This window comes from Nansenia antarctica (genome assembly GCF_963989245.1).
Source record: "Nansenia antarctica genome assembly, chromosome: 5".
NCBI classification, from domain to species: domain Eukaryota; kingdom Metazoa; phylum Chordata; class Actinopteri; order Argentiniformes; family Microstomatidae; genus Nansenia; species Nansenia antarctica.
This window is the reverse complement of record NC_137690.1, coordinates 26,775,841-26,920,019: the sequence shown is the minus strand read 5'-3', so window position 1 is coordinate 26,920,019 and position 144,179 is coordinate 26,775,841. Positions and strand designations below refer to the sequence as shown.

Sequence of the window (144,179 nt, the reverse complement as noted above, 5' to 3'; positions counted from 1 at the left end):
TTCCCATAGTGAGATACGAAACGAATACTATGAAATAGAACTTTAGGTTATTTACATAACCCCGGTTCTCTGAGTAGTATTCGTGAGTATCTCACCGGACCACCCTCCTTGCTTTGGAAGCGAGAAAGAGGTTGCTTGTTTTGAATGACGACAGACGCTGTGTGTACGCTTTATATAGGCGGAGGGTCCCGTCCCTCGTGACACAAGCGTCGCCTGGGCCAGCCAATGGGCTGGCGCAGTGTAATTCAGTTTCTGATGAGGTCACGCAGGGGGCGTTCCCATAGTGAGATACTCACGAATACTACTGAGAACCGGGGTTATGTAAATAACCTAAAGTTCATGATGACTCTATCACAACCACAGCCCGAGCTACGCGCGACTCAGGCGAAGGGGAGCAAAATATGGCAGGGCACTCAGGGCACTTTCTTTTTTTTGTGGACCTGAATGCAGGACACTGAGGCCACTGAAAACATATTGTTTTCTGAATTGTTATGTTTAAATATACAAATTATACATTATCTATTTAAAATAGGCGTTTTTCCAGAATAGAAATCTAATCAGTAAAAACTAATCTAAGCAAGCCTTTAGAATATGGATAATAACACATACAATACATACAAATCTTGCTATACTCCTCTTACTGTAGGCTATTGTCTTTATATAATGTGTGCATATAATGCACTTTGAATCGCCCTTGTCGTATGACATGTGTTATACAAATAAACTTGCCTTGCCTAAACCCTTTTGGAAGGTTTTGTTTATTTCACACATCTCTGTAGTTACATGTTCAGTGAGTGAGTCTAGTTGCTGGTGACCGCTAGGACCATAGGCAGATGCCTTGTTGGTAAGTAATTTGTTCAAAGCAAAAAAACTAATAAAGTGTGTGTTTACCCCCTCAAATAAATTAACTTAGCCCCAGTCAGATCCATATTTAGAGGTAAGTTACCTCAGGTAACTTTAGCTAGCAAGCTAGTTTAGAGTTAGTGGTAATGTATATCTAGCTAGTTAGATAACTAAGCGACCGTGGGTTCCCTGAAAGGTGCTATATAAATTCAAGTTATTATTATTATTATTATTATTATTATTATTATTATAATAACTAGCTAGCTAGTTTTTTCCACCATAAACCATCTCCTGAAGCCACAACCATCTCCCACTACTGAAGCTACAGAGCAGCAATGCAGATCCAAGGTCAACAACATTCGATCTCTGATGCCCAGCTCCTCCTCTGTCTCCCTCTGCTACCAACCCCTCGCCTGGGAGTTTGCCATCCCTCCCATGCTTCACAGAGGTTCAGCAGAGCCACATTATTGAAATCCTTAGAGGTATGAAATCATGCACTTGCGCCCTGGACCCCATTCCCACTGCTCTGCTCGAGTCATACATCCCCATTCTCAGCCCATTCATTACTCAAGCTGTTAACCTCTCCCTTCGAACTGGTCATGTCTCACCTGCTCTCAAAGTCTCTGTCATCCGCCCCCTTTTCAAGAAGCCCACCCTGGACCCGGAGGTTCTAGCCAACAATAGGCCTGTCTCCAACCTTGCCTTCCTGTCCAAGGTGCTAGAGAAGGAAGTTGCTTTCCCTAGGTTTGACCCTCACCTGACCTTCAGTGACCATATAAAACACCTGTGCAAAACCTCCTATCATCTCAGAAATATTTCCAAACTCCGTCCCACTCTAACCCTCAGATGCAGAGAAACTTGTCCATGCCTTTATCTCCCCAAGACTGGACTACTGCAATGCGCTCTTCATCGGGATTCCTGGCAAAAGCATACAGAAGCTGCAATGCATCCAGAACAGCGCTGCCAGGATCCTGATGAGAGTCCGCAAATACGAGCACATAACCCCCACATAGCCCCCATTCTACTACATTGGCTCCCTTATTCAAAAAGGCCTTTGACTGTTGAACTGTGTTCATTCTTGTGTTTTTTGTTTTGTTTTGTTAAAGTTAAATGTTTTTAACTTATCATGTTTTAGGCTTTGTTTTTACTCTGTAGCACTCTGTAGCCTGCTGTGTACCCAGGCTTGAGACAGGGTTTTATATTGTAGTAATATTAATGTAACTTAATTTACGTTAAATTTACAGAAGATTCCTTGTTTGTAGCGCCTCTAAGTTGTAATGAGTTCTGCCCCAATTACTGCACCCTGACAATATTTTAGTTTAGAATAAGGTTGGTAATTTAATGTCAAATTTAATGTATTCCTCTATTTCAGAGACTCGCACTAGTTAAGGCACTATGTGGGCCAAATGCTACACCTGTTTAGTCTTCTACAAATAATTTACAATTCAAACAGTGCAGTTTTACATTTGTTAACTTAATGTTTTCCTTTTGAACCATTTATCTAGGAATCAAGGTAAGGCAAATACATTACAAAAAAGAAACAATACAAGAAAAAAGAAACAATATTACAGGGGGGTAGGTGCGGAAACGTGACCATAGCTCAGCCTAAGAAAGTCTGATCGACTAGGGGTCGATATCTACTGTTCAGGAGACTCAGGTGCGTAAAAAACCCTCTGGTCTCATGTCTCTATCACAACCACAGCCCGACCTACAAGCGAATCATACGAAGGGGAGCAAGATATGGCAGGGGACTTTTTCTGGCAAAATTCTTTTTTGAAGAAAAGCAGTCCATACCTTTAATAGGTGATAACCACTAATAAGCTGCCAAACCAAAAGGTATATCATATCAAAACATAATCTAGGGATGTAAAGGAATAATAAAAAAAAAACGCATCTAGAATTTGCCCACCCAGATGGTAATGAAAAATGGTTTGGCCCAAGGACGATCTCGACTTTGTCGCTTTTATCACGTCACGAGCGGTATCAACCAATGAAAATGCGTGGGGCATCAACCAATGAAAATGCGAGACACGCCCCCATATTTGCATACAGATCTGATAATCGGGGAAAGAATGAAAGAATGAATGTGGAAAACAAAGAATGAATGTGGAAAACAATGTGGAAAACAAAGAATGAATGTGGAAAACAAAGAATGAATGCGTAAAAGAATAAATAAATATAGAAATGTATTTCGTTATTACTGTGTGTATTCATTCATTTATTTAGTCATACACTCATTTATTTATCTATATATTTATTGTTCATTTTGACAGACTTGGTCCTCCATACCAGTCCAGTAGATGGCGCAAAGCACCAATGACGCAGATGGCTTGCACGGCAGAAGAAGAACATTTCAGAGTACCTGCTCTTAGCAGAGACGTTTAAAAACAATATTAGCTTTTTGGTACAGTCTCGGCTTTCGAATTGAGCTAGTACACAGAGAAACATGTTTTTGCAGAATGTCAGAGCGTGGCTCCCTCTACTTCGGTGCAGAGGTCTAACTTTAGCTAACACAAGACTGTACAATGGCGACAGAGTGGCGACACTGGGCTCACAGCCTGACATACACTCGTCGGACTATCAGGTTAGTAGGTGATTGAAGGAAAGTTAGATAAGTAGCCGTGAAGCTCTTATGTTGTTCTAGTAGTGGGGACTTTCTGATCATTAAGCAATGTATGAAAGTTTGATGAACCTGCCGCGATGTTACAGCCTTCAGTCCCACTGCTGCCATGAATGTGGTGTCAGACTGAAGTTGAGGAGCTAGCTGGCTAAAGTCATGATACAGCGTCAGAGGTCAGGTTGGAATTGTGTTCTGATTAGATTAGATTCAATTTGATTGTCATTGCAGAGTACCAGACAACGAAATGCAGTTTAGCATCTAACCAGAAGTGCAAATAGTGATATAAAACATGATAGTGATGGTGATAGACAGTAAGGCAGTAGTTAGAGTATGTTATGAGCTATGTAGAGTAGTTGTACAGTAGTATGTACAGATATACAGATAGAGGCTATATCAAAAAGAGGTATGTGCAATGTGCAAAACATATGGTATGTGCAAAGGTAGTATTTGTAAACAGCAGTAGTGCAAAGGGTAGCTTAATTGAGTGTTCGCATTGACCAGGGGTGTGTGCAATTGGATTGGCTGGGGGGACCTATATTTAATTTTCAGAAATTAAATATAGGTCTTGATGTTGACTACTCCTAAATACCTGAGCGTAAACAACCTGATGCAGGCCACCATCATAACCAAATCAATCATAACTGTATAGTTGTTATGTGGGCCTACTGTAAACAAATGATAGAAGAAATCATGTTTTGAAAATGCTGCTCTTATGGAATTTCTTGAGGACAGCAGATAGAAATCTAGTGTTATTTTTATGTTGAAATGCCATTCCCCCCCGTTTACCTTTTGTTGCATAAATCACTGCCCCACAAATGTTTGCACACTGCATCACTGACAACAATGGAGCAAATACACTTAGGCCTACCTTTTTAGCCAGGCTTTTATCTAGTGTTTATCTCAACTCATGCTTTTACTCCTATTTCTTATCTCCTATTTCTTGTTTTATTCTATTGTTTTTATATTCAGCACAAGTTGCATTCAATGCATGACTTTCTAGAATGCATTTCTAGAACTTTGAGTGGGGTATTGGGGTTATGCAAGGTCTGTAAAGACTCTATATTCAACTGCTAATATGCATTATTTATAAAATATTGGTAAGTCATTTGATCTATGCATTTGTTTCAGTGCAATTTTGTTTGTAGGCAAAGACAATGTCACTATTTAGCTTTACATTCTTTAACCGACCCATTGATGAAAAGGCTAGCCTTTAGACAACTACTGTACGTATTTAGAGGTCAAGTGATGTTTCAGAAATAAAATGTCTGTTTTAGAATTAGGCCTAGTCCTGACTAAATGAAACTTTGTCCAGAAAACTGCCCCAAAGAGTGTGCTAGTTGAGCAAAAAAATACAGCAAAGATACCGTTGTGTTATGCTGTCTCTTTTTTTCCTCAGGAAAACTATGAACGAATGCAATGTCTTGTAGAAGAGCTGAAGGATAAAGCGGAGAAGATTAAATTGGGTAAGTGCTGAGTATGTACTTGAAAAAGGGGTGCTGGTCAAGGTGACTAGCAAGATTCAAGTACTATACACAATTACATTTGTCCACTTCTTGTCTTGGTAAAAGCAGAAAAGTTTGTTAGTCCTGGAAGCTGGGTACAAATTGGGTACAGCTATTCATGTCAGTCACAATTATTTTAGATTTCACAGGCTTCATTTGTTTTATAACATACTGTTTCATAATGTGTTGACACAGGGGGAGGAGAAAAGGCCAGAAAACTGCACACATCCAGGGGGAAGCTCTTGCCACGAGAACGCATTGACAGACTTCTGGATCCAGGGTAAACATTCATTCCTCTCTGCTGCCAGGCCCAGCTCCTCGTGGCAGCCTGTTTGATCAACAGTGTGTCATTGATTCTTGTTCAACTGAGGGACCAAGACAGGAGTGTTAATTCTGAAATCAAGTGAATTTACTGAACGAATACTGCACTCAGACTCAATTCAACTTAAGCCAGGCAGACACTTTAAAAATGCAGACGATTCCAACCGATGAGAGACTCTCATACTGCAATAATTGCAGAATCACTACTGCAATAATTGGTGACAAGCAGATAAAAACCCTGAACAGATCAAACATTTCAATTTAACAACTCCTTAATTTCAACAGACGTTCAACAGAAATCCAGTGTCTTTTTGAGTTTTGTAATGTTGTTGGCTGTAGATGACATCATAATGCAATTCTTTATTACATTACATTATAATTATAATGCACCCGTAATATTAATTTGGCATATTGTATTTTCTTTATTCCAAGTTCACTTTATGGAATAGCCAATTGTAATAATGGTCAGACTTGTTATGCTGGGGTGAATCCACATTACATGTTTGCCTGGTTAAATAAAGGTTAAATAAAAAAAATATATAATATAACGCAATAAATTACACACCATATAACTGAGAAGATAAATACTTGGACACATGCTAACACGCACACGCACACACGCACGCACACACACACACACACACACACACACACACACACACACACACACACACACACACACACACACTCAACCTTCAAGTCAACAATTGTTCAGTCATTGTGTGGACAATGAAAGAGACTTTCATCTCAATTTCCTTTGAATCTCTGGCGTCTTCGGGGAGGTTGGAGCTCCTTGGGGATAGTGTCGTCCTCTGAGTTGTCGGTGTGTCTCAGTGTTTCCTCACTCTTCCTCTTTCTGGAGGCTGGAGGCCTCTGCACACGTAAGAGGACAGAGCTTTGTGGGTCAGAGGCCATCATGTATAGGATGGGGCACAGAGAGGTGTCGATCATCTCCACATCGTTGGGGAATAGGCTTGAGGAGCATGGAGGGTAGCTGCAGGCACTCTGACCGTTTGCTGCATGATGGATAAGAGCAGTTACACGTCACCTCCCTGTCATCAGAACGATCACGCTACTTTAATCCGATAAAATAAGAAAACCGTATTGCTTTTTAGATATTAGGATCTCAAGTTTACGCCAATTGCTTTTCCACAGTCACTCCCGGGCTTCAACAGGGCGTACTCCAGGCCTATTTGTTGCTTAAAACTTACGCCTCCTCTACCCCCCTGGTCCTTATGAGGCCAAACGGGGCTGCTGTAGATGCACATTTTAGAGCGACTGCAGGACATTCTCATTAACCCAGTATATTAGTTGCCTAGCCAACTTGGTTGGTTGCAAGCAAAATCCAAGTTAGCTCGCTCTAACTACACAATGGAATGGATGTGAACAAACCCAGTTGTCAAAGTGCTTAAGTTACCAGAACCTGTTGGGAAACCAGAGAATTGTATGTGTTCCTAGTGTCTCCATAGTTCTTCACCTTACGAACTGCAGAATGTAAACAAACTGAAGATCATACAGGGCAGACCTAGAGACCTCAACTGTGGACATTCAAACAGGCTTGTTCACTAGGCTCCAACAGTAGCTGGCTAGTAAACCTTGGCACACACTGGCACCGTGGTTGAAAAGCACCCAATGACTTTTTTATTTTATTCTTTTTTATAGATCCCCATTCTTGGAATTCTCCCAGTTTGCTGCATATCAGTTGTATGGGAAGGAGGAAGTTCCAGCAGGAGGCATCATCACTGGAATTGGGCGGGTTTCAGGGTGAGTGCAATGGCCACTGCTGAAAACTTCAGCTCCGGCATATAGGGAGGTGGTTGGATAAATGTTACCAGTCTTCAAACGCTGGCTGCAAGGACTAACAGTCTGTCAACATGAGAGCTTTAACCATACAGTATTTTGAAGCTATACAGAACCATATAACTTATAAATGCCCCATGAGCTTAGTTCAATTGTCTTAGACCATCAGAACCCAAAATATAAGCTTGTTTTACTCCATTGATTGTAAACAATGAAATTGTAAGCAAACACTGTGAAGAAACATGGTTAAAACATTCATTTTCTGATCCTGTGGAAGGTCAGTCATTGCATCCATAGTTCATACTCTTGAACTATGAATGTGAGAGTGGTTACATTTCTCCAGCTCCATCTCTCAGCTATTTAACAGAAAAAGTGACGGGGAGAAGTCTTTGTTGTTGTTTGAATCCCAGATTTCATGTTAGGAATCTGAACAAAACAGCTTTCAACCACCTGAGGAACATTGCCAGGGTGCAGACATTTCTTGTGGATTCATGACCTCATGCATGTTTGATCTTAATAAACTTTTGTCATTCCTTGTAGTGTGGAGTGTGTCATTGTTGCAAATGATGCCACAGTCAAAGGGGGCACTTACTACCCAGTTAGTGTGAAGAAGCACCTCCGTGCACAAGAAATAGCCCATCAAAATAACCTGCCATGTATCTACCTCGGTGAGTGACCACAGTTTGTTTTGAAAACCAGACCAATACGCAATGAATGTCTGCACGTCCAAAACCTTTTGTAAACACAACTAAATGCTTTACTTTTTGTAAAGCATAATGTAAACATAACTTAACCCTTTTTTGGAGACAAACGTCGCCGTTCTGATTGCTGGCAAAAGATAATCTAACGAAGGGTGATTATGTTCTGATTTGGCCGAAGTTACTCAGTTTGCAGGTAATGATTTGCTGTTGATTAGCTACCATGCTGACTTTGTTTTGCTAGCAATCATAACGCTGGCGCCTGGCTCCAAAAATAACGAGTGTCTTCGTTTTTGTAAACATTCAGCAATTTGTGACGGATGAACTTTCATATTGTATTATATAAGTAAACTGTTGTAAGCCAATTGAAATCTATTAAAGTGAGGGCCAATTGAGTTAGCAATAAGTAGTAAGTCACTATCTTCAATAGGATCCTGTATAATGTCTTGCAGCTTGTGTTGTCTGCTAAGAAAGTCAAAGAAAAGGATGAGAATCTTGCTGAGTGAAAATTCCAGAACGTGTTCCAGTGTTCTGTATTGAATGTGTCCTGGTCTTGACTCTATAGTGGACTCTGGAGGGGCCAACCTTCCCAGACAGGCGGATGTATTCCCTGACAGGGAACACTTTGGACGCATTTTCTTTAACCAGGCACGCATGTCTTCCGATGGAATATCACAGGTAAAACATTTGTATTAATACTGAAATTGTATGTATACCATAGACCTCATACAGGTCTTTTGATGTTGTTGGGTTTGTATTTTTTTATTTTTTATGACATTTACATTTCTAACTGAAAAGAAATATTAAATAAAACAAGTCTCTGACTCCAATCTGACTCAAATTCATTTAATTAACGCTATGTGCAAATAATTGTTGAGTTTGGGTTTACTAGAGCAAGAATGGTCAAGTGAGAATAAATCAAATGAAGCTTTAATAACATTGTAAGGGAATGCAAATTATCAGGCAAATACATCATGAAGAAATGTTACATGCTACTATCTCGTAAATGAGCAAAAGAGCAGAGAGGGCGAGAAATCAGACCACTTGGCTAGCATACTCTCAGAACACATCTGGACCCACAACATGAAGAAAACATCTGCTCCTCGACATCAGTTTTATTCATCTTATTAATAACCGTCAAATCACACAGCATTCAAACATTCCCAAAGAGTCACTCAGCTGCAAAGTGAGAATTCACAGTGGCCATGTGGTCCACAAGGGAGAATGGATAGAAAGAAGCGGACCATCTTGCCTCTAGACTGAAATGTTTTTTTTGTATTTGTTCCCCAGATTGCTGTTGTCATGGGCTCCTGTACAGCGGGAGGAGCCTATGTACCTGCCATGGCAGATGAGAGCATCATTGTGCGGAAGCAAGCAACCATTTTCCTTGGTGGACCCCCTCTGGTGAGAGGCTTTGACATGCTTATTATTACATTCTCAACTTATTAAACTATTACGCTTTTTGTAACTCCAAAACCTCTTTTGGGGTTAACATGTGAAATGCTGTTTTAGGCCAACCTATCTGGGAGCCACCATTGTTACTGCAACTTATTTTTTTATGGGGTCTCTATGTTGCATATGAATCAGTTATACACTGTAGGGGTTAGGCTGTCATTACTAAGTATTTTGATCGTGATAAACTCCTCCGTCCCTGCTGGTGACAACAAGCATACTCAGAACACTCAAACATGATGTAGCTGCCACTACGCTTCACACCAGGCACGGTGCGGAAACTAGATTGCACATCCAGTTGGTTATTTAAACCAAAGTCACTTGGATGATGTTGTTCCATCAACTGTGCTTTTTCCTCTCCAGCCATTGTAAGTCTCCCCACGCCTCAGGGTAGCATTCCTGAGCAGATTTGTTTCACTGCATTTGCTCAGTTTAATGACAACCTGATCCACACAGTGGGAAATTGCATTCCTATGCAAATCAAACTCAAACTCTATAAAAATATTAATTCAGGAATGATATAGTTCCTTGCACTCCGATGGACTCAATTCAATTTACTGATTGACTTTTTCAAGACATTGTAGCATTTGAGCTAATATTAGTGTCATGGCAAAGGCGGTGAATACTTATTGACTCAAGTCATTTCAGGTTTTCATTTTTAATTAGTTAGTAAGAATTTCTATAAAATAATGTTAACTTTACATTTTTAGGTATTTTGTGTAGATCAGTGACACCATTGGAAAAGGTGCAGGGGGTGAATACTTATACTAACTAACGTTATTCCATCTATATACAGTATCTAACCTTCTCTCGTCTATCTACCTTTCACTTTTGTATCTAAGCTTATCTGTCTGTCTATCTACACTATGTATATTGACCATCTAACATTCTCTCATCTATCTATCATCTGTCAATTCATCCATCCATCCAACCAACCAACCAACCATCTTTAACTTCATTCGCTACCATAATCGGCAAAAAGACCATTTCACTTTTTTTCAACGACCCAGCAAGTCTATCTGTCGTGAAAACCATCTTTACACTTTTTCTACTACAAAAATAAGACTTTGCGAGCCCACAAAGTTTCTTCTGGAACTTATTTTCTAATTATCATTATTCTGCATGTTATTCCTCTGACAACCTTTAAGCGATTCACACCAATCCAACTTTATTATACACACCAATCCAACATGATTATACTATTCAAACTTGAAAGTGCACATTTTAACATGGACTATGGCATGGACTAGGGTCTATGTCAACCAAAAGATGACATGTTTGAAGATGTCCACTGCTCTTACACCTTTTAGGCTATTCACACCACTAATCCAACTGTAAAAAGTGCAGAATTATCAACCCTGATAAAAGCTCTCTGATACACTTTTTAAACTATTAAATATTTTGTAACTCCCAAAACTCGAACCTAACTTTCTCTCATCTCTCTGGCTATCCTACCGTCTGACCATCCTACTCTCACTTTCTTTCAACTCCTCAGCCATCATCCTTTATTCTATCTATCTTCCAACCTTCTCTCTTCTATCTGCCTATATGCTCCCCTCTGACCGTCTTTTATCCTTTGGTCCATCCTATCTCACTTTCTTTCAACGACCCAACTTATCTATCCATATATTGGCCATGGTTAACCATCTTTAAACTTTTCCCACTACTAAAATAAGACTAGTAAAATATAGTTAGTATATTGTATGTGTCTGCATGCAGAGAAGTGGCGGTAAAAATGTTATGTACAATTCTAAAGCCACAACCTGGACCTTTTAAATCTATGTTTTTTACTTTATTTATAAGTGTAAACAATAAGGGGAATGAATATGGTATCTGTATCTGAAATTACATTCCATAAAGCAACATTACATTATCAAAACATGATTTCAAGCTATACATAATTTGTTTACAAAATCTCATTTTCAACAAAAACACATACCATCTAGTTATAGTCATTTCTACTTTTGTTAAAATGAGTTACTTCACTTGTTGTACTCTCATAAAGGTATTAGTAATACAAGTTATATGAATAATAATAATAACAACAATAATAATTATAATAACAAAGGAGTATATTTCTTGTGATGTTTTTTTTGTTTTGATTACTATTGGACTCAATTAAACCTGTTATGTAACCTTTTGACCTTGTGTATTTCCATTTCAGACTCTGAGGCAACAACATATGATAGTTGTATAGAGGTGGTGAATACTTCTGCAAGGCACTGTATATGTTTGTGTTTCATAGGTAAAAGCAGCAACTGGTGAGGAGGTGTCTGCTGAGGAGCTCGGAGGTGCCGATCTTCACTGCAGGTATGACATGGCAGGACCTGACGTGATATCACTGCTGGGTTCTTCTGTACAATATAGTTAACATGGGATTGCGTTTGAGCAATTCTTGAATTGTTTGTACTATTGGTCTTAATCCTAATTACATACTGTATGTAAATGCTTTGTTATTACAGTGGACAGGGCTTTACAATGGGAGTGTTTTGCTATTGAGAAATGTGTGTAACTGTAACCTGTCCACAGGAAGTCTGGTGTAACAGACCACATGGCCCTTGATGATAACCATGCACTCCATCTGGCACGAAAGGCAATTCGCAACCTGAACTACACCAAGAAAATTGAGGTAAAACAAATGAAAAACATTAATTACACCGTTCTTAAAATATTTATTAGAAGATCAGGGCTCAACATTAAGGCTTGTCTGCAATGTTCAGACAAGTGGACTTCCTCTTGCAGTTGTCCGACGGACAAGTCAAAACAAAACAAAACAAAATCTATTAATATCTGTAAAAAATTAATTCCTGAATCTGAATACGGTAGTAAAAAATGTACTAGGAAGCTATGCCGCACCCCATTGTCGCTACCTATGAGGCTATTTAAGTGCTCTCGTAGTTCATTATCGTCAATTTACATTATTGGTCGTTCCTCTAGTGCCATTTGCGTGAACGCGTATTCACTTCTTAATGCCGCTTATTTTCATTTAGTTCGATGTGATCGTATATTTTAGGTTTGAAGTTTTAAGACGAACACATCGCAATGCGAACTTCAGAATGGCACTAGTGATAGGCAACCAACAATGTACACTATAACATCCATGATAATGAACTAAGAGAGCACTTAAATACGTAATAGTTTACAAGTAATACGAAGGGGGAGTCAAAAAACAGCACAACACCGGCAAAGGCCTTATTTGAAGCTAAGACGGTGAGAACGTTTCTATTGAGTTGGATAATTTGAGGCAGATTTTGAGGTCAGTAATACCTTTTACAAATCAGTATTGAAGTATTTTGCAGTACCTTTTGTAAAGTGCGTACTATCTATGCTTTGTTCATGTTTACAAATGTTTTTAAAGGTTTGCAAATGATCTGTTCTGCAGTAGTGGTGTGACACTTCACTATTCATAAGCTCAATAATAACATTACCAATAACACTACCCTCATGACACTGGAAACTGTCTAAAAGGTTCCCTCTATTTGAAGATGTACCTTATTTGTGACTGACCTAAAGTGTTCATCCAGACAGTTTTGTAATCCATTGGGTGGTAGTTAAGCCAAGTACTCGTGGTAGGAGGCAAAAATGGTGACTGGTTACCATTTCTCTTTTGACCTGGGAGGTATTCCATCAATGTCGCTAAATAACAATCCAGGCTTATTTTGATAAATCCTGCAGGATTTATAATTTATTTTTATAAAAATAGATTTTTCTTTAGCGACATTGATGGAATACCCCCCTGGGATTAATGAAACTGTGTTTTGTGTTTTTGATTTTTTTGGACAGGTCACCACAGAACCACCAGAGGCCCCCCTCTACCCAGCAGATGAACTATATGGCATTGTTGGAGCGAACTTGAAACGTAATTTTGATGTCAGAGAGGTATTTCACCCATTACTGATGCCCTCTTTGACCACACTTGTCCATGACTTAACAAAAGCCTGGATTTTATTTCAGTACATTTATTGTTATCAACAGGGTTTCTGATTGTCTGCTTTTGGCAAGTAAATAAATCTGAGCCGACCACTACAATTGTTACAAACAACAAGAAAGATGTCATTACGATCAGGGGAACAGCACAGGGATGCTGTCTGATAATGTGAATGGCTTGGTCCTGTACAGCTGGCTGTCAGGGGTGTAGTGATGTTTTTTTAGTGTTTAGTGTTTTTTTGTGTGTTTATTCCAACAAATAAATGTTGTTATCGTTACTTCAGACCTTCCAGAAGTATTGGAAAGAGGAAGTATTTTGTCTTCTTTTAGCTCTTTAATCCAACAGTTTGGATTTGAATTTAAGCAATTATTATGGAGTCAAAGTAAAGCTCTCAACTTTTATTTGATGTTTTCTTTTTGCAGATTGGTTTCACCATTTAGAAATGGCAACCCTTTTTATACATAGTTCCCCTTTTTCAGGGAAACAGTAGTATTGGAAAATTGGCTTGACAGGTGTTTCAGATTAGTCAGGTGTGTTCCGTCACATCATTTGTGCATAAGAGAGCTGTCCATGTCTAGTACTGATTCTAGCCTTTACCCAGTATAAGAGGATGCCCCCTAAACTCAGTGGTGACTTTCAGCTGGCAGAATTATTGGCGATAAAATTCATAATCATAATTTGGACAGAGGGTCTGGGGGTTTTCTCCCAGGAAAAGGTGGTCTTCTATAAGCACATTTAATGCAATTCTCAATGTTTACGTCTTGCTTGCTTGCTACCGAACTATAACACTGGGAAAACCCCTGCTATCTTGTGTCAATGTAGTAGGCTATATATAAATATTTCCCTTTGAGAGCAGAGTCAGTGTCACACACACACAGCAAGTGATAAATTGTTTCAATGTGGCTCATTGAGCAAGCGTACAGGCACCTTGGATGCAGTTCATCAAGGGACTCGGCTCACATGGAATGTGTTTCCCACCAGTGTCAATCTTCAGTCCCTGAACACATTTATTGCAGGAGAGCACGGATGGTTGCAGCAACTGATCCCGTTTTCCCATATCGAGGGTAGGGAGAGACGCTGTCAGGCTGGATATGGCTAGATATGTCTGAGATGATGGAGATGCATCAGTCATTGTATTTGGACAGTACATTATGGTCTGTCATTTAAAAACTACTCATGGGAGTTGTGCACAGATATGAGCTCCGTCCATCATCCATAAAATAAGTGGGCCACCCCGGCCTCATTACGCCCTGCTTTCTGTAGTCGCTATCATCGGCTACACACTTCTCATCATCATAAAACAACATCAATCTTCCGGTCGTACATTAATAGCAACTCTTTTGCAAATCAGCAAACACTCATCTCAACAAAATGAGAAATGTTGTACACACTCCTTGCTAGGGAGGCGTATGCAAACAGAATGGGGAAGTTGGCTAGGATTAAATAAATTGTTTAGAAAAAAACTGCAAATGTAAACCGGAGAAAGGAACACACAACCCTCTCCTGTGCCCAATACAAAAAAAAAACACGATGGAAAGGAAAGGAATATTCACATAAATAAAATGTAACGGTCCTAGGTGAATAGACCAACATTTAATCTATTTGCTGTTATACTGACATTAAAGTCATAGGCTTCTGCAAATGTTCTGTTCCACTCAACAGCAGCTGAGCTCAAAATAGCGGTATCTGGAATAGGCGTGAGAAGTGCTATACAAATGCACTCTGTAGTTTTCAGAATATACAGTGAGGAATTGAGACAGTCAGGATATTAGGTTATAGTGGAATTGGCACTGGATAGGAAATAGCCTACTATCCAGGATACGGGAAGATATCATTTTCCCTCTTGTGCCATCCACTCTGACTTCATGGCTATGGTGTGACAGAGACAGTTTTATCCCAACAATATTATTGAGGAGAACTGTCATTTTTAGAACATTAATCATTTGTGTGTGCGTGTGTGCGTGTGTGCGTGTGTGCGCGCGTGTGTGTGTGTGTGTGTGTGCGTGCGTGCGTGTGTTAGACTGTTTGTTTACCTATTATCTGCACATGCTTGATTGCAGGTAATTGCCAGGATTGTTGATGGAAGTAGATTTGACGAGTTCAAGGCATTCTACGGAGACACTCTTGTCACAGGTGAGTGTTACCAATACAGTAGAGGTTTGCATCCCCAAATTTCTTCCAATATTTCAGTTTCAAACAAGGTGTTGTTGTTTTTTTCTGCAGGATTCTCAAGAATATTTGGGTACCCTGTTGGAATCATTGGCAACAATGGAGTCCTGTTTTCAGAATCTGCAAAAAAAGTAACTATTACATTTCTTATTTGTTGCTTGTATTGTAATTTTCCATGGTTCGAGAGTCATGAAATGTCCTCAGAACAATCGAATTAATTAATTACGCCTGGTGATCAAAACTATTTTAATTAAGTCCAAACGTCAACCTTGTCTCTACATGGCTCTGTCATAGCCTGTTGATACATTGAAAATAGACTGAGGCTGAGAAATTATTGGTAGTATAGTTGATCCTAAGTTGATTAATTTAGCACAGAAAATGTGCTAAGCAGCTAAGTTCCCGATTTGTATTGACATAAATGTTTCTGTTTTTTTATTACAGGCCACTCATTTTATTGAATTATGCTGTCAAAGAAACATTCCACTTATCTTTCTCCAAAACATAACCGGTAAGTACAAAAGCAATGCTCCAAAGCACCAACATCATATCCCTCGCTACAAACTCATGTATAACATCAATAGTGTTAAATGTTAATACACTTCATGGCCTTGCAAGTTACCTCATTATGCACATGAACATTAAAATCTTGTTCCAGCTATAAGATGTTGTCCATCTTCCTAAGTGTAGTTTTTTTATACTCTGCCTTGCCCCATGTTTCCAAAGGCTTCATGGTGGGTAAGGAATATGAAGCAGGTGGAATTGCCAAGGATGGAGCCAAAATGGTGACAGCTGTCGCCTGTGCCAATGTGCCCAAGATCACTGTACTCATTGGAGGCTCGTATGGAGCAGGGAACTATGGCATGTGTGGTAGAGCTTACAGGTAACAGCTAGAGAGAAATAAATAGTAATGACTATCTACTTCTTATCTTCTTGTCTATTATCCATGGTGTATGTATTTGTATGCTCTGTCTGCTATACATCATTTCTATACTATGACAACAAAACAATTGTTTTGGAAGTAAGACCAATTTACTCTCAGGTATTCAGAAATCAGTGTCTAGCTGGGGGCCGTTCCACTAACGTTGATTAGTATATCGGCGATTAAAATAAATCCTGCGATCAGGCAACTCGGGATTGGAATTCAAGCCTCAGGTGATTCCTCGAACGAGGATCAGGCTTGTGTCATGAGTGTTCACAGAACACCGGCTTAGAAATCCTCGATATGGGCGCGTGCACGCAGACATAAAGAGCCCCGAAGAGTCAAACTGTCTAAACGACATATCGTCACGATGGCCTAGTGGTATTGACCGCTGCCGTGGTATTTATTCGTCTTTTTAAGACGGTGGTTCAAATCCCTCTTCAGACACACTTTTTATTGCATTTCGTTGTCTGAATCTAATCTAAAATCTCATCTAAAATATAGTAATAGTAAGTACCGGTATATAGGCTATAAAATGATGGTGCAGGCTAATTTACAAGAACTGACACGATTACAATGGTGTTTGAAGCCTTTCTGAGTAAATTATGTTCTTCAACTGGACCCTGGATTTGACAGATTATTTTTTCTTATGATTACTGATGGATAGATGACTCACTTAGACATGTATATATATATATATACATATATATATATAATAATATAATATATATATATATATTGTAAATCGATTTGCATGAAGGCTTCGGTTAAATGTAAAAAAAAAAAAAAAGTTACGTTAAATCAAGTCTCGAACCCGCAGCCTTCGGAACTCTAGCTGGTTGCCTTAACCCCTACGCCAACCACACCGCTGTAATGTCAGCAATGCAAGTTGATTCACGTACCTATTTTATTTTATTTTTTACACTTTTTAATTTATTTATCTATCGATCTATCTATCACACTTTCAAACTATCTATCGATCGATCACACTTTCAAAATATCAAATTATCTATCTATCACACAGTCAAACTATCTATCTATCTCGTAAAAAGTGGGAACTAATATTTCCTAAAAGACACTTGACGGAACTGTCGTTCGGGATATACTTTCCGCCTGTGAGACAATTTTGACGCACGTATTACCTAAACCAGGGGTCGGCAATAGGCGGCCCGTGGGCCATTGCTGGCCCGTCACCAATAATATTTGGCCCAGCAGATTATTTTGAGAATCCCCTTTTTTTTTTTTTTTTTTTTTTTTTTTTTTTACAATATCGGACCGACAGTCCCACACCACGCCTATAATGTCCGAATAGAGAATCTACCTCCACCTGAATAATGCGTATTGTACTTTTATTCATGTTGAGAGTGAATGACACAGGGACAGACAATCAGGCAGCGAAGCGCACTGACGCTGAACCAAATGAACATGAGTGAATCATAAGTAGGTGGACAAGGCGTGGTGCTGAAATAGCGTGTGTGGTTTGAAAAAAATAACATCAGCTCATTAAATCATTCAAACGTAATGTTTACGTATGTGACTGCAACACACATATGAACAGTAACAAAGCAAATTCTGTTTAATTTTCTGAAAAACATTGACAACAAAATCGGCGCAAAAGTGGTGGTAGGCCTATGCTCCTGAAACGACAGAGCAAACGCGCTATTAGGGATAATAAGTACAATGAGCCATAAGCCATTCATTCAAAATATACAAAATACAATTAGGTTATTAAATACAATAACGACAGGCTTGGTACTCACGTAATGTGAAAAGTGGCCTCCCATCGGTCAGTATTTGCTTGATATCTGGTGATATTGACGTCACTTTAATCCGCGGTTGTTTTGAAAACTAATAATATTCTTGATTTGATTATTGATAATAGTGATAACTTGAGTGTTTTCAAAGGGACATTTAGGCAGGTTTGTAATAACGGACACTGTATTTCAAATTAATTAGAGAGAGTCTCAACTATCGCAACTCTATAGTTTATGCACCGCCGCAACCTTCTTTCTACGATGCAACGATCTCCTGGGTTCAGAGCTGTCTGGAGTTCCTCCTGGATTGACACAAAACTTTACTGAGGAGATTTCTGGACTAATTTGACAGTCCCACTATGCTTTCATACTCAGTGATTAATTAATAAGACCATTATGATAACGACATGGATCCATGTTGAGATGTCCGCGAGACATGCAGAGATTGTTTGTTATTTGAAGGGTATACCGCCATCCGCAGGCATTTTTTATTTTTTTTTGTATGCATCAATCGATTCCTCTCGTGCGTCTTTATCACATGCATTGACGAAAAGGACGACTCGCATGTATAGAAAGGGAACATTCATTGTGAGCACGGAAGATGTGAGTCTCTCACAACGGCTTTGCATTGATGAAACCAGGTAGGATGAACGTATAGTTCACTGTCCATTCCTGTTTGCCCTGTTTTCACCGTGAACTTTCCTCTTTACACCTTTGGAGAGTGACATTATGTTTCTCTTGCTAGCTAGCAGCTTAAATGTTTAGCTAACTTCACCCGACACGCAAACAACCAATCCAATAATAATGTGACCTTGTCTGGGAGGAGGGGGGAATAATTATCTGAATACAACTATGTTAAATAATTATTAGAATAAGTTAGGCTGCGATACATCGTCAGTCCACACATTTATTATTCAAAACTATGGAAAAGGGTGAAACTACGTTTCAACGTTGTTGAGAATCACAACACAAACTCGCTAGTCAAGCCAAAATACTGCAACGTAATGGATTGGACTGCTACCTAGTTAACTATAATAACACTACTTTACATTGTTAGCAGGCTCACAAAACAAGCTGTGTTAGTTGACTAGCGATGTGTACATTTTTCGAAAGAAAAGTCAAAGTATTAGAACGTGTCACATTTTTTTAACAATCAATTACTTAAATTAGCCTTTGATTATGTTCTGGCCCGCCATCTAGTGGCTCAAAAAAATGTTGGCCCGAGGCCAAACCTAATTGCCGACCCCTGACCTAAACCAACCTCTTAGCCTGCTCGCGACCAGAATAACTCGGGAGGATAGGTTGCATAGCAACCAAACAGCGAATTATTTGAGCCACATTGATGGAACCGAACGCAAGATTAAATTATCGCCGATTAGAACATTATCGCCGATTAGAAGATAATCTCGCTTAGTGGAACAGGGCCCTGGTGTCGTTGTTATGGCAAGTTAAACAGAAGTCACTAGTTGAAATGTGGCATGTCTGTGTAACCTGAAGAAAAATTACGCAATAGTCTTCTTACTCTGTCTGTGTGGGATGGTTTGTGGGTGATTCTATCCATTCTTCTTTTGACATCGGGGAGGGAGCTGGTACTGTACTGTTGGTTGTGCTGGCATAGTTAACAATATGCCTTTCTTTTCCCTGTCACAGTCCCAGATTCCTGTACATGTGGCCAAACTCCCGCATCTCCGTCATGGGTGGCGAGCAGGCAGCCACTGTCCTAGCCACCGTCACAAAAGATAAGATGGCACGAGAGGGAAAGGAGGTAAGAATGTATTTCCGTCTCAATTTCAAGTTCAAAAGCTTTATTGTCCATTTTACAGGTGGTTAAAAACATGTACATTATTATTTCAGCTTCCAACACAGCACAACAACACACATCTCATACAAACTACAATAAAACAATACAACATTTACAAGTGAAGAGTTAAAAATAGCTATTGTGCTATGGATGAAAGATGTTTTGTAGTAGCATTTCCTTGCCAACAGGACCTTTTAATCTTGACCTGGCTTGATTGAGGATCCTTGCCAGTTTCGTTTTGTTTTTGACTGTCAGATAGTTAAACCAGGAAAGCAGCTTGAATGTTAAAATACTCTAAATGAGTGATTTGTAAACAATTGAGAGTATTTTGCTTCTCACATTGAAGCTCATAAGTTTCCTTAACAGAAAAAGGCATTGTGTAAGCCTTCTAAAACATGCGTGTGTCCAGAGAATGAGAAGTGTTGATCAATCTCAGTGCCCAGACACTTAGAACCTGAGGCATTTGTTGACATTTGCCCTGTGGAAACTAGCATTGATCCAGGAGGCTTGACATAGCTGACATACCTTTTTAGAGAAGGCAAGCTACTAAAGGCCAAGTCTTCTGCATATTTGACCAGGAAAATCTGTTCATTTGGTGTTGACCTAAATATATTGTGGTCGATCACTTAAAAACTCCTTTATCCAGACAGCTAGGACGTCTTCCCTTGATACTGATATGGGGGTTTCCTCTGGGGTCAGGGATATCAGATATCCTGCAGCTCCGTGGGGCCGTCATGCTGATCATGGTATTGATTGGTCGTTCTGTGGTTTGTCCATCATGACCCTATCCAGAAGTAAACTGCTCCTCAACCTTGTTTTTGTAACTCAGTTTAGCGTTCCACGTTAGCATGTAGGACCTTATAGGTTGGCAGTTACAATATGAAGGGTTGCCAAGGAAACCATTCATATTCAAATCAAGAGCTGGTTTGTAAGGAAGAACCAATTAAATCAGACATCATCTAATCACTACCAGTATCAGTACTCATGACACTTCAGTATTTACACATTCCACGGGTCTCTAAACTTCACAGTGAGAGATCACAGTGTATTTTTACTTTGGCCCATCGGGGAAGGTTATCTCTAGAAGGGGGTGCAGAATAGATGTTTCCCCCTTCAAGGAGTGTTGACGTCCTTGGTGATTCATGCTTTGTTGTTATCATATAGTTTTACAGTTTTTGAGGGAATGACAGGCGGTACAGAATAGCGCATAGCAGGTGATAGAATCAGTAAGCAAGTCCATGTCCGGGAGAAGGTCCCACTACATTAAGGTAAGAGCGCCTGAGTGGTGGGAGGCACATTGAGATAAACATGTCAGGCAAAATCTCACAACACCAATGTCCAATGTTCTATTCTGCCTGGCGGGACAGGAAACGTACTGCTCTAAATGGCAGCAGGCTTGTAACATTGCATTAATGTCATTAAGTAGGAACATCGGTCGGCCGCCCTGTTTAATATTTCATTTTTTTCTGATGCACTATTAAAATCCGGTACATAGAGTAGGATGACTAAAACGATACTGACATGATTTCATAGTGCTTAGTACTCAGTCTTACGGATAGTAAAGTTGATCTCCAGTCTATCATTGACTGCAATACAAAGTCCTCCTATTTTTTTTTTCTGGGTTAATTGGGGATGCCTATCAGCGTATGGTTGTATATCCCTCCAGATGAATTAATTAAGATCAGAAGGTGTGAAGAAGCTGTCAACCTCTTTGAAACAAACCAGACTGGTGTGTCTATACAGTGCTGAAAGTTCATTTAGAGGTCATTGTTGTCTAGGGGTCTCTTGGCTACATAATGTATCATAACTGTACAATCACACACAGACCTTTTTTAAATTGTGTTTATTTTTTTAAAGCAAAGTTACCTAGGAAACCAGTCCATGGTGAACTAGATCGTATTGATGAACTGTATGATATCACAAGGTCTGATATGATCCATAGTTTCATACCTGATAACTCATCAGGTCTAAGTACATACAGTATACCACAACTTTACATTGTTTGTTTACAAATACATTGATTACAAACAATGGAGTAGAACAACCTTATATTTTAGCTTATGACAATGTAAGACAGTTGTACTAAGTATTTATGGCATTCATTAGTATGTATAGTATTAGTATATTCTTCTAGAATCAGTGGGATTTTTATGAATTGAAATGACTATCAAACAAATTGAATTCCAACTCATTGTTTCATTTTCAGTTTACGGCTGAGCAAGAGGCAGCCATGAAGGAGCCCATTGTGAGACGGTTTGAAGAGGAGGGTAGCCCATATTACTCCAGTGCCAGGTAAATGATTAGTGTAATGCTTTGAGAAGGAGGGTTGTTTTGACACGGAATACATCACAGGCTATTCCAGGAAGCAAATCTGAGCTTAGATATCTAGGAGGCTGTTGCGCAAAGTAATTATGTTTAGAGACCATGTAAATGATGGGCTGCTAGCTCATTTGCATTCATTCAGAGCTAGCTAGCATCCACGGTACATTGTTGACATTAGGGGAAGTTCCACTTAATCTTTTCTCTCCTTCTCGTCCTCCGTGTCGATCAAAGATTTCTCCAATGGCTTTGGGAAAATTTAAGGTGAAGAATAATCTGGGCTTGGATTGTCCATGTAAATGTGTACGCACTACGGCCCCTTGTGATTTTCACTTTGCCTGCAAGTTAACGAGCATCGCCTTGCGAATAGCCTGCTGGATGAGGAAACCGCTGAGTGTGAGGCCTCACAGCAATTCTACACTCTGAACACCCCGGTCTACAGAAGCGGAGGCCCTTTCTCACTATGAGAGTGATGAGAGCACCCTGTTGTGTTGTGCCTCCAATATTGACCAGCATATGCTCTCGTTATAGTGGTGTCTCTGAGTCCCGCTTGCCCTTACGCTTACATCCGAGAGGGCAGCTTATCCTTCAGTTGGTGAGCTTGCTCCCAATTGTTAGGTCAGGAGATGTGACGAGAGCCAGCTTTGTGGAGTGTTTTTGAGCTGCTGGATAACCTGTGACATCACAGGTGTTTCCCCTCACTCACAGCAGATAAGATGGTGGAATGGAAGCCTCTCCAAACCTGTGTAGGTGAGTGATATATATATTATTTTTTAATATAAAAAAGACTGGAAGGTCTCACCACTGCAGGTGAGCCCCCATCCACACAGGCACGACTGATGTGGAGTCAATGGGCTGTAACTCCCTCTCGATACCATAGCTGAGTACCTCAGCTCCACAGCCCTCCTCTACTTAGCGGCGTAGACTAAGGAGCTGTGTGAGAATGAGAAATTGATGGAGTTCTGCCTCCTTGCTGACCACTCTTCCTGACCAGTGCTGAGGCTACTGGCAGAGTGTTGGGGAAGCGGCGGTTGGCCAGAGAGCTCTCTGGCGTGACGAAACTAAATCGTCGGAGAAGGACAGGAAAAGTGTCCTTGACGATCCGTGCTGGGACCTCCCCCGTCCTATCTTGGGGGCCTCAGAGGAAGGGGCCACACGCCTGGTGCCAGGGGATGTTGAGGCCCAGGGAGCGGGTCGGCTCCCCCGACCTAGACACTGTCCCCCAGCCAGGGGACATCCTGTCACACAGGCACACTGCTTGTTCCAGGTGTGATTCACAAGCCCTTTTAGCACCTGAGTGGACGGGCGCACACCAAAGGCGCACAGGCCATTGGTGAGAGGACCTTCTGCAAACGAGTGTCTGCAAAATAATCATTTGTTGCCCAACTCTGTGGGGCAGGGTGCCTGTTCACGAAACCTCGCCAACAGGGGCTGTCACTGCAAGTACCCCTTGTTCCCCCTGGGGGACCTTGATGCTCTATATGGAGTCCTCCTCATCTCCTTGATGCTCTATATGGAGTCTCTCCCTCATCTCCATGATGCTCTATATGGAGACTCCCTCATCTCCTTGATGCTCTGTATGGAGTCTCCCTCATTTCCATGATGCTCTAGTCTCCCTCATCTCCTTGATGCTCTATATGGAGTCTGCCTCATCTCCTTGATGCTCTATATGGAGTCTGCCTCATCTCCTTGATGCTCTATATGGAGTCCTCCTCATCTCCTTGATGCACTACTCTCCCTCATCTCCATGATGCTCTATATGGAGTCCTCCTCATCTCCATGATGCTCTATATGGAATGGAATGGAATGGAATGGACTTTATTTGTCATTGCTACAGTACAGGTACCAAACAACGAAATTTAGGAGGGATGGAGACCTCCTCATCTCCTTCCGAGAACCAGGGTTACATACCGTAACCCGTTTTGGTTAACTATAACAATAAATACATCTTTAATTAAGAAAGACATGTTTGTTCCCTGACACTGCAGGCTATGGGATGACGGGATTATTGACCCTGCTGATACACGTTTGGTTTTGGGACTGAGCCTCAGTGCCACGCTCAACGCCCCGAAGCAGAAGACGCGCTTTGGTGTCTTCCGGATGTGATGGTCCAATCCCAGAGACAAATTAACCAAGAAGTGTATTGTATTAGGATTGACAATAATGTCTTTCAACCTGTTTACCCAAGTGGCCTTCTTGAGCTTGGTGGCTGTTAATGATAATTTCACACAAAACTCTAAAAGTTAATTTCTATTGGTATAGTGATGTTCTGTTGTAGATTACCTTTATCATGTACTGCTTTATCCCTGTTTTGTACTAACTTTCTGGTACATACATACTGAATTTACTCAACTATGCACTCTTTGAATTTAATAATTTCCAAAACCTAGTAGGTCTGTATTTGTAGTGTCCTGCAATGAGAATTGTTTATTAAAAATGGTCATGGTGTGAAAACATTTAATGTTTGTCATCATTAGGAAAGTAGTTAATTAGTTATAATACTGTCATGAGCTGTCATGTTTATTTTGGTGATATTTTAGGCTAATGTTTCAGCACTATCAAAATGATTATGTACTAATAATGTATTTCATTCCACATGAAGTAAATGTATCGGTTAAGGACTGTGTTATTTATTGGAAATAACTTATCTTGTGCCTGCCGGGTGTTGCTTTACTGCTACAGTATTTTCTTTCAATTATTATTAAACCTTTATTTTAACAGGGTTAGGGTTAGACCAATATCTCTCTTTCAGAGGAGCCCTGATTACATTAAAACACATTACATTGAAGGTCCAGTATGTAACATTCAAGATGTCTTAAAGTTGTCTAAAATTATTGTTGTGACTATGTTTGATTATAGAGATCAGGGAATGCTATCCTTTGAAATAAGTATTTCATTTACAAACACTGTTTTAGTTCAGGAAACAAGCTTTCTACAATGGAGTGTCCTACCTGACCAGCAGTTTGCATACAAACATGTTACTGCCAGGGGTGTTCTATGGTAGTGGACTCACGCCTTTCTTTGCCTCTTTGAATCGTGCTCGCATGCAGAAACACAGCTAATGTAGCTAGCTACACTGTGCAAGTCCATTTCAAGAGTTATAGTATTATTTCTGAGGATGTTTTTGTTTAGAACTTCAAACTGAATTTCTAGCACTGGCCAGAGGTGACATAACATGTATGCCCTGCTCCTGTAAAATGACACTGCATTATATGAGCCAACTACAAATAAGTGGAGGAAATAAGTATTGAAAAAAAAAAACATTCCATTGCAGCTATTCACATTAAATTTACACCAGACATTGGTATTAACTCAATAAAACGACACAACTAAAGACATTGTAACAAAACAATATATTTAAAATGCTATGTGCAATAAGGGGGATTGACACAGGAAGGAAGCATTGAAAACAGTAAGAAAAAGCACTAAACCAGCTAAATGCCACTAATGAGTTCTCCTACCTGTGCTAATTACAATCAGCGGGGTTAGTGCATGTTGGTGGGTAAGTATTTCCACTCTTTGAAAAAGGGTTTCCCACCTCGGAATGCAAGTAAAGAAAGAAGTCACCAAACTTTCCTCCCAAGACCTTCGCACAAGATTGTTGAGCAGCATAGTAATAGCACTGGTTACTGACCGATTTCTCAATTCCTAAATGTTCCTATAATCTATAAGCACCATTGGGCCTTTATCCGCAAGTGGAAGGAACATGACTCGATCATCAACCGGCTACGCACTGGAGCTCCTCGCAAGATTTGTGAACGGACATTCAGAAAGTTAGTATATCTATAGGGGACTCATGCTTACGGCCTATGTGAAGGAGTTTTTTTATGCAGAGTGGAATTTCACTAGACCCGTTCTGATTTCTGACATGTAGCATATTGAGAATGTAGGAAACAGCAGCAGCATCACTAAACGAGAAACTATTGATAACTACTTGGTACTTAATCGCACATAGTGGTGCTTGAGTCGGTAGCCTATATCTAAAACAAACATTGAATGTGATTAATATGCAAGTACCAGGTAGTTACACTTTTACCCAGCACTTTGAACTTAATACTGGGCGCTGGGTGGTAAAATCAGTGATTACTGAAATTAATTCACATGGGGGCGCCATTTACTTATATTTTCTGAGAAAATGGGTTAGAATAGGTAAAGGCCAGTGCTCAACCTCAACACTGTATTTTAGAAAGGGTTTTGTATGGACCAAAACAGCATTATGAACAATGAATGAACGTTGAACGTGTTATCTAGGCTAATTCATTGAACACTATTCATTTTTTTATTTATCATGGCCATTTAGCGATATTTTAACGATTAAATGTACATACTGTCCCCTTTGCGAATTGTAATTCTTCCAATTCCAGCTTGAGTGTATGCTTGATGATATCAATTCATTTCATGCCTCATTAAACTTACAAACTTTGGCAAAATAAGGTTGTGTTCTTGGGCATTGGAGGGTGTGCCCCTTTATGACTAATGCGATAACTTCTCTGCATTAATTCTGACTATGGGGGATCGATTTTGGCTCAAGAGCTCCCCCAGAGGCAATAATGTAACTTCAAGTGAGAATTTCGAAGCCAGCAATCTAAAAATTAAGCGTCTTGTCTTGAGGATCTTAGGTGAAACCATGGAACCTCCACATGACGTTTAACTTTCCTTATGATATTCAACTTCAAAGCTGTTAATTAGGTCCCAGTCCCACCTTAATTGGATAACCCCTAAAAAGACTAAGTTTTAATTGTGACCTTTGCGAATATTACAACACACATCCGCTTAGACCTGCACAAATGTCAATATACTGTACCACACACATTCGTTCACCATAGTGAAACTACGACTTAGGAATATAACAGCATTCACAAGGTTTGTATTTCTAACTTTGTACACCATCAGTACAGCGAGCGTGTTTCTTACGACAAACCTTAAACCCTTCAAAGGAAGACCGACGGTTTACCCTGCATGTCCTGCTGATTGACTGCTTTGGCTTCCAATGAGTCGAGTCGGTATGTTACAACGGTCAAATCACAGCAAAGAAAGGAGGAGCTCTGCTAGTATTACAGTCCAAATTACGTCATGCGCGAAACAGCTGGTCCATTGCAATATCTGAAAATGTAGACAAGCATAGCGATATAAAATTGCATTCCTACTGTCGGGAGGTAAACACTCAGTTTATCACGATGTGGCGACTGGAAGGTCTGTTGGGTTTTGGCCGTCTGCAGCTCCTGTTGCTTGTTTACACCTATCTCTGCTCTCTTGGAGGTGAGTCATTTAATGGTGTTTCAATGAGATTCCTATCTTGATGCAGAGGAGCTGTCCTTTGTCGTGGTGCTGAAAAACTCCGATCTAGGCAATTCTGCACTGCCTTTTGATGATAACGCGCTACACAACCTATTGATAACAAAGCGTATATTATTTTGTTTGTCCCCACGATAATCTAATGTTGTGGAAACTAATTTCACTATGCTACCCAGAATGATTTAAGTATGCTTCCTAATCAGTACCTTTACTGTTGTGCGTGCTTTTGGCGAAATATCATAATTAAAATGAAATTAAAAACCTATACATTTCTTCGTAAATTCATTCCATGCATTTATTATTGACATACATTTTTGCAAAGTAGGCTATATATTTATCCAAGCATGTATTTTACAACTGGTATACTGTAGCCAAGGTGTCCGTGTTAATTATAGTGGTAGACATAGCCTACTGTAGTTTAGCATTATGGATGCTGCATTATTTGACGAGTGAAAGTAAGCATTGTGAAATAAACCAATACCACGTCAAATTAACTGGCACCAAATGCAGAGAAATGTTGAAATGACAAATGGTAAGGTATCGCATCATCTCAGGGATGCCTCGGCTTGTTACAGGCTACGCGCAAGTTAGTACCCCCTCCCCCCTCTTTGGTTGACACTCAACCATCCTCCGATACACACTGTAGGCTATGTGGCTTTACCATCTAATCTCAAAATGACACTAATAGCAGCAGTCTGACTACTATTCCGAGTAACTACTATACCGTTTCCGAGGTAACGTGAAAGCGTCGTTGATATGCGAATGTCTTTCACTGAGAGCTTACATATCTTCACGTGCAGCAGTGATATCTTGGCAGTGTACCGCACGAGGGTGATTGCGCTTATATGGAAGTTTAACTTCCAAAATGACAAATAAAGTACTAGGTCTACCACAATGTCTGAGAACAGGTCTGCCACCTGTGCCACCAATGCGTCAGATAACGGACTGTTTGCTTATTAGTCCCTTACGGGACTGGACGCGAGATAATCATCTGATCACCGTTTTCAAGGATTTGATGACATGGTTTTCCTCTGAATATTTTCCATGCGAGTATTTAGCATGTGTACAGTCCGTGCATAGAAAGCATGTCACTGGTCTAGCATCTGAATATGCTCTTTTTTATGAACCCACCAGTTATCACTCCCACAGCTCCTAAGCAGCAGGTGGAGCACCTTTCATTGATTACAATGCATTTGATCCCAATTTCGGACGCAACGCACATTAGACGCAACGCTCGATGGCCATGGTGGAGCTTGGCCGTTAGTCAACATTTTTAAAATGTTCAGTAAAGCAGCACTCAAACTTTCTACAGTCAGTGAGCCATAAACATTTATGTTTGTAAACTGAAGGCTGAGTTTTGACAAATGTAATTCCAACAATGCCAACTCAGGCACCCCCTCTGAATAAATGATTGGTCGTTGCAGGGCTCTGTTTTGGGCTATGAACAGACCAGTTACTGAGACTCAACACATACCCATGTCACTGTTGGTCCTTATTGATTGTGAGAAGTTCTGAGACATTTCTGAGGTCCCTCTGGAAAGTGAAGTCACAAAGCAAGGCAAGTTACCTGAGGCAACTCTGTGCAATGATGTCAACTAAACGCAATGCCAAGGCAGGGCAAAAGGATGGGGATGCTCCATGAAGGGAATTACATTTTTTGTGAATTTATAATAACTTGAGTCTGTGCTTTATCGGCAAAATGTAACAGTGTAGCATGAGATACTTTGCTATGATGTGAAGGTTAAAGGCTGCTTCATATGGCCAGAGGTCAAAGTTCAAATGGTCAGTGTTACAAAATGTGATGGAATAAGTATCAACCCTCCACACATTGTTTTATTTGTCTCCAGTGTGACAATAGCGAATTACATTTCATTGACCATTGTATGAGGTGAAATACACTCACCAAACACTTTATTAGGAACACCTGTACATCTCATTCATTCAGGTGGTGTAATGGTGTGGGGAATGCCTCTTGGCACACTTTGGCCCTCTAATACCAATCAATCATCGCTTGAATGCCACAGCCTATTTCAGTATTGTTGCTGACCATGTGCATCCCTTCATGGTCACAATGTACCCAGTACCCTGTACTCATGGCCACAATGTACCCATCTTCTAACCGCTACTTCCAGCATGATAATGCACCATGTCACAAAGCAAAAGTAATCTAGTCTCAAAATGAGTTCAGTGATCTTCTGTGGCCTTCCCAGTCACTGGATCTGAATCCAATAGAACACCTTTGGGATGTGGTGGAACGGGAGATTCACAGCTTGAATGTGCACCTGAATAATCTGCAGGAATTGTGTGATGCAATCATGTCATCATGGACCAGAATGTTTCCAACATCTTGTGGAATCAATGCCATGAAGAATTGAGACTAGGCAAGAGGCAGCCATGAAGGAGCCCATTGTGAGACGGTTTGAAGAGGAGGGTAGCCCATATTACTCCAGTGCCAGGTAAATGATTAGTGTAATGCTTTGAGAAGGAGGGTTGTTTTGACACGGAATACATCACAGGCTATTCCAGGAAGCAAATCTGAGCTTAGATATCTAGGAGGCTGTTGCGCAAAGTAATTATGTTTAGAGACCATGTAAATGATGGGCTGCTAGCTCATTTGCATTCATTCAGAGCTAGCTAGCATCCACGGTACATTGTTGACATTAGGGGAAGTTCCACTTAATCTTTTCTCTCCTTCTCGTCCTCCGTGTCGATCAAAGATTTCTCCAATGGCTTTGGGAAAATTTAAGGTGAAGAATAATCTGGGCTTGGATTGTCCATGTAAATGTGTACGCACTACGGCCCCTTGTGATTTTCACTTTGCCTGCAAGTTAACGAGCATCGCCTTGCGAATAGCCTGCTGGATGAGGAAACCGCTGAGTGTGAGGCCTCACAGCAATTCTACACTCTGAACACCCCGGTCTACAGAAGCGGAGGCCCTTTCTCACTATGAGAGTGATGAGAGCACCCTGTTGTGTTGTGCCTCCAATATTGACCAGCATATGCTCTCGTTATAGTGGTGTCTCTGAGTCCCGCTTGCCCTTACGCTTACATCCGAGAGGGCAGCTTATCCTTCAGTTGGTGAGCTTGCTCCCAATTGTTAGGTCAGGAGATGTGACGAGAGCCAGCTTTGTGGAGTGTTTTTGAGCTGCTGGATAACCTGTGACATCACAGGTGTTTCCCCTCACTCACAGCAGATAAGATGGTGGAATGGAAGCCTCTCCAAACCTGTGTAGGTGAGTGATATATATATTATTTTTTAATATAAAAAAGACTGGAAGGTCTCACCACTGCAGGTGAGCCCCCATCCACACAGGCACGACTGATGTGGAGTCAATGGGCTGTAACTCCCTCTCGATACCATAGCTGAGTACCTCAGCTCCACAGCCCTCCTCTACTTAGCGGCGTAGACTAAGGAGCTGTGTGAGAATGAGAAATTGATGGAGTTCTGCCTCCTTGCTGACCACTCTTCCTGACCAGTGCTGAGGCTACTGGCAGAGTGTTGGGGAAGCGGCGGTTGGCCAGAGAGCTCTCTGGCGTGACGAAACTAAATCGTCGGAGAAGGACAGGAAAAGTGTCCTTGACGATCCGTGCTGGGACCTCCCCCGTCCTATCTTGGGGGCCTCAGAGGAAGGGGCCACACGCCTGGTGCCAGGGGATGTTGAGGCCCAGGGAGCGGGTCGGCTCCCCCGACCTAGACACTGTCCCCCAGCCAGGGGACATCCTGTCACACAGGCACACTGCTTGTTCCAGGTGTGATTCACAAGCCCTTTTAGCACCTGAGTGGACGGGCGCACACCAAAGGCGCACAGGCCATTGGTGAGAGGACCTTCTGCAAACGAGTGTCTGCAAAATAATCATTTGTTGCCCAACTCTGTGGGGCAGGGTGCCTGTTCACGAAACCTCGCCAACAGGGGCTGTCACTGCAAGTACCCCTTGTTCCCCCTGGGGGACCTTGATGCTCTATATGGAGTCCTCCTCATCTCCTTGATGCTCTATATGGAGTCTCTCCCTCATCTCCATGATGCTCTATATGGAGACTCCCTCATCTCCTTGATGCTCTGTATGGAGTCTCCCTCATTTCCATGATGCTCTAGTCTCCCTCATCTCCTTGATGCTCTATATGGAGTCTGCCTCATCTCCTTGATGCTCTATATGGAGTCTGCCTCATCTCCTTGATGCTCTATATGGAGTCCTCCTCATCTCCTTGATGCACTACTCTCCCTCATCTCCTTGATGCTCTATATGGAGTCCTCCTCATCTCCTTGATGCACTACTCTCCCTCATCTCCATGATGCTCTATATGGAGTCCTCCTCATCTCCTTGATGCTCTATATGGAGTCCTCCTCATCTCCTTGATGCACTACTCTCCCTCATCTCCATGATGCTCTATATGGAGTCCTCCTCATCTCCATGATGCTCTATATGGAATGGAATGGAATGGAATGGACTTTATTTGTCATTGCTACAGTACAGGTACCAAACAACGAAATTTAGGAGGGATGGAGACCTCCTCATCTCCTTCCGAGAACCAGGGTTACATACCGTAACCCGTTTTGGTTAACTATAACAATAAATACATCTTTAATTAAGAAAGACATGTTTGTTCCCTGACACTGCAGGCTATGGGATGACGGGATTATTGACCCTGCTGATACACGTTTGGTTTTGGGACTGAGCCTCAGTGCCACGCTCAACGCCCCGAAGCAGAAGACGCGCTTTGGTGTCTTCCGGATGTGATGGTCCAATCCCAGAGACAAATTAACCAAGAAGTGTATTGTATTAGGATTGACAATAATGTCTTTCAACCTGTTTACCCAAGTGGCCTTCTTGAGCTTGGTGGCTGTTAATGATAATTTCACACAAAACTCTAAAAGTTAATTTCTATTGGTATAGTGATGTTCTGTTGTAGATTACCTTTATCATGTACTGCTTTATCCCTGTTTTGTACTAACTTTCTGGTACATACATACTGAATTTACTCAACTATGCACTCTTTGAATTTAATAATTTCCAAAACCTAGTAGGTCTGTATTTGTAGTGTCCTGCAATGAGAATTGTTTATTAAAAATGGTCATGGTGTGAAAACATTTAATGTTTGTCATCATTAGGAAAGTAGTTAATTAGTTATAATACTGTCATGAGCTGTCATGTTTATTTTGGTGATATTTTAGGCTAATGTTTCAGCACTATCAAAATGATTATGTACTAATAATGTATTTCATTCCACATGAAGTAAATGTATCGGTTAAGGACTGTGTTATTTATTGGAAATAACTTATCTTGTGCCTGCCGGGTGTTGCTTTACTGCTACAGTATTTTCTTTCAATTATTATTAAACCTTTATTTTAACAGGGTTAGGGTTAGACCAATATCTCTCTTTCAGAGGAGCCCTGATTACATTAAAACACATTACATTGAAGGTCCAGTATGTAACATTCAAGATGTCTTAAAGTTGTCTAAAATTATTGTTGTGACTATGTTTGATTATAGAGATCAGGGAATGCTATCCTTTGAAATAAGTATTTCATTTACAAACACTGTTTTAGTTCAGGAAACAAGCTTTCTACAATGGAGTGTCCTACCTGACCAGCAGTTTGCATACAAACATGTTACTGCCAGGGGTGTTCTATGGTAGTGGACTCACGCCTTTCTTTGCCTCTTTGAATCGTGCTCGCATGCAGAAACACAGCTAATGTAGCTAGCTACACTGTGCAAGTCCATTTCAAGAGTTATAGTATTATTTCTGAGGATGTTTTTGTTTAGAACTTCAAACTGAATTTCTAGCACTGGCCAGAGGTGACATAACATGTATGCCCTGCTCCTGTAAAATGACACTGCATTATATGAGCCAACTACAAATAAGTGGAGGAAATAAGTATTGAAAAAAAAAAACATTCCATTGCAGCTATTCACATTAAATTTACACCAGACATTGGTATTAACTCAATAAAACGACACAACTAAAGACATTGTAACAAAACAATATATTTAAAATGCTATGTGCAATAAGGGGGATTGACACAGGAAGGAAGCATTGAAAACAGTAAGAAAAAGCACTAAACCAGCTAAATGCCACTAATGAGTTCTCCTACCTGTGCTAATTACAATCAGCGGGGTTAGTGCATGTTGGTGGGTAAGTATTTCCACTCTTTGAAAAAGGGTTTCCCACCTCGGAATGCAAGTAAAGAAAGAAGTCACCAAACTTTCCTCCCAAGACCTTCGCACAAGATTGTTGAGCAGCATAGTAATAGCACTGGTTACTGACCGATTTCTCAATTCCTAAATGTTCCTATAATCTATAAGCACCATTGGGCCTTTATCCGCAAGTGGAAGGAACATGACTCGATCATCAACCGGCTACGCACTGGAGCTCCTCGCAAGATTTGTGAACGGACATTCAGAAAGTTAGTATATCTATAGGGGACTCATGCTTACGGCCTATGTGACGGAGTTTTTTTATGCAGAGTGGAATTTCACTAGACCCGTTCTGATTTCTGACATGTAGCATATTGAGAATGTAGGAAACAGCAGCAGCATCACTAAACGAGAAACTATTGATAACTACTTGGTACTTAATCGCACATAGTGGTGCTTGAGTCGGTAGCCTATATCTAAAACAAACATTGAATGTGATTAATATGCAAGTACCAGGTAGTTACACTTTTACCCAGCACTTTGAACTTAATACTGGGCGCTGGGTGGTAAAATCAGTGATTACTGAAATTAATTCACATGGGGGCGCCATTTACTTATATTTTCTGAGAAAATGGGTTAGAATAGGTAAAGGCCAGTGCTCAACCTCAACACTGTATTTTAGAAAGGGTTTTGTATGGACCAAAACAGCATTATGAACAATGAATGAACGTTGAACGTGTTATCTAGGCTAATTCATTGAACACTATTCATTTTTTTATTTATCATGGCCATTTAGCGATATTTTAACGATTAAATGTACATACTGTCCCCTTTGCGAATTGTAATTCTTCCAATTCCAGCTTGAGTGTATGCTTGATGATATCAATTCATTTCATGCCTCATTAAACTTACAAACTTTGGCAAAATAAGGTTGTGTTCTTGGGCATTGGAGGGTGTGCCCCTTTATGACTAATGCGATAACTTCTCTGCATTAATTCTGACTATGGGGGATCGATTTTGGCTCAAGAGCTCCCCCAGAGGCAATAATGTAACTTCAAGTGAGAATTTCGAAGCCAGCAATCTAAAAATTAAGCGTCTTGTCTTGAGGATCTTAGGTGAAACCATGGAACCTCCACATGACGTTTAACTTTCCTTATGATATTCAACTTCAAAGCTGTTAATTAGGTCCCAGTCCCACCTTAATTGGATAACCCCTAAAAAGACTAAGTTTTAATTGTGACCTTTGCGAATATTACAACACACATCCGCTTAGACCTGCACAAATGTCAATATACTGTACCACACACATTCGTTCACCATAGTGAAACTACGACTTAGGAATATAACAGCATTCACAAGGTTTGTATTTCTAACTTTGTACACCATCAGTACAGCGAGCGTGTTTCTTACGACAAACCTTAAACCCTTCAAAGGAAGACCGACGGTTTACCCTGCATGTCCTGCTGATTGACTGCTTTGGCTTCCAATGAGTCGAGTCGGTATGTTACAACGGTCAAATCACAGCAAAGAAAGGAGGAGCTCTGCTAGTATTACAGTCCAAATTACGTCATGCGCGAAACAGCTGGTCCATTGCAATATCTGAAAATGTAGACAAGCATAGCGATATAAAATTGCATTCCTACTGTCGGGAGGTAAACACTCAGTTTATCACGATGTGGCGACTGGAAGGTCTGTTGGGTTTTGGCCGTCTGCAGCTCCTGTTGCTTGTTTACACCTATCTCTGCTCTCTTGGAGGTGAGTCATTTAATGGTGTTTCAATGAGATTCCTATCTTGATGCAGAGGAGCTGTCCTTTGTCGTGGTGCTGAAAAACTCCGATCTAGGCAATTCTGCACTGCCTTTTGATGATAACGCGCTACACAACCTATTGATAACAAAGCGTATATTATTTTGTTTGTCCCCACGATAATCTAATGTTGTGGAAACTAATTTCACTATGCTACCCAGAATGATTTAAGTATGCTTCCTAATCAGTACCTTTACTGTTGTGCGTGCTTTTGGCGAAATATCATAATTAAAATGAAATTAAAAACCTATACATTTCTTCGTAAATTCATTCCATGCATTTATTATTGACATACATTTTTGCAAAGTAGGCTATATATTTATCCAAGCATGTATTTTACAACTGGTATACTGTAGCCAAGGTGTCCGTGTTAATTATAGTGGTAGACATAGCCTACTGTAGTTTAGCATTATGGATGCTGCATTATTTGACGAGTGAAAGTAAGCATTGTGAAATAAACCAATACCACGTCAAATTAACTGGCACCAAATGCAGAGAAATGTTGAAATGACAAATGGTAAGGTATCGCATCATCTCAGGGATGCCTCGGCTTGTTACAGGCTACGCGCAAGTTAGTACCCCCTCCCCCCTCTTTGGTTGACACTCAACCATCCTCCGATACACACTGTAGGCTATGTGGCTTTACCATCTAATCTCAAAATGACACTAATAGCAGCAGTCTGACTACTATTCCGAGTAACTACTATACCGTTTCCGAGGTAACGTGAAAGCGTCGTTGATATGCGAATGTCTTTCACTGAGAGCTTACATATCTTCACGTGCAGCAGTGATATCTTGGCAGTGTACCGCACGAGGGTGATTGCGCTTATATGGAAGTTTAACTTCCAAAATGACAAATAAAGTACTAGGTCTACCACAATGTCTGAGAACAGGTCTGCCACCTGTGCCACCAATGCGTCAGATAACGGACTGTTTGCTTATTAGTCCCTTACGGGACTGGACGCGAGATAATCATCTGATCACCGTTTTCAAGGATTTGATGACATGGTTTTCCTCTGAATATTTTCCATGCGAGTATTTAGCATGTGTACAGTCCGTGCATAGAAAGCATGTCACTGGTCTAGCATCTGAATATGCTCTTTTTTATGAACCCACCAGTTATCACTCCCACAGCTCCTAAGCAGCAGGTGGAGCACCTTTCATTGATTACAATGCATTTGATCCCAATTTCGGACGCAACGCACATTAGACGCAACGCTCGATGGCCATGGTGGAGCTTGGCCGTTAGTCAACATTTTTAAAATGTTCAGTAAAGCAGCACTCAAACTTTCTACAGTCAGTGAGCCATAAACATTTATGTTTGTAAACTGAAGGCTGAGTTTTGACAAATGTAATTCCAACAATGCCAACTCAGGCACCCCCTCTGAATAAATGATTGGTCGTTGCAGGGCTCTGTTTTGGGCTATGAACAGACCAGTTACTGAGACTCAACACATACCCATGTCACTGTTGGTCCTTATTGATTGTGAGAAGTTCTGAGACATTTCTGAGGTCCCTCTGGAAAGTGAAGTCACAAAGCAAGGCAAGTTACCTGAGGCAACTCTGTGCAATGATGTCAACTAAACGCAATGCCAAGGCAGGGCAAAAGGATGGGGATGCTCCATGAAGGGAATTACATTTTTTGTGAATTTATAATAACTTGAGTCTGTGCTTTATCGGCAAAATGTAACAGTGTAGCATGAGATACTTTGCTATGATGTGAAGGTTAAAGGCTGCTTCATATGGCCAGAGGTCAAAGTTCAAATGGTCAGTGTTACAAAATGTGATGGAATAAGTATCAACCCTCCACACATTGTTTTATTTGTCTCCAGTGTGACAATAGCGAATTACATTTCATTGACCATTGTATGAGGTGAAATACACTCACCAAACACTTTATTAGGAACACCTGTACATCTCATTCATTCAGGTGGTGTAATGGTGTGGGGAATGCCTCTTGGCACACTTTGGCCCTCTAATACCAATCAATCATCGCTTGAATGCCACAGCCTATTTCAGTATTGTTGCTGACCATGTGCATCCCTTCATGGTCACAATGTACCCAGTACCCTGTACTCATGGCCACAATGTACCCATCTTCTAACCGCTACTTCCAGCATGATAATGCACCATGTCACAAAGCAAAAGTAATCTAGTCTCAAAATGAGTTCAGTGATCTTCTGTGGCCTTCCCAGTCACTGGATCTGAATCCAATAGAACACCTTTGGGATGTGGTGGAACGGGAGATTCACAGCTTGAATGTGCACCTGAATAATCTGCAGGAATTGTGTGATGCAATCATGTCATCATGGACCAGAATGTTTCCAACATCTTGTGGAATCAATGCCATGAAGAATTGAGACTGTTTTGAGAGCAAAGGGAGGCCCTACCCAGTATTAGTATAGTGCTCCTAATAAAATGTTCTATGAGTGTACATGGACCTTATAAACTTTAATGTAAGGCCATATGAGCGTGCAGCATGTGAACAGACTATAGCATTCAAACATATAAAAGTTAAGACTTTCTCACATCAGTTCCTGCCAAAATGAACTAATGTATAGTATGTGTCTGTTGGTGTAATGTATCTGACAGATCCCTGCACTAATGACTGAGGCCCCAATTCAGCCACTTAGATAGTACTTAGATAGTCACGCTGCAGCTTGCGTCCTCTGTATTGTCAACATGCACGACTGCCGTCTGAAATACCTGATGTTGTCTAGCTACACTACCGAAAACCTAACAATTCAATAGCGCGGGTGGGGGCATTTCAACTTGAGAAGTGAGCTTACCACTTCAACTCAGTTACATTCACCATTCAGAACTCTATCCACAGTGGCCATTGAGCTAAGTGCAACTGCAGATCTCAGTCTACTGAAACCATTGTAACAGGCATCATACCATACCATACTATACCGAGGCATCATACATCATACCATGCCGTGAAACAGTAGTGCTTCCTTGCTCATAAGCTCACATGAGTCTCAATCTTGTGTCTTCTGCATTTCCAAAACAAGTGATCACTCTCCGAAATAACACATGTTAACAAGCTACGTTGATGAAAAGCTAGCAATTCAATTGCGCTGGTGGAGGTATTTCAACTTGAGAAGGGAGTTTACCACTTTAACTTGGTTACATAGGTAAAACAAGATTATTCTTGTTTTACAGCAAACACATTGTGTTTGTGTGTTTGGGCATTGATGTTTCTTCATGTACAGTTTCAAGGCAAGCATCAGGCTAATGATATCTCAGCAGAGACAAGTCTTAAAACACAGATCAATTAAGCATGAAACAGAAATCCTGTTAACAATTACAATCTTCCTGCTGCAAAGTCCCCTGCAGGGTCAAGCCCTCACCCACATAATCTAGAGATGACGTACTGTTCATCAATTGCCATCATTTGCCATCATTAAAGGACAATTTGTGCCTTATTTATTTTAAAAGATGACAGGTTAAACCAAGGAGAGATATTCAACCTTTTTAACATTATGATATTTGATTTGTTCAACTATATACTGTACATATTGCATGTGCAGTATTACTTTACTGAATCTCTTAAGAACAATTGTAATAAATGAAGCAGTTGTGTACCAGCTAGGCAGTGTTAACTATCAAGTGGTGATATCACCTTATGGCAACTTGAAGTAGTGTTACCATTGACCAACGCAGATCAGGATGTTGGTAGGCTAATGGTAAAACACTAGCTTTGGGAACACAAGGTTTCAAGTTTCCGTCCTGTGTCGGGCAGACTGGGGCATCCCTATTCAGTCAAAGCATGCACGAGGCCACAGACACTGAGCTGTCTGCAGAGCAATAAAGCTCCTACAGCATATGAGCACAAACGGTCTCTGGGGGTTATTTAGAATAGACTCTTTTCTGTTGCTGTGATGGTCATAATAAGAGCAATGATGGACTGTGTTAGTACTGTGAAGAAGTTCCCTTTAGCCTTATGCTTTGTTTCTGTTCGCTCCCTTCCTCTTGCTCCCACCCCTTTCCCTGTAACTTTGCCTTTGATTGTCAGGCTTGAATAATTCCTCCTTAACGGACCTGTTCTACATGGCTGCAGGAAAAGCAGCTGTCAACCTCTCAAAGTGCCCAACTCTCTCCCTCTGATACACTTTCTCCTTATAGAGAAAATATTGTACACAGAGGTTTTATAATAGGAGACCTGTAGCTGTAAATGGCTCTTACATCCCATTTATTGGGATGCACACATAATCTGTGTGCTGGCTTCTCCAACCCAGAGAACTTTCAGGCCCAGGAGTTGGGATTTCACCCAGTCACACCTCACTGCATGGCACTGTCCATCCATCCCCAGTCTTACTTTAGAAAGCCTTTTCTTCTTAGATCTGAGGGAGTATCGCCTTTTCGTATAACGCCTCAGCGATATAGCCTTTTCATATAACATCTGAGGATATAGCCTTTTCATAACGTATGAGGGATATAGCCTTTTCATAACGTATGAGGGATATCGCCTTTTCATATAACATCTGAGGATATAGCCTTTTCATATAACATCTGAGGAAATAACCTTTTCATATAACGTATGAGGGATATAGCCTTTTCATAACGTATGAGGGTTATAGCCTTTTCATAACGTATGAGGGATATAGCCTTTTCATCTAACGGAGTAGGGCAGTTTGGTCTCACATCTGATGGAGTCCATCCGTTTGATCTGAGAACTCGATCCTTTTGATCTGACAACTGACTCGGCTAAGAACTGAGTTGTGGACATCGTACTGAATGAGTTGCTCATTGCTGTTTTTCAAATACTTGCTTTACATGTCATAGCCCAGTCTTCCAAGGAAAGATAGATCTAATGTAAACAGATGAGTGACATGTGAAACAGTATTCATTGCTGTATTGCTGTCCTTAAAAGTTACCATCTAAACTTTACATAAAGCTGAGAAATGTGAGTGAACCAACTGTTATCTGTGATAAAGCAAAAGTAATTACAGAAGCCACTGTCCTTTACCTTCAATTGTTACAAACAGATAAATATGACTTTCTTGTCTTATCACAGGGAAGTGGAAATTCATCTTTTTGCATGAATCAGCAGGACCCCTATTTAGATAAGTAGTTCTAAGTAGTTCTCTGAACATCATTCAAAAGTTAATTCCTTTGAATGAGCTTTCTACAGTAGTTCAGAAGTAACCTTGATGGGTCCAGGGAACCACTCCAAGTTGTTAATGTACATTTTACATTATCCCTATGAAATAGATTAGCCATATGAGAACATTTTGAGATATTTCACTTTAATTATTTTCCCCTGCATGCAATGATGAACTGGATGAAAACCAGAGAGCTACATGTATGGAGAACCATTAGAACTATTAGCTCCCAGCAAATTCAAGATTAGCAACATGGTGCTGTGCCTATTAAATTATGTGATGGTGTCACATCCATCAGTGCACATCAGAGACATGCTTTAATCGAATGGCATGCAGCTCAAGGTTGAAAAGAATAATGAAGCTATAATCTCACAATTGTGAAATTGTTTATCTTTCAATATTCAAACAGATTATTGATTCACATCCAGAATACATTTTTTATGAAGCGACAAGGACTATGTGCCTGCCATATCCCTTCTTATGTGATAGAAAGGAGGTTTTCACTATCTTGCAAAGAACTTTCTTCTTCTAGGGAACAGCATGTCTAATAATAACTTTAATAACTCTAATAATACAAACTGAAGGTGTAAATAATGATAGCAGCTACTTTCTTATGTACACATTGTGTGTGTCAAAGCGCATAGCTACCCAGCTATCATCGGCATACCGACCGTCGGCCCTCTATCGGTATAGGTCTACTAGTGGCATACAATCATTACTGGTACACTGTACATTGTTGGGCTACGCCATGACGTATACTATAATTTAACCATTAGGGGTCCCATATAGGCGTCCCCCCAACAAACTCTTATGATCAGTTACTTCTAAGGTAAATCAGCAGACGTCATAATTCACCATGCCCAGCTGACAGGGGTAGTAAAACAGGATGAGGATACAGTAATAAAACCTTGACAGGCCTCCGTTGTGGTGATTGATGGTTTCCGAAGCACGAAGATTGAAAGGTATCGAGGGGCTAAATAAAAGCAGCATCCCTCTCGCTCCTCTAATTGTATTTCGGAAACGTCATTAATGCTTAATGACCTGCTCCACAGCCTAATAAAACCCCCAGCCATCACCCCCAGGGGAGGCTTTTAATTGGATTACTTTTTTTTATTATAAGAAAAAAAGAGTCTCCGTCCTGTATTTGGATTATCTCTCGTTGAATCTGACACCCCTCAAAATTGTGCCTAAAACCTTGTTTAGCCTGTACAGCGCTGGCTTTCGGGGGAATCACATTTGCAACTGTAACATTTTTCCTACAGTCCCTTGATGTCTTATGGTAGATTTCCTTAATACTTTCATGTTACATGCATGCGCAACCAGATAGGGGAGAGAGGACAAATAACAAAGGGCAAACAATACGTTTGCTAAATATTATTTTTAGATTTTAGATTCCTAGTTCCTATATGCATATTGTATGATGAGTTTATTGCAAAATATTGTACAGTTCATGGTAATGAATGGTCAATTACAAATACATGTCTGATGATGGCAAAATCCAATTTCACTGAAAACAAAGGGAATTGTACAATAGGGTGGCTTTTTAGAGAATTAGTGTGTTTTACATGTTTGCAAAAAGCAGTGAAAGCATGTGTGTACACTCAATGAGCCATTGCTTGAGGTCATATCTTTCGAAGATTCAAACTGCTTTTAGACTGTATAATGATAATGAAAGATCCTGGGAACAGAACACTCTGACTATCCGTGTTATTGAAAACAGCAGCCCTGCATCATTAGATCAACATGGTGTCTGTCACATGCAGAGTGCAACCCAGTGTCTGCTGTCTGCCTGGCCAAGTGTGTATGAGCAGAGCTCTGTAACTAAATGTAGCAACATGGAGGGCAAATGACAGAAACACTCTGCATGCTGCACTGGAAGTGGCAGACGCAAAGCAATGCTTTTAGCGGTAGAGATCCAGAATTGTACATTTGAGGAAGGAGGGTAGACCTTGGCTTGGGAAGTCATTAATTATACACACAACAGTGGTGAGAGCACATGCAGTGTCTGTTTTATTCAAGGAGATGTGTCTTCAGTCTTCTGACTCTACTTTACTGAATCCAGGGCACTGCTGGTAAGCATGAGTGTCAAACTAAAAAGAGGTCCTCCCTCATAACAAGAGTGGAGGCTTGCCAAGCGATTAGGAAGCTCAACTGTGGGTTGGGCTCATGTAAAGGGATTCCTCTTGTCTTTGAAAAAAATATGTATTACATGAGGACATTCTCACACATTCTCAAACACGTATTTTCTCACAGATTTTTCTTTCTGTGAATAGGCTCAATCTGCACAGAGCCAGCTAATGGCGATGTTCCAGAAGATTACACCTGGCCCTTGTTCTGCTGTCTCTGTGCACGGCACTTTGAGGGATGTAATCCCAGGGATTTGGGTAGGATGGGGATGAGCATGCACACAAGTCTGCTGCTCAACCCTGTTTTTGGATGACCTGCCTCTGTGTTGTAACTCAGTATCATAAACCCAGACATTGATGCTCGTTCCAACTTTTGTTCTCCTGGTTACCACCATGACATTTTTCCCACCTACAGAGGCAGGCATAACGTTTCAGCCACATTCTCACCTACAGAGGCAGGCATAACGTTTCAGCCACATTCTCACACAAGCTTAAATCGGTGTCATTGTACTGCCCATATGGTACAGTCTAGTCCTGTTTTATATGTCCACTGCAGTATTCTATTAAACAAATGTCATATACAAATCTGAACTATACTAGATGTGTGCAGTGTTGAATCTAGTCCTTGTGCAAGGGAGAACATCAGTGTGTAGCCTAGTCCTGTCTCTTCTGTCTCTGTTTGCCAAGAGCGGATGGAGAGTCTGCACTGCACATTGTCATGCCTCACAAGGCTTAATAAAGATGTCAAGGTGCTGATTTGTTATGTGTGTAAATAAACCAGGCAAGGCAAGAGATGTGAGTCACAGCCACGTGCGGACGGCAATGAACTGCAGATTCTAGGAAAAGATCCATCTGGGTCACACATTATGCTACTACATCATAGTGTAACATTGAAGCACCATAGCTATCTATGTAGATATACATACAGTATATGAAGGATATTATGCTTTTAATCTTTACTATTTGCATTCACTATTGAAAACTGATTTAGTGTCATGATGTGATGTGAGTACCTGCACATTTTTAAATGTGAAGTAAATGTTCAGATGACCCCCAACCAAATTAGATTTGTGAGATGGACTATGAAAGGGATTGTTCACTATTTTGACACTTACAATAATTTTTAGATATACAATATCTCCCATGTTGTCAATCGATTCAGATTGTTTTTAGGTGTGTTTTTTATTTCGCTACAGCCTGCTATCTCAACTGGCTGCCTCCCTCGAGCTCAACTGACTAGGGCTACAAATCTAAAGGGAATGTATTAATGTGATGTCTTGACTTTGAGGAGCTAAATCCAGTTTAGTATCACTGTTGGAATGCATGGCAGTTAAAATGTGAACTGTGTAAATTCATCCTGCTTCCGCAGTAGACGTCTGCCGTGGTGGTATTTAGTGTCGCTGACACTAGGGGGGGGGCAGAGACCGCCTCAGGGACTTATTGCACACAGGTGCATCCAATTGTTTATTAAGGACCTTTCTATTTAAGTGGTGTGTTTTCTGTATCCCAGTGTCATAGCTTGAAGTTTAGTTCTCTAGTGGTCCTCCAAATCTCGTCTTAGTAGGTTCTCTAGTGTCCTGGTTTCTTCGGCTGCAACCTCGTCTTTATTATTTTTCTGTGGCATTTTTTTTCCTCATCTGGTCTCCTCTCTGCTCCTGGGTCCTACATCACACATCCTCACAGTCGCTGTGTCAACAGAATTACATCCCGTTTTGCTCTGTTGTTGCTCTGTGTTTTATTTTTGGTGCCAGAAGTGCCAAAGCAGGTGTGAAGCAGCAGCCACTGAGCTGAAATGTGAAAACTTTTAACTTAAATTAAGAATATAACTCAACACTTGCTGGGTTAGATCACAATTCTATTGTAGTATTTGTAATGACCCCATTGTATTTTTATTTAATTCATAACCTAATAGCATATTATTTCTCGGTAAAGTATCACATCAGCTTCAGTGATGATGACACCTGTGCACCACTGTTTGGTGTATGTAGTTTGCATTGTACTATTTTTGTATACAGTCTTGTACCCTTAACATTTTAACGAAAAAATGATATCCTTGTATGCTGTCCTATACAGTTAATATGTAATTAATAACACCAGGGAACAGGTTGTTTCGAATAGTCCAATATGTTTATTTAAATGAAGTCATTGATGATATAAAATCTCTATGGAGCATCGCCTGAATAAATTCTTACTTTTGGTACCTGGAGGGCAAATGACCATACTTTTCACTTACAGTATGAATTGAACAGGGACGAAACTCATGAATATAATAAAAGAAGCTGGGTGCAAGGGCATGAATGTTTCCCTCCACAAATCATGTAGAGATTGTCAGCCATTAGGCATGCTGATGATTGGCCCATAGGATGCTATGGCTCATTAAGGCAGATTGCAAATGTCATTTCTGTGCCTCCTCCCTTGCCTGCAATGAGGAATGGTTGAGAATTAATTTGTGATAGAGCATGGATTTGAATAGAATCCAAGGAGGCCTGACCCATATCAACTGTGATTAAATCATTGGTTGCTAGGATCCGGAGAGAAGGTCACCCAAACTGCATTAGGACTGATTCCTCTAGCCCTCACCGAAGGAATAAAAGTCATCTTTCATTCAACTAATTTTCTCCTCTTTCCATTTCCCTAGATTGCCTTTTCGTGACTGATTATTTCACCCGAACGCCTCGTAAGCTGAACGCTTTCCGTTCCTTCGCGAGCGTGGAGCTGTTCCACTTCAACGTGCCTGATGACACCATGGTGGCCGTCTGGAACCTCATCACGTTCAAGGAGCAAGGGGGCACGTTCGGAGACAGCTGTCCTGACCGCAATGTGACAGTGTGAGTATGCAACCTTTTCAAACAGAACAATGAAGAAAGGGTAAGGGGATGTTATTGTGGCCAAACTCTTGAAGATACATTGAATAAGAACAGAGATCTTGCACAATTACAGAGAAACACAGATACTGTGATTGCACAGCAATCCCATTGCTGCCTTGGGGTGATACTAATTTTGACATTTTTGGGAAGGATATTTTTCCTGGTTGTAATCATTGCTATCTACCCTGTGAAAAGCCATTACGGCTGGTGTGTCTCAGAGCAGTAATGATTGGTTTACAGACTGCCATGCTCTTGTGGGGATATGTTGAGACCGCTATCTTAATGAGGCCCTTGGTATTACAGTATTCTAAACCATGAAATACAACACCAGTACACTGGACTGTTTAGATTCTGAAGGCTATCACACACTATGTGTTGTGTGTATTTCAGTTAGGGGTTGTTAGGTGCATATTGAGCCTGAACTTTTTTTTCAAAGCTATGAAAGGAGAGAGCAGCAGTTGGGAGGAAGTGGGGTGACTGTTACTACGGATATCTGCCACACACTGCTGCTCCTCCTGGATCAATAACTCACCGCTGGACACGAATGAGCACTTTCATTAGACCTATTGCCTACCCAGTTACCACCATGCTGTTTGAGTCAACAAGACATGCCAAATTATACTGATGCTGGGATTTGCAATAATAATCCTGAAGGAGATAGGCTTCTGCTGGAACACAGCTGCCAGGGGAGACCCATCATATAATCCAGTGCTTCAAAACAAATACATGATGATCTATTGATAAACTATTTTACATGGAAATATGTAGCTATAATATCCTTGAATTATATCAGATTTAAACATCAACAATTCAAAAATTCATCTCTTTAGCTGCCTTAAGACTATTTGGATATTTGTACAGTAGCAATTAGCCCATGAATCTTACAATGCCTTCGCAGATAATTTCATAAACACTTACTATGTGTTGAAATGCAGATCAATCTCCATTCTCTGTGTCACCCTTCACAAAGTAAGATCAGTTTGGAATAGTAAGGAGCAGATCCATAGCAATCTACTTGAAGCTGTATCGGTCCTGCTGTAACAAGCTCACTGGGGGATTGATTCTATGTAGACTGAATGACAATGCAGAAGAACACAGATGGAAGATCTGAGAATCAATTGAAGCCTCCATCTGAGACGTAACAAGCCAGCATCAACGCCCGTCTGCTCCAAACCAAGAAAAACAGCTTGTCTCGGTCCAATCAACATACAGATTGGCATGATTTGAATTTCAGAGTCATCAACACTAGAGATGGCAACTCTTTTTATGGCTCTTTCGAACTAGTTCTGTTGTACGAATCAAATCTTTTGATCAATTTTGTTCTTTTGATTTAGTTCACTTCTTGGCTTCTTCCAATGAACGAAAAGCTGTAATCATGAAATCTGTTCCACATTTGCTGTGTTGGACAGTATACCTCCTCTGAATTGGACTGAAAGGGCTTTCCCCAGTATCATCCCTCCAATATGGAGACCTTACTCTGACCTACAGCGAGAGGGAGTGGAGTAACCTTCCCAATAACACTGTTTTGGCAGCAGGCTGGAGTTTGAGTTATTACCTGTCAGGAAACCATGGCTCGGGGTGAGTTTGGCCCTCCCATAGGATTTCATGTCTGTCGAAGAGGAAGAATAAAACACACCTTTACAGCGCTCCTCTTTGATGTTGTGTTCTCAGATACTGTAGGTATTGAACCATTAGGCATTGAAAATCTCACTTACCTTGTTACCGCACCGGTAATTCAGTATGTGCAGGAATGACATTTGATGTTTAAAAAACGCAGAGCTGAATCAAGTCAGGACAAATAATGAAATAGCAAAATGTTATTGTAACATCATATTGTGATCTCTTTCCTAATGAGATTCTTATGGAAATGAAGAAAAACTGTCTTAGTCACAAGAGAGAATATGGAAGAAAAATTATTTCTCCCCTTTTTGAAAGGGCTTAATTTGTAGCAGACTCCCAGACTGCCTGTCTGCCTGTCACAGGCAAGCAGAGGGCAGTGGAAAGATGGAGAGAGTTTGTAGTGTAACTAATATGCCTTTCCATATGCAGCTTGGCTATCTTTGGTACTCTTAATGAGACGAATTGTGCCTCTTTGATTTCTGTGTCCTCATATTTACCTGGTGATTACGGTACACTAAAGATACAACATTGCTCCAAGTGAGCAATTTCTAAATTGCAGGCATGGAGGCATCAAGACTATGAACAGCGAGGAAAATGTTGGAATATTTGTTTATGAATCTGTTCATGCATAATTAAATCATATTCACAATGCACCATTTCCCCTCTGTACATATTGGAAAATGGGCAGATCTTCAAAATTGTAATTGATTTGAGTGCGACTTCAATAATACTCCCATTCCACATCAATTATTATTATTTTTTGTGTTTGTTGCTTGTTGCTTGTTGGACTTATTGCCACTGTAATCAGAAATGCTAAGGGACTTATGATGGGGGGTTACATGAAGGGAATCAGACCTCTAAAACATTAAAATTCCTCTTCCCTAAGCAACATATTTTTTCCATAGCCCCCCCCTCGAATGCTTGAAAGAAATCCAGTGAACCTCTCCCTGCAAAAAATAATGATTAAACATGTGATACAAGTAGATCAAAGGGCACCCATGTTCTCACTCCTAGGACAATATAACCTATTAAAGTCCATCAACAATACAGACATATCAATGCTGACCGACTACCAGTGGCTTTAAACAGGCTAAATTGTAAAAATAAATAAATAAAGAATACACAGGCAATTTTGTACACAGGCTCCCAGTCGGGCGTAGTTTATTAATTTTGGGTCAGTGTGTAAATTAGGAGGTGGCAGAACACAAAGTGAGAGAGAGAGAGAGGGGTTGACCAGAGTGACTCAAAGGTCCCAGAACGTGTGAGAAAAGTGTCGCTTTGAACACAACTTTTGATCATTTGACTTCGGCTACATACCGTATGGTCTGAACCTACCCATGAATTGCTTCTGAAGGCTGCGTGGGCTATTGCAAGGAATTAGGCTAATGCAAGGAATTATAATAAAATAAGTAGAGTAGGCCTAATGGGCTGCAGAACCGATAGGGATTTCTGAAAACTACATTTGTATGCCTATAATCTCCAAACTTTACGCAGCTGCCATACCCTGCCTTACCCAATGATTCCCGGTCATGAAAGGGACACATCTGTCAGATGTTAAGATGCAGACAAATTCAAAGGGTTTCCAGACATCACTGCACAATATGCAAATGACCAAATACTTAGGTTGGGGCAGCTTACAGGCCAGAATTTCAACTAATTGTTAAGACAATGCAAATGTGAAAATCGATTCCATGTGAACATTTAACAGGGAATCAGTGTGCAGAAGCATTTTAGGGGGAAAGGAAACAAAAGATCAGTCACTGGTCAGTTGACCATCTTTATTAGGATTATTACATTGCAAACATTTAAAATAACGTTTCATAATGTTCATGCCACAAGAGCTCCCAGATCCATGCAAAACAGGTCCACCTTTGATATGCCTGAGTACGTCAGATGGGACTGAGAAGCACACCAATGGTGATCTAGGAAAGTGCCCATCTCATTGCACTGGATTTTTGGGAATACAGAGAGAGCAAAAGGAGCGTAATGGGAGCTTACAGGAGTGAATTATGAAGCATTGAAACATCGACACATTTTATAAATTGCAAATTACATGACCTTCCCCTCGACTGGAAATACAAAACATTCAACCCTCCCCCCAACTGAGATTGACAACATACGACACTCCCCGAAATCCCTCCAAGTCCCCCCCCGCCCACCATAAATAAGGACCATCCCTAAACCCATCATTTCACTGCATTAAGGCAGAAAGGATGATAGATGATAATAAATGATGGTCAGTGTGTGGCGGGAGTGTGTGTAAAGAGTGTTGGTCTGTGTGATTCACAGGTACTTCAGGTCTGGGGCGCCTCCTGTGATCAACCCTCTCCACACTGGCTTCCCTCGGGACACCATTGTCCCTGGGTCTTTTGCTGTCACTCTGACATGGACTCTTCCAAACCGGACTACAGGGGTGTTTAATGTGACCAGCCCTCTCCCTGGGGACTGGTTCCTGGCAGCACATTTGCCCAAGGACGAGGGGAAGATCTCAGTCAAGGTGAGTCTGAACAGGCTGTTAATCCTTTACCACAGAGTTGTCTAGTTTTTCAAGACATGCACTTGAAATGTCAAGTTTATGTTAGGAACATAAGCCATGCTTCGCAACACTTGCATTTATAAAAGCAGGGGAGGGGGGGGGGGTCATGTTTGGCCGACGATATTCTTTATATTGTGAGATTTCATTAGGGTTTATCGACAATGTAGACATTTTGATATTGTCCAAGCCTATTGTCTTGTACAGTGTATTAGGCAAACTATGCAAGCCTTAGTTATGAGTTCATACAAGCTTCCACTGAAAATGCAAAATCACGTGGCATATTTTGAACAACATACTGTTTTTTAACACATTTTGATGCCAATTTGTACGTCTGCTCAAAGTGTCTATATATTCCCTGGATCTTGTTCAACCCTTTCCATTTACCAGGTACCCTTAAAACAATCATGTTGTGGTGAAGCATGTCGTTTTGTGCTTTGCTCATTTGCAAATGTACACATTTTCTAATAACGGCAATTGTTACACGTAAAGGCCTATGCTCAACCTGGACACCAGGTTTTGGTAGTAAACTGGAGAGAGTGAGTTGCCGTATCGGGGTTCCTCTGCAGTAGCGGCGTCTCTCTTACCTTCATGCCCAGTGCAGTAGCCGGGACAGTGACCTTTTCTGCTCCGTCAGTAGCAAACAAAGATTGTGCACCATGCGTCTACTCTATTTGGCTGTTTTGACTCTTTGGCCAATTAGAGCCTAATTTCTATGGGATCATCAGGAGCAGCATTGTCAGGGGACGTTTGGATATTTGATTTGATTCATTAGGACCCCCATTAGCTGATGGAAAGCATCAGCTACTCTTCCTGGGGTGCACACAAAATATATCCAAGAAATCATCAGTTCACAGCCCCAGTTTTTAGTGAGCATCACAAAACACATAACAAAGAAGAACCATCCACACACAACAATAAATAACAGAAATAGAATTAAAATACTCAGTAGGGACGAAATGTATATTATATGTTGCTTCACTTGTTTTTTGAAAGTGATTTTATTCTGGGTTTTTGAGAGGGCATTCCATTCAACCATAGCTCTATACAGCACTGCATGTTGCGTCGAATTTGTTTTAAGTTTTGAATTATGTAGTTACCACTGGTGGCATGTCTGGTGGGGTGTGTGTGTGTGCATCAGAGATGAGTGTAAGCTGCCTGTACAAACAGACTGGGGATTTCAGAACATTAATATTTTCTACAAATGTGATAATTTTAACCTCTCATCTCATTTAGCCATGTCGTTATATTTGGTCTCATTTTGCACTGCAGGGCAAGTCGAGCTGCTCTGTTCTGGACCTGCTTCCCTAGATTTGTTTTAGTAGCCTGACCAGACCACCACCATTAGTCATCTAATTGTGATAACACTAGGGTCTGCAGGACATGTTTGGTCAGATGTGGAGTTAAAAAAGAAGAACATCTCTTGACTATAGATATGTTTCTCCCCATCTTTTGCATACGTGAGTCTATATATCTTGGCCATGTTAGTTGATACTGTTGATACTGGTACTTGAGTTTCCTTAATAGCAAGTTATGATCAATGACATCAAAGGCAGCACTGAAGTCTAGTAGAACTGCTCCTACAATATTCTGTGATCAGTATCTTTTAGTCAATCATCTCTCATTGAGTGAGCGCTGTGCAGGTTGAGTGCCTTTCCTATACGCGTGCTGGTAGTTGATTGTTAAGTTGTTAATAGAGAAATAGTATTGTCAGTATCTGGCCAAATATCTATTTTCCAACAGTTTGCTAATAACAGGTAACAAGCTGATTGCTTTGTTGTTAGAGACAGAAAAGGCAGCACACACATTTTTAGGTAGAGGGATTACCTTAGCCTCTTTCCAGGTTTGTGGCCACATAATGTGAGTCAACACTAAGATTGAAGATGTGGCATATGGGAGTGGCAATAATGGTCCGCTACTATCCTGATAGTTGGATAGTAGCGAACTTTTTCTGAAATCACGTTACAGAATTCAAAAGAGCAGTTCTTTTCTTTCATTATTGTGTCTAGTATACGTACCTGTACAATGGCTAACAGGGTGGTGTTGGCATTTCCTGCCTGAGTTTATATATTTTGTCAAGAAAGTGATCATTTAAATAATTGGCAATATCTATTGGTTTAGTTATTTTAAAAAAAACTTCAGCTTCTTTTCGTCATGTTTTATATCATTAATCCTGGATTCATAATGCAATTTCTTCTTCTTTTTGTTCAATTTAGTGCATGGTTCCTCAGTTTACAATATACTTGCCAATCAGATGTGCAGCCAGTACCACGACTGAACACCGGCCCAGACCGGCCCAAAACCAGACCGGCCCACTGGGAAAACTCCAGATCCTCCCGATTAGCCACTCCGGGCCTGGCCAGATCTATTTGCCACTCTCTCTGCACCATGCATTCTTTTAGTTCATCATCATCCCAAGAAGCCCTAACAGCTCTAACAGTCAGCTTCTTGATAGGTGCATTATTATCCATAACTGAAACCAACAGTTCAAACTTTAAGTTTCTGCGTCTATTTGTTTACTGATATCAGCCCAGCAGATATGTCTAACATCATCCCCTTATGAATCACCACAGAAACCCTGGTACAATCTTTTATGTAAAAATATTCGTCCAGCCTTTGGAACTTTAGTCTTCCTAGATATGCCCACTAAATTACGATCACTAAAGCCAATGGGGACAGATACAGCTTTAGAGCAGTGTTGGTGTAAATGTGATCAATGGATGATACAATTCCTGTTTTGTTAGTGTACACCCTGGTAGGTTGGTTGATAACCTGAACCAGATTACAGGCACTGGTTATAGTAAGAATGTATTTTTCACAGGAGAGCTTAATGCAAGAAAACGTATGTTTAGGTCGCCCAGGACATTTCTCTATTGGACATTTCTCTATTGTCATTGCATGCTCGATCAAACATTTTACACACATTATCAATATACTGACTGCTAGAGCTTGGTAGTCTATAACAGCATCCCAGCAATATAGGTTTGAGGTAGGTTAAGTGAATTTGTAACCATAGGATATGTCTAACATACAAGATGAAATAAGATATTATCGTCATATTGCCCAAACCTGATTTGGATACCACATTATTATGCCACCTATACTGTACATCAACTTTAATTGTGCTGACCTCTCTATCTCTGGACTCGCAGATTTTTCTTTCAGCCCAGCACTAACCTGTTTCAAACAATCAACTTATAATGGTCTTCAGTCTGGGTCACTGGTACCAGACTAATAAACTGACTGTAAACTCTTCTCGAAAAGCCTATTACTCTATCACATTTTGATAACCAATTTTAGGTTCCATGTAGAACCCTCCTACATGAAAGGGTTCTACATGGCATCAATAAAGTGTTCTACATGAAACCAATAAGTGTTCACCTACAGGGACAAGCTGAAGAACCTTCTTTAATGTACAATTGAATGGGGAAGTGTGTCCAAACTTTCGACTGGTACTGTAAGTAACAACTGTTTTGGACTGGGATGGGAGGGGATGACCAAGTGAGGCTTTTTTCCTGAATAAAGACTGATGCTTGTCTCTGTGTGTAGAACAATAACATCCTCAACGGCTAGGGGCTCTCCCAGCAGCTTATAAAGTGAGCTCAAACTTAGCTCAGTAGATAGCTTTGACCAGGGGTGGGGGAGTGACAGCACCTGTGGATCAGAGTTTCTCCTGCTGAGAGCTACTGGGTGGAAATAATTGGAGTGAGCTTTGGCCCCCAAAGTAGGCCCTGTGGAAGAACACCTATTTTATTTAGCAATGGCCAGTTGTTCAATGTGGCGTTACAGCGGCAGAGAACAGGCACCTCTCTGAGAAGCATTGATTTCACACTGTAGCATTTTCAGTATGTAGTTTGTTGCCTCTTTGCAGTGTAATAAAACAGCATTATCAAAGGTACTGTGTAAGGGAATATAGATGGTATTCAAGGAATAAAAGCTAATGATCAACAACAGAAACAAAAGTGACCTCAAGATATTTGTTAATTTCTGTAAAGACAACATTACATTATGACTTCAAATGGACAATCAATAATTTTGTTAAACTTAATGACACCAGGGGGGGGATTTTGGATTGTAAGGCCCAATTGAGGATACAGTACTGTACGTGTGCTGAGGATGCAGTACTGTACGTGTGCCTCACTGTAGCTAACGTCCGGGGTAGCCTGGCTGGCACCCAGCATGGCAGCCCTCTGCGGTCAGGCAAGCCGGCAGTCAAAGAAGCAGATGGGCCAGGCGGAGTGTGAGGGGAAGCATGCAGCCAAGTTCATATTTCAAATAAGTGCGTAGCATAGTGCGAACCAAACTACAGTGCCCCGCGAATGTAATGGGACAATGAAGCATTTACAATTGTTTGGGCTCTACAGGGTAATTGTTTGATTTCAAATCCAAACTTTTAGTTGAAATCAAACAATTAAAAGTAGAGTTAAAGTAGAGATTCTCTTTTGTATTAATAAAATATCTCTGTAATAATATCTCTATTTGTGTGAATATTGGTTTCACCATTCAGAAACACTTTGTATGCATAGTCCCCCTATTTCAGGGTACCCAAAAGTATTGCAACAATTGGCTTGACAAGTCAGCTGTGTTCTGTCACATCATTTGTGCAGTCGTAAGAGAGCTCTCAATGTCTAGTATTGATTCTAGGCTTTGTGTTTGCCTTTGGAGTCTGCTACTGGTGTCTGTCAGCCAGTGCATGCATTGAGGTCAATGGTTGGGGAGGCACAGGCTAGTATCAGAGCCAGATTTACACACATTTGAACCTGATAGAGGTAGCTTAAATTCACCATTCAATTGGCAGGTTGCACAATGACTATTGGTTAGGCGACCATATGTTTCATATTTCATATCAGCATTTTTCAGAACACACGCATACTGGTAAGTTATGTATTCCATTCACGTTTTATAGGCAAATGCAGTTCCACTCTTCATACTCATTCAACCCAAATGAAATATTGCATGGTCTTATTTTGCTTATAAATGAAGTCCATTCGTCTATCCTTCTGGACAAAGATGTCAGTGACTTTGTTGTAGAAGTCCTTTTTATTTTATTTTAGTCCCTCCGTCTCAATAGAGATGGTTTGTCATGGATGAAAGTCACCCTTGGTCAGTTCGATTCCGACTCTATCTTTTGAGTCGTTTCAAAGCAGAAAATGACCTTTCAACTGATGCCGTAGTAGCTGGTATAGTGAGCACCAGCTGGAGGAACTTTGTCGCCTCAAGAACCGTCTCCATCAGATTATTCTGGGCCAAAAAGCTGAGGAGCTGTCTGGGTGATTTGCATTTGTTCCTCACCATTTGTGATCTATACAATCTGATAAGATCAGCCTTTAGTCTAACAAAGTCAAAGTACCTTGCATATTTTGATAGGAGTAGCAGTTTGGTGTCATAAAAAGGACATTTCATATTTGTGCAATCGACCAAACCAAGGAAAGTTAGCTCACCGAAATGATCAAACCTAGCTTTCATTTGAACCCTGATATTGTGCAGAATGTTAGAAAACATTTCTTTCCTCTCATCTCTGATCGACTACTTCTGACATTGTCTGTCAGGCCAATTGGGATACATTTCTGCTCGAATCAATCATAGAAACTGTCAAACTCTTCCTCAACTCCCATTGTGTTGCAGATTCGCGCACAGCAGAATCCAATGTCCATGACTTTATTCTGCAACACACAAAAGAGGGCATCGGTTTGATTGAAAATGCCCTCCTATGCCATTATGAAGAAGCAGGTTGATGCTTTTGACAGCCAGAGATCATATCCGGGCGGCCATCATCTGGGTGTCATTGTCTCAACCATCAACCGCTCGCTCACAGCATGCAGATCAGATGGGTACATGTTAATCCTCTACAATAATAATTGACAAAAAAAGTCCCTCAACTGTTTTAAAAAATGTTTTACACTCAGGCATACATTTTACTGAATGCGAGAGCACCAGGTTCAATTTGTGTGCATAACAATGGGTAAACCTTCAGGTACCTTCTCCCTACCTGCACCTCTGAGTTACACCTGAGGATGGCTTATGAGAGCACAGAGAAGACACAGTGTCTGGTGGGGTCAATGGGTTTCAGACCTCAGGCAAAGATGGCATGCAAAGGATGAGGATGATACTAAACCTTGAGTGCTTCATTTAGCCATTTGATAAATCAATCACTTTTCGGCACCCTGAAACAGGGGGACTATGCATAAAGTATTGCACTTTCTGAATGATGAAACCAATATGTACACAAATACCATCAAATAAAAGCTGAGGGTCTATACTTTAACATCATATTAATTGCTTGATTTGAAATCCAAACTTGGACAAAAGAAGAAGAAATGCTTCACTGTCCCAGGTATTGTATGACTGAGTCAATGGGCTAATCACCAACTTTTAAGCAGGGCCACACAAGGAAACTATGGATGCTAGTTTGTAGCGCATATCTCGACGGTGATCTCGGCTGCAGTCAAATGAGCTTTCAGATTCAAGTCAGTACCTCCCAGGTCTTCTGCATGATTAAGGCTTGATGAGTTTACCTTGTTGCTGCAACAAAGTTTGGGTTTGGCTGAAAATGGCATTAGAATGAAATGAGAAAACTTTGATGAATGCCGAAATGTTCTTGAAAAAGGTCTCACAGTACGAACGCAATACAGTCAAATTTGTGTCTACACACGGCAGATGAATGAGGCCCTTTGCAAGGTATACTGGTAGCTGAGCAAAGAAAGGTACAATTAGCAACTACAATATACTGTAGTTCCAGAAGAATAATTACGGGCCTGCAAAGTCTTATTTTGGTAGATGTTTCGATAGATACAGTATATATTTGCTGGGTAGTTGAAAGAAAGTGAGTCTTATTATGGTAGTGGATAAAGTTAGAGATGGTTTGGTTGGTTGGATGGTTGGATGGATGGTTGGTTGGTTGGTTGGATGGATGGATGGATGGATGAATGAATGAATAGATGAATGTTGTAAGGTTGGGTTCTGTGGAGTGGGCAGAGAGTTGGTTGGTTAAGTGGGTGAGAGTGGTAGAGTTGCTTGGTTAACTGGATGAGAGTTTTTGTAGTTACAAAAAGTGTAATAGTTTAAAACGTTTAATAGATGCGGGTGGATAGATATCAGGGTGGATAAGATTTTCTGACTTAAGACTTAATACTCTGACTGAAGACTTCACCTTTTATAATACATATCTAATTATATCTAATTGCCTCATACACAACTTTAAACCATAACATGTAGTTACACTTACATTCTGAAAAACAAAATCTGGCTTTTATTCAGAAAAAAAAGGTTCCGACTTTTAATACTGAATTATTTTTTTCAGGCTTTTATTCAGAATTCTTTTTTTTCTGACTTTAATTCAGAATTATTTTTTTCTGACTTTTATTCTGAACATTTTAGTTTTTTACTTTTATTCAGAAACATTTTTTTCAGACTTTTATTCTAATAAAGTTTCAGACTTTTATTCTGAAAAAAAGGTTCAGACTTTTATTCTGGAAACAAACATGTAGTAATGTACACAGTTATCCTTACAACTAATTTAAATGGTTCTTGTGATAGGTTTTTCCTTTGAGATTGGAACATAACAGAATGTCCAGATAGAAATGAGTCACTACAGCATATCATCTATTCATGTTACTGTTTAGGCAGCCAAGCTATACTGCATGATTACATCTATTTTTCTGGTTGATTCTGATAAAAAACAAACAAAAAAAATCAATAATAATAATCTATAATCCAATAGTTGACAAATTCATGAATTGGCCTATGAATTTAAATTGTAATTGGTCCAAACCCAGGTACATTGAAGTACATACTGGACTGAGAGAGGTGGTTTGCATGTTGCATTTCCTTACCAGTCCCATACTATTAGCTGATCTGCATTAAAGTTGCTCAAGAACACTTGAGTAAGTGGAAACTAGGGTGTATCTTCCGAAATCATTAACTTTCTTTAAGATGGCCTTCTGACTCGTGCTGCAAAATATCTAATGAAGGGTAGACATTTTAGGAGCACCTTTCTATTGAATCTCCTCACTGAGATACTACCTCAGTGACTTATTGAAGCAGGGCCAGACTTACCAGACCCATAGCCTCACATAGCAATCGCTCATGTCAGCAGCTGAGCTATAACAAATTCATCTAGTAGTAAAGCAAGGCAGATCTATGGGAGCCCAGCAGATTATAGAACACAGGTAGTGTCTGTTTTTAATGGCAGCCCAGTACCTGTGGGGTCTGACTTTCTGGTGTGATTAATATGTTGTCTATGTAGCTTTGGAAGAGAAGCTGTGCTTAAAATATCACTGACTGCCTGCTCCTGTTTGTAGCTTTGCTGCTACAGCAAATCCAAATGTCTCATAATTTATAAGTTGTGGTGAAACAGATGTGTCTGACTTCCCTCTAAGGTAGGGTCTACATGGCCTGCCAACAAATAGGCAGTTTTTAATGTGGCAGATTAGATTAGATTACATTAGATTCAACAGTCATTCCAAAGTACCAAACAACTGCGAAATGCAGTTTAGCATCTAACCAAATAGTGATATAAAAACATGATATAAAACATGACAGTGATAGTGATAGGTACAGTATGGCAAGTATGGTAGTTTAGAGGTATATACAGTTATGAGCTATGTACAGTCAGTTAGTTATGTACAGTATGGTATGTACAGATGTATTAATGGAGGCTATATCAAAGAGAGGACCAGTAGTCTTGGGTGCAGTTAATAGAGTCAGCAAGATGACATCATCATGATCATCCACAACCGGCCTTGATAGATATAAATGCACTGTGTAGAATACGTGTAAATGCCTGTCATGTGGATGAGGGTGTCATATCAGCTTTATAAATGACATTTTTATCTGCAATGTTCTGAACATCTGAACTCAATATGGGCAAGCCTCAGGGGAGTGAAGAGCCAATGGAAAGAGCAATCTCATTTAGGGTAAGATACATTTTAACCTACAGATGGAGTCAAATATATTGCGTGTGACGATTGAGGTAAGATAAAAACTGACCTTGTGCACACACTGACCTCGCTGCTAGATGTTGGCTTGGGCTGTTTTTTTAGGACTCAAGTTATAGGCCTATCCCACAAACATGAAATTCAAATGTGAACATTCAGTTCCAATTTCAGTAGCCTGGGACATAACAGAGACAACATTTTATTTCCTATTTTGGCAGTCAGTTTCTCCTGTAATATTCTGTCTTATCTGATTGGTGCCCATGCCATTGTATCTGTCTGGGCTATCATTTGCCAAGATTGGATTAGTTTTGCAATGTATAAAATAATCATAATATAGTAATATTCCATCAAATGTAGGCTATATAGGCTAGCGCTTTTCTAAGACCCAAAGATGCATTAAAAAATCTGTGAACACACAACAACGCAACAGTGAACACAACAATGGTACAATTACATTCTTATATGAGCATTGCATCAGTACTGCTTGCCTTATCAACGGCAGAAGCATGGGAAAGCATTTGTGAAATAGACATACATTTCCTTGAGACATACTGCAATACCAATATTTGATTCTGTACTAATACGCAGAGCATGAAGCATTGTCCTCCCCACAGCTGGAGTTGGAATGGAATATGAAGATGCGAAAACTGTAGCAGCTCACTATCTAGCACATCCATATTTCAAGAGCCACAGATGTCTGGGGAGAGTGCAATAATTACCTTGACACCAGCACAAGGTGGCTAATTGGACAGGACAGCGATTTGCTTTTCTATCCATCCCCACATCTCAGCCTCGACATATGAGTCACAGGGGCCCTCCACCATCAAATCCCCCAAATGAGAGATTCAGGGTTGTGAAGAGAGCTAACAAAATTCAGAAAAAAGTGAGGATGGAATCATGGGGGGGAGGTAGAAGGAGAGGCTGGGTCTGCCTCCTCCAACACCAGCTGTGTCTTGACGTGATGTTTGCTATGCAGCGCCTCACAAACAACAGATGGGACTCCATATCCAGTTTGTTATTTAATGGTGACATGAGTATTAGTTTCCTTCCAGCCTTGTTACCAAGGACTCATTGGTGTATAGATGCACATCACTCTTATTTGCTCCGGATACTGCAGCCGGTATTGAAAATGAGTAAATGGGCAGATGTGATTGAATGTTTATGCCATGTTAGAGGTGCAGTCACATGAATGTCAGCCAAACCCACAGCCTGTCCATCACGCAGATACTGTCATTGGTTGATGAGACGAAACCACTCCCATCCTTGAAATATTATCCCAACCACATTATGCCATTCAAACATCAATTATCGTGGCCTGAGGTGGTCCAGTGGTCTAGCACCGCGGTCTACAGTGCACACATGCCCATGTCGGCTTGGGTTCGAATCCGGCCCATGCCCTCTCTCCCTTCTTCTCCTTACTTTCCTGTCTGTCTTCACTACATCTATCTAATAAAATGAAAAATATGAGTGGGACTGCCTCACTCAGAAAAAATTAAACATCAATTATCAGTAAAGTAAAAACAACAGTAATTATAATAGAAATGTTTAGTCATGTACTGTTTTTATGTAAAATAAACATATACCAGTACGTCATTTGTGTAAGTTCAAATAAGTATTGAAAATATACACTCATAAACTGCTTTTTTTTGTGAAGGATTATGACAAAGAAAGATAAAGAGTTTGACAAAGAATGTCACAATGCCAGTCTCTGCCTTGTTATGAGGCAGAAAATACTCATGAAATGTTTCATTTGGAGGAGATGTGGCAAACATAGTCAATAAGTATTTACATATAAAGACATATCAAGCTCTAAGCCATTTTCATGACCACATTGCATTATGACAGAGCAACCAAAGTAAGTGTCGCAAAAGCAATACAATTATATATTACATAGCATACAGTGTATTCATTAGTTTGAGTCAAAGTTCGTTCTATTTTGGTTGTGCTTGGTTGTGTCATTTATACACCAAGGTGTTGAACCTCTAAGACATAACACCTAGATCTATGAGAAGACAAGATGGGAAAACTGTGGGAGACTGGTGGAATAGTCTGAAAACCTATCCTTGTCAAAACACAGACATATTATCCTTAGCCCACATAGCCCACATAATGGCTATCGTGTGAGTTTCTTCTCGCCAGAATTCTGTTCATGGGAGACAAAACCTACAATAAGAGGAAGACAAATGATAATCATTATCTGACAATGATCTACGAGCCTGGAAGATACTAAACTATATACATGCACTATATTATTTATTTTTGGAGCCCTGAAATAAGGGAGTCTGTTTAAAACATTTTGGACTTTCTAAATGGTAATAATAATAATAATAATAATAATTCATTGAATTTATATAGCGCTTTTCCGAGGCTCAAAGACGCTGACAATATAGGGGATACGGAAAACACAAAAACAACAAGTAACATGGAACACAGAGTCAGCGAACGGGGAGGGGGGGGGGGGGGGGGGTGGTAGGGACAGGGGAGGTGGTTAGGGGTAGGGGAGGCTGTATGCATATCAGGGGGGTGGCAGGGTTAGGGGAGATGGGTAGGGGTAGGGGAGGTTGTATGCGTGTCAAGGGGGGGGGGGGGGGCCGGGGCGCCGGGATGGGGGAGATGGCTAGGGGTAGGGGAGGCTGTAGGCATGGGAGAACAGGTATGTTTTGAGGTGGGATTTAAAAGTGAGGAGTGAGGGTGAGTCTCTGAGTGGTTGGGGGAGAGAGTTCCAGAAGCGGGGTGCAGCTCGTGAAAAGGCACGGTGACCGAAGCCTTTGAGTTTTGAGGGTGGGACAGTGAGGGGAACAATGGATGAGGATCGGAGGGTACGGTTAGGGCGGTGGGGGAGAAGGAGGTCAGTCAGGTGAGGGGGGGCCAGGCTATGGAGGGCTTTGTATGTGAGGATGAGGATTTTGAATTGGATGTGTTCTTTGATGGGGAGCCAGTGGAGAGAGTGGAGGACAGGAGTGATGTGGTCACGGGAGCGGGTGTTTGAAAGGAGGCGTGCAGCAGAGTTTTGGACCATCTGGAGTCTATGGAGGGAGCGGGAGGTGATGCCGGTGAGTAGGGAGTTGCAGTAGTCAAGGCGGGAGGAGATGAAGGCGTGGATGAGGGATTCAGCAGCGGGCGGGGAGAGGCAGTGTCTGATTTTTGCTATGTTGCGGAGGTGGAAGTAGGAGGTCTTGACGATGGAGCTGACGTGGGGATCAAATGAGAGGGTGGGGTCCAGGATGAAGCCGAGGTTGCGAGCCAGGGGGGAGGGGGTGATGGTAGTGTCATCAATGGTGAGTGTGATGGGTCCGGTTTTATTGAGGGTGGATTTGGTGCCGATGAGGATGACTTCGGTCTTTTCACTGTTGAGTTTGAGGAAGTTGTGTGTGAGCCAGGTTTTTATTGCTGAAATGCAGTTTTCGATGTGAGTGAGGGGTGGGTTCTGGGTGGAGTTTGTGGTGATGTAAATAAATGGTGAAACCAATCAGAAAAAAACATTGAATTTAAGGTCTACTTTGACTCCATAGTAATTTCTTGATTTCAGATCCAAACAATGCTTCCTCTTTCCAATACTTATGGAGGGTACTGTAGGCACTTGGTATTATGGTGCTACATGTATGGATTAGAGAAAAACAGACTCCAATCCTAATTGTACGTTTTTTTACAGCCGCTCAACGTACACTGTGCACATACACTGGTGTAGCAGGTGATACAATAGGAATCTACCTGAATCTAATTGTATCAATTCTGTCTCATGCTCATCTCATGGATGTGGATTTCATGCCCATGGTGTAGCAGACCTGCAAAAGTGAAACAGGCAAGAGGTACAACTGCTGCTCTGTGTATCCTGACAGTGATTAATGTATTTGACTGCATAGTGATGAGAGAGAGAGAGAGAGAGAGAGAGAGAGAGAGAGAGAGAGAGAGAGAGAGAGAGAGAGAGAGAGAGAGAGAGAGAGAGAGAGAGAGAGAGAAGGGGGTGTGCACTGAAATGCAGCGTTGTAATCTAGTATTCACCTTGATAATTAACAGGGGTTTATGCAACCTAACTGGAATGGAGCCATAAGTGGAGCCATAAGTACCCCCACTTGCTATACCAGCTTTAGCCTGCTATGTTAAAGCCTAGGCATTAACTAATGGAGCTAGCGCATGTGTTCATAGTCTCCCCACCACTACTACCACCTCGAACCACTACAGAAATGCTGAATCTCCCTGTGAAAATGTGATTATCTATACAACATAATAATTGTATGTACAATGCCTTTGGAAGGTATTCAGATCTCTTCAGTTTTTCCACTTTTTGTTGTGTTATAGACTCAATTTAAAATGGAGAAAAGAAATTCAAATATATACTGTCAAAATATTTAATTTCTGAAATGTATATACAGACTTATTGGATTGTAGGGGCAGTCTAGCATGTTTTATTTTTATTTTTAGAACATTTCAGATTTTATTTTATGTTACTGATCGTTCCAGATGGTTTTTATGTGCTATCTTTAGTAATAGCTACGTCCAGGAGCTATCTAGGCATTAGCTCATCTTGGCTTAGCTAATGGTTGAAACACATTAAGCACGTATCTTCCTACTCTAAAAAGCATGCAATGTTATTTTAGTGTGCTGTAAATTATAACTATATGTAAAATATATGTATCGATTGGAGTGAAGTTCTGTTTGTCCCTGAATGTTAAATGTCCCAGGACAACCTACACCATTACAGTACCACTTTTACACTATATTGAATTTCCAAAGTTACAAGCAATTACATTTGGGCAAGTCTACATACTGTAGATGGAAATTATGATAGAAGATGAATCATTTCACATCCATTTTGACCAGGCTCTCTTTTTCCCAAGGGTCTCAATGAAGAGTGTCAATACCTGTTCCAGCCCCAGCTCATTGTGCAAAGGCTTATTGGGATTTCAGTACTGTATCCTGGGTACTTCATTGACCAGATGATCCCTGTCCACAACAGATCGGTGCTTTACAAGTGAGTCATCTTGTCCTTTATTTTCCACATCTGAATTTCTTAGCTCCTTTTTTGATGTTTCTTCTCTTGCTCTCTCTCTCTCTCTCTTGGGTACATGATGCTTTTCAATTCAGTCAGTGCAGGAACTGTACATTAAACAAACGCAAACACACATAAACGTTTCTCTTTCCTCTCTGTCCATCTAGGCCCATCCTCACTTCTTAGGCCGTTGTGGATTTTGGTTCTTATTACTATCTCATAATAGTGCATATAATATATGCATATTATGTCTCTCAATTGGCAATAAAAGCAAACTAGTAGAAGTGATAAGTGGATAGTATAGGCTACTGTACTGTATATGTAATATGTAAATGTGTATATGTTCACAGAGTTGTTTGAAAGTCTCTAGGAAAGTTTAATGTATCAGGAATATTCCCATCCTTCCTTACTGGCATGTGTACTGGCATGTGTGGCAGTGTATCGATCCTCTGTGATTTATTTTAAAGCGCTCTCTTGAACATCTGCCTCGTATCTAGCTAAAACATAGCTATATACTCTCCTCCTTTTCCCTTCATGATTCCATGAGTTCCTTGTGATGGAGTCTTCGGACAGAATGCCTTATCAGTCATTTTTAGGATTTCATTCCTCACTGATTTTTGTCAAGTTCTTTGTCATGGACGAGGTTAGCCCTCACAAATGGGACCCTTCCTACAACAGGCTTATGATGACAAAAAAAAGATGGCAGGGAATGGAGCTACTCTTTTGGGGACTACTGAAGTATTGTCATATTCCAAAAATATCCTTTCATTACATAATCAGGTGTGAAATCCACATAACTGAGTAGAAAAATGTTAACGATGGAGACATTAATTAATCTTGCTAAATGATTGGTTTCATTCAAGCAAAGTTTCAAAGGAACAATTATCAATTATCTGAACTCCTGAATAGAGTTTATGAACTCTAATCATGTTGTATTTGATTAGGGGGGTTTTAAGCTTTTTTCTCAATTGTTCTCAATTCTTAATTAATATACAAAACCATTTATTTCATGATGGTTGAAAGAGCAGATTTGAACACAACTAATATTCTTTTGGGTAAAAATATGACATATTCCTAGACCAAATAAAAGCAAAGAGAACATTACAATCCATGTCATTTGAACTATGAATCGTCTTTAAATGTGATATTTTATCCAAGAAAACAGGATGATTGCTTAACAATTCTTTAGAAATCAATATTTATTGTGCATATTGACTTAATGTGTTTTCATGTTTGCATACAGGAAACAAAATAAGAACCACAGCAGTAACATTTTCGCGAACACCCACTGTTCATTGTGAATGCTATTCTAGACAGTATATAAATGCACATAATATAGATACATTTACCAAAGCTGATATAAAGAGATACGGTATGGAGCCCTCACAGATGTTTAATTCACGTCTTATTACAGTATGTGTGTGTGTCTCTCTCTTGTTTGGCAGAGTGTTCATACCCAGCTACATCTCCCAGGTGAAGGTGCAGCTAGTCAGCTGCAGCACCAGGAACAAGAGCACTGAGAGTTGCCCGGTGGTCCTGAAGATTCGAGCTAGGGCCCCTCCTGTGCACAACTCCAGCGCCCTGGACTGTAGGGAGTGGAGCCCCTGTGAGCTGGACACCCCGCTGCCTGCCTGGGAACAGTGGTATTACATCCTGGTGGAGAGATACCAGAGCAACGTCGATGTCTACTTCCGCATCGGGGTGCAGGTCAAAGGTGAGTTATGGTCACATACTGCGTATGGGTGTCATTTAGAGAATGTTGAAGGTTCGCTTCTTGGCTTTCTTCTCCTTTCCTTCTGTCTTCCTCTCTCTCTCTCTCTCTCTCTCTCTCTCTCTCTCTCTCTCTCTCTCTCTCTCTCTTCCAATGGCCTTGTAGCGTAGCTCCTCTTCTGTGACGTGACATACAGATAGTATTTGGTTCCAAGATCTTTGATGGAGATTTTCAGAACTATTACAACAACAGCAAATCCTCAAGATGCAAGCCTGTTGTTAACAGCAAGGCAGGATCCCTCACTGTGAACATGTCCACTTGTTGCCATGCTCTCAGCAGCAGAGCTATGGGCACAGAACAGCATGCCAATATCTATTTTGACACAACACCCACAGAACTGAGCTAGCAGGGAGCATTTTGGGGAAAATATTTGAGAATTGCATGATTAAGATGAAAGAGGAACAGCTTGATGATTTGATCTGGGATCCATTCATTCTTTCTTTGAGTTTATTGACGCAAATGTTGTTAGCATATGGCTTGTCCTCGGGCCTTGGCTCTATGATGCATCCCAATAAGAGAATTTCTGCATAAGCTAGTAAGTGGGGGTAACCGATTTACAATGCCTGATTCCCTTGATGGGATTCCAGGTAGGAATGGGTTAACTGTTATTTTGAGAAAATAAAGACTTAGGGTTAGGTTAGGATTCTCCAGATTAATCTTTTTGACAAATTGGAGTGCTGCACACCACAGACTGGAAACCTTGAATAATCACAGAATAAAATTGACGCTATTGCACTAGATGTTTCAGGTGTGTTTTTAGGCTGTTGATCGATCCTTCTCTCCACTGAGTTTCAGTCATAATAATGAATGAGACAGTTGGACTATGTGGGAAGTATGAAATAGATGGAGAATTCATGCAGACACCAGGGGATTATTATTGCTGTTCATTTCCAAATCGTCTCTACAAGGGCGAGTCGGAGGTTCCAACAAACAGTTCTATAAAAAAACAGTGACGCGCATATAAAAAGAAACACGTTGCTTTATTTCCTCATATGGCCATCAGCATTATCCACTGCTACTGCTGTTGAAAACCTATTTGCTCCCACCGACATTCTATTTCCTGTTCCCTTATATTCGTATTCATTCATCCCAACCACAAGGGGGAAATTACCACAAGGAAAAATCTAAATAACATTCAATAGAGAATATAAACATAGAAACAAATATTATCATAATTAAATCAAAGCAATCAATATCAGTAAGTCAATAATAAAACATTTACATAAATAAAGTCTACAAATTCTCTTCAAAATGTCAATTTAAAAAGCCATAATAATTACATTTGTCAATTGCAGATGTAATCGTTTTCAACGTTTCCTCTTTTCTGCAGTGACATTTCAATCTCAAATACATTAATTATGTCTGATTTGCTGATGATGACTATTTATATGAAGGAACAAATTACATGCTACAAAATAAAAATAGTGAAAATACCACTGCTCATCCGTAATCAGATTTAGCTGAGGTGCTGGAGCTGAAGACTATCAAATGGGATGAAAAGAAGCATCCACACACTAAAAACAGCAAAAAAACGATTTATTTTGCAAGCTTTCGGTCGTTCATAGACCTTCTTCAGGCATACATTGACATTGCACAACACCTGTGTCAAAGAATTCCACCTAGTGGCTAGACATCAAGGGAATTGTAGTCCTGTTGTGGTGTTGTGCATTTGGCTGTGCATTGGCTAATCAAGTGATGTTGTTTGAACCGTATAACACTGCATTCACTTGTCACTGATGTATGCCTGAAGAAGGTCTATGAACGACTGAAAGCTTGCAAAAATAAATTTTTAAAAAATCATAGATTTGCACAGTTTTTAGTGTGCAGCTGTTTCTTTTCATGCTTTAACATATAACAAATAAATTAGATAACGTCAGGGAACCAAAGTCAATCAAAATACTTTTGCACACTAAAACAGCTTATGTGCATTATGTGCAGATCCAATTAACAGAGGTATCAATTAGCCCAGTTGAACAGATGCTACGGGATGTTTGTATTTTAGCCGTGCCTTTTTTACCTACTAAAAGAGTCCCCTCTTTACAATGCTCAAGCTGCTATATACACACAACGACCACTAGTTGGCCGCTTGTAAATTATCCTGCTTCCTACACAGAAAAAACTGCAAAATAGCTTTATATTAACTTATCCTGATGTGATTTTGAAAATGTAAGGATACTGGGTGGTAGAACGCACATATCTAGGAAAAGTCATGAAAGGAAGGTCCTGAAATTTGATCGAGTGCAAAGATAGAACATGTTTCTTTACTCACCCTCTTGGCTGTTCTAGTGTTACCTCCTGTTGTGGCCTCAATACGTGTATTATACATGCGAAATTGAAACCATCGGTTGTAATGCATAGCTTTTCCTAAAGCAGTTTCCTGGTTGAGGATTGTCTCTCCACTGTAGAAAACCCCCTAGATTTAGATTTGAAACTCAGTAATCTGTTAAAAAAAACGTTGTGTCCATCCTTTTCACAATTCCAGTGAAAGTAAATACTATGTATGGCTGCTTAGTATCTACTAGATCTGTTTGAACTAGTTTCAATATCCTAAGTACACCTGGAATGCTAGCTAAGACTGACACACAGGGACCCATTTAGGTTCTTGTGTGCAAATTTTAGAACCAGTGGCTGAAATTATACAAATATTATCTTGTGTCACTTTAAACACCGGCAAAGTTAAACACAGGCCATTGTACAGGTATCCATTTCCAAACCAAATCAGACTTTATCATTGCACAGCCAGCACTGACCTCCATCTTATATTAGCATTCAGTCAGAATACTCTTTGTTCTACTCATGATGCCATGGGACATGGTAAGTGATGTGAAAGGCTCTCTGAAAAAGCCCATTGATGTTCAATGAGCCTGAACAGGTCTCAGGGCAGCTGGTGATGGGTTTTCACTAGCAAAACAATAGGTTGTGATCAGATGGTCACATTCTAAGGGGCAGGAATTGAGAGTGTGCTGTCCCTACACACCCGTTAGACCAGTCTGCATACACCGAAGACCCCGTACAGAAACTACAGAGGAAAGTACTGAGGGCCTAGTGGAACAGGAAGTCACTGTTTCTGGACTGAGCCATTGACTCTGTTTTCTCTTTCTACTCTCAAGAAACGTCACTTCTTAACTAAGCATCATTTCTATCTCAAAGGTTTAATCCTTCATTTGTTTTGCCACCAAATTGCTGGCCCATCACATATTTTGACATGGTTGAGAGATAAATGTGAATGTGACGCCCTCAAAATCCTAGACAGAGCTCTGGATGCAGTCTCATGATATTCAATTATCATTACTGGGACAAAAATGCCTGGGAATTTCAGGCACATATTTAGCTGTCAAAACAAAATAAAAAATAAAAAATACATTGATATGCAGTAGGCCCAATAATGACTACTAAATATGTATAAGACTGATAACAACAAAGGATACATCGGTAGAATCAGCAACTGTGTGATATACAACCTACTCTCAGATCTATTACATGACAATTGTGTCAGAAATAAGTGGCTACTAAAGCAAATAAATGAAGCACGGTTGTAGCCATAAGCGTTGCATGAGTTTTTCACACGGTCACAAGGGTTCAAAACACATTTCCTGAAATTCTACAGTTTAGCATGACCTCAACTGGCCTATTTACCAATAATAATCCATGAGATAAACAGGGGAAAATTGTGCCTTTTAGAAACGCATTTCATGCAATTAATTTGGCTACCTGACTATCTCCCCCTGCACGTTCTTTCAGCCTTTACTGCTGTCACTGATGACCGCCACAGCTTCCCTGATTGTGTCTTTAATTGTGATCATCGCTCATTAGCTTCAGGCTTCTGAGACTCCATTCAATGCCTTCTCTTCCCCCCTCAGGATACGAGTGAAATTTCTAAATTCAAATTGGCAAATTAAGTTGGCAACGAGGGATCTCAATAGCAGTTTCCAAGACAATGAGCTTTGCTTATGGTTCCGTAATGACAGCATTTCATCAAGGAGATGAAGCTTGTTAGCATGAGCATGTGAAGCATATGATTCAGATAAATGCTTAGGAGGGGTGAACACAGCCAAGAGAGATCTCCACAATTGTTTATTTCATCATGTGTGTCTCACCATTTAATGACAGAGGCTACCTGGACTACTTACATTAAAAGCAAGCCTTGGTATTATTCTCTGGGAGCACACCCTTAAGACCAAAATGCTGCTCTTGTGTTTTGTACTTTTGTGCATTGCTGTGACTGCATTATCTGGGAAATGGAAAACTGGAAAAGAAATAGAGGTTTAGGGTTAGGGTTACTCTCACCTTTATGAAATATTCATAAATGCATGATAAAAGAAAAATAATGGATTGAAGAAAAACAAAAAGGGGGGGGGGGATGACAAAATAACAGAAATAGGAACCTTGGAGGAGGCACTCCAGAGTGAAGACAAAAACAGTGGGAGGTAAAGAAAGTGTTGTTGACCCTCCTATATCAGCACCGGGGAATCATATTGTAGCAACCCTGTTACTGTGTTGTGTGCGAATGCACCCCTGTGATTGGTGGAGGTGGGCGCATGCGTGTTGTTGTTGTGTTGAGACCGTGGAGAGAGGAAGAACTCCGGTGAATGGAGAAAGTTGGTATGCGAGTTAAACAATTAAACAATCAGTTACAAGAGAGAAGCTATGTGTTGTTATTCCACCACTGTCCAAGTTGGGACGTTACAATATAATTAAAAACATAGTTAAATAAATGTTTTATCAAGGCTGCACTGTAGAATCTATGGAAATAAAGAAGAAACAGAAACTCCTGGAGCACACTCCTGTAACGATGGATGGGCACAGAGATGACTTTTCCTATACTCAGACTACATGCTGGACATACGGTCCCTGACTACACGCTGGACATACGACCCCTGACTACACGCTGGACATACGACCCCTGACTACACGCTGGACATACGACCCCTGACTACACGCTGGACATACGGTCCCTGACTACACGCTGGACATATGGTCCCTGACTACACGCTGGACATACGGTCCCTGACTACACGCTGGACATACGGTCCCTGACTACACGTTGGACATACGGTCCCTGACTACATGCTGGACATACGGTCCCTGACTACATGTTGGACATAAGGTCCCTGACTACATGCTGGACATACTGTCCCTGACTACACGCTGGACATACGGTCCCTGACTACACGCTGGACATACGGTCCCTGACTACACGCTGGACATACGGTCCCTGACTACACATTGGACGTACGGACCCTGACTACACACTGGACATACAGCCCCTAATTGCACATTTTGCTTGGGAGGTATATAACATTGTTGGTTCCTCTTGAGCAATTCCTCTATTCAAAACATGTTTGGCTATTTTTATAAGCAGCCCTTTATATTATATTATTCTATGTTATTTGTTTATTATGGGGTCTATGCCCTGTTGTTATTGTTAAGGTTTTCATTATTATTATTGTAGTTAACCCTTTGACATGTATGATCACACCGGAGTGATCAGTCTAGTGAGGTCCCTCAACGGTAACCCCATGTGACCTCATAACATCGCTGTGATTAGACTTGGTTACAAGGTCGATTTAAGGTTGACGGAACAATCAGCGTTTGAGCTCACCACCCTTTTTTTTCACAGAAACATTTTGCACACATTTTTTCGTGACATTTTGCATAAACTCTTTGCAACTGTAGGTCCTTAATGTGAACAGTTTATTTTTTATGTAGATGTTTACAGAAGTAGCAACAGCATACAACACAACACAAACAGAGTTCTCACCGATATCGGAAGGCTATGTTATTTCTAGCTGTGGGGAGAGAGTGATCTTACAAGCAGCCTAATTTAGCAACTTTCCAAAGACATGAAATCAGATAAAAAGATGGGTCACTCCCATCATTAACTTAAGTCTTCCGGAAGTTTTTGCTATGGGTTCCGTGACATACTCACCCCACTTCGCTAAGACATATTTGGTCTGACAGCCGTTTACATAACAATGCATTGAATGCATTGAATAATGACAAATTAAAACAAACATGGATGTGCATGTAGGCAGTAATTAGCATCATTAGCATAGTATTATTGTCAGTACAACCTTGAAAAAATATTTTACACACATGTATCCTTTATATATACTTATACAGTATGTGGAAAAAATTAGGACAACCCATAAAATATGTAGTTATGTTTTAGGAAAAACAATGACATTTTTTTGTTAAATAAATGATAACAAAGATGCCAATTCCTACTGAGGAAAAAAGTTAGGACACCCTATGCCCTAATAGCTCATTGTCTCCTTTGGCTGAAATAACCCCAATTAGACGTTTCCTATAATTGTCTACCAGTCTCAGAGATCAACTGGGAGAATGTTTTTCCTACTCCTCCTACTGCAGAATTCAGTTGTGTGATGTTTGAGGAGTGTTTTGCTTGTATGTGGCTTGATTCATGCATCCTTCACAAAGAGAAACTGTCCGATTCCAGCCTTGCTGAAGCCCCCCCAGATCATTACAGATCCTCCACCAAATTTCACAGTACGAGACACTGTGGCTTGTATGCCTCTCCAGGTCTCCGTCTAACCATTAGACTACAAGGTGTTGGGCAAAGTTGAAAATTGGACTCCTCAGAGAAGATTACTTACTCCAGTCCACTCCTTATAGTCTTTGGCAAACCTCAGCCTGGCTCTTCTTTGCCTCTCATTGATGAAGGGCTTTTTTTCTAACTTTGCACAACTTCAGTATCCCTCTACCAGTAAAGCCATAATTGAACCCTTCTTTTCCTCGCTCAAAACGTTTCTTTTCAACTCTTTTGGCATGGTTAGTTGTTCTTCTTTGATTCCAATTACTTTTGAGGTGCTACTAGCACTGTTGGAGAACCCACTTAGAATCACTGATCTAAAGGGTCAGCTAAAGGTTTAATCGAAGCACCCAAACTTTCCAGTTTTATTTCCCACTGTGAGAAAAGATGTGATGTGTTCTCATACAAAGCCATGCAGAGACAGACACATCTTGCATTAGACAGAGAGGATGGTCCTTAATACCCTCATCCATGTTCTAGAACGGAAAATGATTTTGGTTAACATGAATCGCTGATAACCCAGCGATGTGTGGGTTATGTTCTCTGACTTTGTATCTAATAAAACTGCTACAGTAGTGATTGCGTTCTCTGTGCAGCAGAAAGTCCCTCTAAGGTTTGTTCTGAAACACACACCCTCGGTGGGCGAATAGGGCTGATTGCACAGCAGCTGGGACCCATTGTGTACCCTACGTGTTGGCGGCGATCGATGAGCACAGAAGATCAAACACTTGCATTGTATCTGCTGTACTGTTGGAATTTGGACTTCTTCCCCTCTGTGTGGACACAGTGACTTTACATAGGGTGCATCTCAATAGTCTGTTGTAGTGTCCCCTCCATGCAAAGTTGTGAAAGAGGTGGACAGGTGATATCAAATTCTCTCTTGGCATCCACTGTATTGCTTGTTTTCACATATCCTATGTTTGCAAATCAGCAAAGAGACCAGAGATACACTCTTAGAACTAAGTTCTATATGGAACCAAAAAAGGTTCCATGGTTTGATACATACTGTATAAGGCACCCCTAAAAGTGCTGTATACAATAGAACCATATGGGATTGTCTAAGTGGTTTTAAATAGAACCATGTATGGTGCCATTATCAGTCATGGCATAGAACCTTGTCCATGCCTAAAGAACCATAGATGTTTCTATTTTGATTCTCTAAATAACCTTTAATGGTTCTATTCGTAGTCTAAGAAACCATGCAGGGCTCTATTTTTTTTTATATATTTTTTTTTAACTAGTAGAAGTAGTAGCCTAGCTTCAGGAAGAGTACAGGCAATTTCAAATTGGCAGACCACAACATATCTCAAAGTTATAAACTGCAAGAAACCTCAAACGTGAATGGCTTTGTGTGACAATTTTAATTATAAGAAATGGAGGGCCGCACTACTAGACTAACACACACTCCACCCCAATGGGTGCCAGAACCACCCCAACAAAACACATGCATGGACATGTGCACAGATGTAATACAGTTAAAAGTACATCTGTTAGTGAGATAATGAAACACAAGGAATGGACATTCTAAATTACTCACAATTCCCTAGCAACAGGAGGGAGCAATGTAATACATTTGCTGGGGAATTTTGATTCATTATATTGAGATCACAATTTCATACCGGAGCGTCGCATGGAATGAAATATAGGCAATACATTTTTAAATAGCATCACTTTGAAGAAAAGGTTCCAAAAAGAACCACTTTGATAAAATGGTTCTATAAATGACTGCATTGAACCTCAAAGGTGCCATAAAGAAGTGTAGGCTATGAAGGATACATTTGTTTTTCTTTTAACCTTGATTGTTTGTGCTTTTCTTTTTACGGCCATCTAGGATAGAGGGATTATCCAGATTGAAGGGATGCACTTTTCATATGGTAACACACCGATGCATCACCTCATCCTGTTCCTGTATTGTGTCTAAAACCCTGAAAACCTTGTCATCTCATTGGCTGACATTGATTAATCTCCCTTCATCTTTAGTCCGTCAACAGTGGCTCATCAAGCATTCCCCAAAGAGAGATTTGACAACTGTCCCCCTCTGTTTATCTCAGGAGCAGCTGTCAAGATATTACCTCTCCTGCAAAAAGCAATTTTGCACTGTGTTGATTTATGCCAAAGTAAGGTGCAATTGCATTGCAAGGATGAAATATGTGTGACCACCAACAATGTGAATGAAAACACGATTGTGTAAATGTCCAACATGACACCTCATACATTATCTGTGTTTTTGATTAAGTAATTACTTAGGATGTCTCTTCTTGTCATTTATACAGAAACAAACTCACATTCAACAACGGTACTGTATGTCATGTATCTCAAATATAAGAAGCTCACCAATAATGATCTTCAGATAATGCAAGTGGTACTATATACATGATATGGTGGATATGGTGGAAGCTGGGGTGAGACGAACAAAATGTAACTTGCATTGCCAGTGGTGAAACACCCTTCTCCTTAAAGTGCCCTGCCTGAGCCTACCTGGACTATTTGTGTCCAGGCATTTGACTCAAAAAGCACATTTTGAACAGTTTCTTGTCAGTCCACTGTTGATACATATGGTCTCAAAATATATTATTTTGCACATGCAAGCCTGATAGATAGCCTACTGTAGTAGCTACCTCTTCCCCAGGCTATTGTATGATATCCTACTGGTGTAGTAACCTCACCTCCCCACTGTTGTATGATATATCTTACTGTTGTAGTAACCTTGTCTTCAGGCTATTCCGCACAGCATATAACATATAAGTCTGGAATAACAATGACTCAGAACCTGGCCTTAGTGGCACTGGATTTACTGAGTAAAATATTTGTCATTATTTGATTTCAGCAAATCACACACCTGCGAGGCATGGCACCAAATCAGCAATGTGTGGTGCGCCCACACTGGGAGATGATTGATGCGAGGTAAAGCTAATGAATATGCATCTGGTAGTTTCTCTGAGGCATTCTAGTGAATAATCAAACAGACCACCCGAGCATTTGGGCGAATGTGTCAAGGAACGAGATTTCTGTAGAAGAAACCTACAGTACTTGACACAAAATAATTCTTCTTCTTCTTCTTCTTTTTCTTCTTCTTCTTCTTCTTCTTCTTCTTGGAATTTGGTATTTTTTTAACTAGGCACAGGTCAGCCATAGTCCACACCCCTGCAGCAATTTGGGGTTAAGTGCCTTGCTCAAGGGCACATGCAGCTCCCTCCTGAGGCAGGGATCGAACAAGAAACCTTCCGATTGTTAGCCGGCCTCTCTAACCTCTAGGCTACCACCTTGAGCCTTGTATGTGCAAGAGAATAATATTTCAATATCTATTTAATAATATAATACAAGAAATTATCTAAATTATTTAGTAAAAATCTGCCTAAATGTACCAAAGGTGAACCAGAGTACTATATCGTATCAGGACGTGTTGTTTGTTTGGAATGCAACATCCCCAGTCTTAAGCTTTTAGTCTTCTGCTAGGCCTCTTCTGCCAGTCACTCTGGAGGCCATGACTACTGATCAAAACACTTATGATCTGAGTGCTCTGAACTTGTGTGAGTGCGGATGGGGCTGTAGCTGAAATACATTTGGAATCCAATGAGGCACGGTGAAGATCCTCTCAGAGTGAGAGCTTCTGGAGTACAATTAGAGATCTCATTGGGGACGTAGAGCGGGTGTTCCTGTTCTTAAAATGTCCCTCAGTAGATACAGATTGTCTTTTACAATAGAGTAGGATGTGCTCTCTTCTTCCAGTTGTATACATTACAGTCACCACAGGGCAATGACTTTTGCAAGACACATTTTCATCATTACAGTACATGAAAAATTAGTCAGCTCCACATTTGCAGTCCCAGCCTCACACGCAGTCTTGTGTCTAATAGGATCAAGAAATTGTCCCTGTCAGTGTTATATTAACAAAGTAATTGGAAGGCTTGCTGTCTGATATCTCAAGCTGGTAACTGCGTTTTGATCCAGAGCCAAAATATGTATGGCAAGCCGAGGGATCTCGTCTGTTACTCTATCTCAACAGAGTGTTTCGAAAGCTCTGTAATCCTCTTAAACAGTTGCAAGCCGTAAATTCTGCCTCTTCTCCAAAAGCATCCCTCTCTCACTCTCCCTTGGCTGGGAGACGGTGTGTGGTACAGTGTCAGCCCGGTGGCGTGAGAGAGAGCGAGAGAGAGAGAGAGAGATGTGAGATGTGCTAATTTAATATCTCACAGTGAAATAATGTGCGGCCGGGAGGGTTGGCGTGTGTTTGTACTCGTGTGAATGTCATAATTAAACATTTGTCATACATTTCGCAAAGTGTGAGTGTCAGCATTCCAGATTTCCACTCAACAACTCAACAGATATTAGAGCGGTCATGTGAATGTCCATAGTGGACAGTGCAAGTGGCCTCAGTGATTATCCAGAAGTCTAGACCAAAGCTAGAAGGCTGTCCTCGTCTTCAAAGAGGGCTATTCATGTGTCACAAGTGGCCTCTCCTCCTGAAGGACTGTGGTCCTGGAGTGACTAAGAGCTGGTCTTAACCAAGAGGGCTGAGAAGGGCTTTGTGCTTACACTGCAGGGTGGATTATAAATCCGCTTTCACAGGGTTCCCTCCTACAGTTCCATGCACTACTACCGCAAACTCCGTCACCATGGCAATGCAAATACTAATTATTCACACTCCCCATTGTCTGTGTGCGATATATCACTTGACCTTTTCGCGGAGGGGGCTCTCAGAACGGAGCGAGAGAATGCTTCTAGTTCCGTGAAGGAGTGTTCACAGGAGTCCTCTAGCTTCTTGTGCAACCCTCCCACTGCTCCCCCCCTCCCCCCCCTTTCCCTGATATTGGGAGTTGTAAATTGTGTGGGTGCTGCAGGAGTGGAAGTCAGTCCACACACACACAGTCCACCCACGTTTCAGCTGTGACTTCACAGTCCTCTGCTGTTCTTTTCACTAATGAGATTGTTCCTCTGTGTACCGATGTGCTTGCTTACTACGATATCCAACACACATTACACTCGTAGACCTAACTATTCTATATGGAAGCAAAAAGGGTTCCATGTTTTGATACATATAAGGCACCCCTGAAAGTGCTACAGTATATAGAACCATTTTACATGGTTCTTATGAGAGTTCTTTTAATGGTTTTAAATAGAACCATGTAGGGTGCCATTTATGAATCATGGTATGGAACCTATTCTATTTTGTGGATATAACTCGTAGAAGTAGTACCCTACTGTAGCCTCAGGAAGAGTGCAGGCAATTTCACACTGGCAGAGCCAAACATATCTCAGAGTTAATAACATCAAGATACCTGAAAGGTGAATGGCCTCGCATAACAGTTATTATATGTGGAGGACTGCCCTGATAGACTGCCCCAACAATGTAATACAGTTAGAATTTAATTTAAAAAAAGAATCAACATCACAGGTACATCGTTGTGAGATAATGTAATACAAAGACTGTAAATCCACTATTTCCAACAATTACCTAGAAACAGAAGAGAGTAATGTAGCAGGTTCACTGGAAACTGTGGATAAGTGAGAATTTTAGATTTTTATGTTGTAATATCTCACAAAGAAATGTCACAGGTACACATGTTGGATCAGAACAAGCATTGTGATTGGCCCAGATGTTTGAAGCCATGCTGTATTCCCTAAAGTAACAGCTATGACACATTTTACCTATTTATCATTGCAGTAATATCCCATGCACAAACACTTGAATTTGTATGAAATATTATAACCTAGGGCATATGAAAAGCTGTGAATGTGACTTACGTGGCAGTTATACAGCATTAGGCATTCATTTCGAGTGGCTAGGTACAAAATGATGACTTGTGCGCTTATGCAGTAATAGGCATTAATATTGAGTGGTTACTCAATGTTTTTCATTTCAACTGTGATGTTGAGATTTGCAAGATTTAATTTCATATTGAACTGTCAGTTTCTGTCTTCTCTATTGAACTGCCAGTATAAATGGTGCCTTTCATGTCCACTCGGTCGCATTCATAGCTTTTCATATGCCCTGGGTTGTAATATTTCATGCAAATTTGATGTTCTGCTGTTTGGATGAATTCATACAAAATTTAGTGTAGGATTGAGAGGCCTCTGCTGAGGACTAAGAGTACCCCTCAGCTGTGACTTTATTCACAATAAAGCACGGCCTCTCATACCTTATTGCTTAATTAAATAGGTGCATTATGTGGAAGGCGATAGGTAAAATGGTTCCAAAAAGCACTTCTTTGATGAGCAGGTTCTAAAAAGCACCTCTGATGAAATGGTTCTATAAATGACGCAATCTCACCTCAACGATGCCAGAAAGAGACCCCTAAGAACCTATTGTGTGCAGTGGCGGCTGGTGATAAAAATTTGGGGTGGGGCACAGGTTATGGGGGCATGCTCCACGGGGAAGAATATCAACTTCAAAATCTGGATTTACAGTCCATTTTAGCATGAGAATATACTGTATATATAACTTAATTATTTTTTATATATAACTTATTAAAGGGCAAACTGCAAACACAACAAAAATATAATGCACAACAACTGACAAATCAACTGGAATAGTCTTTGTTAGCAGAGTAGACCTAATGTTAACAGAATGGACTTATACCCTTTGTCTATCTGTGCAGCGGTAAGGTGAATAATTCTAGCAGTACTGTCCAGACAGTTGTCTTGTTTAGCCATTCAACTAGGCATTATTTATTCAATGGAGAAAGACATGGAACACAATGCAATTGTGATAATAAATGTGTTCTTTGTTACTTCTTTAATTAAATTAAAGTGTACCTTTCTATTATCATACAATATTTCCTTGAACATGTCAACTCTATAATCATACAGTTAGTTGTCTCTGTCATACTGAACTGTTTGTTATCATCCTGAACTATCTCTGTTGCTCACCTCACCTCAGTTCTGTCTCTATTGCTCTCCTCTCCTGTTGTCTGTCTCTCTGTTGCTCTCCTCTCCTGTTGTCTGTCCGAATATCGGTTGTTAAGTCGCGATGTGTTTCCGGGTCCAAATTTGGCTGAGGCGCTGTCTTCGAAATGCCGCAATAATAATAATACTAAATTATATTTATATAGCGCTTTTCCGAGGCTCAAATACCCCGACAATATGGGGAAAACGGGAAAGTGCTGTGTCCCTTGTTGTATGAATAGATCCGAGTCTAAAAAACTATTAAACTGTCATTCTACCGCTGTAGTACACTGGTATTCTGGTGCAGAGAATTTCTGGTTTGGACCCGGAAATTGCAAAACGTCACGTTTTTGTCGTCAGACTTAACAACCGGATATTCATTCAGGGCTCTCAAGTCTCACGCATTTTTTAATTTTTACTACCCCTAGTGGTAGTGGCCCTAGGCTGCAGCCTAGGTAAGCCTATAATCTGCGCATGCTCGGGGCGCATTTTTTGCGCCCCGACCGAGAAATAGGAGACAGCCATTTGGAGCGCTGCTACAGCTCACGTGTAAGCCAAAAGTATTTGGACTGCCATAGAGTGCCATTCGGCCGGCGTCCCCGACTCCCTACCCTATGTATTTTCACAGTGAATTTTACACACACACACACACACACAGATAAAATGTTTATTGTATTGGAGGATTTTTAATGAATGCTGATAGGCGCCGACAGAATATCAGCCGCATTTTATGAATAAACAATGTTTATTTTTTAAAAACTTTTACAAGTAGCAACTAGGAAGTGGGGGCGCTTTGGAAGGTGGGGGCGGCGCCCTAGCGCCCTCTATTGGCCAGCCGCCACTGATTGTGTGGTGTTTTGTTGTGTGTAAGCTGCCAAAGCTATGTTGTTACTTCTGCTGAAACAATAGGAGAGCTGGGAATGGTTCTTGCTGTGTTACAGGTTGTACACACAGAAAGAAATTACGCTCCTCCTTTCCTGTTTGTAAAAAAGCCTCGGCTGGGTTGCCACTTATAGTACCAACCCCCAACGGGGCACTCTGAATCCCTGTGACATTACACCACTCCCTTTCACACACTTATATAAATAGGATACCCACAGTGTATCTTCCAAGGACTTTTGGAAGATTAGCTTGTTGAGTGCTCAGATAGATCCTAATAAAAGTACACTAAACAGTGCCTTTCATTTGGCCAAAGATAATGTACCAAAGGCTTTTTATTGGGTTTCTGTGCAGAGGGAGTGGGGAGCATGAAACAAGGACATTGCAAGCAGTAGCGATAAATCTTTCACGCCTGCGCCTATCACATCCAAGCTTAGTATCACACACACACGATGGACTTGTTCTGTAAATCATCTTGTCAGAGGAGTAAATCCTCAAGTCTGCTGAGTACACGTCTATTCTCAGGCCTCCCACTGGTGTTGAAGGGCTGCTTCACCTTTCATTGCAGCTGGGAAAGTCACATCCGTGGACTGTCCCTTAATTTCCCCTCGGGGATCAATAAAGTACCTATCTATCTCTATCTCTAGTGTAGCCCTGACTTTCATAACTGTGACTTTGTTTTGATAATGTCTGTGGTCAGCACTTGTTCACCTGTCACTTTGAGTCAACTTCTACAGGGAAGGGTTTACTTCACTTCTCCACATCTGCTCTTACCTAGAGTACCCTAACCTGTGCCTCTTCAGCTGGCTTTTTGTTTACATACTTCGGTAAGGGTTGGCTGTATCTAATATATATTGTGTATCATGTATATTGGTTAGCAAAGACATGTGCTGACCAAAACTATAGCTGACCCATCAAAATATGAAGAAGACCGTTTCCATTTGGAGCCCCACCACCATGATATCATGATTTTTCAGAATTGGTAACTGACTGATAAGTACCTCCCTGGAAGGTTTGTGTTTTGATTTGAAACATAGAATTTCAAAGGGATCTGAACAGGGATGTGAACAGGCTATACAATACTATTATTTAGATGAAACTGCCACTGAATGATTTAAAGCCTCAATATCCATGTATGTTCCTTTTATATCTCAATATCCATGCATGTTCCTTTTATATCTCGCACAAGGCAACTGAATCTTTTTCCCTCCCTTAAAGTGTGACGTCTCTTGCATGTCTGCCGCAATGTGTGCTTCGTTTCATCAGGAATCCACAGAGCTATAGATTAGAAGCACTTTGTTAAACTGATGTCGGATCAGCCTTGAGCTCGAGTCAGTGAGTGAAACTTTGATCTGGGAATGAGGCAATTCAAAGCGCCAGAATGGCAGTTTAGCATATATTTGACTTCAACCGAGGATAGGTCTGAAGAACGGTATCCCGAAGCTATTATGACTTAGAACTCAAGAGTTTACATAGCTGCAGCTTTCCTCACAGAAACTCTGTCCATACACACTGAGCTGAGCCAAGGAGGGGTGGGAGCGTGGCATCATGCACACCACCATAGATCACATTTTGCTGATGGCGCTTTTTAAGTAAGATGTCCTTGCCAGCGTGCAACATCTGTCACAGGGCAAGAATAGTCTGTGCGCAGCAGAAATGTCAGCCGTAGAAGGCATGCAGGGGGATTTAGGCCATTCTGCCGCAGGGGTGTTGTATGAGGTATGCTGGTAATGGAAGCAAGATGCCTAATGGCAAAGCACCTCACAAAACCATGTGTGAGCGATAGGGTTAAGAGTTTAAAAGTCTGAAAAGTGCAGCCACTCCCCCCTCCAACCACACAAGCAGATATACAAACCAACACACACACACACACACACACACACACACACACACACACACACACACACACTAACACATCTCTATGGCTACATCTGCATAGCTTTGGTTGTTTGGTTCTTCTACGAAACATGCAAATGAGGCTATACACATTTTGCCAATATTTACCAAATCAACACTGGCAGATCCGCCTCCTCAAGACGAACAAAAAAGCTATTTGGAATGATAAGATGCTTCCTGATAGATTTTCAGCTATTTCACATTTTTGGAAAAACACAAAGAAATGTCTCCAATGTTATTTCTATTATTCAGCCTTCTGCCATTTTCATGAAAAATGGCCATGACTGTCACAAATGTTTGCTTTTTGACAGGCACATAGAAGACCCCAGGCCACACCCTCACAACAATGTTGACGCTAAAATTCCAGAAGGGGACGCTATAGCAAGGCGTTGAGTTTCTGGACATCGGCCATAATCAGCATTGTTAACGAAACATGCAAATGAGGCTATGTTGGCCATATTAATGCAAATGAATATGTAACATAAATTCTGACATATGCAAATAGAGCTATGCCAGTCATTGTTAGTCTAATCAATCTCAAAGTTAGTGTGCTCAGAGACAGTGCCATCACATAGATGAGCACCAAATGAGCACCAATTGAGGTTGATCGGACAAAAAGATGCCTGCCATTTACTCCAAAATAAAATAGGGTTTAAAACTGCAGTCACCTTTTATCTCCTATAGAAACACATTCTTGTATGGTTAAATTATTATTATAATCTAGTAATATAACCATGAATCTCTAAATCTACAAATTCAGTGGCAGAACATTATTGTTAAATGTTATTAAAACATTAAATGTTACACAATATAAAAGACATGTCTCCATCTAGTGTGCTTTGAGTGCCATAACAGAGATGAGTACATAACAGAGATGTTTGAGGACAACCCTTGTGCCCTTAATTGCCACTTGCGGCTATATTTTTAGATGTTGTTGTTTGGACATTCAAACAGAATTTGGCAGTGGTGGCAGATTTCGAACAAACTTACACCCTGCTCCTTTAAGTACAGTGTTACCAAGAATGTTTACTTTTTTAAACTAAAAGGAACATTTAGGAACTTTGCATTCAAAGCTCTCAAAACACCTCCTCCTACATGTCTAGTACTTTACTGGCACCACGGTTGCCAGACCGGTACTGTATTTTGCCTGTACAGTACAGTGCTGTAAAACATTTTACAGTAAGCAAAGAGGTACTGTATTAAACAAAAACAATGCTGTTCTGTATTTTTCCTGTATTATTAAAGACTATAATTTCCACAGCAATAGCTTATTAAAGCAAATAAAACACTTTTCTGTAGGTTTAATGGGCACCATTAATGGCCAAGATTACACTATCGTTTGACTGCAATGGGAATTGCAATGACAATTGAGAACATTTTCCAAAACATTTCACTACACTTATTACAGACTGTACTGAAACCAATAACCAATAACCAATATTTGTTTATTAGTTGGCTGAAAGGGACCAAGTGTGAAAACACCCATTGTAAACCCTAGGCAGTTTGAGCATTAATGAAGTCACATCTTATCTGCATGTTCTTTGGGCCAGGACTATTATGACAATTTGGACAATACGGTGATCATTGTGGGGGACCAAAATGATTTATTTGAAGAATGTGATCTTCATCTCATATTAATCAAGGTCTTGGCTTCAGATCTCTACGGGGCAGTTTCTTGAAGATGTTCCCTCAGTGTTACTTGTTTTTCTCCTCTGACTGTCCCCTGTAAAGCTCTGGCTCATTTATAACGATGCCATTCTCTGGCCTACAGGGTTACTGATCTACTGTAAATGGGTCTAATGGCAAATATCCCCCTACTGGCCTTTATTATTGTCAATTTAGAATGATGGCACATACGATTGAACAGTTTATTAACTGCAGGGGGGCCAGGGCCCTAAGTCAACAAGCATATGAGCTTCAATGACCTCTGGGATTCAGTTAATTGACAGAGGCTGAGGATAACTGAAAGGCCCAAAATAACATCCTACTTCTAGAAGGGATGAGAGAGATCAGTGACTTTAACACTTCTTGTGGGCAACCCTATTAAAAGGAAATTAATGAACACATGATTTATTATTCTTTCATTTTCTGCTGTCTTGACATTTTACAGAACAACGTTGAGAACATGGTTTACTATTGGTGTGCGATCCACTAAAATGTGATTTAAATAGTTTTTACTAATACGTAAAATATTGGTGTGAGATAATGTATTTGCACAGATTTACGGTGCCACAAGTTAGTTTAATATATGCTTAAAAGACCTCAACTACTGTACAACTAGACATCAGGTATACATACAGTGGCTTTGCAGTGGAAACAGAGAATGTAGACTGTGGTGTCTTTGGGTATGTGTACAATAGTGGGAGAAGGTTTACACTCCGCTAGTGTTTTGCTCCTCAACAATTTCATCACACGCCCACACCCACGCACACACTCCCCTCACCTCTTTTAACAATACTTTCTAGTTGTTTTTTTCCTCATTGTAGCCAATTGCTAATTGGCTTTCTACCCATTTGTTGTGCGTCTTGCTTTTGCATTTAGTTACAGTGCACTCCTTAATCCTGCTTTGATGCGTAAAATAAATAACATAAATATTTGCATAAAAGATAATTTGCACAATAGCAAGGAACTCATTAAATCGCCTGTTTAACTAATGTTTTTGTCTGTTTTCATTCGATCAAACATTGGGGAAAAAGAAGGCCCTATTGTCAGGTTTGCTTTTGTTTTGAAAGATAATATTGATATGTCTTGATAAGGAGCGGTATTCAAGAGCCAATGTAGAAAGAAGGAGCTCTTCAAGAGCCAATGTAAAAAGAAGGAGCTCTTGACAGGATTTTCTATTGCCAGCCCCTGAGCAGGTCCTTTGTCCATACAGCTACCACTGCCTTCACATTTGCACTTTAAAATGCCTAATGCCTCAGCCACTTCCAGAAATCACAGAGCTTGGTACATAATATGCAAACTAGACAGAGCCGGAGAGGAGAGTCTGTGATCCTTCTCTCTGAGGTCTTCTGGAAATTAATTTGATGATGTTTTGCGAGCTGACAGGAATGCCCTCTTTGTTCCTCAATGACCTATTTACTTGACTCTGCTGAATCATTACTTGTTTTCTCTCTCTTGCTTGACACAGTCTATTTTTACCTATTCCTTCTCTCCCACCAACCATTATTCTGCTATATTATAGCATATACCTATACTATATTTTACCTCTCTACCTACATATATGGGTCTTTTACACACACACACACACACACACACACACACACACACACACACACACACACACACACACACACACACACACACACACACACACACACACAATTTGCTAACAATTACACTTCATTTTGTAGAGCAACCTTACCCAGGAGTTTTGGTGGATAAATATTTAAACTCATCATCTATTATAGCAGTGCACAGCACTTTCCCCCCAGTTTATGCTGTCTTGATGTTTTACAGAACAAAGTTGAGAACATGGTTTATTTTTTGGTGTATGATCCACTAAAATTCATATGGGCTTTATTGGTATGAAATACATTTGTAAATATTGCAATGAGCTAATATAAATTCAGTGAGCTAATGTGTTGGCACAGATTTACAGCACCACAAGTTAGTCTGAAAGGCCTGACCTCACCTTGTTCTGACCTCACCTCTGTTCTCTACTACAACTAGACATCAGGCATACAGTGGAGATACAGTACACCGGTAGTGTTTTACTCCAGGGATTGTATCACGCATGCACGCATGCACACATGCACACATGCACACACTCACACACTCCTCTCACCTCTTTTAGCAATACTTCATATTTTAACTAAAGGTTTCTTCTGTCTCACACCAGATTGCTCCAAACCCCATACAGCCAAGGGTTCTGCAGCCGGCTCAGCCCTGAACATGCCCCAGTCTTTCGGCACGCCCATGGGCTTCTCCCTGACTGAAACCCTTCCAGCAGCGGGCCTGCCCAGCCTCCCCAACAACGGATCAAAACACACAAGTCCTGTCCTCAACTCAGGGGACAGCATCACCTACCTGGCCCCCACCGCAGATGCCAACAAGTGCTGGCCCATCCGCCCCACGCTACGGAATGAACTGGACACCTTCTCCGTGCACTTCTACATCTTCTTTGGGCCAAACATATCCATCCCCCCAGACAGGGCTGCTGTGTTTGCCATCAACCTGATGCCCGTCCTAGACAGTGGGGGAGTCCTCAACATGGAGCTCAAACTCAACATGGTGAGTCCCAGCGATCGACTTATGAGTGTTTAAGGGTCACTTCATCCTCATAGTGTGTTGCCAGTTGTAAATCTTACCGTTTGCTAAAAGAACTGTCTTTTTTACCACCAGACCTGGATCCAAAAGCATTTAATTGAGCCTGTGTAGTGTGCCAGATAGGTGTGTGTTTGCACTTTTTGGACAATTCCATTGGGTCAATGGTGCCAGGCAGACAGAATCAAACAAGCATTTAAAGTTTTGAAGCCAGAACTGTTTACCACACAAGGCAGGTTGTCATTTTGGCAGCATTGCCTCTGAAACGCCCACGACATGTTCAAAGCCAAGGACGATTCTACAAAACCAACAACAGTCCATGTATTGTTGTGGAGGGCATTCTCTCTCCCCCATTCAGCACACATTGGCATGGAAGCTGTTTTTGTCATTTAAAACAGGTTTTCTTTGTACACTGACAATAGTCTGGGTGTGCAATTGGATAACAAGTATGCTGTATGTTTTTATTTCCTTCTCTGCACTGTCAGACAAGCTTTGATGGATTGACAGGAGCTTCAGTTCTATTCGGTACATTCTGATCACACAGGTACAATAACATTACAAACGGAAGGTAGAAAGAGATTTTTGAATTAGGGTAATGTATGTGTGCGAAATACCCCTATTTTCATACAAGGCATCAAGGGATTACACCCCAAATCCACAAACTGAAAAGTAGGAGCATTTTAATAAAAAGACGGATAAGAGGGAGGAAGCATTTTTTCAGAATTTTAGAGCATTTACATAACTGCAGTTTTCAAGGAACAAAATGTGTACTTTCATCTTTAAATTCCCACTTTTAACTACAGGGGAAATCATGTCTACTATCTCAGATTACAGGATTTCCAATGCCACATTTCCCCCCTGCACGATACAGTATCATACATCTAGAAGACATTTTGCTCAAATTGTTCTGCCCTTTCATGTAGAGTAGCACACAGTGCGGCCAAATGATAGTTCCCTCTCTGTTGGACTCTAATTCCATATATCTTTCTTGATATATGCCATCCAGTTCTCCTCTGAGAGATTTTTCTATATTTGAGAAATGAAAGTCTAAATAATTCACATGCCATATCCACTGAAACTGAGATAGATGGCCGGGAAGTGGCACATCCCATCCTTGGTCCCTGGAGACATCCTGTGATGGAGTAGAACGGGGATGCTGTTTTAAGCTATTATTGTTGACCAACTTGCACATCCTTGACAGATATATATTTGTATGCAAAAGTAATTCATGTGAATCAGATATTTGCGTGAAAATTGGAGTACATTGGCTTCAATATTCAGAGCTAAATATTTGGGTGGTGATAAGGACACTTACTAGACATGTCCATGCTTTGTACTTGTGATCAGCTTTTGTTAAAGGTGAAGCTTGTAGTCTTGCGTGTTGTAGCTCCTCTGTCCACACTGAAAATGTGAAAACATACATATGGTACATAGCAAAACAAACACATATGGTACATAGCAAAACAAACACAACGTATAGTAGGAAGAAGGCCAGTGCTTCTCCCAGATTTTAGAAAGCAATTAGTTTCGTCCAAAACATCCTACTGAATGTACTTGATCATGTGATCTCATTCCTTGATTGCTACTACTTTATCATGGCCATTTGGCACTATTTTAAATCTCTAAATGACAAACTGGATCTTTAAAAGTGTCCTCCAGAATTGGACATAATGTTAGCTGGGAGGTTTTGGAAGCCATAACCAAGCACAAACAACTTATTGTATGTTGGAAAGAACCAAAAACTTTCAAGTCTCACTTTCAAGAAATCAAAGCATTATGCAGTCAATGGATCCCTATTGCTGATGTTCTATTCACCCTTGAGATTGTCGGCTCTGTTTACTAATGGATGAGAGAACTGACAGGGAAATGGAAGGAGGTGAGAGAAGTCAGAGAGCTCTCGCAGGCTGGTGCCGAGTTGAAAATGTGAATGAATTGTTCATGGTTGAGAGGTTAGAAGTCTGGTCCTGGAGGGTGAGGGAGCACCTTAAAGGAGGTAAGCCTTTGATGTTTTGCTGAGCCTGGGACCTCCTGTAGGTGATACAGATCAGTACAGAAAGTAAGAGGTTCTCTGTGACACTTTGAGGCCTCTGAGCTGTATATTAGAGTGATCATTACTACTTGATGCCCTCAAGCCATTCCATTTAGCTGGATTTCAGTAGTCAAAGGCATTTGACACTTTTATGGTTGAACTTTCGAATTCCGAACACTCAGACCAGCACAAAAGATGTAATCAGACTTCATCATTCACTTTAAAAATGCTGGTTAGAAATTCACAATATGGGTTGTTTAATTTTACCCTTTTGAAGTTTAGAACTGAGAAACGATACATTTTGGTGTCACAAAATACACCCTTGAAACAGTGCAGCCTTTTCTTTTTCTATTGAAACATTTCCAGCACTTTAACTTCCCAATGCCAGAATGGAGGGTCAGGATTACCTCTAGCCAGAGGAACCAACATCAACCCACTCCACCGTTATCCTGAAAAATCAAGATGTCTCATTTGAGAGACCTATGTCATAGCACATGACCTTTCACTGTAGGAGACAGTTGAAGTAGGAACTTTTTTTCATTTTTTTCACATTATGTAAGTGTTGAAGAGCCCACTCAATATAACAAACAACAGTTTTAGGACCACTAAATACTTCGAATTTGTGAATTGGATTCACTGAATCGTCTGCTGTTCTGCTTCGTAATGGGTGAGGTAATGATACATGGCTTGTAGACAGACTTACATTTTAGGACGTGTCATAATTTAAACATTTGCATAGAAACAGCTTTAAGGCTTTAGGTTTTAAGCCAAAATAAAACACGTTCCATGAAATTGATCATTTTAGGACTAAATTCGTCTTGTACCATCATGGGTAAGCACAGGACAGTGTTTTTATATGGAAAATGATATCTCACTGGAATGGGAAAGCAAGTGAAATGGCTCAGTTCACCAAAGACATGCTTACCCACTCAGCACTTTGGAAAGTGTCTGACTTCCAACACAGGGGGGTTGTAAAAGAGAATCCCTCACTCTTTTTGAAAGTTGGAGAGTAGCCTCCTGAGTGCCACCACCGTAAAGCAAATGATTTCTATCCGCTGCCGTATGTTGCCATCTGGGTATTATCTTGCAAGGACGATGTTGTGATTTATCCCTAGCCCATCACCACAGAGCAGTTTTTATGAGCTAGGTGTTTAATGGAAGTCATTTGCTCCAGCTGCCACTAAACACCTGGCCTTCCCAGTCTTGCTCCACCACAAGAGAGCCTCTGGTGAGCTTGGACACAACAGTCTGGCAATCAGTAAACAGCGACCAGGCTCGTTCAAATTGATGAATTATAGTCATGGCATACTGTACTGCTGTTAAGAATAACTTTATTTGCAGTGTCAAAAAATGTCGGCATTTAAAGTCACGTCTCATATAAGGAATGACTTATGAAATTGGACTACATTTCCAGCATGACCTTTTGGTAGTGGAATTGAAGAGGACCCTTGAAGGTTTCCTACTGTCCATTTATGGCAGACCTTTTCTTCTTATAACAACTTATATGCCTCATCTTGTCTTTGAAAATCACAACACAAACTCGCTAGTCAAGCCAAAATACTGTGGATTCGGTGAGTAATCCCCACTGCTACCTAGTTAACTATAACACTACATTGTTAGCAGGCTCACAAAACAAGCTGTGTTAGTTGACTAGTGAGTGTGTCATTGATTTTCAACAACGCTGAAATGTATTTAAATTTTTCAAAAGAAAAGTCAGAACATTAAATCGGCTGCGGACCAATTGACCAGACCATGTCACATATGGTGTATTTGTTTGTGTCATGCTTGGATTGGTGTGTGTGTGTGTGTGTGTGAGCGAGCTGCACCTTCTGGAAATGTTCCTCAACTTATTCATTAATGCGCAGCGACAGTCATTAGAAGTCAACTTGCTTTGGTCTGAAAAAGGCAATTACCTGACACTAATGAGGCAGTATGAGCAGACATAAATGGGGGCAGGAGGAGAAGAAAGGACAAGCACTCATCATACTGGTGCAAAGTAATGGCACTTTCAAACGGGAAAAATGAGTGTATTTTATCGATTTGACAATTATACAGCAATCATCCTGCTGTTGTAAGATTAAAGCCAAACAGACAAAATAGCTCCATTTGAAAAACTTTTAAATGGGTTTGTCTAGAGCATCTTTCAGGCCCAATCCCATTTCTTATTTTTACCCCTACCCCTCTTTTGTCCCTCGGAACAGTTACAAGGGGTGGTGGTTGACATCTTCCCCAATGAAATGGGACAACCCTTCAAGACCCTTATACCTTATCAGTAGTATCATAGAAAAGTATGGACACTCGTGATTCGTTCACAACGTATACATTTCAGGCTCTCAATCGATCAAACAAGTCATAAAATAAAATAAAACAATGCTTCATTACCAGGCCACTTCATGACAGAATAGCGGTGCTCTGTAGACTAGCAACCCGTGCTCCTACCCTACCAATCTGCACTGATATTAGAGGAGCGGTAACAAGTGCAGTGTCACGACCCGGCTCGTGGGTAGAGACAAGAAGGGGAGATCACATGTCAGAACCTGTGAAATAACATAATATTTAATAACTTAGGCAAAAATACGTGTGAGTGAGTGGATGTGTGTATGTATGAATGCAGGATGTTGTAGGGTGTGAAACAATAATGCCACAAACAAGAACTGCCACAACAAAACAAAATGTGTACGCATGGAGAGAGGTCTCCCAGGAGAATGAGGAGCGCCTGCTCTTAAAGCCCAACCACTAGGTGTAGGCCACTCTGCTGATTAGGCCAGCCGGCCAGGAGCATGGGTCTGCTTCTCCTACAGAAAGAAAGCAGACAGACAGCCCGAACAGAACGTCACAGCAGCAACTTTGTTGCTAGACTTAAGTAACATTTCGGGCATGTCATCAAAGGGGGTAAATGGGACATGGAAATATATCAAAATGCGGGACTGTCATGCACAAATCAGCCTTAAAACAATGTTGTAACGTTAGCTAGCTAGAGACTTCAGCATACTAGCGAGTTTTTGTTATGATTGTTATGAAGAAAAGGTCTATAATACATTGAAATTACATGTAACTAAGATAATGATGGTTATCATAATTTCTAAATCTTCAGTAACAAAGAAAATAATTACATTTGTGGTTTTCTTTTGTTGCTTGTGCGTTCACCACTTGCTCTTGCCGATGATTCGCAATGCATTCTGGGAGATTTCGCATAACACTCGGTTTGGAGTGTGCCTCTGAAAAAACTCTGTTTGGAGGGCCATGTAGCCCTACCACTTTACTCTACTCCTTTATCCCATATTATGTATGATATTGTACATAAATGTTCCTAGAAAACATAATGTGTGGGCAGTCAATATACAGTGAAATAAGTATTCAACTTTTTTTTAATTCAACATATTTCCATTGCTGTATTCACATGAAATATAGACCAGACATTGGTATTAACTCAATAAAACTACACAGCTAAAGAAATTGTAACACTACGTGTGCATATTTTATGCTTTTTGACTCATTGTCTGTCAAACAGCGATGAGCGAGAGATGCACCACCGCTAGCTGCCTAAACCAGCTAACAGTAAGGGGTTGCAGGAAAAATGTGGTAAAGTGTATCTTGTATCTTAGCCTACCTATTAACATGACATGGAAAGAACATGAGAGCTGGCCGAGCAGGTGGCTCTCAACTAGCAGAGAGTTGGCTTGTTGTGAACGTATGGCGAGTGAATTTCCCCACAGATCCACTGTATAAACCTCCAGCTGATTTAGGCAAATTTTTAATTGATTAGATGCCTATGTGGAACTAGTCAGCAACTTTTGATAGGCTACAGAAGCCACTCTATGCCAAAAGCATTTAGTTTGCTTAATGTGCCTCTTAAGCTTTAGGCCCTATTTGACTAATTTGCCAAAAAACCATACCCAAACTAAACTGCTTATAACATTAGATATATATGTAATATATATCTAATGTAAATATGATAATCAGGTGCAAAAGCAGGATGCCATTTGATAGGGAACACCTTTAAGTTTGTGTGGATATGCTCAGATCCTAGTTCAGAATAACATACTACACATGACAAGGACACAAAGTGCAAATAAAAAATAAAAAAATCTAAGTATTCTTACACAGAACATCTGTCAAGTTTACTACTTCAGCAACTTATCAACAGCATGTGTGCAAGTAAAGCAAATAATTGTGTAACTACAGCCAACAGAACAGTTATAAGGCTTTTTGTGAGTGGTTTCCTTGAAAACTCTCCAGGTGTCCTAAAATCCCTGTGGAGAGAACATTATAAAATCGATAACACCTATCAATCCACCCAACCCTACGAAAATCTGGATGACTATTCAAAAAGCAACAACACATAAATCAACTACAGACAATAAAGCACAGTAATATGAACAAAATCACCTTGACATCTCCTGCTTTGGGCTGTAGATTCACTTGACATTCACTGAAAACAACACTGACCTGCGACTTATAACCAATAGACTGTCCTGATTCAACCAGTTCCAAACACATTTTCGAGCCTTCACAACAATCCGCCCGTCGGTCGTCTCCATTTTGGTTTACGAGTGAGTGGAAGTGCTGCCCATGCAACATTTAAGAAAATGTAAGATATTAGCAACAAGAATTAGCAAACTAAACCACTAAAAAGCACATGTCAAAATTGCCCCTAAACCGATTCGAACTAATGGCATTCGAATCCGTAACCCCAACCTACCACCTAACATTTTTTTTTATCTTCCTGCCAGTTCATGTTACTTGATTAGTAAAATATGCATTATATTGACTGTCCACACGTAAACATCTTTTGTCTCTTGGATGTATGATATTACCGGCGTACATACATACAATAATTGATGAGATCAGTATTATTAGTGTTCATCCTGAGGTCCCTTCCCACCTGATGCTGACAAATTCCTTTTTCCTTGATCATTTTCACCAGCTTTGGATGTACTGTATATTTGTGATCCATAGGGTCTTAGAAGAGGAGTTGGTGATTTAAAGCATGTAGGCTAATAATCACTACTGTAATTAACGCATTGAAATTCTGGTTTCAATATCCATTATTTTTGGTGACCAACAGTTAGTTATCTAGGTAGGCTACTGTAGTTTATTGTTACATTTTGAAATAAAAGGTTTATTTGATATAGTCTATTTGTGGCGACTATTACATTATCTGGTGCTACTAAATCTAAGACCACAAATATACCTCGAAAGCTAGGCAAAGATGTCTGTAAAGTACGAGGACTTTTTAGATATAGGCTAGTGTGATAGTGTACAAACGACTATGGAGTGTCCTTAATTTGCTTTTCATCCAAATAGCTGGCCTGCCGACTAAAGTTAACTTGAGAGATAGGGGTGGGTTTGGGAAATCTGTCTCAAATTCATTGAAGGAGCTCTAGATGTGTCAGACCATGTCCATCATATTACAATTACGCTATTAGAACACCTTTTGAAGTAGTTAGTTTTTTTGAAGACATTGTTTAGAAATCCAAGATTGTGCTTTTGAAACAATATCTTTTTTTGAAAAACTAACTAGAGGAAATGCAGTAAGCTCCTGCAGCACTCCGACTAATAATAGTTTGAAGATGTAGTCAAAATCATAATTATTTTATGAACCAAACATACAATGACCCTAAAACAACAATCTTTCATTTATGTATTCAGACATGTCAAATTTATATTATGAATTCAGTTCTGATCAATAATTCAAAAGCACTTGGAGCAGTGCATTCGCTGCTGTGAGCACTCATTTACAGCTCTCATGGGCCCCTCGCATTTGCTGTTTGTTCCAGCCTCTCATTCCTTGTTCGTCAGCAGACACTGGGTTTTTTGTTGATAATTGGTGGTGCCTGTAGGTTGATAACTGTGTTGATAAATTTGACAGTGGTGTATTTCTTCACTCACTTATAAGCAGCACCAGTGTCGATTTTAGCATGGCATTTCTGGAGGGGCATGTATCATGTCACCATTACAAAAAATAAAGGTAGTCTACGGTAGGCATGCTATGTGTGTGCCAGGGAGCAGAAAGATTAAAAAATGAATACACTTAATACGCTTCAGTGCAACACAGAACGCTACATTGAGGTTGCCTATACTGCAACGAAAAGATGAGACAGACACGTCTTCAATAACTTGCATGCTTTATCAAAATACAAGCCTGCGGCACATTGTTAACTTGTAGTTAAGTTTTTTATCAATTGTATTTCTTTAAATGTCAAATTAACACCATCAGAGCAAAGGCTATAACACTGCAAAAGCCACATTAACATTTAGGCTACGCTAATTAACGGAGCTATATCAGTATACAGCCCGAGCCCTGTCCAGGGTTCTGAAAGCGACAAGTAACAAGTCAACAACATCAACGGTTCAGTCGCTGTTGTCCCATTGTGTTTCTTGCGAATGTCTTAAAACTCTTGAATTGTGCCGATGCCCAAACAGAGTGACTTTTCTCAGTACTAAGACACTACATTTAATGGGGAGAACAAGAATAGATGGGTTTGAGGGATTGTTTGAAGGAGGAGAGCTGGATTCTTTTTTTAAATGTAAAGGTTATTTTTTTCTGAGTGGGGCCTTCCAACTCCTATTTTTCTTTTTATTGGACAGAGACAGTAGACAGGAAAGTAAGGAGAAGAGGGCATGTCAGCAGGGCATGGGCCGGATTCGAACACACGCCAACATGGGCATATGTGTGCGTGCACTGTAGACCGTGGCGCTAGACCACTGGACCTCCCCAGGCCACAGAGAGCTTTGATGTGGTTTGGAAGAGTTTCCCAAAGAGTGGGGGAGTGGAGCTGCAGTGGAGAAAGCCTGGTCCCCCCAGGCCCGGTGTTTAGTCCTGGTGATGGGGACAAGGAGGTTGGCATGGAGACTGCAGGAATGGGTGTGATGGTGATGGATGAGGAGGTCAGACAAGTAGGAGGGTGTCATGTTGAGGGCTTTGTACAGTAGGTGATGAGGAGAATCTTAAACTGAAGTCTAAATTGGACTGGGAGCCAGTGGAGGTTTTGGAGGACTGGAGTGATGTGGTCTCTGTAATGTATTAGTGACCAGGCCAATGAACAGTTGTCTGCAAATCATCAAAATCAAATCAAATTTTATTTGTATAGCGCATTTCTTACAAGATGCAACTCAATGCGCTTCACACAATGAAAATGTTCAGTCAATCAGTCAATCAATCAATCAATACTGACAGAGCCGCGAGCAGGCAAAAGTAAAAAACCTGTATACTATGTAGCCAGGAAAAATTCCCTTGCAGCCCTCTACCAATAGAGCGACTACTAGCCAGTTTGCTTACCAGTACCCAGCGGTCCCCCAGGGGAGGCCAGGACCACCGGCACAAAGCAAGCAAGCAAGGGCAAAAACCTGTACACCATGTATCCAGGAAAAATTCCTTGCATATTATCGGCGTACACACTGTCCATACATTTTGTGTTGTATTTGCATCGTTCTGCATCCAGTATGGTCACAGGTCACAGTTGTCTGCAAAGCAATTGTTTGCTAACAGCAATCCCTTTGCTCAAATGTATCGTCGTGCATTTTCTGGACATTCAAGATGGTTTTACCACAGCTACGCTCTAATCTCCGATTTGATTGAAATGCTTGCCAACCATGTCACATTAGAATTTACAAATGTTCATGTAAAGTGGGTGAAATAAGTATTCAATAAGTCAACAATTTTTTAATTCAACTAATTCATTCCAGATATTCACATGACGTTTAGACCAGACACTGTTATTAACTCAATAAAACTAAAAAGCGAAAGAAATTCTAACACTCCAATCCATAAAAGTTGTGCGCAATAAAGAGGAATGACACTAGAAGAAGTATTGAACACGCTAACTGAAATATATTTAATACTTGGCGGAGAAGCCTTTGTTTCCAATGACAGCTTCAAGATGCTTCATGTATGAAAAAACTAATCTCTCACAGTGATCAGGTGGGATTTTGGCCCATTCTTCAACACAGACAGTCTTGTCACAAATGTTCTATTGGATTTAAGTCTGGCGATTGACTAGGCCAGTCCAACACCTTTATTTTCCTCCTCTTAAACCAATTGAGAGTCTCCTATGTTTTGGATCGTTGTCCTGCTGGAAGATCCACCCACGTCTCATCCTCATCATCCTGGTAACATGATGATAACACATTTCCTGGTACATGGCTCCATTAATCTTTCCTTCAATAATTTGCAGCCCCATGCACAGCCCCTTCCATGATGATTTCACCTCCTAACTTCACTGTAGGTATGGTATTTTTAGGATCATATGCAGAGCCATTTCTCCTCCAAACATGGTGCGTCATGTTATTGCTGAAAAGTTAGATTTTTGAAACTGAAGTTTCAACATTCTTTTTTTTCAAAGTCTTCCAGGGTGATCGCGAATGGAGACTGTGGCAGTGGAGTGCATTGCCTATTATTTTCTTTTGCCAACTGTATCCACTGCTTCTAGGTCTTTCTAGAGCTCTGCTCGAGTGGTCCTTGGTTCTTGGGCTACTCTTTTGACTAACTTTCTGATTGTCCGGTCAGAAATCTGGCGAGGAGCTCCTATGCGTGGCCGGTTGATGGTTGAGTGATGTTCCTTCCACTTGTGGATAATGGCCCCAATGGTGCTTATAGGAATATTTAGGAGTTGAGAAATCTGTCAGTAACCAGTGCCTTTACTATGCTGCTCAACAATCTTGTTGCGAAGGTCCTGGGAGAGCTCTTTTCTTCTACCCATCATGAGATGTTTCTTGCAGAAGACCTTGGTGACAAATGATTTGTTTACTTTCAGAGGTGGGAAACTCGTTAGCTGATTCTAATTAGCACAGGTTGGAGAACTCATTAGTGGCATAAGCTGGTTTAGTGCTTTTTCTTACTGTGTTCTATACTTTTTTCCTGTGTCATTCCACTTTATTGCACATAGCTTTTTTATGGATTGGAATGTTACAGTTTCTTAAGCTGTGTAGTTAGGGTTAGTTATTGAGTTAATACCAATGTCTGGTGTACATTTCATTTGAATAGCTGCAATGGAATTATGTTGAATTTAATTATTCATGTTGATCTGAATTTTAGTGTAGAAACTGGCAAATTTGAAATGTCCACCCATATACTGTATAAGTGGTGGACAAAACAGACCACCTGCTGAGCTGGACTTTAATTAGAAAGTTATGTGGCCATATTTAAAATATTGTATGATGAAGGGCGGGTGGATGGCGGGCCGGCCAATTGAATAAAGAGAAAACCGCATTAAAAAATCCATAAATGTATAATCTGTGTGGAATTATCTATAGGCTACATTGAGGTTTTTCTTTTAAAATGTTTTATCTGGCATTAGTGCATAAGCAAAATCTTTAGGTCCTAACTCTACAAGCACCAAATACACACCAAATACACACCAAATACACACCAATCACCAAATGCTTAGGAACTTAGTCACTTCATCACATAATATAGTCGGGCGTTTGCAGATGGGTTATTTGCATTTTGGAGGTGGTTGTGGCTGATCCGTGGATCACTACTGAGTACTTTATGAAATGGAGAGTGCTGTCTACTCATGCCAGTGTCAGGTTCCCATTCCACCTCCACCTCTCACTGCTTCTGTAATCACAGGCAAGCTAAACAGCCCTGCTTGTTCTGGTGCCCAGGTTGGAAGCGGAAGCATATTTCATGGGATGCAAAACAGAACACTCAACAGCTGTATTCAAATACCTAGAGCCAGCCAAGTCAAGCGCTGTGATGTACTCCAAATTAAAATTCAAAGACCAAGGAGTGTTTATGAATTTATGCCTCCTCCTTGTTCTTGTCTTCGCACTGGCCAGCTTTCAGTTAGGAGTTGTAAAAACATGCTTTTAATGCTTGATGGGAATGTGCTTGTCTGCCAGGCTCCTTTGCACTTGCCTTCTTGCGGTCATTCTGATACTGAGTAGGGACAAGACATTCTTACTGCTAGCTACTAATTTACTGAGTGTTTTGAATGACAGCCAAGCGCGGTCCTCCACGCCTCTGGTTAGGCCTTCCTTATTGTTGTGCAAAGTGTACCTCTTAAATTAGGGCCTGCTGCAACGTCAACCAGGCACCGTGTGTGTGTGTGTGTGTGTGTGTGTGTGTGTGTGTGTGTGTGTGTGTGCGTGTGTGTGTGCGTGTATGTGTGTGTGTGTGTGTGTGTGTGCGTGTATGTGTGTGTGTGTGCGTGTGCGTGTGTGTGTGTGTGTGTGTGTGCGTGTGCGTGCGTGTGCGTGTGTGCATGTGTGCGTGCATGTGTGCGTGCGTGTGTGCGTGCGTGCGGCATACAAAGGAACATGATTTTGCTCCAGGTTAGTGATGCAAGACATTTTTAATATGCATATTTAACGCTAGCCAATAGTGCATACATAGCAATCGTATATATTTTTTGTACTGTATCATTACAAAAGTAAGGTGCATGGCAAATGTATGCCCTATGAAGGGATGGGGGTGAAATAAGGACTTTCAGTACCTACGAATTCACTGTCCTGCTCTATCAGAGTCACGTGTGTGTGTGTGTGTGTGTGTGTGTGTGTGTGTGTGTGTGTGTGTGTGTGTGTGTGTGTGTGTGCATTTGCGCATGTGTGTGTGTGTGTGTGTGTCCTTGTCTGTGTCTGTGTGTGTAAGTCAGTTCCTCTCTTTGTTTTTTAACATATTCACCAGGCTTGTTAATAATTAATGCAGTGAGGGAATTACTGGGAGAACATCTCTATTTCCAGATGTCTGCGGACAGACAGAGGGCCAGTGGCTGAGCTGCCGTGTACTGTTTAAAGGCTACAGCGGACTTGTTTCCTTTTCGATGAGTCTCATACACTTATGACACGGTGGCAACAAGGGGTTAATGTTTGCTGTGGTGCCTTGTGAACCTCCTGAACCTCCTGATTTCCCTCTTGTCTCGGTTCCCAGCCCTGGAAGCTGTGTTGGAAATGGCATGCCATGCGGTATCTGATCAAAGATGTGTTTCTGTGCTTGTTTGCTTATCCCCCAGTCTTCGGTGAAAGGAGAGAACATCACTGTGTTCGGATGCCTAAATCATGGGATGCCCCTGCCACTGCGTGACAACGCCACGGTGAACTGTGAATCTGGTATGAGCAGCTTGTCGTTCAATATAACATGGGTATTATTCCATCATGTGTTAGCTGTTATCCTCCCTTGTATTCTGCCCTTAACAGCAGGTTGATTATACAGCCTGGTCACATTAGAAATTGTTACATTATTTACTTGATGACCGTGCATAGAATGTTTCTCCTGTTTTAGGAATATAATGGAGTTGTAATAATACCCTGTTGTAGAGAACATACTGAGCATATTGTGGAAGAGGGTGAAATTCTTGGAACATCTCTGATTTTTGTGAAATCAAGATGGGAGATTCATGTTTTTAATGTAAAGAATTGTAGACCCCAAAAGTTTGGGTCATTTGAATATAAGAAGGATCTGTAATTGACAGACAAACACATGCTATCGTGTGGGTATATGCTATTGGGTGATTGGCCTGTGTAATTATACATTGTAAACAGAACATTTTAATGATTTTCATTCTCTCTCTCTTTCCCTCTCTCTCTCTCTAACATACAGAGTCAGTGACAGGCTTCCTCCTCTCTGTCAACGCCACCTCCAACATCACCAAACTGAGGATCCCATACCCACAAACAGGCACCTGGTACCTCAGCCTGCGGTCCCTCTGTGCCACTGAGCATGGGTGAGTTGATGCCAACGTACCCACTGCTACTTTAGATACAGCTAACCCTTCAACCTGTTATGACAGTCCAACTGTTGATGGATGGGATGACAGGAATGGTCTTCCAGACCCTATTGAATAGTTGGATAAATTATCAAATACAGTATCCAAATAATAGCAATGCCCCTTTAATGCAGTTCTAGGCAAACACTTTCTAGACTAGACGTATTTACATTTACTTGATCATGGTTACAACGTACTCACTTAACCAGCGTATTAACCACTGTGCTGATGATTCCAACTTGTGGTCTTTAGCCCAATGATGCCCACCCGCCTACCACTAATGAAGACACAATTTATCCCTCTCCTTGTAAAAGCAGGACGCCTGCTGGTTCTTCTGGTGGAAGCCTCTCTCATCCACTTTACAGTACATCTGCCCCTTCCCCATCTGCTCCCCTTTTTAATTGGTTTATTCTGATTCACTCAAGCATCCTTCATGGCCAGCAATCACAGTGTTTTGAACAGATGTTTTGTCATTAGATTTGGAGCTCTTGAGAAAGGCATCCTATCACAGAGGACCAGATAGGCTGATCTCCATGTCAGTTTCACAGAGGCGGGATGGAACTTAAGTCTTAGGAATTCTAAGAAAATGTAGAGAGAATTGAAAACGAGACTAATTCAGTTTAAAATATTGAATAGAGTATGTTGGACCCTGTGGGGCTGCGGGATGATGCCGGGTGTTGGAGGTTGATAATGAGGGTACTCTGGTTCATATGCTATGGGGCTGCCCAGGGGTACAGGAGTTCTAGCGCTCTATCCATGACTACATTCAAACAATTATTGGTCAAGACGTCCCCTTCACTCCGAGCTTGTACATTTTGGGAGACAGGTATTGGACGAGTTAACGCTCCCTAATGCAGAGTGGGTACAAACTGCCCTGATGCTGGGATGAAAACTCATTGTTATGAATTGGAAAGATTCCGCTGCGCTGACAGCATCTCTGTGGTACATCCAGTTGGGTAAATTAGCCGCACTAGAAAATCTATCCTTCAGGTTATTAAATAAGGTGGAAATCTATCTCCAGAAGTGGGAGCGATATCATGCTTATTTGGACAGGGATGAATAGGTTCGGTTCGTCATAAGGTCAACTTAACTTGTGAAACTGACTCTGTATACTCCACAATGTGACTACCTATGTGTCGTCGTCGTCCCCGCCCCCGCCCCCTTGTGCTTATTGCACATATTTGTCGTGCATCCTCACAGCTTTCTTTCTCAAAAGAAAACAGCAAGAAATGCAGTGATTCTAGCAGCCCTGAAAATGGAGGAAGAGAATTCAACTTCATAGTATATTGGCAATTAAACACATCCTGGGAGATGAGAGACTGAAACAACACTATTCAGTGGTTGCATTTTGTCAGACGAATTTCAAAAGATTTGGGCTAGCCATTTTACTGTTACCATAAACTTGATCCTATCATGGGACTTTGTTGGTTCTCGCTGCACTCACACAAGTACTCAGTTTGAAACCCCCGAAGATTGTGGACCTTAAGACTGTGGACCTTAATAGATGGCTTTGTTGCTCGACTAGACCACAGCCAATCATGTTAGTGACCTCCATGTGCTCTCAGTTCATCCATCATGCACTCAGTTTGCCCCTGGCCACTCTAAGGTTACAATAGGTCCTAAGGCCTTGTTCGTTCCTAAAGTTATTCCCATTAATGATAGTAGTAGTGGCCTTTTACTCTCTGCCATTCTCTTCTCCAGAGCAGCGGCGCCTAAACACTTTGTGTCCGGTACACGCCCTGTTCGTCTACAGGACGGGACAGGACAAAGTCATTCCTGAGGTGGGACCAACTGTTTGTTTGTTTGCCAGCCTCAATTGGGGGCAGGGCGTTGTCTAAACAGAACCTTTCCCACTGGTCTGTGGAGGTGGTTGCCAAGGCTTACGGTTCTTCCCTGGGGGCCTGTCACCAGAAACGTGAACAATTGCATGTGTGGATGCAGAATAAATATCCTTCTCAGTCCGTTTCTGCAAGGGACTTGCAAATGTATCAATTCCTGACGATGAACTTGTTGTTTTATGTTGAGAGTCCTGTCAAATCAGAATTCCTTCCGAATCGGGGCTTGTCCTTGTCCTCCAGATATACTGTAAACAACTTGCACTACTAATATCAATGTTTCTATTACATTGTCACACTATGAAGCTGAGTGAATATGTTTTTTTATGCGACCAAAAAAGCATTGAAGCCTATCATAATAAAATAGACTCCAATCCTAATTGTAGGTTGCTGCTAGCACAGCCGCTCATCAGCTATGCTTTACGCACGGCTGGCGTAGCAGGTACAGTGGACTACATAAAAGTCAGCTCACGCTCGTCTCAGATGTAGCAGGGCTGTTAGGAAAAGGGGGTTCTTTATGGCCCCTTTGAAGTTCAGTGCAGTCATTTATAGAGCCATTTTATCAAAGAGGTGCTTATTGGAACCTTTTAATCAAAGAGAGGATTCCTATTTGGAACATTTTTGCCCCTCATTTCACACGACACACCAGTTTGAAGTTGGGATGTCACATGATCATGTGCACAGATGTAACACAATTAGAATGAAATAAGAACCAACATCACAGGTACACAGGTTAGATATTACAACATAAAGAACAGAAATTCACAATTACCCACAACAATCTTGCTACATTGCTCCCTTCTGCTTCCTCCTGTTGCTTGGGAGTTGTGGGTAATTGTGGATATCTGTTCTTTGTGTGGCATTATCTCCCTAACCAATGTACCTATAATGTTGGTTCTTATTTGATTCTAACTGGATTACATCTGTGTCCATGCATGTGTTTTGTAGATGTGGTTCATCTGGCATCCATTGGCGTAGAGAGTGTACAAGTCTATCGGTGCGGACCTTCATTCTTATAATTAAAACTGTCATGCAAGGCCATTCACCTTTGAGGTATCTTGAAGTTTACTGTAACTTTGAGATGTGCTGTGGTCTGGCAATGTGAAATTGCCGGCACTCTTTCTGAATCTAGGTTACTACTTCTACAATTTTCAAATACTGTATCTACAATATTTAATATAGGTTCTTTAGACATAAACAAGTTTCTGTACCATGATTCATAAATGGCCTTATACATGGTTCTATGCAGAAGATTAAGAGAACCCCATGTTTCTTTCTAAAATGGTTCTATATACTGTAGCACTTTTAGGGGTACCTTATATGTATGGAACCTTTTTTGGTAAAGCTAGTCGGGGGCACTTATTCAGTGTATTACCATATTCTGAGTAGATTTATTGCATGTAAACTTACTCAATGATGTCTCTGACCTTGTTTTTCAGGTTCGAGCCATGCGCCAACGTGACAGCTGAGCTATACCTGCGCTCCTATCTGACTCCATGCATCAACGACTGTGGGACGTATGGACAGTGCAAGCTTCTGCGCACTAACAACTACCTTTACGCCGCCTGCGAGTGCAAAGCAGGTGACAAAACTTGTTTTTTAATTTTATTTACGGTATGTTAAATTAATTAGAAAGAAAACAGACAGAAAAGGGAAAATTGGCCTTTAAATACATGATTGATTATGAGATCTCAGTATTTGAAATCTCTAATCAGCATATTTGTGATAGTTTTGTACTGCATAGCGTTTATGAATGAGTCTCAAAGTAAACCCCTTAAATTGCATATTTTTCATCTTAGCCACTCACATGGTTTAGGATCATTTCCAGGTCATCTACTTTGGGCTGCGCTGTAGTTTGCTCTTCCCTTGAACAGAGATTGAAGATTGTATCATCATTAGCATATACTGATGTGGGCCTTTGAATGATGTTTTTGAAAAAGTTGAAAACATCTGACTTTCCCTATGAGGCTTTTAAAAAAAAAATACATCAAACGGCATTCATGTAATTCTGTAGGGGGTACAGTATAGTCATTTATCTGCCATGATCAAAGGAAATACCCTGTTTTCTGACAAAGTAGAAACACACAGGAATGTTTCTATGTGAAATGCACCCTCTTCCCATGCTGAGCTATAGCACAGCAAGCCTGCTGGATCCAATATATATTTATGAAGCCGAGTGAAAGCCGAGCAAAAGAAATATGAGGAACTGCTTGGACTGTATGTGTCTTCATATCTGATACGTCATATTGCATGCCTGTGTTGTCCCGTGTAGGCTGGGATGGCTGGGGGTGCACTGATAACTCGGAGGCGTACTCCTATGGCTTCCAGCTTCTCTCCACCCTGCTCCTGTGCCTCAGCAACCTGATGTTTGTACCGCCTGTGGCCATCGCCATACGCAGCCACTACCTCCTGGAGGCTTCTGTCTACATCTTCACCATGTTCTTCTCCACGGTGAGTGTGGGCATCAATCCGTCCAGCCCCAGGGGTCCTTGTATTGGGCCAGCTTTTACTGATCTGCCTCATGTCCATCTAAGGTTCTTTAGACATAAACAAGGTTCTATACCATGAGAAAGAGAGAGAGAGAGAGAGAGAGAGAGAGAGAGAGAGAGAGAGAGAGAGAGACAGAGTGGTCCTCAAATTATTATTTGGTGACAGAGAATGGATATAAATTGCAGTGAACTGTTATTTATTCTATTATATGCATAACACATTCCAAACAGGCTCTACATGGGCTAGCAAGGACAAACAACATTTCATATAAATATTAATGAAAAGTGCCATATGCGCAGTCCCTCGTGTAAACTGCATGACGTCCTTTATTATTATTCCGTTACGCACAAATGTGGAGTCATTGGAGGATTTTGAGAAGTTAAGCCTCTCTATCAAGAAAACACAACCTTGCATTCTAAACCTTAAGGTCACTCCGGTCAATTGGATTTGTTACAATACTCCCGGCAGAGAGAGTTGTTTTGTTGAACTGCGCTTCGTGGCCTGAGACATTCAATAACAGGTTGATAAGCTCTCAAAAGATACAGGCTATTGTCAGCCCGTCTGCATTTGGTACGCTGAAACCCTGTAGAAACGAGACAATGACACAGGATCCAGGTAACCAAACTACTCTTTTGAGAAAGGGAATCAGACTATTTTGCTAGATAACCTAGCACTTACAGAGAGAAACAGGAGACCGACACAGTAATTCACTAGGAAGACAAGCTCTTTAAGGCAAAATTCACCACCTATTACTGTACCTCAGAGGAACACAGAAGATAAAGACACTCTTTGTGAATAAAAGCCATGACACATAACACACAATGCTTCCATGGAATGATCAGCAATTAAGGTACATACTTTGGCATTTGGACAAACAATACAATACAATTTCATCCAATTAAAAAAGCCTTTCAGGGGCGCTTAGGTGGCGTAGCGGGTTACGCGTCGACCATGTAACCGCAGGGTCCCCGGTTCGATTCCGGCCGGGGACATATCCTGCATGTCATTCCTCCTCTCTCTCACCCATCCTTCCTGTCATAATCTATACTGTACTGTCAATAAAAAAAAATGAAAAAAAATATGAGTGGGACTGCCCCACTCAGAAAAAAAAAAAAAAAAAGCCTTTCAATGTTGTTATCTCATCCACAGTTAGTACTCTGACGGTTCTTGTTCTGGTGGTTGTGTTATGGGGTGCTGATTTCAGTGTGTGTCAGAGCCAACCTCTCTCCTTCTCTGTTCCCTCCTCCTGTGTAGTTCTACCATGCCTGTGACCAGCCAGGCATCGTGGTCTTCTGCATCATGGAATATGATGTCCTGCAGTTCTGTGACTTCCTGGGCTCCCTCATGTCAGTGTGGGTCACAGTCATCGCTATGGCCAGACTCAAACCCATCATCAAACAGGTGTGCCTTCTCTTCTGTGTATATACTGTACCTCTGTGTGGGTGTGTGGGTGTGTGTGTGGGTGGTGTTGTGGGTTTTGGTGTGGGTGGGTGGTGTGTGTGTGTGTGTGTGTGTGTGTGTGTGTGTGTGTGTGTGTGTGTGGGTGTGGGTGGGTGTGGGTGTGTGTGTGTGGGTGGAGTGAATGTGTGTGTGTGTGTGTGTGTGTGTGTGTGTGTGGTTGATGTTTATATGTATATTTGTATAGTATGCACAGTCGGGATGGGTGGATGGATGGAAGATGCATCTAAATGTACTACTGTTTGTGTTTTGGAGACTTGATTTTATTTCAATTTCTAGTTTCTAGTTTCAAGTTACTGGTATGTTCATAAATACGATGACTGTGTCATTACTGCAAAATTGTAAGAAACGTGGGAGGTTTGGAAAAGTCATGAAAGATAAGTGCAAAGACTAAAACATAAATACATGGGAGTCAGCAATCTGTCACAGTATATTTTATGGTTGTTGACATTTTGCTGTCTATGACAGTAAACACAAACAGGTGCGCCCTCTCTCTGGGTCAATCATTGGCTGCTCACCAGCCTGGAACAGAGAGAGAGAGGGGGAGAGGGAGGAGAGAGAAAGTTTGAGTGTGTGTATGTGTGTGTGTGAGAGAGAGAGAGAGAGAGAGAGAGAGAGAGAGAGAGAGAGAGAGAGAGAGAGAGAGAGAGAGAGAGAGAGAGAGAGAGAGAGAGAGAGAGAGAGAGAGAGAGAGAGAGAGAGAGAGAGAGAGAGAGAGAGAGAGAGAGAGAGAGAGAGAGAGAGAGAGAGAGAGAGAGAGAGAGAGAGAGAGAGAGAGAGAGAGAGAGAGAGAGAGAGAGAGAGAGAGCCCCCAACCAAACATCTGCTGTCCTCTATAGCTTTCATTTTCGCTGAGCAGTGCAGTATGCAGCCACTAATCAAATCACACATGTCAAACCGGCAAGGGGAATTGTGTGTGTATGTGTGTGTGTGTATGTATGTGCGTATGCGTGTGCGTGCGTGCATGCGAGTGTAAGTGTGTGGTCACGAATGCGCAATGGCAGTGGTAGTGGTTCAAGGGACTGGTTACAGCAGCACCTGCTGGCACTGATACACAGTGTACTGACTTCTGACTGATGGTGCAGCCCAGCCTCCCCCTTCTCCTCAGAGGCTGCACTTAATTGTTGTGAACCAATATGGGTATATTTTGGGTACAATATTGGTTATTTTCCTGCAGGCAAATCACCGTCACGGTGCTTCCAGAATATATTCAGGTTGATCGCATTGATGAAAGCAGTTCGAAGTGACAGAAAAACAGAATATGATGTAATCTAATGATGATACAAATGCATCCGATTTTTGTCGGTTTCTGGAGTCGTTGATCCAGAGACATACACAGCATGATGACCCTGGAACCTCTGTCTGTGGAATATCAGGAGGTGCACTGTACCCTCTTTCCCTTATGTAGATCACCCACCACCATCATTTTGCCTGACACCACTTTCCATGGTAACCCAGCCCTCTCTGTCCCCAGGTGCTGTATCTGCTGGGAGCCATGTCCCTCTCCATGGCCCTGCAGCTGGACCGGCACGGCCTATGGAACCTGCTGGGGCCCAGCCTGTTCGCCCTGGGCATCATGGCGGTCGCCTGGGTAAGCACGGACAGCTTGACTGATTTCCCACAGGAAAATTGCCTTGTTGATGGAATCCGCCTGATCACTACGTTCACCCCTCATTGCCCGCCAACACTAGAAGCCCCTCATTACTATTCAGAGGACCCAGAGTGAGGTCTAGAGATGTCCATGTGTTGACGTTATAGTGTAACAGGGTAATCATTGATTGATAACCTCTCGTTCGTTTAATACGTTTCAGGCTAGAAGTAAGAGAAGAGTCTCTGACTCACTGAGTCCCACAGATAGAGACCACAGCCATTCAAAACAGATAAGGAGAGCCAACATTGTCCTCATAGTGATCCAGCTACACCCACATAAAATGATTTATGATTTATGTTTTTTGGTTACTCGGTCCAAAGTGTACCTGTGTTTGAAAGACACAAGTTCATGACAATGTGGTCTTGGTTATTCTACATTAGCATGGGAGGGCATTAAAAGTTCTCTCATCCCGTAGGTATTAGTCATGCCCTGTAGTTCCATTACGAGTCAGCTTGTACTTTCGCTAACTCTTCTCTGAGCCATAATGTGCTTCCTGAAGTGAGAAGATAAAAAATAATAGTCTTTCAGGCGAGGTCTTGGCAAAGCCTTTAACGCCGCTGCTCCAACATGAGGTTGAAAACAGAGTTAGTGGCCTCCCCAGAGAAAGGCCGTGCACTTTACAGAGCGTACAGAGTGGGAGTTGAGGCTCAGAGTCGGTCCTTTGTGAGGTGAGGATGCTGTGAAGCCCGTGGGGTGATCAGCTACTACCCAGTCCCGCAGAGCAAATCCTTGTGATTTGGTGTGAAAGGTAAAGCTTGCTTCAGACAAAAATCCTTTCTTCGGAGAGTCCATCAAGGGCAGTCCTTTGAAATTCATTGAAGTCTGTGACAGTCGTCGTCGCGCCCCCCCCCTCCCCTTCTTGAAACCTGACATTTTCTAAGGCTTTACATAAAAACTATCGGCTTCTGTCCTTGGTTTTGCATTTTTATAAAAGTTGTTTAAAAACATAAAACCTAACCTGAATTATATACAGTATGCTGTTTGGCAGAAGACCCGGTCATTTCTGTCCTTTAGAGTGGAGACAGACAGTTGGCTAGCAAGGTTATACTGCTGAATAATCAATAGTGATTTTGGGGGATAAAACCTACATTTCCAGATTAGACGTGATAATAGTTTGTGAGCTGTACTGTATACTGTAGCTCATTTGGCTGTGCATGGATCCAAAAATGCATTTGCCACAAACTTTCTTTACGAGAGAAACCCCATCGACCTATGTGACACTTTCAGTCATGTGACCCTAACAGGGCTGTTTGGGTTTACAGCTTCACAGTGGTGATGATTACCAAACTCTGTCTTTAAGGTAGGGTAAGGAATAACATATGAAGATTACCTCCAGATCATATTGTTCTAATGCCTCCTTTGGAAGGGCTCAAGATTAATTAATGTATGTTGCAGCATTTGCCAAAATTAATGTCTAGTATTTCTAAGTTCCAGATGAAACTTTGTAGGCTTGCAAAGTCTTATTTTCGTAGTGATTTCTTTTTAAAGATAGTTAGATAGATAGATACATTTGCTGGATAGTTGAAAGAAAGTGAGGACTAATAATGGGAATTACAAAAAGCTTAATAGTTTAAAAAGGTTTAATAGGTATCAAAAAGCTTTTAACAGGGTTAATGAAGATGTCCTGGCTAGTTGAAAGAAAGTGAGATAGCTTGGTTAGGTTGGTTAATTGGATGGATGAATAGATAGATTAAAGAGAGGATGGATAGATGAGAGGTATAGAAAGATCAAAATAATTAAGAGCTTAATCAGTGTGGGTAATACTATGAGAGTGGTAGATTTGGTTGGTGAAGTGGTTGAGAGTGGTTTCAGTGGGGTACAACTGGCAGCAGAGTGCGTTGTTGTGTAATGATTCTAAAAATGTATTCTGCAGGTCTCCTGTTGTTTTATTTAAGAGTCCTGAAAGTCCCATGGCAGTTGCAGTAACAAAGGAGCTGGCCTAAATCAACATTGCACCAGATGAGAGGTTTTGGGGATACAAAAACCTTAATAGTTTAAAAAGTTTAATAGGTTTCAAAAAGCTGTTAACAGAGTTGAATTTTTTCTTTTACACATTTTTACAGTTGAAATTATGTGAATAGCATAGCAGGTGTAGGAGTGGCAGTGGTTAAAGAAATGTGCATCTTTTGGTTTCCATAGACCTCTATGTTAAAAAGTGCAGTTTCAAGTTTGTTAAAAAGGTTTAATAGGTATCGAAACCAAAAGTCATAGCAGTGTGTGTTAGACCTCGTTTCAGAGTTAGTGTGAATACTGAGCGTTGTACATTAGGGCCCCTTCACATCAGCTTGTCATGTTTTTGCAAGGCCTGGCATCCTGGATGTTACCAGACACTCTTAAATTAGATCAGTCAAGCGGAAAGCCGAAAGCTGCTGCAGAACTTTCATTCACTACAGTATGACAGAGAGTACAGTGGGCCAAAGCTTATATGAAAGACCTTGGTATTTCTACCCATAGACAGAATAGTGTTATGATTTTCTTTTTTACTCTAATCTCAGAGTAGAATTTGCTCTGTAATATCAACAATGATTTAAGGCGATACCGAGTGGGGTACCCTTTTTTTACAGCCTGGTCCTGTAAGCAGGTACTTACATAAAAGATAGTTGCCCAGAAAGCACACATGGATTGGACTGACGTTTTCACGACATCTAAGCTACTAGAAATAGCTGATACTCTAACATTGCATAAATGTAGCATGGGGATCTTGTTCTCAGAGCACCTACGTCTGTAATACATCAGGTAAGGAGCAGTCTGCAGCCGCTCCTTTACTGACCATCGGTTATACATGGGCACACATGCCAACATCCTTACCAGTGTTATTGTTTCTTCTTGATCTCCTCGTCATACCCCACACTAGGCGTCATCGCCCATAGCTGCCTTTTTGTTTGTTGTGTTTTTTGTTGTTGTTTGTTGTCCTGCTTCTCTTTTGTTTTCTGTACACTGTCCTTGAGTTTGAGAGAGGCGCTTTTTAAATAAAATCTATTATTATTTATTCAACAGAGGCGCACTGTTTGTCTTACATGCTGATGTCAAGGAGAGGGCATAACATTGCTCATACCTTGCATATTAATTACACTCACTGTAATTAATTTTAGCTTATTTTAGTTTTACATTATAAACATTATGTTATTGCCTAGATGAATACAAACATAAATAATGACTTTAATTAATCAGAGAAGCCTTCCATTTTGATTGAATAATCCTCAAATATTTGTATAGCGCACATACACATTATATACAGTTACGGTTCTTCTCTCGATCTTTTGCTATTCAACAGTGGCCTATTATTGTTGACACACTATCCTCTGTATTGCTTTAAATAATGTTCCTAATGAAGCAACCTGACGGCAGAGAACATCACATATTGGACATGTTGCTGAAAGTGACAAGGAGACATCGATTCACACATCAGCCAATCAATAGCTATCGTCTTGCAGCTCTCTAAGGGCCAAATACAACATGGGAGGTTTTGCTGATGAACAGTCCTTTCATTATATCAGCCAAAAGCTGTCAGAAACAGTGGAGAGTAGATATGATTGGGGTTCAGGATTGTTTGCCCTTCATGCTGAGGGTGTCATTGTGAATAAAAGACACTTCATCCTATTCTCCAATGTGCAGCCTGGTGTCATGTAACAAGAGGTTCTCACAGGGTAGTTGAGCAGATTGTTCTAGAATTGTTTCTAAGCCATGCTGCAAGAATTATATGTAATCTTTGCAGTGCAGTGTTCAGATGTCAGGTATTCCTAAAAACAAACTAGGGATAATAAACATTGAAAGTACCAAATACTGTAACTTGAAAGCTGAGGATACATAGGTCTTCTAAAAAAGAACATAATGTTCCTGATGAATATCCCTTTCTTTCAGTTTCATGAATCTTAAGGCAGTTTTAGTCTGCTCATGTGTGTTCTGTCCATTCCCTGTGCTCAGAGTGAATTTGTAGTCAAAAGACAAGGTAACCTAGATTTGGAAAGTGTCACATAAAGCTTAGTTGTCAGTAAGAAGAGTGCTTGAGACCTGGAAATGTCCTCTACCCAAGGACAGATCAAAGAAAGTCTGTGGTTTGCAAGTATGGGTGTGTGAGTAGGAGCGAGAGAGAGAAGAAAATCCCCAAACACACAGTATGGAGCCAGGGGAATATATAGTTAAGACATAATACCAATGTCTGGTCTAAATTTCATGTGAATAGCTGCAATGGAAATATGTTGAATTAAAAGATGGTTTATGTGTTGAATATTTATTTTCCCCACGGTACTGCTGAGTTAAGAAGTTTGATATTGTGTGGGACGTACCATAGAAGAATTGGCTTTTGGCCTTGCTTCAAGTGAATATCATTTAAAAATAACATTTTTGAGGATATCTAACAGTTCACTGTGCATTAGCACAAATTGTTTCCACAGAACAAATGACATAATGACCAAGATTGGGGTCAGTTCGACAAATCAGATTTAGGAGTTCCACAGATGAATCCTGGGAATTCAGACTCAATAAAATAAAATAAAATCTATATAATCCAATTCCCAAATCAATATTCTCCCACAATTCCCTCAATTGAATTCCCTAGAACAATTCACTCTCAAGAGTTTTCAGCCTCTCAAACCAAGCCCATATCCAGATCCCAGAAAAACTCACTTTACATTTTCAAAATGGATAGAAAATTAACCAAATGAACATAAATAGAAGTGTATGTGTACCCATATTAACAAAATGTATGTGATGTAATGTATTTATAATTATTTGATCAATGACTAGTTATACCATTCAAAAAAATGTACCTCTATATAATAAATATTGTAATTATAATTCATGAATTGTCAAATTATATTTAGATTGGAATTGATCTCAACCCTAGTAACGGTTCAAATTAGCAAGTGCATATTTACACACAATTGCTTTTTTAATTTTTATTTAATCAGTGCTGTGTGCTTTTACATTTATCTTACCTTACTCAAAAGCACTACTTTAGATTAGCATCCAGATTGACTGTCTGTATAATAAAAGCAGGAACTGTGGAGGGATTAGCTCCCCACCAATGTTTCCATTGGATAGGTATTAGCCAGTGGCGGGCGGTGCATTTCACACCTAGGCCTTCAGTGATGTCCGACACATTCCTACCTGAATTATTCTACCTCTTAATACCATCGTTATGACGCCATGGCTCTAGAAACTAGACAGAAACACAGTATAACCGGGCGTTGCATCACCTTAACATAGTCAGACAAGTACAACAGAGTTATATTAATATTTCCGAAGCATTTTTAATCAATAAATCCGCATTTACAATGAAGAGTGTTAAACTAACATCTTTAAGATCGCTACATTACCCACGTCTGTCGTCTCGTCCACCATAATAGCGACAAAGGGTGCCTTTTTAATCTCCATTTTGATCTCTTCTCCCATCACTTTAGCAATAGCAAAAATCAGGTCGTTTTGTATTTTGCCTGACGTCCCAGTAAACACTTTGTTTGTGGACAGGTGGTAATGTAAATCTGGGTTGTTTTCAGCCAGAAAAGAAAGAAGCTCAACGTAGTTTCCTCTGTTTGTGGACTCGGCGCTTTTATCGTGTCCCCTAAATGAAAGTTATTGTTTACCCAAAAACAGGACACAATCGATCAGTATTATCGATCAGTCAACGAAAGCTTTCGTTGTTGAGCTCAGTCCGTTTCCCTGCGCACTTTCAAAAGTTTCACATCTACCGGCATAGTTACGCATCTCAATAGTGAATATCAATAGTGCGTATCAATAGTGCGTATCAATAGTGCGTATCCAATCAAAAGACGTGCTGGGTGCTGACATCATTGAGCCTTACAGCAGGCGCCGTTGTTGCTTTTGCTCGCATCTACGTAGGTTTACTAGGTACGCCACAGGTTTTCTCGTTCCAACGTTAAGTTACAGGTCGTATCCGCGGCACCGTTTAGCGTGCAGGCGGGCAGATTTTGGAGCCCCCTAGCAACACATTTTGATTGGATAAAAGCTCTAACATAAAGGCCAGCCCTCCAAATCTCAATCGGAGACTGGAAGCAGCGCAACCAAGAGGAAAGCTATGAAATGAAGAGAATAGACTATGGGGAATCATTAATACATATTTGTGGAAAAAATATATTAAAATAAAATGTATATTCTGATGATGTTTAGGCCAGCAGAGAAGGCCTTGCTGGCCCTGACGGAACACCACTGGTATTAGCATATTGATTTCTCCTGGCCAGTATGACTACTCTGTTGTCAAATTGTACCTCTTAACAGAAAGCTGCAAATCAAATCTGTAGCAAATACTTATTATTACCTGTTCACTTCACAGGTCAGGATCTTATCTCATTGGTCTGGATAGCTGATTTTCGTGAGGGAAGCTAGCTAAACAAACAGCTCATTGTAATGGCAATTTTAACTCTTGGCTGCAGGGGGTTTAATGTGTCACTACTTTAACGTTAATAGGAGGATTCTAATCATACAAGCAAATAAAGTAAAACTGAAACCTGTTGAAAAGTGTGAAAATCTGTTGCTAACTGTCAAAGTGTGGAGGCACATGCAGTGCCACCTTGAGGATATGCTTTGAATTGCATATTGATAATGTGACAGGTCAGGTGGGTCAAGAATGTCTTAGCTACTTATGCACCATGCTGTGATGATCTGTATAACTGCGATTGTGTCTGACTGTCCCTCCGCCTTTCCCTCAGACCGTGCGCACCATCCGCCGGAGGCGTTGCTACCCTCCGACCTGGAAGCGCTGGGTCTTCTTCCTTTTCCCGGGCACCATGATTGCAACTTCGGCCGTGGCCCTGTACGCCTTTGTGGAGACAGAGGAGAACTACTTCTACATCCACAGCATCTGGCACATGCTAATCGCAGGCAGCGTGGGCTTCCTGCTGCCCCCTCGTGCCAAGCCTGACGCCAAGGTCACCCCCCTGAAGCGCCGGAGGGGCTGCGGCTACCAGCTGTGTGTGAACGAGCATGAGGAGATGGGTCTGGTGGACCCAGCCATCATCTCCATCAACAGCATCTGCACCAGCTGATAACTCAGGTCCTCCACTTTACAGACACTCCATTGCCTTCTTTCACTTGGGAAATTAAAAACATGGGAAAAAAAAGCCAGAGAACTTAAACCGTAATGTAAATACTTAAAGTAGGCAACACACTTGAGTTTTTTTGTTATCGTCATGATTATTCTTATCAATACTACTGTAAATATTATTCTATTGATATTGTTCGAGTTGTTCTGATGAATTGTGAGTGTACAGTAAGACACTGTTGTTTGTGGATACTGTACTTTTAAAAGTCGAAAGCTGAAACACTGCTGCTACATGACGGTGACTGTAGAATTAGTTATGTGAGTAAGTTCCCACTGGGCAAAGACTCGACATAAACATGATATCAACATCCACTTTAGGTTGATACTTGATTTAGTTGTCAACACAGATGCATTCCACTTAAAATTAAACAAACATTGAAAACCGGTCATTGATTTTTAGTTGAAATCAATGTTAAGTGTAAATGGGATAAACATGTATTTCATTGGCAACGTTTTTTGCAAATCCAACCAAAAAAAACATGGAACTTAAACGTCATACGGGTTGACATGTGACGTTGAGGAAATGTTCATTCTATGTGTTTTTGCCTGGTGGGTAATAGTGGCATTTCTTGAAAAGACTAATGTGAATTGCTTGGATACAGAAAGAAAAAATGTAACAAGGACGGACACAGCTTTTATTCTTTTCTTTCTGAATATATCTTTTGCACTGAGACACAAAAATGTTATTCTGTACATTTTTATAAATACATGTATAAAGCCGAATGGCATCACAAAGTAAAAATGTAAAATCTAGTTGTTGTGGAATGTCTGACTGTTTTTTGGATTGCAATGTATTGCCTTTACATGAATATGCTGATTGTTCATAGCAAGGGCGATAAAGAGGGGCAGCTGCAACTACAAGGGAGGGAGGCTGGATTTCGAGACCTCATATAAAGACCTCAAATTACCTGTTGTTTCTGCCAGGACCTGTCCACCACTGGAACACTGAATTCATAACAAATAAATGTTTTTTTTTTCTGTACCCAAAGGCTATGCATTTTTTTCCATGATTCTAAATGTAAAATGTGTGGTGAAAAATAACACAAGAAGACATCATATTTAAATTCCTGGCGTAAAGGAAGACAGTGGTCCCCTGACACATCCAAACATATTGTTGAGATGAGAGGCTGCCAACAGGGTCCTCTAAGGAATACGACCGAAAATAAATCATTTCTCAACATAGAGTGACTGCATAATACCAGGGCTGTGTTCAGATTCCTCAGGAGATGCAGCCTTTTTTCTAATGTTGTGACTTTTCCTTGACCTTGTGTGAAAACATCACAGACTTCATGGTAAGGATGGCAGGAAAAGCTGCATGGAAAAAGCAGCATCGTTTACTCCCATGTCACCGAACTGTGACTGGTTTATGAATACATTTCATTTAAAATGCTCATAAAACCTTCAATATGTACTATATGTATAACATATTGCACAATATATTGTTTTGACAGTAGTCGTTCGTGGTATTCAGCAGGTGGGTTCAGCAGGTTAAACAGTGAGCAGATGCATCCATATAAACCCAGCCATGTGTTGGCTACTCACACATTGTGAGTACAGATTTTTCAGACTGCACTGACTGGGTAATATGATAGGTTTGTTACCCAAGTTCTTGTACATTGCAAGGTGCACACGAATATCAACTATGTGATGGTATAGTGGACCTATAATTGGCTTAACGTTTCAGCCCGTCTAATCATTATCAGAGCAATACATTGTGTTGCGAAATCTCCTCAAACATTTATGCACAAGTTACTAGCCTACATCCCCCGTAAAAGGTGGCTTAACTAATTAAGTCAAGAACTAATTAGTCAAGAACATATGAGTCACCAACGGCAACGAGGAAGGTAAGGTATGCAACCCAGGGCCTCCCTAAGGTGGACGACATCAGCAGCACCTTTTCCCCTCCTCCTACTAACGATGCTAACACCCCTTCCAAACTCTCTCCTCGACACTCGGTCTCTGGCTTGTCATCTTTTTCCCCCCTCTCCCCCGATGAGATTCTCACACTTATCACATCAAAGCGGGCAACCACATGCCCTCTCGATCCCATCCCCTCCCCTCTTCTCCAATCCATTTCCGCCGACATCCTTCCTTACCTTACCACCCTAATCAACTCCTCCCTATCCACAGGATATGTCCCAGCAGCCTTCAAAATAGCCAGAGTCAAGCCTCTCCTCAAGAAACCTACCCTTGACCCATCATCTGTCCACAATTACAGACCTGTATTCCTTCTCTCCTTCCCTTCCAAAACCCTTGAACGCGCGGCATCTAAACAACTGACTGACTATCTCCGGAAGATGGAACACTTCCCCACCAATCCGGCTTCAAGGCTGGGCACTCCACTGAGACTGCGCTCCTTGCTGTCACGGAAGCCCTCCACTCTGCTCAAGCTTCCTCCCTCTCCTCTGTTCTCATTCTCCTTGACCTGTCTGCTACCTTCGACACAGTCAATCACCAGATCCTTCTCTCCATCCTCTCAGAACTGGGCATCTCTGGCACCGCACACTCCTGGTTTTCTTCCTACCTGGCGGGCCGCTCCTACCAGGTGACCTGGAGTGAATCACTGTCTTCTCCACGAACCCTCTCCACTGGGGTACCCCAGGGTTCTGTCCTAGGGTCCCTACTTTTCTCTCTCTACACCAAGTCTCTTGGCTCGGTAATCTCTTCACATGGGCTCTCCTACCACAGCTACGCAGACAACACTCAACTCTTCCTGTCCTTCCCCCCGTCTGATGTACACGTGGCAACCCGTATCTCTGCATGTCTCGCTGACATTTCAACATGGATGGCTGACCACCATCTCAAGCTCAATCTTAACAAGACCGAGTTCCTCTTCATCCCCGGGAAAGCCTGCCCTCTCCAAGACTTCTCTATCACAGTGGAGAACTCTACTGTAACCCCCTCCCTGACAGCCAAGAACCTTGGAGTGATCCTGGACAACCGACTATCCTGTGCAGAGAACATTGTAGCCACGGCTCGCTCCTGCAGATTCTTCCTCTACAACATCAGAAGGATACGACTATTCCTTACCAGAGAGGCAGCGCAACTCTTGACCAAGGCACTGGTCATCTCCCGCCTGGATTACTGCAACGTACTCCTGGCTGGGCTCCCTGCCTCCGCCATTAGACCTCTGCAGCTCATCCAGAACGCTGCTGCCCGGCTGGTATTCAACCTCCCCAAATACTCTCATGTCACCCCTCTCCTTCGCACCCTGCACTGGCTCCCGATAGTAGCTTGCATCAGATTCAAGACCCTGGTGCTTGCATATCAGGCAGCTAAAGGGACAGCCCCTGCCTACCTGAAGGAAATGGTAACCCCCCAAACTCCAGCCCGCTCACTCCGCTCCTCCACCTCGGCTGGCCGACTGGCCCCACCACCTCTGCACAGCAGTCGTGCTGCCCGATCACGTCTCTTCACAACACTGGCTCCCCGCTGGTGGAATGAGCTCCCAACGGCTGTCAGAACGGCAGAGTCACTACCCATCTTCCGTCGTAGACTGAAGACCCATCTCTTCAGGTTACACCTTAACTGCTCCTCCTGAGACATCTTCTGCCCCTCAGCACTACGTCTCCTAAAGACACCCGCTTTCCCCTCTACTGTGTCCCTAAGAACTTCTATTGACCCCCTTGTACTGTTTCTCTGTTCCTCCAGTATTAAAAAATAAATAAAAAAAGAATTTGGTTTTAGAAGAAGGTGATAGAAGAATGTTTTTCCTTCTATTAATGGCCCCGGGCCTGAGCTAGATTACTCTTCCTGCCACGAATGGTGGACTGATGATTCACATGCTTAGCATTCAAATGTATTGATTGTAAGTCGCTTTGGAATAAGGCGTCTGCTAAATGCCAAAAATGAAAATGAAATGAAATATGGAAAGAATACCAAGTTTAATAACTATGTTTTACTATACATATACACCTAATAGTGTAAAATGTATAAAGTGTAAAAATTGCCAATATGTGTTGATTTTTCCTTATTACTGTGGAGGAGTGCAATCATCCAATCCACCAAGCAACTCAAAACGAGAGTAAATACCAACAGAAGAATATTGCAGGGGATTTTGCAGGGGATTGCAGGGGATTTTGGCAAAAGAATCTGGGCCGCTACCCACACGTTTAGCTGTGTTGCTCATTCCACGAATGCATGCAGGCTTTCCAACAATATTAAATACAATACCAATTGGTATTATTAAAGGGGAGGAATAATCGACCAAAATAACGTTTCCGAACCTTTTTTGAGGAGTTTACAAAGTTTAGCCTTGCTGGGGGCGACTCTTCTACTGAACCTCAACAATATATAATTCACTGAAGTGTTTGCAGCCAAAATCACCTACAAGTTCCCAAGTCATTTAAAAACGTATTTGTATAACATTTTCACTCTAAAACAAAACAGACACTTGCTTTCTGTTTTCTCTTTCTACCAAGGACCAGAGGCAATATCCATTGAGAGATGTTAATGTGAAAGTTAACTCACCAAGACATTCTGACGCTGCCCATCCTTCATGACTATTGGAGGGTAGCGAACGGAGCAGCCTTGGTTGCTTATAAAAAGATGGACATGTGTTCTGGATGGTCCTGCTGAGGCTCACTTTCTGTCCTCCCAAAAGCCTCCATTTCCTTGTGATCAAAGCTTGACAGTGCTACAATGACGGACCTCAAAGGAGGATAATTAGTTCTGTAATACATGACAGTCTGTTTTGTCATTTATCTGCCTTGTAATATGACAGTGACAAATTCCTTCAAGTACTGGATATACAATTTCAACATCCTATGCACAGTATGTTTTTTGAGTCAATGCCTAGGCTTGGAGAAAGCACTGTGACTGTATTAAATGGGATGAATTATGCCAGAATAACACATGGTCTTAAACATTGATATTGCTAACAACTGGTATTTCTGTGCCTTTTAAGTGGAGGTGAAATCAAAGCTGGTACCTATTTTGTATTCATGGATTCTAGGGTAACACATCTAAAGGGATTATTACTTTAACAAACCATGACCTACTGCAAAAAAAACAAATTCAGGCAGAATTATTTCCATGAAGTCTTTGCCTAGGTAAATCCTGCCGTTTGAGTTTGAGTAGGCTGGAAATGGATCTCATGGAGCTGGCATCACTATTCTCCTGCCAAAACACGTTTCCTAATTGCTACTGATTGACATGATTATGATGACATTTGCATACATTTACAGCATTTAGAAAGGAAATCTTACATTCTGCACCTTTAAAGATTAGACAATAGTCAACAGCTTTAATTAATGTTGGTATCTCCAGGTGGCTTCCTTAAAAAAAAAAAAGGCAAATAAAAAGTACATCAAGAACACAGCTGTAGATACGTCACAAGTTCTGGGTGTCATTGACACCTTATATAGGGGGATTACTCATAATTCACAGCTCAACAACAGAACTAGACATTGAGCAGGAATCTGTAACCCCAACTGCAGGACATCAAGTGTTATTAAAGGCTTATATTTACCAGAGGAAAACATTTGTGGGCGCATACATCAGTGGGGCTTTGATCATTTGTTAGTACAAGGCAGCTGAAAATAGACTCCAGGCGCTCAGTGTTGGATTTAAAAAGCTTGTAGAAAAAAGGTTTAAAATGTGTAGTCAGCATCTGAGCAATGCTTGCAATCCCTTTCAATTAGAGAAGGGTTTGTGTGATCAGCTACTGGAGTACGCCCTCCAGGATGCTAAAATTGAGGTGTCTCATGGTGCTTGAATTTCTGGCATGTGTCTTAACTCTGAAATGCAAAGAGACTGTAGGGGAGAACAGAGGCTGCACTGCCCACTCGAGGTAAAAGTATACTGTTGTGGTAATTATTTAAGGACAGCTTGGCCCTGTAGCCTCAAACAGTTGTCCTAGTAGCTGGTAGCTTGTATACCTTATACAAGTTACCAGCTCCCACACGGGCGTAGAGTTGGTAAAGTCTGCAAAGTCTGCATTGTGATTTCTACATTTCATTAAAGTAAAAGCTCAAATGATGTACTATATAACTTCTTATAATCAAACACAGGTTGACAGAGCGATGCTCCAATGAAAACTGTGAAACAGGAGAATTCATTCCTGTTTCAGCCTTCACTACTATATATACAGTATATTCACTACTATACTTACTTCACTTGGTATAACATATTGTCATGGCTATGTACAGAATAGGTTTCATATGCACATACAACTCAGTCTCATTAAAGATTACATGTTAAGATAGGCAATTGTGTCAAAAAACGATTGATATATTGTGATTGGAATAATGTTTTTTATATATATATATATATATATATACAGTATATATAAAATGTTTTCAACTCCTTAGTACATTTGAGAGGTATATCATACTGTATCAAACCTAATTACTACTTGCTATGATTTTTGACTGCTTTGGGTTCATTTGAGGCCAATATACTCAACTGCTATTTGTTTACTGCAATATGAAAAGTGTTGTAATGTATAACAAAAACTGATCATAATCTGACATTACGAATAATCATGACTTCATTTCCTTAACATATTGCAGATCTTGTTGTACCGTCTGCTTTAAAATAATACTTCAATCACATCACAAAATACACATTTTCTTGCAGGATATACAAATCATATTTGCATACAGTTTACATAATGGAACAGAGTTGACTCTTGGAAATCAAAAATCACAAGCAGGTCCCTATCTCTGGTTGCGCTCTGATGTCAAGATGCCATGTATCAAATCTTATCGGTGCGTGATAGACCGCTCAATGATCGCTGAAGGCAATGTGTTACTGTTGTGATAAACTGACAGCAGTGCGACACCAGGTTTTTTACTAACACCAAACCACAAGAGCATTTTCTTGTACTGAAATGCCATAATGTTAACTGCTTGATCTCAGACAGTATTTTACCAAGTGAAAAAACAGTTTTTGTGCACTTTTTGTGCACATTGCACATTTGCAGAAACAACAGACAGCTATAAACAGCATGTAAAATGACGTTTTTAAGGTTTTCACTGACAGTTGAAAGCAGTCTTTTAGTATTTTGTTTCTAGTAGCCATCAGTGTTGGCTTTGGAGGCAGGAGCACCATAGGCCCCAACATGGCCTGAGTGTAGCTGCAGCATCACAGATAGGGAGTTGTGGGCACACTCATCCACCCCCTCCCGCTCCCTTTCCCCCTCCTGCAACAGCCTGTAGACATCTGAGCCGTTGAACACAAACGAGATACATCCTAACAGAGACCCGGAGTCTCCCATTCCTATGTGTAAAAGAGGGCTAGTCGAGGCCTCCCGATTGGACTTTCCCTGGTCTATCTTCATTAAAAGCAGTTGGGCAGCCACGGTTGGAACAGAGAATCCTCCAGTCACCGCGATGGCCTGTATTTCCTGGTCAGCTTCATCATCATCCTGATCATTTCTTAGCTTTATTAGCAGAGGGAAACTCAACAGAGGAACCTTTGAGTTGGAACTGGCTTTCACATCACTGAGGAGAACACCACTTGAGGGTAAGAGTCTCATAGCTCCAAATGAACTATTGAGCGAAGCAGAGATGACTAACATATCCCCCCGGTGGTCCAGCACGCCCACATGGCTGCTGCTGGCTGGGTTCAGGGCCAATAGATCTGTGAGGCTCAGGCTTTCAGTGGCCAGGGTTTTATTGTACACTTCTTTGGCTATGGTTAAGAGCCTGATGTATGAGGAGACGCTGCTGTTACCATCTCCATCGCCGTTAAGTGAGAGCCTCTGCTCCCTCGCTTTGTCTAACACACCTGATAGGATCTTCCCCCCGAGCGGCCAAGCGGGAGAGAAGATGGTGCATTTCTCTTTCTCCACAATATGGGGGTCATTGATTTCCCCGCCACAGCGGCGAACGCCCCTGACAAAATCCGTCCTCTCTAGCAGGGGAAGGTCCTCGGCCAATTTCAGGGCAAGGCTTTCAGGGAAATTCGAGTAATTTAGGCTGATGTTTAGCAGAAGCTCTGACAGATTCTGGTTGGTGGCATGGGAGCCCAAGGATTTCACCCTGCCCTTTGTATCGCAAAACAGATCACAGAGTTTTGATTGAAGTATGTTCGCCTGGTGGGTTTCCAGCGCCCTTGAGAGAATCTCATCGACTTGGAACCCATTCTTTGCTAGTTTGATGGCCCCCTGGAACAACTTCTTCCAATCTGATCGTCCAAATCGGGAGTGCATCAATTTGAGGCCCTGAAGGGACGCTGGTATGCCATAATGACTTGAAGACGCTTTTGGGAGTGTAGATTGTATGGTCTTTGTGGATCCGGATGTGTGGTTGTAGAAAATGGCTGAGAATACTCCACCTTCAAAACAAACATTTTGATTAAACCATAGTAAACATCACAAGGGCCAAAGGAGGATTTGCAGAGGATTTGCACTGGTGTGAGCTTGCACACTTCACTTGTCGACATCTTCTTTTTGTATTTTGTCCAACCTTATATACCTGTTATTAAACAACCGGATAGAACCTTGCACCAGTACAAACACTTAATTCATCTGGCCAATAGTGTTTTAGTGGCACAATCACTAAAAAGTTTCTAAAATTACCTGAATAGACCTTTTATTTATACACGTATATTAGCATTTAAATTGCCTGCTCATATTCATTATCTGTATTTGTACCATGTACAGTAAGTCCCATTTGCTGCCTCTCAGCCACCTTGTGTGGGATGATAATAGGGATAACTACTGAAAGCAATTAAGACATGCATTTAACTGTTCAATTCTTTCAAATATGAATGTTTGGTAACCAAAGGTTCTTTAATGGAAGTGAACTTGCATTACAAAAATTAACAGAGCTGAACCTGTTTGACTAGAGGTCAACATTATTATATTCATATCCCTAATGGTTTTATACCATTCATTGGGCATGGAAGAGTGGACCCTAAATGCATAATAATCATGTGAATACACCCACAATAAAACACAATCTAAAAGAGAAATTATATTTCCATCAGTCTAGCAGCACATAGTCATAGTGACATGACTGATAGAATACATTATGAAATTGGACAGGGGACTATGATTCGATCTCTGTCCATTCGTCCATTCGTATGTCACATGCCTTTTCTCCAACACCACTGGGTTTTTGATGAAACTTGATTTTGGTGAAAGCCTTATGGCTTTGAGAATAATATTTTGAGAAATCAACGCAAAGCCCTAAGAAGCAAGAATGATCAACTGATCAAATAAGCACTACAGTGACTTAAATAAAAAAGGGTTAGGGTTAAAAATGGGTTAAAATAAAATAAGATTCAACAATAAGAGCAACAATCAAAGTCTAGGAGGAAGAGTAGGCCAGCCGATAAATCTTAAGCTTCAGTTGCCTTCAGTCTGAACAGCTCTTAGATTGTCAGAAAGAGTTCCAAAGGCATGATGCATGGGAGGAAAGGGCACGGCCCCCCATTGTGCCTGATAGTAACCTAATGGCGGCCAAATCATTTTTCTCTTTGGTCACAGACGGTGATCGCATCAAGAGAGAAATTCTCCTTGTTCGCAACGGGGACACATCACTGTAAAACAGAGACAACCAGACCGCCTTAGTAAAAAGGTTTAGGAGTCTAGTCTGGTCTGAGACGTCTTGTTTCATTCACAGGCTTCATTCCATCACTCTCCTTTTATAGAGGGGGACAGCACGTTTACTGTACACTTGTTTTAGCTTTGAGCAAATAATTATACTTCAACATTTTACTGTTGCAGACAGTTTTTCTACAGTGTCAGTGTGTCCAATGAGCTCGGCCATGTAAACATTCGCTTTTCAGCTGAGGAGTGCAGGCCGATCTCTATCCGCTCACAATCTTATTTCCCTGCTCAATCAAACACATTCCTATTGGTGGTATGATATATATTATATATAACTGACAAATAGTCTAATGAGAGTTGAAGTTCATATTTCCTCCTTACTGACGTCATCTGTCAAACAGCATATGCATTTTCTATTGGTTAAGCACAGCTAGCTAGAGATACACTTTATCAGAAAATGTAGCCATCTACTGTACCGAGAAACCTTGTTGCTATGTGGCCAAGTGCCATTTGCCTATACTGTAGTAGGTACATTGTTCTGTGTTACTTATGAGCAAAAACGTGAATGAGCTGACATTATCATATGAAACATGCAGAGTGACCCGTTGTCCTACATTATGTATATGACATGTTCTGCAAAACACATTTCTGCAGAAGCAAGGAACCACCTTACTTTAGCACCTTACTTTATACACAAACAACACATAAACTAAGCTTTTTGCCACACCCTCACAAACAGGAGTGAAAGTGTGAAAGCTCAAGCAGAGAAAAAAAGCTCCTCAAGTGTATTGAAAATAGATTCAAGGAGTAATTAAAATACTTTTTAAAAAACGAATATATTTATGTTTTTCTATACTTACTTTAAGTACACTAAAGTTGTACTGACTTTTACTCAGAGTATACTTTAATTTCATGCCCTTAAATTTGTGCTTTAGTATACTTGCAAAACATTTACTAGAATTGAATGTATATATATACCAAACCAATATGTACACAAATACCATCAAATAAAAGCTGAGAATGTATTCATTAACTTCATAGTAATTATTTGATTTCTGATCCAAACTTTTGGAGTATAGAGCCACATACAAAATGTAAAGCCATAATTTCCTCCACAAACAGGTTAAAAGAAAAGCCAATAAAGTAACTATTTTTTGTCACCGCTCCCTAAGCCTTACAACAAACATGTTGTCTATTGTTCTCTGTGTAGCTATGCATCCGTATATGTTGTACATTCCAGCAGCGTTAGTGTCTTTAAACCAACAAATATTCATTTACATAAAATTGCCTTACCAAGTAGGGAAATAATGGTCCCAGACTATGAAAAGGTGTCCTTTCAACAGGGTCTAGGGAATGTTCAATAGGATGAAGGAAAACTAGCACCAGCACACATTCCTTCTCAGTATACTTCCTTGATTTGCGTGTTATAACAACTATAATTGTTATAATATAATTTACTTTTTGCCATTTATGTGTACTGACCTACACTTGACGTATGTGGATGAATGACTCCAAGACAGAGAAGAGCAGCTACCCCAGCATCGACCACATTACCACCATCTTGGAGCAGCTCCTTGCCAATTCTGGAACAGACAGCTGTAAGAGAACAATGACATACATGTACGACATCTACAGATAGTCACCTAGAAAAACAATTATTCAATAAATGGAACAACAAAATCAACAAAATGTGTCATTTTCAAAAGATGGGTAAATAATCCAACTAGAGCACCTGAATCTGTAAGAACGACAGCATGATGATACAGGCTGGAGTGCATGTGCTCATGCATGTGGTCCTGGTCTGAGTGGTTGTGGTCATGTTCATCTTGACTGTGGTGATCATGGTGATGTCTCTCTTCATTACCATAGTTTTCTTGTTCATCTTCATGATCATCATCATCATCATCATCATCATCATTTGCTCCATCATGGTGATGGTGACTGTGCCCCTTCTTGCTTTCAAGTATCCCAGAGTGCTCATGGTCTGGTGCATGTCCTTCCTTTGGCCTACATCCATACCAATCACAGAGCAGGAACCCCACAGCAATAGCTAGGAGAATCAATGCCATAACCAGGTTGAAGCATGCCTTCCTTCTCGCTGTTCTGACTTCACGGTTACGCAAGGAGGTCCTGAAATTTAGCAAGAATACCAATCACATACAAGGATAGATAAGGGAAAGGAGCACAGCGGCGTCTATGAAGCTATTACAAAAGGAGAAATTGTATTTGGAAAAGAGACAAATGCAGAGAACAAGATCAAGCAATTTTACCAGTTGTATTTAGATTGTGATTATGAGACACGTGGATAAATGTGGCCTGTCCTCTCTCTTGCTGCAAAAAAAATGTTGGCTATAGTTTTCAGGCTTTATGGGTGGGCTTTGAGTGGCCATCGGGCTGGAAGTTTTAGCTACACCTGCCAACCCTGCCTGGAATAGAAAATCAATTCACCCAAACCTTGTGGGCTGTAATGTCTGCGGGGAGAGGCTAAACAGTGAACAGCAAAGGAAAAGAGTTTCCATTAAATCTTTGTTAGTGTGATTACAGTAGGCATTTAGCCTTGTATTTACGGTAATATACACATAGCCTTCATCTTTAATGTGAAGCCTTATGACAAAGTCTTTTTTACACATTTCATAGGCCTACACACAAAATTATGATAAGAATAATGATTTACCTTTACCGGTCCTAAGGTAGAGGTGCCGCTAATGAGAATTATAGGCTATAGCAAGGTTTGCAAATTGGAGCAAATAACACCAATGACAATATGCTGTTAATTATGATGTAGCCTTTATTACATGTAATGCGCACTTAAAAGTGTTGTTTAACTTACGCGTTTAAACAAATTGTGACTTCATTCCCCTCGCCCCCAGTCTCGTTTCCCGCATCATCTTGATTTAGGCATATATCACCCTCATCAGCTGGTAGTTTCTCATATCGAACAGTGCTGTGTGCCATCTCTGCGAGTTTTGCGTTTGTTTCAAACAATCTCAGCGTTTGTCAATTAAAAATCCTTAAAAGAGATACGCATTATAATAAATCCGAAATTTGACGATATACTTCGCCACTTCCTGTTTTTTGCAGGTAACTCTCTCCACCCAGCACCACTTGCGCATTTGTTTTAAGAAACAAGGATGACAGGTTTGACAAGGGCGGTTGACCGAGTTTTCAGTCATCCTGATCCTGCCCTACTGGATATCAGTTTATAACCAGATCAACGCATTCCTTGAACTTGGCTATGCAAGGTGTAGCAGAGGACTTGGCTATGCAAGGTGTAGCAGAGGACTTGGCTATGCAAGGTGTAGCAGGGAACTACAAGGTGTAGCAGAGGACTGCGTGTGTGGTGAGCGGCATCGCTGTCACTTTCCCCCTGCGCTGCGCCAAACTCGCACTTTTTAAATTATGCGCTAGTAGATTACTGTATGTAGTATATTCACGAATATACATACGGATGCAGCAGTGGTGCCGTTCAAGATCAGGAACATTATTTTGTTTTAATAAAGTACCCATCATGTATAGTTTTGCATATATATATATATATATATATATATATATATTGTATATATATATATATATATATATATATATATATATATACTGTATATGCATAGATATACTTTAAATGCTTTATCAATGATGTTTACTTTAAAAGTGACCCATCCACAAGTCATTCCACAAAGAGCATCTGTTGTAGAGAAAGGACCTTGTTTACTTTATGACATTTATAGGGGAATTTGCAGTCAAGCAGAATGTACTTGGATGTAATATTCCCACTGTGCAGCCTTTAACCCAAACCTTCGGTGTTGAAAATATGCAGACTTGGATAGAATATCTATATCAGCTCTAAATGTCACTCACCTGACTATGTTATGTGTTGGCAGACATCTCTCTTTTTACCTTTCATGCTAGCAATCCCTGTTATGTTGTGGATATGGCTTGTGTGTGTGTCAGTGTGTTTTGGGACTGCAGCTAAAAGGATGATACCAGAAGGATTGACTTTGATCATTATGTGTCTGCCAGGTTGTGGAGCTTCAGTGACACTATAAGATATTCAGTCAACCTAATACCGTCCCTTGTGAGGTGTGTGAGGTGTTTTGGATTCATAAAATACAGACACTGCCAGTAGAATGCCACCAAGCCACCTGAGAGGCAGCATTTATGACATCTTCATACAGAACTGAGTCCTTGAGAAATTTGAAATCTCTTCTTGTGAAATGTCAGGAGATGCATACCCACCCCCTAAAACCTTCAGATATTTCTCATTGAAGTATTCTTTACATAACTGAACATGCAACCAACAGCTACTTCCCCCAGGCGATCAGGCTCGAACAAGCCCACTGTAGACAATTTACTTTCATCCCTAAGCACACCGCATGTATACAGACTACCTAAACCTTAAGCTCACAGCCACTGTACTACTTGAACTATCTATTTTGTTACCAGTTGTACTGCTAATTGTATCCTGGCTCATTTGTCATGTCCTATATACTATTGTCACTTTTTAAATCTTGAATTATGCCTATTGCCTTATTGTTTGTGTTTCAATGTCAGAAACCGAAGCCTAAGAATGTTACTCTCTTACACGCGGAATGTGACGTAACAATAAAACTTGAAACATGCCAGAGGGTGTTTTGATAAGCATATTAAATGATTTGCTACATTGATTGTTTGACATTATCTATTGTGTTAGTGGCCTTGAAATACTGAACAAGTGGCATTAGAAGATATATAGTTACAGTAATATTTCTGTGCCAGATGTATACAACTTTGCTTAAATTCAACACTAAAAAGCTATGTATGGACAAAGGTAAAAACATGCATACGCAGAATTTTGTTGAGATGTATAAACGTTGTGTATGTATGCCACCAGTATGCATGTTTCTCATTATAAATCACATTAATTGTGAAATTGTGAGCATATGAACAAGCTTTATGTCCACACCCTGTCAATTCTCACAGACTCACACTTAGCTACATTGTTTTTGAAAACGGCCATAGAAATGGCAAAAGTGAGGCCTTCCAGGGCCACTCTATCCACAGGAACGCATCAAGTGTGACGTACTTTGGAGAGGGACTGTGTCTAGGTGACTCTCCTGGGGTGTACTTCCCAGAGGGGCGTGTCCAGGGTACCGCACTCTACAGTGGGAAGGCACCCAGGGGCCTCTGGGTTGGCTTACTGTCCACAAGGACAGTCTAGGGTGGCGTAATTTCCAGAGGGACCAGCATCTAGGTTGGCCTCCTAACGAGAAGGATGAGGTGGTCAGTGGTGCCATACCATCCAGAGAGACTGATGTCTAGGTAACTCTGGGTCCTCGGACTATCCATAGGGACCGCACCTTCTATTGGTCACTGGGCTGGCATACTATTCATAATAGCAGTAAATACATACAAGAATGATACAGTACCTGTCTGAAAAACTAATTGATTAGCCAAGATACAGTCTACCTAGCTTATATTTGGAGGCAGAGAAAGTTTAGACAAACCCCCATTAGAAGATATCTATAAAACAATAACAACTTAAACATCAGCAATCAATACATGTGAAGTTCCTTGTGGAAACGGACTGGGAGGGCTTTTATATTCTGCATCCATGTGCGCAACTGTTCATGCTTCTGGTGTATCAGTTAAAGTGACTGTGCTGATGGTACATTTACACTTTGGGCATGCCACATCCCGGTCTGGCAACTCTGTCAGTGGGAAGAAGCTGACATTCTAATAATCTACATAAGATTGTTTATTTTTTTTAAATCTCTAAACTTGTCAATATTGCTTGTTCTGATATAACAAATCCCAGATATATGAGCACTATCAAAATGGGAAAAGTGGAAATGGGAAGTCATGTAATAATCTGTAGTCTGTCATATACTGTAGCCTAATAGACTGTACCAAAGCTGAACCAAAAGCAGTGCACGGAACTTTAACCAATAGGAAAATACAAAAACGGAGTAACAATACTTCATCCAGTGTAGGTTCCTGGAATGTGTCTAGTTCAGCAATTAAAGTACATATTTTATATTTGTATTCATTAGGTCTAGTACATTTGGTTTAATTTGATTTCTAGGTTAGGGTTTACTTTCTATACAGTATGTATTCCATAACTTACCCTGCACAAACATACATATTTTGTGTGCTTCACAGATATAGAACTATACAAATATAATGAGTTAAACAGAAGTGTCCCTCAGACCATGGCAATTTCGCTATACACCAAAAGATGGCTGATATGGAATTGTTATGGTAATCATTATTACTGCGTGTGTAGAACACAGAAAGAAGCAAACAAATTCACCATATCAACTAGCATCATTTGACTGAACATTCCAATGTCAATTGAGTTTAATATTTTTTATTTAACCTTTATTTATACAGGTGAAACACATTTAGAGGTTAAGGCCTCTGTTGCAGGTGCACCCTGTGTATAGTTCAAAACAACACATTAAATATACAACACAGTCAAATACAAAATCAATACATACCATAAAACCACACCATTATTATGTTATATCACGAGAAACAATCACATCCTTCACCAAATCCTCCATCAATATTTACATGTTCCTGAGTGGCACCAGAACAACCAACTGTAATGTGTTTTGTAGATTGTTGGAGGAGAACCAAGAGTCATCCAACTGAGAACGAGTTAGGTCATTTATGGTCTTATATTTCAATAATGAGGTTAGGTAAGCTTGCAGTTTATGCAGTAGGGCTTCGAGCGAAAAGGGTATTGGAGAGATCGACAGGACTTTAACAAGATCCCGCCAAGCTTTTGATAAAGTATGTGATGATGAGTATTAAAACTATCACGTGTGATAAAGTTTGAGTTACAAGTTGTGATGTACCACTTTAACCTTTCACCTTCTTGTCAGAAAACAAACGCTGATTTCAACATTAAATGGTCTTTCTGTACCATTTTAACATATTTCATTGTTAGCAATCACACACATATGTTTGCAGTTTGTTTACGTTCATTATGGATTGCAAATGAAATCTGAATGGTTGAAGAGTTGTGCCCACTTCAAAACCAGTCTAACCCATTCATGTCATTCCTAAGTTATGACTTCACCAACTGCGAGATACAAGTTCCTGAGAACCAAACGAATCAAATCAAATCAAATCAAATTTTATTTGTATAGCGCATGATACCAGTACTCCCAGTGAGGAGTTGATTATCTCCTGATGAGGAGTGTATCAAAAACGTATAGTACAGCAGGAACTTCTGATTAGGAGTGTACAGTATCAACATATCATTAAGAGTGTTTGGAAACTTCAGAGGGAAATACAATATCTTGGAGCTCCAAAAAAGAGTTGTTTCAATTCACACTATGTGAATCCGTCTGGATTTGAGTTTTAGGTCTTTAGAGGTGCTTCATAACTCATAATGATGATTTATTGGTTTACAAAACACTATGTTATGTTTCATACATCCTAAAACATGTCTCAAAAATGTCACAGAAATCTGCTTCAGTATGTTATGTATGGTCTGAAAACACCACACAAAAGCATTTTGAATGCTTTGAATCAGCGGCAGCTTAGTTGACACCAGTTTTTGTATTTCGAAAACACTTTCTTTTAACAGTGTCGATTTTATAAGAACATGGGGTAATGTTGCCCCATCATAAACTAATTAATGTCATTGATGTCATGTTGGATGTTGGAATAGGAGTTTTGTTAAAATGTTTTCAGAGGTGTCTGGATTAATTGATTAATCAAACTGATTAATCAACTAATAGTTAAGTTGACTAGCTACATTTTGGAATAAAATATTGGAATGTTATGAATCAGCCAAGGAACAGGGGTAAGAGCTCAAGTTGGTGACATGTATTTAAGCCAGGATGTTACTGAAGCTTGATTTAATTCATTTAATTGTAAAGTCCTTTATTACGCACATTGTGAAAGCAACAACAACACAAATTGCAAAACCATACGAATTCAAACATCACCATGACATTGCCTTCACCAATCTACTCTAGCCTGGTTGCACCATTTTCCTTACAGCCCAGGGAAATGTCTAATGTGCACCATATTCCCCTTTTCCCTCCCATCATCTTTCCCCCTAATTGGACAAACGATGTGCTTCACAACCAGGGAGTAACCAATCAGGACTGGTCTTGCTCTCCATGGCAGCTGAACTGCCTCACTGAGTCTGGAGGTCATTAGTGAGACCTGGTGTATCCTGGGAACCCTCCACAGACTCACAGACCATGTCAGACTTGGCATAACATGCATCTATACACACACACTACTTCCCTTTCCACATCAACTGAGCTGGGATCATGATAACGAACATCTAGGGGAAATGTTGGTTGGAGAAAGAGCAGGCTAACTGAGATCAGATTCTACCATCATCCATGTGTGATTTGTATCTAACAGCTTTTTTTGCATGTATGCATTGTTTACAGTGTGTGGTTGTAATGCTATCCATTGTAAACCAATCTAATTGGTCTTCTATATTACTCTTAGTAGTTGCTGAATTATGGTCTAAGAACATCATCCAGTTTGAATATGGTTTCATCCATTTAGGGGTTTGCTGTAACACTGTATAATACTTGCACTTGGAGAGCCATATAACTGTTAATTTGTCATTGTATTTGTGTATGGTGGCCAATTATTAACACTAGAACAGCCATGCCTTTTTTACCTACTATAAGAGCCGCCGTAGTCTTTAGAATGGTAAGCTGCTATTTACACACAACGACCACTAGTTGTCCGTCTTGTAAATTTGCCTGCCTCCTACACACGCTTTGCATTTGCCTTTGGAGTCTGTTATTGATGTCTATCAACATGAGGACCAAAGAGATATCAATGAAAGTCAAAGCCATTATGAGGCTGAAATATCAGAAAAATCAGAAACACAGCTAAAAAGAGATCAATATTACATGTGAAAGGCAGCACCGATGAGAGTCCTACTTTTTAATTTAATGTTCCTTTTCAGTTAGAAATTAGGTCTATGGTAAAACATACAATTAGGTATTACAGTTTTAATACAAATGTTTTACCTGTGATATTCCATCGGAAGACATGCGTGCCTGGTTAAAGAAAATGCGTCCAAAGTTCCCTGTCAGGGAATACATCCGCCTGTCTGGGAAGGTTGGCCCCTCCAGAGTCCACTATAGAGTCAAGACCAGGACACATTCAATACAGAACACTGGAACACGTTCTGGAATTTTCACTCAGCAAGATTCTCATCCTTTTCTTTGACTTTCTTAGCAGACAACACAAGCTGCAAGACATTATACAGGATTCTATTGAAGATAGTGACTTACTACTTATTACTAACTCAATTGGCCCTCACTTTAATAGATTTCAATTGGCTTACAACGGTTTACTTATATAATACAATATGAAAGTTCATCCGTCACAAATTATGATTGCTAGCAAAACAGAGTCAGCATGGTAGCTAATCAACAGCCAATCATTACCTGAAAACTGAGTACCTTGGGCCAAATCAGAACACATTTACCCTTCATTAGCTACCGCTCAGATTAACTTTAGCCAGCAATCATAACAGGAATGTCAGTCTCCAAAAAGAACGAGGGATGTTTACATTATGCTTTACAAAAGGTAAAGAATGTAATTATGTTTTGGAATTGGTGAGGTTTTCAAAACAAACTGTGGTTTGAAACTCAAACAAGTCACTCACCGAGCTAGATACATGGCAGGTTATTTTGATGGCCTATTTCTTGTGCACGGAGGTGCTTCTTCACACTAACTGGGTAGTAAGTGCCCCCTTTGACTGTAGCATCATTTGCAACAATGACACACTCCACACTACAAGGAATGACAAAAGTTTATTAGGATCAAACATGCATGAGGTCATGAATCCACAAGAAATGTCTGCACCCTGGCAATGTTCCTCAGGTGGTTGAAAGCTGTTTTGTTCAGATTCATGAAAGAATTCAAATTCAAATCCAGATTCAAACAACAACAAAGACGTCTCCCCGTCACTTGTTCTGTTAAACAGCTGAGGGATGGAGCTGGAGAAATGTAACCACTCTCACATTCATAGTTCAAGAGTATGAACTATGGATGCAATGACTGACCTTCCATAGGATAAGAAAATGAATGTTTTAACCATGTTTCAAATCTTTACAGTGTTTGCTTACAATTTCATTGTTTACAATCAATGGAGTAAAACAAGCTTATATTTTGGGTTCTGATGGTTTAAGACAGTTGAACTAAGCTCATGGGGCATTTATAAGTTATATGGTTCTGTATAGCTTCAAAATACTGTATGGTTAAAGCTCTCATGTTGACAGACTGTTAGTCCTTGCAGCCAGCATTTGAAGACTGGTAACATTTCTCCAACCACCTCCCTGAAGTTTTTAGCAGTGGCCATTGCACTCACCCTGAAACCCGCCCAATTCCAGTGATGATGCCTCCTGCTGGAACTTCCTCCTTCCCATACAACTGATATGCAGCAAACTGGGAGAATTCCAAGAATGGGGATCTATAAAAAAATAAAAAGGTCATTGGGTGCTCTTCAACCACGGTGCCAGTGTGTGCCAAGGTTTACTAGCCAGCTACTGTTGGAGCCTAGTGAACAAGCCTGTTTGAATTTCCACAGTTGAGGTCTCTACGTCCGCCCTGTATGATCTTCAGTTTGTTTACATTCTGCAGTTTGTAAGGTGAAGAACTATGGAGACACTAGGAACACATACAATTCTCTGGTTTCCCAACAGGTTCTGGTAACTTAAGCACATTGACACCTGGGTTTGTTCAAATCCATTCGATTGTGTAGTTAGAGCGAGCTAACTTGGATTATGCTTGCAACCATCCAAGTTGGCTAGGCAACTAAAATACTTGGTTAATGATAATGTATGAGAACAATAATATTGAGGTGAACTGTCATTTTTAGAACATGAATCATTTATGTGTGTGTGTGTGTGTGTGTGTGTGTCCAAGTGGGTAACAGCAGCTAAATAACTTAAATAACTAAAATGTGTCCTTTTAGAGAGGACTTGGCTTGTATGGTGCTCTGTGATTGACTATTTGGCCTAGTTTATTCATATGATCAGTAAACCAAACAGTTATTTTTATTTCCCTGGGCCTACTACTAAAAACAGGAAATGTATTATTTATTCATCTACTCTGTAATATAGTGTCTCATTAGTTGCGTTATATTAAATAATATGTGCCTTGGGAACTGCCCTAACAAGTCATAAATTAATATAGAACTCGTAAGGAATGAGGTCATAAAGTTATGACGGGCGGCAAGTTAAGCCTGGTACACACATAAAGATTTTCATAAAATATTTTTTATCTGAGAGATTGAACAGTCTGTGTGCTCCGATATTCCCAATACAGCACATCACATACATAAAGATCTGTCCTACGACAGTGTGTCTTGTCCCCCAAGCCATAAATCTCGCGTGATCAGGGTACTAGTACCTTGACTGACCTATAAGAAGACGCGTCAGTCAGCTCGCTTCTTGATTGGCTACATTCCATTCCATGTCACAATCAGACTTGGGAGTCGCCCACACACAAGAGGACTTTTGATCGTAAATATTGAACAGGTTTAATATTTACGATCGTTGGCCCCGAACATTTTCTGAGCAGATTGTCGGGAGAAATTGACTCTTAAAGCCGGGTACACACATAAAGATTATCTGGCCGATTTTGGCCCGATTTTCCCCCTTCCGACCAAAGACAGAAAACGCCCGATTATCGGATGGCTCTAAAGATTTTCCTATAACATTATCCTGTGGTGTGAGGTGTGTTAAGAGTCAATCTCTCCCGACAATCTGCTCAGAAAATGGTCGTGGCTGGCAATCGCAAATGTCAAATGTGTTCAATACTTACGACCAAAAATCCTAGGGTTGCCAGATGGACTTTTTTGGGTGGAATTAGCGGTTTTAGACTGTGGTTAGGGTGGAAAATGTCATTCCCATCTGGCAACCCTGCTCGCGAGTCCAACTATGAAGTGGATGGAATGTAGCCAATCAAGAAGCGAGATGACTTCTTCTTTTCGTTATTCTGCACTTTATTTGCCCTGTCGCACATGGTTACCCCGTACAGGTCAGTCAGGGTACTACGTTAGATAATAATAATAATAATAACTTTATTTGTATAGCGCTTTTCCTGCAAACGTTGCAGCTCAAAGTGCTTTAATCATTATATAATCTTAATTTAATTATTTTGTAATTTAAAAGCAATATTAAAAGGATGGGTTCATGCGAGATTTATGGCGTGGGGAACGAGACTCGAGAGAGTCTGGAGTCTGTCGTAATGATAATCTTTATGTCTGTGGGGTGCTGAAATGGGAAAATCGGCGCACACCACACACAATACGATCAAGGCTGTTCAATCCAAGATTTTTTATCTTCATGTGTGGGGTCTGTCTCAGATAAGAAATCGGTTAAGATTTGGAAAATCCTTATGTGTGTACCCCGCTTAACACACCTCACACCACAGGATAATCTTGTAGGATAATCTTTAGAGCCATCCGATAATTGGGCGTTTGCTGTCCTTGGAAGGGGGGAATGGGGGAAATCGGGCCAAAATCGGCCAGATTATCTTTATGTGTGTACCAGGCTTAATGCGGGGTACACACATAAGGAGTTTTTGGCCGGTTTTGGCACGATTTTCGGATGTCTGAAAACGACAGAAAACGCCCGGTTATCAGATGGATCTGAACATTTTCCTATAACAAAATCCTGGGGTGTGAGGTGTGTTAAGAGTCAATTCTCTTCAATTGTCAATCAACTCTCAACCTGCTCGGAAAATGGGCGTGGGGAACGACAGATTCCAGACTCTCTAGTCTAGAGTCTCGTTCCCCAAGCCAGAAATCTCGCGTGAACCCATCCTTTTAATATTGCCTTTAAATTACAAAATAATTAAATTAAGATTATATAATGATAAAAGCACTTTGAGCCGCAACGTTTGCAGGAAAAGCGCTATACAAATAAAGTTATTATTATTAAGACGAAGTCAGCTCGCTTCTTGATTGGCGAGCAGGGTTGCCAGATGGGAATGACATTTTCCACCCTAACCACAGTCTAAAACCGCTAATTCCACCAAACAATCTGGCAACCCTATGGTTTCTGGTCGGAAGTATTGAACACATTTCACATTTACGATTGCCGGCCACGCCCATTTTCCGAGCAGGTTGCCGGGAGAGAATGACTCTTAACACACCTCACACCCCAGGATTCTGTTATAGGAAAATGTTAAGATCCATCTGATAAAATTTTCAAAATCTTAACTGATTTTTTATTTGAGACAAATCTTATTTGAAGATAACAAATCTTGGATTGAACAGCCTTGATCGTATTGTGTGTGGTGTGCGCCGATTTTCCCATTTCAGCACCCCACAGACATAAAGATTATTGTTACGACAGACTCCAGACTCTCTAGAGTCTCGTTCCCCACGCCATAAATCTCGCGTGAACCCATCCTTTGAATATTGCCTTTAAATTACAAAATAATTAAATTAAGATTATATAATGATTAAAGCACTTTGAGCTGCAACGTTTGCAGGAAAAGCGCTATACAAATAAAGTTATTATTATTATTATTATCTAACGTAGTACCCTGACTGACCTGTATGAGGCAACCATGTGCGACAGGGCAAATAAAGTGCAAATAAAGTGCAGAAGAAGTCAGCTCGCTTCTTGATTGGCTACATTCCATTCCCCGTCACAATCGGACTCGCGAGCAGGGTTGCCAGATGGTATTGACATTTTCCACCCTAACCACAGTCTAAAACCGCTAATTCCACCCAAAAAAACAGAGTCCATCTGGCAACCCTAGGATTTTTGGTCGTAAGTATTGAACACATTTGACATACGATTGCCGGCCACGACCATTTTCCGAGCAGATTGTCGAGAGAGATTGACTCTTAACACACCTCACACCACAGGATAATGTTATAGGAAAGTCTTTAGAGCCATCCGATAATCGGGCGTTTTCTGTCTTTGGTCGGAAGGGGGAAAATCGGGCCAAAATCGGCCAGATAATCTTTATGTGTGTACCCGGCTTTAGTTGCAGGTGTGGAACTTGCTTTATCTATCAAAACCAAGATTCCCCAAAAACAACCAAAATTCCATTTAGCAGGGCAGGGGGAGATTTACAAAAAAATCAAGTTGAAGATTATTTAGCTTCTACTGCATGGTGATATACAGTATAAGCCATTACACCATCTATAACTTTCTAATCAATGCTATGATGTACAGTGGCTTTGGAAAGTATTCAGACCCCTTCACATTTTCCACATTTTGTTGTGTTATAGATTTTTTTTTAAAGTTTTTAAATGCCATCAATCCACACCCAATACAGTGACAAAGCAAAAACACGTTTTAGAAATGTTTACACATTTATTAAAATTGAAAGACAGAAATAGCCCATGTACATTTCTATAATTTCCCATACATTTCTATAAAGCCCATAATTTCAAGATGGCGGCGCGCTTGGTCGCGAGGCTTGGGGGAGCTCCCAAATCGGTGCTTTTAAGTGTTTCTAAGTGCATTTGTATGTACATTTTTATTTTAGTACTTATAGGGAACGGTTGTGTAAATAGTACCTACAGCAGACTAGACTTACTAGAAGTTGGTGCGAAAAATGAGGGGACTGTTACGGCGGAGTTCTTGAAACAACATCGGATCCCATTCGACCTCGCGCGGTCGCTGGGTGAAAAATATTACGCGATCCCGGCCCTCAGGCGCAAGCAGCGGAGGCGAGACCGTAAACAACGCCGAGGAGGAAGGGGAGGCCTGCTAGCCAGGCTGAGATGTAGCCCGGATAAGCCAGCTTTGCCGAGTATTTTCCTATCCAACGTCAGGTCCCTGGCTAATAAGATGGACGAATTGAGACTACAGGTCGCCAAAAATAACATCGTGGGAGATAGCTGTGTGATTATTCTCACTGAAACCTGGCTAAATGACACTATCCTGGACTCCGCGGTTAGCCTGGAAGGACGGACCCTTCACCGGGCAGATCGGACTTTGCTTAGCGGAAAGACCCGCGGAGGTGGGCTCATTATATCTACGAAGGATAGCTGGTGCTTAAACACGAAAACTGTAAGTAGCCACTGTTCCCCAAACCTGGAATACTTGATTGTTAAATGCCGACCCACTTACCTCCCGAGGGAATTCAATGCAGTGTATATTACAAGCGTTTACATTGCACCTAATGCAGATGGTAGCTTAGCATTGGCGCGGCTATATGACGTCATCAGTGGTCAACAGAGCGCGGACCCACAGGCAGTTCACATTATAGCCGGAGATTTTAATCATGCCGACCTGAAGGCAGTACTACCCAAGTTCTATCAGCATGTTAAATGTGCAACAAGAGGAGAAAAAACACTGGATAAGGTATACACCAACATCAAGCGTGCTTACAAGGCTAGACCGCTAGCTCATCTAGGCATGTCTGACCATGTGTCAATCCTCCTGATCCCAGCCTACACTACCATGAGGAAAAGTGCTCCCATCACCACTAAGACTGTCAGAACCTGGCCAGAAGGGTCCGCTCCACTGCAGATCTGCCTAAATGACACCTCATGGCAGGAATATGAGCATGAGGACCTGGAACAGTTCACGTCGTCGGTTCTGAACCACATAGTGAACTGCACCAACTCAGTCACCGTGGACAAACGGGTCCGGGTCTACCCCAACACGAAGCCATGGATGACTGGGAAGGTCCAAAAACTGATCAATGAGAGGGACAACGCCTTTCTCGCAGGGAAGGGCACACTGCTGTACAGCACCACCAGGGCTAACCTAAAGCGCGGCATCCGAGAGGCCAAGGCAGACTACAGAGAGAAGATTGAGGAATGCTTCCTGAGCAACGACTCCAGGCGGATGTGGCAGGGGGTTCAGCACATGACAAACTTCAGAGCCAACAGGCTCACAGCCGCAGAGGACGACCCCCTGCTGGCGGAAAAGCTGAACTCCTTCTACGCCCGGTTCGACGAGGGGCGTACGGAGGTAACCACAACACAAACACCACTCTCCCCAGCTCTCAGCAGCCTCACCCTCACAGAGCATGAAGTGAGACGCGTGCTGAAGGCGGTGGAACCCAGGAAAGCCTCGGGCCGGATGGCGTCCTGGGACGGGTGCTGAGGGACTGCGCCGACCAGCTGGCCGGGGTTTTCACCAACATCTTCAACCAGTCCCTGTCCCAGGCCACCATCCCACCCTGCCTGAAAACCTCAACTATCATCCCAGTCCCGAAGAAAAGCACGGTGAGCTGCCTAAACGACTACCGCCCGGTGGCACTCACACCAATCATCATGAAGTGCCTCGAGAAACTAGTCCGGGCCCACATACTCACACGCCTCCCGCCCAACCTGGATCCATACCAGTTCGCCTACAGAGCCCACAGGTCCACAGAGGACGCCATCGCGACGACTCTCCACGCCACTCTATCCCACCTGGAGAGGGGAAACAGCTACGCGAGACTGCTCTTTGTGGACTTCAGCTCTGCCTTCAACACCATCCTTCCAGACAGGCTAGTGACCAAACTACTAGACCTGGGACTATCACACTCTATATGTGCATGGATCAAGGACTTCCTGACCGACCGCCCCCAGAGGGTGCGGGTGGGCTCCCACACCTCCACAGCCCTCAGACTCAGCACTGGGTCCCCCCAGGGCTGCGTGCTAAGCCCCATCCTCTACAACCTCTACACCTACGACTTCACCCCCGTCCATCCCAGCAACTCCATCGTAAAGTTTGCAGACGACACCACCGTGGTGGGCTGCATCTCGGGGGGGGGGACGAGGCGGCGTACAGGGATGAGGTAGAGCAACTGAGCAAGCTGTGCAAGGTTAACAACCTGCTGCTGAACAAGTCAAAGACCCAGAAAATCATCGTGGACTTCAGGAGGAAAAAGTCTGAGATCCAGCCCCTGCTCATCGACGGAGAGAGCGTGGAGAGAGTCTCAGCCCTCCGATTCCTGGGGGTGCACATACAGGATGACCTGTCCTGGAAGAACAACACAGCAGCCACCATCAAGAAGGCACAACAGCGGCTCTACTTCCTGAGAGTCCTCAGGAAGGAACACAACAAGCAGGAGATAATGGTGGCCTACTACCGCGGCGCAGTGGAGAGCATCCTCACCTACGGCATCTGCAACTGGTTCTCCAGCTGCACAACCGCGAAGAGAAATGCGCTACAGAGAGTCGTGAGAACAGCCCAGAAGATCACCGGCGCCCCCCTCCCCTCTCTGGAAGAGCTGTACAACACACGCTGTCTCAGGAAGGCCTCCAAGATCTCCAGAGACCCAACCCACCCTGGGTACGAACACTTTGCCCGGCTGCCCTCGAAAAGGCGGTACAGGACCATGGCCGCAAGGACAAACAGACTGAAGCACAGCTTCTACCTCAGGGCCATCCAGGCCCTGAACACAGCAAAGACCTAGGTTCTGGGCCCTGGACAGTCTGGAGTCACTCTGGACGGATTGATGGCAGCTGCTGGACTGAAAGAATCAGGTGTAGTGCTGAGGCACAAATATGTACATTTCAAGCCTGCAAACTGCGACACTTCAAATGAATGTGCAATAACACTATGTGCAATATGACAACCCTAGTCGTCTATCTGTACAGTATAGTATAGTGGATAGTGTACATAGCCTTTATTTATGTAAACCAGCTCCTTCCCTTCTTGTGTTTTTTTTCTCTTTTTTTTTCTTTCCTAGCACCAGGGGAGCCACCCCTCCTAAATTTCGTTGTTTGGTACCTGTACTATAGCAATGACAATAAAGACCATTCATTCATTCATTCATACGTATTCAGACCCTTTGCTATGACACTCTTAAATATGTCCCTCACGTTGAATTGCCTTGGAAAATGTGTTGAATATGAAGAATGATTAACACAATTATTTAATTTAACATTAATTAAGATAACATTATAAGCATTGCTGTAGACAAGGAAAAAATACATTTCTGCAACACTGGAACATTTTCAAAAGTTGAACCAAGTTTGTGAGAATCACCCCAGATGATTTCTCTTTGCCACCCAAAAGGTGTGATTTTGAAGCAAAATTCTGGAATGCTTATGGTGAGTTAAGGTGAGTTACGCATGCACCTTTTCAAAATGGGAACACCAAATCTGCAGAGCCAGAAGTGTGTAAAAGGTGCAGAACGGCAAGCAAATCAGAAAAGACCCCTAACCGATGAAGTGGGTTCTTCTTTGATTCTCACTGTGTTACTTCTGTTCTCATTTTCATGTGACAATTTCAACCAGGGGCATTGGTTACAAAAAGCACCACCTTGATTAAATGGTTCCATATATGACTTTGTTGCACCTAAATGGTCCTATAAAGATCCCCTGAGAATGTTTTGTTCTGGAAGCAAGAGAGAACAGTGTAATGCATGCAGGAGTAAGATGGAGATCAATTAATAACCCAGATGCTCCACTGAATACAATAATACAGATAAGAGAAAACTGAACATTTCAAAACAAGACATGGGGTTCAATTTGCATGTGCAAACATTGGTAAAATTGGGGCAAAAGTCAGCCATCTTTACCGTAGTAACCATATTTCTAATAGACACAATGAGAAATAATCAAATGGGACTTTTGAATACTACGTCTAGTGTTTCCATGATATGCAATGCTTTGCTTACAAAAACTCTGATTGCATGATTACAGTTTTCTCAAAACCATTGCATAAATCATGCTGTAGAGCAGCGATTCCCAACCTGTGGGCCGCCAAATCATGGGCAAAAAAAATGTTTTATTGACGTTTTTTTGTTTTTTTGTTACAAAAACGTTTTAATTTTAAAAAGATTAAAAAATCTTGGATTGAACAGCCTTGATCGTATTGTGTGTGGTGTGCGCCGATATTTCCATCCGAAAAGAAGAAGTCAGCTCGCTTCTTTATTGGCTACATTCCATCCCGGACTCGCGAACAGGGTTGCCAGATGGGATCGACATTTTCCACCCTAACCACAGTCTAAAACCTCTAATTCCACCCAAAAAAACCGAGCCCATCTGGCAACCCTGTTCGGGAGTCGGGAGTTGCCCACACACATAAGGATGTTTGGTCGTAAATATTGAACACATACAACATTTACAATCTTGGTATTTGATCACCTGCTATATAAAACATCGCCGCTCGGCTTTAATGGTTTAACCGTTTATTATTATTATTTTTTTGCCACGCTCCCTCTAGTTTTTGGTAAAATTACGTCGTTGTTTTGAGCGCTCGTGCGCGTTTCATGCGCGTGCACGCGGGAAAAAATCGCGCTGCTGAGTGGGCCGCGAATACTGAAGAGATCTGTAAAGTGGGCCGTGAGTCCTAAAAGGTTGGGAACCGCTGGTCTAGTGTGTAATATTTGTGATATGTTATATGTGTATATGTTTGTGAATATGTGAATATGTTTTCTGTTTTTGCACCTTCAGAAGAACCACTACAATTTCATCTTATAGGCAACTGTATAAGGACAATAAAGTATATTTTATATATATCACTGAATTGTATGGCCATTCTGTCCTGTTTGTGATGTCACACACTCACCTAAGAACATCCAACTCTGATTGTCACAAACCATCACCAACGTTCTAGAACCCAGAATCAAATCAAATCAAATGTTATTTGTACAGAACACTGAAGACCAGTCACACCTGTGAGAGTTGACACACAACTGTGCCTTACGTATAGCATAGCTGAGAGAACAAGAACACAACTAGTAATACTTTTGATGTTTCCTTCACTACAATGTCTTCTATCAATAGTAACCGGTGGGTCGATGGCCTCGGTAAGTCTTCTATTCTCTTCTAATTTTCTTGTGATTTTTGTGATTTTTGTGATTTTTAAAAAAGTGTTTTTTTTTAAAAAGTTTTTTTTTTTCCCCTTTCCTAACACCAGGGGAGCCACCCCTCCTAAATTTCGTTGTTTGGTACCTGTACTGTAGCAATGACAAAAAAGTCCATTCATTCATTCATTCATTCATTCATTCATTCATTCATTCATTCATTCATAGTTACAGATAACAAACATCTATCAGCAGTGAAATAATGAATGTTTGAGTCTGTTACAAGTACTTTTATAATAATAATAATAATTAATTAATTAATTATTATTATAATTATAATAATAACCGTTATTTGTATAGCACTTTTCCTGCAAATGTTGCAGCTCAAAGTGCTTTAATCATTATATAATCATAATTTCATTATTTATGAATATTAAAAAGATGATTTTTTTGGTCTTGACTTGAACATATTTGCTGAGGTTGCATCCCTAAGGTAAACTGGCAGTGCATTCCACAATCTGTGTGCATAACATGAGAATGCAGCCTCACCAAATCTCTTCTTTTGTACAGAATCTCAATTTGAATTTCAGTTTATTTAAGAAAGGACAATGCATACCAATTAACTTTACCAATTAATTAATTAAGTGTAAATATGCCAGATTTAGCCAGGAGGCTCGTTTTCATCTGTGGTCCCTGGCCAAGATTGTAATGAATGTTTGAGTCTGTTTCAAGTAGGCCTACTTGTATGTACTAAGGAAGGTTAGATAGAAGAACTGTAAAATGTACTGTATGCCTATAGTTAGGAAGTGCTGTTATATTATATTATATATATTAGCTAACTATAATGTTGTCCTATTTTGTCCCAGCAGCCCGCAGACAAACACGACGACACAATCCTTTGGCGGTGCTTGGTGTACGGGGGGCTAGACGTCCTCCAGGCGTCAGGATGTTGGCTGGAC

The 144,179-nt window shown here is 41.0% G+C and overlaps 3 protein-coding genes across 3 annotated transcripts; 2 read left to right on the top strand and 1 right to left on the bottom strand.

Moving 5' to 3' along the window:
* Nucleotides 1-3,176: 3,176 nt before the first annotated feature.
* On the top strand, nt 3,177-24,954 carry mccc2 (methylcrotonyl-CoA carboxylase subunit 2). The gene is made up of 17 exons (XM_080531006.1): nt 3,177-3,427; nt 4,860-4,926; nt 5,161-5,245; nt 6,949-7,050; nt 7,627-7,754; nt 8,350-8,462; nt 9,075-9,188; nt 11,482-11,546; nt 11,766-11,865; nt 13,020-13,115; nt 15,225-15,297; nt 15,388-15,464; nt 15,775-15,841; nt 16,057-16,213; nt 19,657-19,771; nt 22,014-22,099; nt 24,115-24,954. Exons 1-17 carry the CDS (start codon nt 3,290-3,292, stop codon nt 24,230-24,232), a joined length of 1,701 nt encoding a protein of 566 aa, XP_080387132.1. The 5' UTR covers nt 3,177-3,289; the 3' UTR covers nt 24,233-24,954.
* Nucleotides 24,955-63,489: 38,535 nt separating this feature from the next.
* Nucleotides 63,490-114,919, top strand: tmem8b (transmembrane protein 8B; the record flags this gene model as incomplete). The annotated part of the gene is made up of 10 exons (XM_080532686.1): nt 63,490-63,524; nt 64,988-65,256; nt 85,368-85,759; nt 98,777-98,873; nt 99,364-99,487; nt 102,804-102,946; nt 103,637-103,815; nt 105,109-105,255; nt 106,787-106,903; nt 113,632-114,919. The coding sequence occupies 10 exons, from the start codon at nt 63,490-63,492 to the stop codon at nt 113,965-113,967; spliced, it is 1,839 nt and encodes a 612-aa protein (XP_080388812.1). The 3' UTR covers nt 113,968-114,919.
* A 6,116-nt stretch (nt 114,920-121,035) lies between these two features.
* Nucleotides 121,036-125,591, bottom strand: ggt6 (gamma-glutamyltransferase 6; the record flags this gene model as incomplete). The annotated part of the gene is made up of 3 exons (XM_080531524.1): nt 121,036-122,303; nt 125,005-125,118; nt 125,255-125,591. The coding sequence occupies 3 exons, from the start codon at nt 125,589-125,591 to the stop codon at nt 121,036-121,038; spliced, it is 1,719 nt and encodes a 572-aa protein (XP_080387650.1).
* Nucleotides 125,592-144,179: the final 18,588 nt, after the last annotated feature.

Coding starts and splice junctions, on each gene's coding strand:
- mccc2 (XM_080531006.1), top strand. CDS start 3,290: ATGTTTTTGCAGAATGTCAGAGCGTGGCTCCCTCTACTTCGGTGCAGA. Junction 11,866..13,019: donor ACTACACCAAGAAAATTGAG/GTAAAACAAATG, acceptor TTTTTTGGACAG/GTCACCACAGAACCACCAGA. Junction 15,842..16,056: donor CTTTCTCCAAAACATAACCG/GTAAGTACAAAA, acceptor ATGTTTCCAAAG/GCTTCATGGTGGGTAAGGAA.